This window comes from Strongylocentrotus purpuratus, unplaced genomic scaffold (genome assembly GCF_000002235.5).
Source record: "Strongylocentrotus purpuratus isolate Spur 01 unplaced genomic scaffold, Spur_5.0 spur5_scaffold_19, whole genome shotgun sequence".
Classification (NCBI taxonomy): Eukaryota; Metazoa; Echinodermata; class Echinoidea; order Camarodonta; family Strongylocentrotidae; genus Strongylocentrotus; species Strongylocentrotus purpuratus.
Window position 1 is genome coordinate 6,489,392 of NW_022145604.1, and position 110,382 is coordinate 6,599,773.

Here is a 110,382-nt window from a genome sequence, read left to right on the forward strand (position 1 = left end):
CTCTCACAGACCATGAGAGAAACAAATTTACCAAATATATGAATTAGTAGGCGGTTTCCTGGCAAATTTTTTATCATCATGTATTAGTCAAAACATATTCTTTCACATGATTGGTAATGAGAGCTTCCATTTCATTTTTTGAAATTGGGGCGTTTCCAATACTGGTCTTTACCTTTAAAGTATCATTAAAAATTTTAAATAAAATAAAAGAAGAATGTTTATATCTAAATATTTCAGAAAGAAATGAACATACATGTAACAACGGGAACTATGCACTTTTTTCTCCGTCGTCGGTTGTTATTCGTTCATTAGTTCGTATGTGCTTTAAATATATTTCATTACCGCCATGTAGTTTCCCTTGGCCATGGGGTGGGGGGGGGGGGGAGAACAGAAAAAGAATATTACTCTGACTGCTTGTTAGTAAGCAATCAGAGGACCGATAGCTTATTATCCAGACATTGATAAACGGGGGGGGGGGGTGAATACTTTGTACTCCGGAGAAGGGATTGGAGCGAATCAATTACTGACATAATTATTCCCACCGCAATTTTCATTGATTTCTTTTCCTTCATCCTGCAAAGAGATGTAAGTGGGGAGGGGTTTTCAACACCCCATCCCTGATCCGAATCATTTAGAAATGATTTACTATTTTAAAATAAACTTGGCGCTGAGATTGACTTTAAAAAATGCATCGTAAATTTAATTCAAGTTTAACAGGCTTGAAATGACCGTACCTTGACAGTCATACGTGTATCTGTTACTTGATGACCTTGCACCCACTTAATCATTGCCAAAACAAACGGGTAAAAATCCAAACGTGTCGCATAAATTCACATTATAGTCAAATTTTATAGTACAATGACCATGAACGTGTTGTAAAAGAGTTGAGTGTAAAGTTTAAAGTACGGTCATATACAGTGACGTATAGCTACATGGGACACGGGTGTATGATTGTGTCCTCCCTCCCTTTATTTGAATTAACCTATGCTACCCAGAAAGTTATCGAAAATGACCTCTATTTAAAGAGAGAGAGAGAAAAAGAGGGGGGGGGGGTCAAATTGGCTACATGCACAGCCGCGCATGCAGTGTGGCGTAGCTTGATCCCGCCCCCCCCCCCCCAACTCAGTGTTATTTAGGGTACGCATAATTATGCTCGTTCTCTCTTTTTGAAAGCACCCCCTATCTGAGGACTGCCAACATTTCCGAACCCCCCTTTCGCGGGCTTTTCGCTGGCTTTTTCTGCCTTGGAGACCCCCCCCCCCCCCTAAATCAGGAAAAATTATCAATGCACCCCCCTAAATTCGGAATAATTTCTCAGTAGTCCAAAGAGATGAGAGAGAAAAAGAAAAACACCCCCTTTTTAAAGAAATCTCCCGGTGATAAGTCAAATACACCCCTTTTTTTACAATTCTCGGGCCGGACTTCGTCGCACGAAAAGTACCCCTTTACCGGACATTTTGGCAACACGCATGCGGTCATTCCGACCCCTGAGTGGGGGGGGGGGCGGGAGCTTGATCTGAGTCGGCCAACGTAGAGGGCACTGGCACCGTTAGGCCGTGTGACACCTGTCTTATTCGGAAAATGAAATCTGAATTTTCAATTAAGCTCCTGAGGGGGGGGGGGGGGGGGTGCGGGAGGTATTCCATGCAATCATGTTAACATCACCACCACCACCACCATCATTCTCATCATCATCGTCGTCATCATCATCATCATCATCACTCTCTTATTAACATCATCATCAATAATAGCAGCATCATCACCCCCTTTACCATCATCACCCTCATCAGCAAGAACATCGTCGTCATCGTCATCACCATAATCACTCTCATTAATATCACCATCAACATATAGCCCTCTCATCATTGAAGATTATCAACAGCAACATCATCATAATATCCTTTAAAGGTAAAGACCAGTTATGGTCATGCGATTGCATTGTGAAAGAAACGTTGTGGGATCGATCAGAAAAGGTTGATCATCTAGCATCTAGCATCTGCAAGGTTCTGGAATCATCAAAATGATAAGAAATTTGGCCCATTCTTCGTAAAGTTACAAGCACTATACACAGAAAGATGTGTATGGGACTACCCTATATCTCTCACAGACCATGAGAGAAACAAATTTACCAAATATATGATTAGTAGGCGGTTTCCCGGCAAATTTTTTATCATCATGTATTAGTCAAAACATATCCTTTCACATGATTGGTAATGAGAGCTTCCATTTCATTTTTTTGAAATTGGGGCGTTTCCAATACTTGGGCGGTATTCTGAACCCTGTGTTATCTCTAATATTGTTGTATCTTTGGAGATAAGATAAAGTTGGTATTCTGAACATTGTTGTAACTTTTGTGTTATCTTTTGTTGTATCTTTTCTCTCATCTCATTGGCCGCGCCTGCGCTCATAATGTTTGGTGCGCTTGTAATTGTGCGTATTATTAATAAAGTGGCGTTTAATCCTCATTTGCATATGCGCACGAGAGATAATATGTCGAGATAATTGGTATTCTGAAAGTTGTTGTATCTTTTATCATATCTTATCTTGCATGGTATTTACAACAATATTTACAACAGGGGTGGTATTCTGAACATTGTTGTAAGTTTTGTGTTATCTTTTGTTGTATCTTCCAGAGATAACACAGCGCTAATATTGTTGTAAGTTGGTATTCTGAACATTGTTTTATCCCTGTGTTATCTCTTGAAGGACCGCCTCTATCTTATCTTTGACCATTGATGACACGCCCATTTTTATGGACCCTACCAATCAAAATCTATTTTATATAAGCATGATAAGTAGATCAACCAATAGGAATACTTTATGCCATATCTGAAGATGCGCCTAGCGCATACTAATCTTGGGCGTAATTAGTTATTTGAGCACTTATTACGCGCGTCATCATTATGCGCTGTTGAATGTGGATCATGAAGACAAATCACGATTTCACTATATTGGTTAAGATGAGAGCATTAAAATAGACCTATCCTAGCATGTAATATCTTAGAAAGTTCTCATCTGTGATGTTTCCGGTCAACACACAATCTTCTTCTAACTCGTCTATTGGCACGAAGTTGCTTCTGGGCAAAAAATATTGCCGCCATTATATCACAACGAAAGATACAACAACCCCCTACCTGTTGTAAATATTGTTGTAAATACCATGCAAGATAAGATAAGATAAAAGATACAACAACTTTCAAAATACCAATTATCTCGACATATTATCTCCCGTGCGCATAAGCAAATGAGAACTAAATGCCACTTTATTAATAATACGCACAATTACAAGCGCACCAAAGTATGAGCGCAGGCGCGGCCAATAAGATGAGAGAAAAGATACAACAAAAGATAACGCAAAAGTTACAACAATGTTCAGAATACCAACTTTATCTTATCTTCAAAGATACAACAATATTAGAGATAACACAGGGTTCAGAATACCGCCCCAGGTAGGGGGTTGTTGTATCTTTCGTGGTGACATAATGGCGGCAATATTTCTTGCCCAGAACCAACTTCGTGTCAATAGACGAGTTAGAAGAAGATTTTGTGTTGACCGGAAACATCACAGATGAGAACTTTCTAAGAAATTACATGCTAGGATTATGACGATTTTAATGCTCTCACCTTAACCAATATAGTGAAAGCGTGATTTGTCTTCATGATCCACATTCAACAGCGCATAATGATGACGCGCGTAGTAAGCGCTCAAATAACTAATTACGCCCAAGATTAGTATGCGCTAGGTGCATCTTCAGATATGGCATAAAGTATTCCTATTGGTTGACCTACTTATCATGCTTATATAAAACAGATTTTGATTGGTAGGGTCCATACAAATGGGCGTGTCATCAGTGGTCAAAGATAAGATAGAGGCGGTCCTTCAAGAGATAACACAGGGATAAAATGATGTTCAGAATACCAACTTACAACAATATTAGCGCTGTTTAATCTCTGTGAGATACAACAAAAGATAACACAAAACTTACAACAATGTTCAGAATACCACCCTGGTCTTTACCTTTAATATCACCAACACGAACTCCACCAGGGTCATCGTCGTCATCACCACCATCGTCGTCATCATCATGGATCTGAAATTATGTGAGAGTTTCTTAAATGGTGTTATGGTTACAACGAGTTAACTCTACAATATTCCTTTGAGTTCACATTGATGCCAACTCACGTGGACCGTACCGAGTAAGCACGTGTTCTGCATTTACAACGCACGTTGTGCGCACTGATTTATGCAGTATATAGTCTCTGTGGTTGAATGGGCGGCATCTTGAGGCAGCAGCAGCTGGGACTTCTGGAGAACATCGGAATGTCGTCCTATATATCGCATATATCGGGCGGAAAATCTCACCGAGTTCGTCGCACGTGCACGCACTTACAACGTGCGAGTGAGTAAGGACACCATACGTGAGCAGCACATGTAAGTACGGCCTCCGTACGATGACGTGGCAACCGCACGGAGACCGTACGTTGTAGGCACGTTGTAAGCACGTACAACGCAGTTCACGTGCGCAACGTACGATGCACGCAACCACTCACGGCCAGGCGTGGCATGCGGGCCACGTACTTACGCCGTGCGTGTGACGTGCGTTACCGGTACTGCCTCCCTGCGTTTTCAGGAAAACGTGGCGGCCGTGGCCTTCCCAAAAACCGTACGGACTAAAACACGCACGGTTGGATGTGACCAACGCTCAAGCGATCGCAAGTACTGATATGATTTTCGGGAGTCCAAGAGACAGTGGTGTAGCTAATTGACCAGAGCTGACCACCTGTTAACAATAGACCATACAATACCAACAAAGGAGTTGCTATGTCAGACGTTCTGTAGCATCACCTGGGGTGGTATTCTGAACCCTGTGTTATCTCTAATATTGTTGTATCTTTGAAGATAAGATAAAGTTGGTATTCTGAACATTGTTGTAACTTTTGTGTTATCTTTTGTTGTATCTTTTTTCTCTTCTCATTGGCCGCGCCTGCGCTCATAATTTGGTGCGCTTGTAATTGTGCGTATTATTAATAAAGTGGCGTTTAATCCTCATTTGCATATGCGCACGAGAGATAATATGTCGAGATAGTTGGTATTCTGAAAGTTGTTGTATCTTTTATCTTATCTTATCTTGCATGGTATTTACAACAATATTTACAACAGGTAGGGGATTGTTGTATCTTTCGTGGTGATATAATAGCGGCATTCTTTCTTGCCCAGAACCAACTCAGTGCCAATAGACGAGTTAGAAGAAGGTTGTGTGTTGACTGGAGACATCAAAGATGAGAAATTTCTAAGAAAATACATGCTAGGATATGACGATTTTAATGCTCTCATCTCTGTGATGTCTCTTGAAAGCGTGACTTGTCTTTATGATCCATGTGCATGTGCCACATGCTCAGCGCATATGAGGACGCGCATATATAATAAGCGCTCAAATAACTAATTACGCCAAAGATTAGTATGCGCGAAGATGTAGCATAAAGTACTCCTATTGGTTGACCTACTTATCATGCTTATATAAAATAGATTTTGATTGGTAGGGTCCATAAAAATGGGCGTGTCAACAGTGGTCAAAGATAAGATAGAGGCGGTCCTTCAAGAGATAACACAGGGATAAAACAATGTTCAGAATACCAACTTACAACAATATTAGCGCTGTGTTATCTCTGGAAGATACAACAAAAGATAACACAATACTTACAACAATGTTCAGAATACCGCCCCAGGAAAAGAAAGGTAATGTGGAGGTACTGTGGACATGTGCTGAGCTGGGGGAAGTTACATAGCACTGTCTCTTGTTAGCTTACTAATGATTGGCAGATGATGTCACAAGATGAATGAGATCTGGAGCATTTGTTTTAGGATGGAGCCAGGCGCTTATACGCAGGACTTTTTTCGAAGGGGGGTTTTAAAATGTTAAAATCGCGCCGAAAATTTCGCACTTACACACGCACTAACAAAATTTGAGGGGGGGGGGTTCGACCCCCCCCCCCCCCCTTGCGTACGCGTCTGGATGGAGCTCATAGCAGGTCTGAGAAAATTATTTTAACAAGTATTTAAAAGTCTATGAAATATATTGGGATTTTTGAATAACTAAATATGAGTTGAATAACTAAATATGAGTTGTAAGCAGTCCTGCACATAAACAGGAATCAACTTATTTTTGGATGTCACCCGACCTTTAAGATGTCACAAATAGTACGGATAACAGTTTTAATTTATAATATTATGTTGAAATATTAAGTTTGTTATTATACTGTATGTATATATGAAAATAACATTTTGTCATGAAGTTATTATTGTTTGTATATTTTGTATTTTACCTTACGTTTATAAGTTCTTTGTTTTTCAGTTATTGTATTTGGAAAAATGCAGAAATAAAATCCAAAAGGGAACAAAAAACAAAAAATGATTTCATTTGTAAGTGGCTCATATAATTTTTTGAGTGGAGCAAAAACAAATAGTCTGTGAAATGGACGGTAAATTATGTCTTCATGTGGAACAGCGTATCGTGATCATATAAATTAATTCAACAATCCACCCCTTCCAAAATGTCTTATTTTGCACATTGATATTTGAACTATAATGTTCAAATAGTATTGATAAAAAGGCAGTTTAAATATCAATAAAATTTATATATATTCGCATGTTTGTCTTCAATGGCATAACAATTTAACTAAACTTTATAAAAATTATCGACTATCGGATCTGAGTTTGTTATGTCCCTAAGAATTTATTATTGACGAGAGTAAAGATTTTATAGAGTTAGTTTATCATGCTGCGAATATAATTTGTTAAGTTTACAAACTACTCCGTCTTCACCTGTTATTTGTTCCTTGGTTTGTATGCTTTCATTATATTTCATATTCTATTATGCTCCATGTATTTTTATTTATTTATTTATGCATGCATGCATGTTCACAATTTCACAATTCATTTAAGTTAACATCACTTGAAAAAGAATATAATATAACAAATCATTTTCAATTCTATAATCTATTTCACCTCACGTGAAAAATAATATAACAATGTTTTATCAAAGACAAGTTGCAACTAATATACAGTTTAAAGAATGAACACACGAAGTGATGAAACATAAGCAAATAGAGCTTGAATCGTTAAAACACCTTTCAAATATATAATATATGACAAATAAAATTCCCAAAGTTTTCCCTGGGTGATTGGGGGTGGAGCGAATCAAATGTAAACCCAGGCGCGTACGCAGGATTTTTTCAAGGGGGGGGGGGGGGGGGGGTTTTAACATTTATAAATCGGGCCGAAAATTTCGCAACGACTCAGCCAGCCGCTGAATAAGCGGGGGGGGGGGGGGGGGGCCCGGGGGGGGGGGGGGGTAAGAGGACACTTTTTTGTTTTTTTTTGGTATCGAAATTTGAAAAATTGACATTTTGCTCCGTTGGGGGGGGGTAAGGTCAGCTTTTTTAGGTCAGCCATGGGACCTTTTTTTTTTTTTTTTTTTTTAATTAAAAAAAAAAAAAAAAAAAAAATCCAAAAGGGGGGGGGGGGGGTTTTGGGGAAATTTAGGGGGGTTTACACACAAAAAAATAACAAAGAGAGGGGTTTAACCCCCCAAACCCCCCCCCCCCCCGTGTACGCGCCTGTGTACACCGACTGACATATTCCCACCGCAATGTACATTGATTTCTTTTCCGTGAGCCTGCAAAGATATGTAAGACGGGAGGGTATAGTTCAACGCCCCTCCCTGATCCGAATCATTTAGAAAGGATTTATCATTTTTAAATAAACTTGGCGCTGAGATTAACCGTATTCAAAACATATTTCGTATTGCAAAATGAAGAATAGTTAAAAAGATAAAAGATTTACCTTGTCTTTGAAAAATGAAACCTAAGTTCAATCTGAACAGGCTTGAGATGATCTTACCGTGACAGTCATACATCTATAATGTTATTTGATGTCCATGTACTCAATTCATCACTGCAAAAAACGAACAAGTCGAAATCCATACGTGTCGCGATAAAGTCACATTTATACATGTTGTAAAAGAGTTGGGTGTGAAGCTTAAAGTACGGTCATATACAGGGGACACGGATGCATGTGTTCTCTCTCCCTTTCTTCAATATAACCCTTGTTACCCAGTAAGTTTTGAAAAGTATCTCTATTTAAGAGAAAGAGAGAGAGAGAGAGAGGGGGGGGGGGGGGGGTAGTCAAATTGCTACACAGCCGCGCAGTGCCGTAGCTTGATCTGAGTCGGCCCTCTAAAGCATCGTGAGGCCGCGTTTTAGGACAATTACCCCCTTCGCACTCACCCCCAGAAATACTACCCCCCTCCCCTCCAGGGACAATAACACCCCCCTGATATCAATTAAACCCCAAAGACAATTACCCCCGCCCCTAAAAATAACCTCAATGGACAGTTAACCCCCCCCCTCCCAGGACAACCATCTTCGAGGACGACCCCCCCCCCCCCCGTTCGTTAAAGGGGAGAAAAGCGTGTAAATGAATTTGGTTTTAATAAAGCAGATTTATTTTCGGGGGGGGGGGGGTCATTATCCTTGGGGAGTTATTTCCGGGGGCTAATTTTCCGGGGGGGGGGGGGTAATTGTCCTAGGCGGTAGTTTTCCTGGGGGATGGGGGGGGGTAATTGTCCTAGGCGGTAGTTTTCCTAGGGGAGGGGGGGGGGGGTAATTGTCCTCGGGGGTTATTTCCGGGGGCTAATTTTCGGGGGGGGGGGTAATTGTCCTTGGGGGTATTTCTTCGTGGGTAATTTCCCGGGGGGGGGGGGGTAATTGCCCGAGGGGTAATTGTCCTAGAACCGTATGTGGGTAGTTGTCCGGGGGTAGTTGTCGTAGAGGGTGATTGTCGTAGGGGGTAGTTGTCGTAGGGGGTGTTTGTCCTAGGGGTAGTTAACTGGGGGCGAGGTGGCCAAACTTACTCATGAAATACGTGTACACACCTGCAATTTTGCAAAAACAAACAAGCAAACAACAAAATCAGTGAAGAAAAAAATTGAACGCGGTACATGTAAAGGAAAAGGGACTAATCCAGTTTACGACTAAGATTCATGAGAAAATTCAAACGGCGGGAGAAAAGGGCTGTAAGTTTCAAGACAAGTATGGCATTTCAAACATATTTCTCGATTTACAACATTAATTTGTATATGTACAAACTGAAATTAACACGGCGAGTGATGTTAACGCCCGGGGGGGGGGGGTATACTCGGAGTTGGTTTGGACGGGAGTGTGCCGCTCAAGCCTTGAAATCCCTACCCAATATTAGTGGTCATTTTTCTCGAGAAAAACAACCTATTTTCCACAATTTTCGGATGTTTTTTGAGTGTTTGCATGGCAAACGCCGGAAAATTTTTAAAATTTTTAAAATTTTGAAGAAACGGACCCATTTTTAATGGTATTTTTGTTATGATTGGGACCCATGTTTTAGAATTTTGTTTCTGACAAAGTCACCCATTTGAGCGGCACACCCCCGTATGTCCTAATATGTGAGTACACCCCCCCCCCCGGGTGTAATGTCGTTAATGTAATGTAATGAGAGGAAATTTGAAGAATTTTGTAGCAACCACGTAACGATTCACTATGTTGTGAATGATGGGAACAAATTATGTAAATAGAGATAGCTGTTTGAAATGTTTTACCCTATTTCATCGCTGCTATGCGGGCCGCATTTAATTCATGAGCTAATTTGATAATCACTTCTTCAATGCTCCGCCATGCGGCCCGCGGGTGGTTGGTAGAGGGTAGTTGTCTCGGGGGGAGGTGTCCTAGAACCCGTGGGACACCTGTCTTATTCGGACAATGAAATGGAGAGGTGCAGGAGGTATTCCATGCCTCCTTGCAGGGGCGGATCTAACTTTTTGCCAAGGGGGGGGGGGGTTAACCCAGTGGCGGATCCAGGATTTTCCAAAAATCGTGCCGTTTTACTTTTTTCTTTTTCTTTCTCACTTGGCCTTGGTTAAACCGCCGGAACCCCCCCCCCCCCCCCCCCTAGATCCGCCTCTGCCTTGCATATTGCTCCGGTTGTCTCATTTTCGCTCGCTGGACGTTTATAGCAGACGACAATCGGCGGATTAGACGACACTTGGTAGTGAATTTGTATGTGAGATTGCTTTGCTAAAAATAAAATACAAGAATATTTTCCATATTTTTAAACAATCATTGATATCTGATAATTAAACAGTTATTAAAATAAACCTACCAAACTACATAATACAATGAAATACTTGACTTAAAGTAGGGGAGTTTGATGTGTTGCACGGGGTGGTGCACAATTGCACCCCTCTTTAAATAATCGAATAGTCCATGGCGATCATGAATATTCATGTTTTTGCTTACCTCGGCAAAATGTTTGCTTATCTTCAATGGAAACATTACGGTGGGGGGTTTGATGAAATGAAAATAATGAACCGATCAGAACTGATCATTATAATTCATGCTTATTATCCTTCGTGTGCTTGACCTAAAACCTTACAACCGTTTGGCAAACCGAGTCCAAAGTTTGACTTGTTTCACATGTGTTATGTAGGCAATGGCGAGCTTGCAATCTATTTTGATCAAATTACGGTGGGTGAACTTTCAAAAGTCAATGGGACATGAGGGTTCCAATGAAAGAGCTAGTGATAACGTACGTCGGGTGGATGTGCTTTTCGTTTAAACAACAAATTAATTTTTAACGAATTTTTTGGTAAAATTCCGTGGGCTAACATGTTAGGCTGCTGACTCTGACTATAGGGGGCGTTGTCAAATGAGACTAAACGGAGCTATATGTATATAGTTGCGCCACTGCAAGCGCAGTTCTAAGAGGCATTTGGGGCTTAAGCGCCCCACCCCACCACCCAGGTCACGGGAAAGACACGTAGTTTCGTCATGCTACACTCCCTTTAATGATTGCCACTGCCCCCACCACTTTTAGCAGAATTACCAGCAACGTCATCATTAGCATCATAACCTCATTTAACATTACAACCACCACCACCATCACCACCATCATCACCAGTTCACCACGACCTTCGTCTTCATCACCTTCATCGTCACCACTCTCATTAACATCATCATCATAACCCCTTTTAACATCATCACCACAACGACCACGATCACCGTCATCATCATAATCATCCTCATCAAAATTATCAACAGCAGCAGCAGCATCATAATCTCCTTTACAATCAACACCACCACCTCCACCAGGGTCATAGTCGTCATCACCATCATCATCATCGATCTCATTAATATCATCATCAACATCATTATCACCATCAATTATTGTAATTAAAGACATAGCTTTATATTCTATCAGTTTATTCTTTATCTTTTTGGGATCGGTGACTGGCATCCGAACCGATAAATAATTCTTCTTGGTCTTTTCATATTCTTCGAGCTATCTGCCTTTCCTTACGTATAGCTACTTGCGCCATCTTTATAGCAAATAATGCCTTGTCGGTGACCATCGGTCCCCCATGGTCCACTTTTTCTTAATTGAGAGCTGATTAGATGATATAATCACCCGTCAATGACCATGCAGGGAGGTCTAATACCTCCTGGCCAAACAAGTGCAGATAGGCTTTAACTAAATTTCTATCGATCTCTTTCCTAATAGGGCCAGAGGTCTTCAAATGAGGGTAAAAAACGACTTCATTCTATGCTCGTGGCCCACGGTATGATAGACAAAAGGAACTTTTATAGAAAGAACACAAATACTCATTTGTAAGTGAATTAGTGTGTCAAAGTTTATTACGGATACAACAAATATACCATAGAAAGAAAAATCTCAAATATCATGCAATGATCGTACCCCGGGATCGTACTTCTCAAAGTATATCATAAAATGATTATAATCAAGAAACAACATTGATATAACATGCATCTGTTCCATTGCGGAATATCTCCTATCCCTCCCTTTATTAAATGTATGTAATTCACAGCAACGAATAATGATGGCAACCAGTTGTGCTCTATACGATTCCCGCTTGCTACCATCTTAAGATACACCCCCCCCCCCCTGCTTCACCCTTTTCTCTCTCTTTATCGTCGCTTATATTTCATGTCGGTGTTGTTGGTTTTTTTTACAATGAATACGTGTATCAAATTTGCCAAAAAGAAACGTTTTTTTTAAACTAAATAGCTATAATGATGTTGCACCTCACCGAACAAGAAAATTGAAAAATCAATTCAAATACTCGTGTTCTAAAGGAGAAACTCCACTCTCAGAATATATTTTGCAAACGTCTCGAGATCACCCCGATATACAACAAATTAGCGTCTATATCTAGTTAGATCTACCCCTGTAGATAACCCTGACCGTACGGTTGCCCTTGAGGTGGCATGCCCATCCCTTGAGGTGGTCCGCCCATCCCTTGATGTGGCATGCCCATCCCTTGGGGTGGTCCGCCCATCCCTTGATGTGGAAAGCCCATCCCTTGAGGTTGTCCGATCATCCCTTGAGGTTGTCCGCCCATCTGTTGAGGACTCATCATGGCCCCTCCTCCACCTCCGCCACCGAAGCCTGCTTGGCCTGGTGCGTTCCCGTTCAAGACGCCTTGTTGGGCGCCGGTGGCTGCATCTTCTTCCTCCTCTTCTTCCTCCTCCTGCATCGCGCTTAGGACCTGTTCCCGAACCGCAGGGTCACCGATGTTCGCTAGAAGGTTGGAGTGATGCCTGAGGTGGCGTAGCAGGAGTCCAAGATCGTAAGGGTCGTTGATGTCTACTGGTAGGTCAATCTTCGTGGCACCGAGCACCGCCTTGATGTCGTCCATAACTGGAATGATAAAAACACGAACTGGTAAGAAGCCCCAAAAGACTTTTGTATCGCGGGAAAATACTAGAATCATAATTTCAAATACAATAACTAGTAATGGTTGATCGTGCAGGATAAAAACTGAGCACTGACGTAAAGTAAGAAATGATCATGGGGTATCAAGAAGTAGTCGTAAGCACTAAGTATAACGTAGGAAAGTTGATCAGAGAGCTTTGTCAATACATTTTCTGGTAAATATATATCCCTTCACGGAATGAGCAATGGTGTACATGGTGACTGCGTGGACGCAAAAGGTTTCTTATCAAGGACTTTACCTATTAAAGAAAAAATTCATTCAGGCCAGACCTTGGTAACGGCAAAAAAAACCCGATGAAAATAATTTGGCTAGCACAATGCGCAGCCTTTAACTGCTCGCCGAAAGATACCACGTTTTACTGTGGCATATCTGAACGAGGCTTAATATCTTTAACACGTTATAAGGTGAACCTCATTGTTGATCTCTGATCGATAAACTCGAGAGATGTGAAAATCAATTTTTCTAACTAGGGAATATGCGAGTTGGTCTTTCCTTAAGCCGACTCTTATTCAGACCAGAGTCACGACTTTTGGATGATCGTGACGACACCTCAGTCACACCGAACCCCAACTGACCGATACCTGGCCACTGCATATAATGAAACATGTTTGGGTTGTTATCTAGTTGGTGTGACTACAGCGTGAAGACCAATGTAGTGATCGGTCCTAGGTCATACCAGACTGCTTCATTAAATATAACTGAATTAACAAGTATTATGATGCCAGCCAAAGATACCAGAAATTGGTTATAGTCGCAGTTTTCGAAATTTCTAACGAAACATGGTCCGTTTAGTATGTCTATAAACAAAAACGAAACAAACAAGTTTTAAATGTGACATACACATAATGGTCAATAAATATAGGCCTACCTCTGGCGCTGATCGTTGTATCACCTCCGTCGACGCTGGAGGAGCTGGATCCAAAATCCGTATCTGCCTGCCCTGGAGATAACGCACCAAATTGTGGAGGTCCACCCATCGGTCCACCCATCGGTCCACCTCCGACTGGTCCACCCATTCCTTGAGCGCCGTAACCCTGCTGCGCTGGTTGTCCGTAGTTAACACCTCCCATTTGCGGACTCATGGCTTGGGGGTAGCCCATCGTGTTGACGTAACGCTTCTTACGCGCTCCTCTTTTCGAATCGTCAGAAACTGCGGCATCGTTGTCTGTCGCACGTCGAGTCGGAGAATGCCCCGAGATGAAGTTGACGAGCTCGTCGGCTGGATGTTTGTCGGCACCATCGATGCTAACAAGATGATTGGTGTTTTGGGGGGCGAGGTCCTTAAGAGTATGACCAGCTGGTTCGTCCCCCTTACGAGGACTTGCCCTTTTGCTGACATCATCGTCGTCGACATCCTCAGCTTCTCTCCGCTTGCGTAAATCGCCATCTTGTATGCGACTAACATCTGTTTTAATATCCAAAAATAAAACTTTAACTTATGAAAGTGGAATTGTTTATATATTAAATGTTTGGCATTAATGGCTATGTCAAAGGCGAGCTGGGATTAAGGTCTTGGCACAGGAATTACTAGGCGACCCACTCATTCTTCTATTTTTGACCATGCAACTGGACCGCAGACCACTAAATACCAAGCGAGGCTCACGAAAAAGAATTAACTATCAATTACTAGTCCGCCGCTGCCTATGTCCTACCCAGGCGCGGATCCAGGATTTCTTAGGGGGGGGGGGCCAAATTTGAAATTATGCGAGCCAAATATTGGTACATAATGGTGACCAGCAGTGATGTAATTAGGGGGGTGGGTGCAGGGAGGGGCGTGTTTCCACCCACCCTCCTCCGCGAAGTGCGGAAGCTTTGACATTTCAATAAATTATTAGAGAAAGAAGACGATTCGTTTTACCGTTCCCAAAAATAATCCTCGTCTGAATTATGTTCCCCCCCCCTCGCGCGGAAGCTTTAACGTTTCATTCAATCATTAGAGAAAGAAGACAATTCGTTGTGTCGTGTTATCGACTCCTAATCTTCGTCTAAATTCAGTTCCCCCCCCCCCCCTCGACTCTTAATCCTTGTCTGAATATCAAAAATGTTCTTTGTCTACACCCTTTGTCCTCTTCCTTTTCACTCCTCTTTTTTTTTGGCCGGCGGTTTTGGGGGACCATACTTCCCCCCTGGCTACGCGCCTGCGGTCAGATGAACATATTATGTTGATACCTTGTCCGCCCCCGGAAGGTCAGGGTTTAAGGCAATAATTTACGGTCAGATTAGCACTCAGGGGTCCGCCTTAGGGCCCTAGGCGGGGTCCAGAGGGCAGAGCCCCGGAAGTTCAGGGGTTTTAGGCATTTAATTACGGTCAGATGAGCATTATTTTGATACCTAATTGTGACACTGACAGGTCCCTAATTGGCGTGGGGTTCAGGGGTCGGAGCCCTTGGAAGCCCAAGGGTTTTAGGCACTCAATTACTCTACCTCATCGTATGGGAAATGTTGTTTCCACAGAATTTTTGGATAATCTAATTACAAAAATAGCATTCAAGAGAGTGCGTTTCTATCTACTAGTGGGTGTTTTTAAAGTTTTTAATTTAGGCACAGGCTTTGGAGTTATAGTTTAATGGATTTTGTCTGACATTTTCTTGGGTTATGTAAAATGGATTTCAAGGTTAAAGATAATAGTCACGTTTGTATAGAGCTCCTATGTGTCTAAACGCCTTACATATTACCCCGGTCATTGGATTCCATTGCTAACAAAAAGTCGTGTATAGGTTTACTAGGAGATCCTCTCCGAAGCCGCTATCAATGTTATTGGAGACAGTCGAGTTATGGTACGTTGTTCCTTAATCATGGTCTATATAGCTTTTTGAGCAAATCCTGCACTGTGTATAATATTTTGATTATGATCTACGCGTAAAAACACATACACATATCAACATATAATTTAACTCGTGATTAAAAATGTGGATTATCTATACCTTCACATTTTGTCTCATTTACATATAGATAGAACTTTTCTTGGCCACAGAAACCAACTCTCCTTTAAACACAAGTGCCATATGGTATTACTTTATCTCCCATGTAAATGAAGGTATAGCAAATCCAAATTTTTAATCACGAGTTAAATTATATACACATATCAACATATAATTTAACTCGTGGTAAAAAATGTGGATTTTCTATACCTTCACATTTTGTCTTTGACATTTCAATAAATTATTAGAGATAGGAGACGATTCGTTGTACCGTTCCAAAAATAATCCTCGTCTGAATTATGTTCCCCCCCCCTCACGCGGAAGCTTTTACGTTTCATTAAATCGTTAGAGAAAGAAGACGATTCGTTGTGTCGTTATCGACTCTTAATCTTCGTCTAAATTCAGGTTCCCCCTCTCGCGCGAAGCGCGGAAGATTTTACGTTTCATTAAATTATTAGAGAAAGAAGACGAATCGTTGTAACGTTTTCGACTCTTAATCCTTGTCTGAATTTCAAAATGTTCTTTGTCTACTCCCTTTTCCTTTTCACTCCTCTCTTTTTTTGGCCGGCATTTTTTGGGGGACCACCCCACCGCCCCCCTGGCTACGCGCCTGCGGTCAGATGAACATATGTTGATACCTTGTCCGCCCCGGAAGCTCAGGGGTTTAAGGCAATAATTTACGGTCAGATTAGCACTCAGGGGTCCGCCTTAGTGCCCTCGGCGGGGTCCAGGGGCAGAGCCCCCGAAGTTCAGGGGTTTTAGACATTTAATTACGGTCAGATAAGCATTATTTTGATACCTAATTGTGACACTGGCAGGTTACTAATTGGCGTGGGGTTCAGGGTCGGAGCCCCGGAAGCCCAAGGGTTTTAGGCACTCAATTACGGTCAGATGAGTATCAAGGGGCCCGCCTTAAGGCTTTGTCGGGTCTAGGGGGCAGAGCCCCCGGAAGTTCAGGGGTTTTAGGTGTTTAATTACGGTCAGATGAGAATTTTTTGATACCTTATTATTTTGTGACACTGGCAGGAAACTATTTGGCGTGGGGTCCAGGCGGCAAAGCCCACAGAAATTAGGGGTTTTAGGCATTAAATTACCAACAGATGAGCATCTAAGGGCCCGCCTTAGGGCCCTAGGTGGAATCCAGGGAGCAGAGCCCTCGGGGTTTTAGGCATTTAATCATGGTCAGATGAGCATATTTTGATACCTCATTATAATGTGACACTGGCAGTTAACTATTTTTTTTTTCTTTCTTGCTCTCTTTCTATCTTTTTCTCTTTAATATACTTTTTCAAAAAAAAGTGGGTGGTGGGGGGGGGGGGGTGGGGGTTCAAGGATCCCGATCCCCGCCGTTCCGCGAGCCCTGACATGTAGGCATCTCAAGAAGCATTTCCTTGCCTGACTGTAAATTTAGAAGTTTGTCATTTTCCAACAAACGCATAAAAAAGTATAATATACTTTAAATTATGTCATTTCAGCATTATTTGTAAATCACCGTTATGGAATTAGAAATAAACCACGTTTGAATTTTATTTCCCCCCCCCCCCCCCGATCTACACCTTGTTGGCGGGAAAATTGCAACTGATATCCCTTACCTTTCTTCATTCTCTTTCTTTTTCTTCCCTATCTCTCCTCTTTTCCTTTCCCTTCCCTTCCTTCTTTCTCTTTTATGTTTGCTGGAGGAGGGCAAGGTCATTTTGGCCCCACCCCGCTCCACACATTGTTGGCGGGATTAACCGCAACTGATCTCCCTTTCTTTTCTACTTTTTCTTTCTTCTTCCTCTTTTTTTTCCCTTTTAGCTCTCCTCTTTTAAGGCAAGGGCCTTTTGTCCCCCCCCCCCCTCTCCGATCCACAATCTGTTGGCGGGAAAATTGCAACTGATATCCCCCTTCTTTTGTTTTCTTCTTCCTCTTTTTTCCTTCCCTTTATCTCCTCTTCTTTTTTTTATCTTTCCCTTTCCTTCCTTCTATTTTTATTTTTTGATTGGGGGGAGGCAACAGCCTGGGAGGCAAGTCCTTTTGCCCCACCTCCCCGATCTCCTTCATCCCTCTTTTCCTTTCTTCTTCGTCTTCTTTTTTCCCCTTTCTCTCCTCTTTCCCTTTCCCTTCTTTTCCTCTCTCTGTCTCCTTTTTTTTTGCGGGGGGGGGGGGGGGGCAAGGCCCGCTCGGCCCCCCCCCCCCTGGATCCGCGCCTGGTCCTACCAGAGTAAGTTGATGGTAGGATTCTGGAACGGACTTGGGTTTTAAATTATTGTATTCTAAAATCTTGAAACTTACTTCGGCTCGAAGAAAAAAAGAGAGAATATTCTAGTCTTTTTATCTTTGCCTCTTTAAATTAAAAAATGTTTTGGTGACGTTTTCTTTTTAATAGCGAGTGTCATTTTGTTTTATTTATTATTTTTAGTTGGGGGGGGGGGGCGACCAATGAGTTAATAAGGTCCACTTACGGCAGCGATTAACGAAGGATCTGGCAGTCATGCTATCACGAGGCCATCCCCTCTGCTGGCAGTTACTGAACGTCAGCTCGGCCTGGTCAACGAGTGTTACATGTTTGTCATCGAGGGCATAGATGAGGTCGCAAGAACAATCTAAGCTAACGCCATCCTCTGAAATTCTGTAAGACGTGAAAAAAAAAGGATGACATATGTGTGTCCGGACAGGTGATGTATCTGGACAGTTGATTTAATCCAGCAATTTTAAGAAATATTTCATGCATTATTTTCATAAATCTTTTAACTCTTATCATGCCACAGGGCTAATTCCCATTGTGCAAAGCCCCAAATCCCCCGTGCCAGGTTGTTTTGGAGATCTGATCTGATTAACGCGATGGTTCTATGGATAGCGAGTGCAAAACACACAGCACAGTCCAATGAGCATGAAGAATAACTGCTATTACCAATGCTGCAATGCACGCACATGGCACTCAAGCGATAGCTCTCTCGCATGGACAAAGCAGTATAACGATAGCGTGCATGCAGCCTTATGGCAGGCTATGAGTTAAGACTTGTATTATAGAATATTATTAAATATAGAACATATATGATTGATAGTTCTATTTGATGCATTCTTTTTTCTTAAAATCCAAGGGCAAAAGTGACGGTTTTAATTTTGTTAAGCGTCCGGAAATACAACCACCATCATACTTGTAGCAATTTCAAACATTTTATTATAATGTTGGTATTAAAATCATGGAGTTCATACGGTATGGCATACAACCTGTAAGTTATAGATTTCTTGGTTACTTACCTTAATTCCCTCATGGCGCTCATACGTCTTATGTACGTCACAATCTCTTCACTTGGCTGATACAATAAGTCTCTGTTTCATTAAAAGAAGAGACATTTTAATTAGAAAGAAGGTCGAATAAGTTTGAGTAAATCTTTTTCCATTTTTGTTTGGAATGAAAGACGCATGGATTTCTTCAACATTCTTGACAGCATTTAAAAATAAACTTTCTCAAGACTCTCTTCATCGTTTGCCTCCATCTTCTCTACTCGATTAAGATCTACACTTTGATCTTTATTATATTATATTTACATATTTTAAACCGAATTGCCCCCACCCCACACCTCCTCTTTCTCTCCCTCTCCCTTTCTCTCTCTCTCTCTCTCTCTCTCTAGCTCCGTCTGTGTTTGCATGTTTTTGTCATCACTTCTTTTTCTATCTTTCACGGCTTCTTTCTTCTTGGTATGATCGTGGTAATCATCATCATCATCATCATCATCATCATCATCATCTTCTTCTTCTTTTTAATGAGTTCCTCCGCATGACGAAGGAATTCATCATCATGAAAAGGAACCACATTAAATTTGCCTCTATTTTTATGTTGAATATATTTATTCTATCTATTGAGGTATCTTTTATTAGCTCAGAGGTTCCTTGCAACATTTTTCGACACATCTCTGTTTTCTGCCGCCCTAGTATACTCTTGTAGTGGCATTCCAATTCACCCCTTCCAAATTAGTTCTTGGTTTCCCGTCTTGGTCTGGGTACCTTCTACTTTCTTTCCAATAAATCTGTCAAGAGACTCTGATGTCTTTTAATGTGGCCAGAATATTTTGCTTTCCGTGTTTTTACCATCCAGGATATTTTGTTAAGCCCTGCCATATTTAGTATTTCTTTGTTAGTTTGCATATCTTTCCATGACATTCTCGACATTCTCGTCATTCTCTTGTACACCCAATTTTCAAATGATGTGATGAACTTTTTCATCTCATGGAAAAGGCGCCAAATCTAAACTTACAGCTTTGTAATTCTGTTTCCAATTTCTTCTGTCATTCCTGCATCTTCATACGTTCTCCAGCACTGAGCGAAGGAGCCGCGACACCAGCACCCTTGATCTGCTTCGGGGCAGTCAGTAGGGGAGTCGGTACGGGATGGGAACTCGGCTCTGACAGAGGCTAAAGCGAGGGCAACTACAGTGACTAAAATTTGATGGAAACCCATGATGCTTAAATGTGGATCTATAAAAATAAAAACAAAGAATATCATCATTATGATTATCATCAAGAGCAATGCACATCGTCGTCGGCATCATATGTCTAGAAAACATCGATCATTATCGTTGTCGTCGTCATCGCGTAGCAGTGGGGGATACACCCGCCTCCTCCCCCCCCCCCCCCCCCCCCCCCCCCCCCCCCCCCCGCACTCCGGGTTTGGAATGACCGCATGCGTGTTACCAAAATGTCCGGTAAAGGGGTACTTTTTACGCACCAAAGTCCGGCTCGTACATATACAAAATTGACCTTACACACCGGACTTAGGGGGTGTTTTCAAAAAGATGGCCAACGCATATGCGTACCCTAAATAACACTGAGTGGGGGGATACGGGGGGGGGGGGGCTAAACACGGTCGCGGCGCATTAAAAAAAAGGAAAGAAAAGAAGAGAAAAGAGAAAGGAAAAGAGAAAAACAGAAGAGAGAAGCCGGGGTGAGAAAGAAAGACAAGGGCCCCGTTGCACAAAACTTGCCATTGATGGTAACTTTGCCATCAAAGGTAACTACCATGGAAACCCTATTACCATGATAGTTGCTATTGATAGCAAAGACTAAGTTACCATCAGTGGTAAGTTTTATGCAACGGGGCCCAGGGAAATGACACTAGATCTAAGTGACACATGCCGGAATAAGGGGAAAAAACTGGGGGGGGGGGGGGGGAGGGATATGCGCGTGTGAAATGGGCGCGCATGGGGGGGGGGGGGTGACTGACCGTATTCTAATTCTTAGGTTGTGCAAAATTGAGTCGGAATTCAGCTTATTTTCAACAATTCTAAGCACGCTTACATGTACATGTTAAGCCGTAGATCTAGTGCCTCAACAGGTTAATGTAAAACACTTCACAAAAGGCCGCGCTCGTAAACAAAAAGTAAGCAGGAAATGTTGGGGTCAATACCGAAGGCATAATTTATAATAAGGGGCCTATATCTAGACCTATTTATTTTAAAAAAATCATAGGCCTAGTCTAGATCTAGATCTAGGCCTAGATCTAGACTAGTCTATAAGAGCACACATGATAAGGCCGCGTCCGGCCCCTACAAAGACAGGCGCGGATCCAGGGTTTTCCAATAGGGGGGGGGGGGGGGGCGGAAATTTGAAAATTGCGCAGACCTTTTTTTTTCTTCAACTTGACATAGATCTACCAATACTGACAAGATCATACTAGAAGCACCATACCGTTACAATTTGTGATATTTTCATCGCGGGGGAGGGGGGGCTATAGCCTATTGCCCGAAACAGTAATTTTTCTGGTTTCACAATTCGGCTAGACGGTGAGTGAAGCGAGCGAGCAAAAATGTGAGCATAATATGTATTTTGTGAAAGTGTTATTTATCACCAAAATAAACGAGAAAAGATATCAAAAATTCTAATTCGGGCAGTTCGCTGCCCCCCCCCCCCCCCACCCCAATCCTCCATTACGCGCGAAGCGCAGAAGCTTTGACGTTTCATGAAATTATTAGAGAAAGAAGAGGATTCGCTGTACCGTTTTCGACTCTTAATCCTTGTCTGAAATCGGTTCCACCGCACGAAGCGCGGAAGCTTTTATCTTTCATAGTTTAATGAAATTACTAGAGAAAGAAGATGATTCGTTGTTCAATTCTCGACTCTTAATTCTTCTCTGAATTCATTCCCCCCCCCCCCCCCCGAACAAAGCGCAGAAGCTTAACGTTTCATTAAATTATTAGAGAAAGAAGAGGATACGTTGTACCATTCTCGACTCTTTATCCTTGTCTGAATTCAGTTTCCCCCCTCCCGCGCTTTGCGCGGAAGCTTAACGTTTCGTTAAATTATTAGAGAAAGAAGACTCTCGTTGTACCGTTTTCGACTCTTAATCCTTGTCTGAATTCGATTTTCCCCTCCCGCCCGAAGCGCGGAAGCTTTGACATTTCATTAAATTATTAGAGAAAGAAGACGATTCGTTGTACCGTTCTCGACTTGTCAAAATTTTCAAAATGTTTCTTTGTCTGCTCCTTTTTCGTCCTTTGTCCTCTGACTGCCCCTACCGCCCCTGGCTACGCGCTTGCTTTAAAGGGAAAATGAAACTATCAAATTTCTCACTAAAGAGTGATGAACTTTGTAGCGCAGGGGCTGTTTTTAACGTTTATCTTTGAATCCGAGGCTCGAGATTTTATGCGGCCGGCCCGGCACCCTCTATTCAATAACTATGCCAAGCCTTCTGCAATGACCCCAAATCTCCCGATTACAGTTTTCCCTTATTCGTCGTTACTGTAAATTAGTGCCATTTCCTTGTCTTTCCCCTTTTCTCACCGGACATTTCACACCGTCTTACCTGCCTCTTCAAAATGATAAAGGGACAACTCGACATCGACTGCCAATCTCACACCAAACCTAAGCCAGACAGACGTAGACGAGGACACCCCAACCAATTTGAAATTCGCCACACCAACTCGGACGTCTATGCCAACTCATTTTCCCCAAGGACTGTAAGACATGGAACAACCTACAACAAGCAACCATCGACCAAACCTCCCCGCTCTCATTTAAAAATACAGTTACTAAATAACTTTTTTCCAAAATGTAATCATCCACCCTCCACCACCTCCAGTCAAAACTCTTCTTCGGAGTTTTTAGGAGGAAAAGAATCGAAGATCCAAGAAGGGGGCCAGCCGCATAAATTCCCGAGCATCATTGGTACCTGCTTTTAAGTTTTAGATCTTTGACCTTGTCAGTAGTTTGCCAAGTTGAGTTGAATAACATTAACAGCCTGCGCGATCTTCAAATTTCCAGCCCCCCCCCCCCCCCCGCCCCCTTTGGAAAATCCTTGTTCCGCGCCTGCGTCTTGTTCATCATAATCATTAGCAAATTTATATGAGTAGAATCTAGATCTAGATCTAGAGTCTAGACTCTAGCAGTCTAGGCTAGGCCTATGGCATTATAATAATCATCCTCATCACCACCATCAATTCATCACCATCATCACAATCGTCATCGCGTCGTCGTCATTATTATTATCAACATATTCATCAGTAGATATACAGTGGCATGAACCATCATCCTCTTCCTCAGCCCTCATGCTCTGCTCATCACCATTAATCATCATCATCATCCCCACCACCATCAGCAACAACGACGTCGTCACCATCATCATCATCATTTACTGACCTTGTAATAAAAATGTGCACGAGTGAAAAAAAGAACTGCTAATCTTCGAAATCGAGTTTTTCACATGAAGAAATGTAGCAGAATGCTTCGTCTGTCCTTTTCACTTCAGCGTATTCTCTGGCTAGGGCCTACTCATAATCGTTTAGAACCTGCTGTGCGATTTCAAAAACTTTGTGATTATTTTTTGCGCATTTGTTTCTATGGCAAGTAAGTCAGCATGCACGCGTACGCGAGCGCGTGGAGAATCTAGACGCGCAAAACACATGCGCATAAACACGTACCGATTGTGCTGTCATCAGAAAAACCGGAAATAAACAAAACATTTTTCACGCGTATGTCTATCGTGACGTCACAATATAGACCACGATTGTTTTGTGCCATATTAAAACGAAAACGCACGCGGATTTTCAACGTTTTATGGCTTTAAAAAGATGTAGAAACACTACAAACAAATGGATGCGGATTTTTTCCAAACAAATGTAACAATGGCTTAAGCGGTAAAGGCGCAACTTTTCACCACGCCTCATTCCAACAGTTGTATATTGTATAGGTTTACTGGGAGATCCTCTCCGAAGCCGCTATCAATGTTATTGGAGACAGTCGAGTTATGGTATGTTGTTCCTTAATCATGGTCTATATAGCTTTTTGAGCAAATGCTGAACCGTGTATAATATTTTGATTATGATCTACGCGTAAAAACACATACACATATCAACATTATAATTTAACTCGTGATTAAAAATGTGGATTTTCTATATCTTCACATTTTGTCTCATTTACATATAGATAGAACTTTTCTTGGCCACAGAACCCAACTCTCCTTTAAACACAAGTGCCATATGGTATTACTTTATCTCCCACGTCATTAATGGTTATTAGGTGGTTATTTTACCTGACTGCTTAAAAAGCATAAATGCTTGTGAGTGAGCAACCAGACGGCCGACCAGGCGCGGATCCAGGATTTCTTGGGGGGGGGGGGGGCCCAAATTTGAAATTATGCAAGCCAAATATTGGTACGTCGTAATGGTGACCAGCAGTGATGTAATTGGGGGGGGGGGGTGGGTGCAGGGAGGGACGAGTTTTCCCCCTCCCTCCTTCGCGAAGCGCGGAAGCTTTGACATTTCAATAAATTATTAGAGATAGGAGACGATTCGTTGTACCGTTCCCAAAAATAATCCTCGTCTGAATTTTGTTTCCCCCCCCCCCTCACGCGGAAGCTTTTACGTTTCATTAAATCATTAGAGAAAGAAGACGATTCGTTGTGTCGTTATCGACTCTTAATCTTCGTCTAAATTCAGGTTCCCCCTCTCGCGCGAAGCGCGGAAGATTTTACGTTTCATTAAATTATTAGAGAAAGAAGACGAATCGTTGTAACGTTTTCGACTCTTAATCCTTGTCCGAATTTCAAAATGTTCTTTGTCTACTCCCTTTTCCTTTTCACTCCTCTCTTTTTTTGGCCAGCATTTTTTGGGGGACCACCCCACCGCCCCCCTGGCTACGCGCCTGCGGTCAGATGAACATTATGTTGATACCTTGTCCGCCCCGGAAGCTCAGGGGTTTAAGGCAATAATTTACGGTCAGATTAGCACTCAGGGGTCCGCCTTAGTGCCCTCGGCGGGGTCCAGGGGCAGAGCCCCCGAAGTTCAGGGGTTTTAGACATTTAATTACGGTCAGATAAGCATTATTTTGATACCTAATTGTGACACTGGCAGGTTACTAATTGGCGTGGGGTTCAGGGGTCGGAGCCCCCGGAAGCCCAAGGGTTTTAGGCACTCAATTACGGTCAGATGAGTATCAAGGGGCCCGCCTTAAGGCTTTGTCGGGTCTAGGGGGCAGAGCCCCCGGAAGTTCAGGGGTTTTAGGTGTTTAATTACGGTCAGATGAGAATTTTTTGATACCTTATTATTTTGTGACACTGGCAGGAAACTATTTGGCGTGGGGTCCAGGCGGCAAAGCCCACAGAAATTAGGGGTTTTAGGCATTAAATTACCAACAGATGAGCATCTAAGGGCCCGCCTTAGGGCCCTAGGTGGAATCCAGGGGGCAGAGCCCTCGGGGTTTTAGGCATTTAATCATGGTCAGATGAGCATATTTTGATACCTCATTATAATGTGACACTGGCAGTTAACTATTTTTTTTTTTCTTTCTTGCTCTCTTTCTTTCTTTTTCTCTTTAATATACTTTTTCAAAAAAGTGGGTGGTGGAGGGGGGTGGGGTTCGAGGATCCCGATCCCCGCCGTTCCGCGAGCCCTGACATGTATCTCAAGAAGCATTTTTTTGCCTGGCTCTAAATTTAGGAGTTTGTCATTTTCCAACAAACGCATAAAAAAAGTATAATATACTTAACATTATGTCATTTCAGCATTATTTGTAAATCACCGTTATGGAATTAAAAATAAACCACGTTTGAATTTTATTCCCCCCCCCCCCGATCTACACCTTGTTGGCGGGAAAATTGCAACTGATATCCCTTACCTTTCTTCATTCTCTTTCATTTTCTTTCCCTTTCTCTCCTCTTTTCCTTTCCCTTCCCTTCCTTCTTTCTCTTTTATGTTTGCTGGAGGAGGGCAAGGTCATTTTGGCCCCACCTCGCTCTACACATTGTTGGCGGGATTAACCGCAACTGATCTCCCTTTCTTTTCTACTTTTTCTTTCTTCTTCCTTTTTTTTGTTCCCTTTTAGCTCTCCTCTTTTAAGGCAAGGGCCTTTTGTCCCCCCCCCCCCTCCGATCCACAATCTGTTGGCGGGAAAATTGCAACTGATATCCCCCTTCTTTTGTTTTCTTCTTCCTCTTTTTTCCTTCCCTTTATCTCCTCTTCTTTTTTTTATCTTTCCCTTTCCTTCCTTCTATTTTTATTTTTTGATTGGGGGGAGGCAACAGCCTGGGAGGCAAGTCCTTTTGCCCCACCTCCCCGATCTCCTTCATCCCTCTTTTCCTTTCTTCTTCGTCTTCTTTTTTCCCCTTTCTTTCCTCTTTCCCTTTCCCTTCTTTTCCCTCTCTCTGTCTCCTTTTTTTTGCGGGGGGGGGGGGGGGGGCAAGGCCCGCTCGGTCCCCCCCCCCCCTGGATCCGCGCCTGCCTTAATCGAAAAGGCATACGGATTTTTGCCTCTGCTAATCTTCGAAATCGAGTGTTTCACATGAAGATATGTAGCAGAAACTTCGTCTGTTCGTTTGCGTGCTTTAACGCCTTAGGGTATAGCTGGGCTAAAGCAATGGTGATATTAGGGACTTTTAGATTTGCACGAAGACAATATGGATTGCTGCGGTCAACGTCCTTTTAATGCACTACCTTGAATGGACGTCACACGGATCAGTCCACGCAAATCTAAAAGTCCCTATTACCAGGCACGTAGCCACCGGGGGGGGGGGGGCACTTCCCCCCTAAATTTCCAGGATCGGTTGCATTTTTTTAGACCCCTTTTTTTTACCTCGATCGATTACACGTATGTGACCACTCTCCCCCCCCCCCCCAAACATCAAACTCTGGCTACGTGCCTGCCTATTACTACTTTGAAGACGCCATGAAGGATGCCCTTGGATGGACTCCGTGCGTAATAAAAATACAGGTATATTATCGTTATTATCACAGAAAGATGGTAAACAAACAGGGAATGCACATTAATGCACGAATTAAGCCAAGCGAGTGATTTTCATTTAGAGTAGTAGAGATGAGGTCGGATATCTTTTGCAGACGATTAAAAGTCTATTACAAAAAAGTTCCATGCGACAAAGTAGGTCTACTCAATCTTTAAAAGGTCTGTTATGGCTTATTTTCATGGCATCCATTTTAAATGAACAACACTATTTCAAAACCATAAGTGGACGATTTTATGTTTGAAAAGTTCTACATGAACTCCAAAATGGTCGGGCACTGTTGTTTTTTTTTTTTTTTATTGTTCGTGGTTTATTCAAGGATCCTACACGTGCATTTCCCACCCACACCCGGGCCCCGTCCCAGGGGGGGGGGGGGTACTCACATAATAAGATAGACGGGGGTGTGACGCTTTAATCGGTCAATTTTTCAACAAAAAAATCTCTTAACATGCGTTTTTTATAATTCCAAAGAAAAATTGCAATATTTTCGGGTGTTTGCATGGAAAAATACAACAAAAATGTGATAAATGGGTCTTATATCGAGAAAATGACCCAAAATGATCTCAAAGAGTGGGTAAGGCTTGAGTGGCACACTCACTGTAAAACCAAATTTGAGTACCCCCCACCGGGGGCATTTTCCACTTTCTGTCTAGGCCACCTGTAGCTCCACTGTCGCAGCGGGCGCTATGACACAAATCATTTGCCAACATGGCGAGAAGCAGACGATATCTCCACTGTCTGAACTTTTCCGAATTTTCAGCAATGTTTGTTTGGTATATTTTGTTTCTGTTGGCATTTTCTTCTTCGTCTGATGCTTGGGATCAAACCGACCTAGAACTGTTTGATTTGGTAGAGGAAATACAGCTGAATTTCTATGAAGTCTTGGAGATTGATCAGGTGAGTTTAATTCAGCTGTAGGACCTACTCTACTCTGCAGACCACTGATGACACATCCCTAGCTCAGTCTAGACGGCACGACATGCAGCGTATTATTAATGCGCTGCCTCACAGACAGGCTGGAATAGCTACAGTGGCTAGACTATGCAGCTGTTCGCATCTGCACTGCCCTGTTCGCAGCCATATCCACACCCGCACGTAGCAATTGGCATTTGCACAGCTGCACTAGTGCAAGTACCAGCATAGACCGAAAACTTCAGTCTCTCTAATCGTCGGTTGTTCCACTGAGACTACGTCTGGCTCCACTAGACCTCCGATTACAGAGACTGAAGTCTGGGGACCTCTTTCTGTGAGGCACTGTACGGAACAAATGGTTCGGTTCGACCGGACCGCGATGAATGAGATATGCAACGAGATTTTCACTCTTTACCAGTAGGGGCGCTGGTCCGAGAATAAGGATCGTCTTCATAAACGAGGATCGTCTTCTTTAACACTGACCGATGCGTCCTCAAAAATAAGGACTGTCTGCATTTTTGCAGACGTTTCATATTTTTGATCGGCGCATTGGCGATGCAAAAAACGGATTCTGCAATGATTTTCTTGATGCAATTTACATTGACTTTGTACAGAGACCTTCACATTATGAGCAATAAATCCTTGGGAAGACGGACAACCCATAAAAGTAGACGGACAACTAGGGTTATTTTCCCCTGGGAAATCCATTTTTGGCATCGCCAGCAGGCCGTTCTGTAACGTGAAACCCCCAGAGCGCCGACGAAAAAAAACGTCCTCGAAAATGCAGACGACCCTTATTTTTGAGGACACATTTTGTCTTCGTTTATGAGGATATCCTTGTTTATGAGGACGATCCTCATTCTCGGACCAGCGCCCCTACTGTTTACATCCTCATAACTGCTGGAATTACAACACAAATTAAAAATAACATATATAGCTTATTTGACTTACGATAGCTTGCTCATTTAGATCCTAAATTAATGATTAATCCGAGAAAGTCTCGTCGTCAACATTATCCGTCTTGGTTTTAGTTGATGAATATTCATTTTTTCTTTTCGAACGTCCAATAGCTACCGTAGCTACGTACGAGTCGGCCCAGCTTGACCAACGAACTCCCACGAAACGAGTGCTCTGATTGGCCATTTGGCTATGTTTTGGTAGGTGGACCCGGAAATATATCGGCCGCCGGGTAATATTTCGAATGCATGAACGTACCGTTTCACAGTTCGGAAATACAAATTGGATAATTCATATAAGTAAGTCCATAAATTATACATTTAATATTAAGTTATCAAATTTTGATAACTGTAATTAGGACAAATGACATACCGACCTAATTTACATCTGATTTAGAAATCAGAAAATTAGATCTAGATAAAGAAAATCGGGGAGAAAATGTTTTGACACAAAAAGCTGCCATTGTTGGCTATAGCTACCCCCACGGTACGAGATCTCTGGGTTGCCATCTGTATTGGGGAATGACAACAAATGTCAGTTTTATTAAAGAAATGACCCAAATCAGATGGTTATTGCTGTCTAGTACCAGCATAGACAGCAATAACCATCTGATTTGGGTCATTTCTTTAATTAGGGAGGCCAATGCCCAAATCTAACTTTTTAATTACTAATTTGTTTATACTAAAACTAAGATTAAAAGAAAGCATTTACTTTCACTAAGAAAATCCACCCATCTGCCGACTCCATAGGTTCCATCAAATAGGAGATATCCAGCTGGTTTGTAGCCATTTCCTTCTACGCCTTTCCGTACGTAAGAGCCTTGAAACAATTATATTTCATGTCGCAAAGTTACGTTCATAATTAGACAGGCCCGAGGGACAAAGTTCATGATGAAGTTTAAAACTTCGCGCGAAAGTGCAATCACTCAACAGCGGCTAGCCTTGAATCGGTCGCACACGTACACACCTTCTTCTTCTTAGTTGATCCCTCCACCGACACAGGCAAGCCCCGATGCAGGCTGAAGTCCAGCATCAATGTGCGAACGATTACATCTTCTACTACTACGAGCCGAAGACGATGGTTCAAAAAAGAAGAGAAATATATATAATTCATTGATATTTACCTTAGATGTGTATTCCAATAATTTGATTTCCTCATGAGTATTCCTTATTATCAACGATCGAGAAGTTACGAGGTCCAATTAAAATCCATCTTGCAGCGAACACAATCATAGCGCACATCCATGCATGCAACGTACGTGTACTAATATTTCTCTCGCTCTCTCTCTCTCTCTCTCCCTTTCGCTATACGTAACATACACACTCACTAACCATGTATCATACAACACACACCTTCAAATCATGGCTTTCATTTCAATTCTCAATTGGAGTATAGACTGCTCACGTAGACTTTTTTTTTACTGAAATATCTTTTTTAACACTTCTCATACATTACTGCACGACACTCGTATCTAGTGCTGTGAGAATAAGGTACTAGGGTCTATAAATAAGACTACGCTTTGCGCACGATCTGACCGGAGCTCAGATTATGTCGCAATACCCTTTATTTTTGGCGCGAACAATGACGTCACTGTTCACTGTTTTCCTTCTCATTTTGAGATGGATGTATCTATAGGGCTCAAACCAACGCAAGATTGACAGAAACATCGTACTCTATCTACTTTCGAATGTTCAGTTTGTAAAAATCTGTATTTAAAAAAATTTAATCTTTTTTCTTTATATTTTCTAGTTGTTAGAAGTGGCAATTGTGAACATCTGAAATGTTGATCTCTATCAAAAGTTCTTTACTCAAAACGGATCCCATATTTTTAGGGTCTACCTTCTGCCAATGAGAAGGTTTTTAGTGAGCAAACCTCTACGCCCTCTAGGATTTTCTTAGTCGGTGGTGCGAGTGCGTCAAGGTCGTCTGCAACCACAATTATTGGATTAAAAAACATCAAAATCTGCAAGATTGTCAACAAATGGTGAAAGACTGTTACAGATCCGTGATTATAGGTATGTTGTGAAATGTATAATTGTATTTTCTTTTCATATTTTCTTCAATTTTTATTTTTACATCATTTTTTTCCCTTTGCTAATTTTTTGAAGTGGGCAACGAGCGCACAAATCGTAGGTGTAGAAGCCTTACGCCCGGGCATTGGCCTCCCTACTTTAATAAACCTGACATTTGTTGTCATTCCCCAATACAGATGGTAACCCAGAGATCTCGTACCGTGGGGATGGCTATGAACATCTTTTCGTTCACGACATTTTCTTCCCGATTTTCTTTAGATCTATTCTAAAGAAATAGAATAGATCTAAAGAAAGAATAGATCTAGATCTAAAGAAAGAATAGAATAGATCTAAAGAAAGAATAGATCTATTTTAGATCTATTCTATCTATTTAGATTTTCTCTAGATCTAGAGTAGAGTCTCCGGTTTGCGGCATCGCCCGGTTTGCGGCCAGGGGTATTTGTTTTAAAAATAAAATGAATATGACTCGATAATAATCATTGAAACCTACCGTGGATTCCACGGTAAGTTCTGCTTTGCCGAAAACGTCCGTAGCAGGTGCTCCTGTCGGTACGGAGTATCCGTCAGCGATGTCGGAAATCTACGGCACCAGTCGCCGATGAAAATTCCAGCAGGTGCTAACTTTTAAGTTAAGAGATCGAGGCATGACTAGATCAATATTGTAGCTCTATTTGTCCGATATTTGTCCGATTGGAGGTGAAATTTGATGTTTTTGTTGAAGTATGATGGCTGTGGTCTGTCTCCTATCGCAGATATTTTGATTGTGCCACCGCATGGCCAGTTGCATGGGGTGGCCGCAAACCGGCACGTAATTACGTGTTTTTTCTGGTTTGCGGCGGGGGGTGTTAATACACACATAACATGCGGGATCGTGTATGATGGTATGTGTGCTGATGTGTGTACCCGCTATGACCCGATAGTTTCTAGTAGTACTTACCCCCGGATGGGATGATCCATTCGAGGACAAGGTGAAATTGTTTAAAACTTGACAAATTTACCGTAGCAACAGATAAACGTGAGAATTTGGGTTACCCGTAGTAATTTGGTACATGCTTTCATCGTGACGTAGCGCATAAAGCTTTGTGACGTACGCGTGCCGCAAACCGGTAATGCGTGCCCGCAAACCGGGGAACTCGAAGCATTTCGAAACGTGGTCAATGCTGACCACGCTGTGGGTCAGTTAGGTTATTTGTGACTTCTATTTAATAAGTAAGTATATGGACTCTTTATTGAGGGTATTGAAGTATTCTGTGAGTATTCCAATAAAAATAGAATCGGCAGTTCCCGCCGATCGGCCGCAGACCAGAGCCACAACTCTAGATCTAGATCTAATTTCCTGATTTCTAAATCAGATGTAAATTAGGTCGGTAGATCTATGTCATTTGTCCTAATTACAGTTATCAAAATTTGATAACTCAATATTAAATGGATAATTTACGGACTTACTTAAATCTAGACCTAGAGTCTATATGAATTATCCAATTTGTATCTCCGAACGTTCATGCACTCGGAACATAGGGCTAGATCTATATGACCCGGCGGCCAAAATATTTCCGGGTCAACCTACAAAAACATAGCCAAATGGCCAATCAGAGCACTCGTTTCGTGGGAGTTCGTTGGTCAAGCTGGGCTTACTCGTACGTAGCTACGGTAGCTATTGGACGTTCGAAAAGAAAAAATGAATATTCATCAACTAACACCAAGACGGATAATGTTGACGAGACTTTCTCGGATTAATCATTAATTTAGGATCTAAATGAGCAAGCTATCGTAAGTCAAATTGGCTATATATATGTTATTTTTAATTTGTGTTATAATTGCAGCAGTTATGAGGATGTAAAGAGTGAAAATCTCGTTGCATATCTCATTCATCGCGGTCCGGTCGAACCGAACCATTTGTTCCGTACAGTGCCTCACAGAAAGAGGTCCCCAGACTTCAGTCTCTCTAATCGGAGGTCTAGTGGAGCCAGACGTAGTCTCAGTGGAACAACCGACGATTAGAGAGACTGAAGCTTTCGGTCTAGTACCAGCATTACTAATCCTGGCTGTGTATTCAAGTGACTGAAGTTAGACCTGGAAGCTTGGCAGCTGGAGACGGCTTTCTTCCAGAAGCTTTGGTATTCAAGGTATTCAAGGGTATTGTTGAAGGTTGATGAAGAAACTGCGTAATTTTCAGGAGGGGCGCTGGTCCGAGAAGGAGGATCGTCCTCAGTCATCATAACTAGCCTGCTCTCTGGAAATGTTTTTTTTTATAATTATTGTATTCCAGAGAGCCTTAAACGGCTCCCATACCACTGCACGGAGAGGCATGTAAACAAAACTCAAAAGTGGTCCAAAATCACACTTTCCCCCACCCGACCAACATTGGACAGTGGCTTTGATAAATTGTACGTGTTTTTTAATCGTAATTAACTCCGGATTATCAAAATCGGAGGAAAAAATAAGGAAATAAGGGCAATTTTCTTACCAGAATGATGGAGCTGGGGAAGAAGACACATGACAGCGTGAGAATGGCCGCTCTACATATCAATGGCGCTGACCTCTGTTTCCGGTGAATGTGCTGTTTATAGATGAAATACATGCTGTGCGACACTGGGATGTTCTGATGGTTGTGATGTGGAATGCTAAATGTAAATGTTAGCGTGCTAACGTGCGGTTTGCCAGTTGAGATCGCCATATGCCATGACGTGCTTATCACGTCATGGCAATCTCAACTGGCATTGGTAATAATCAAGCACTGCTAGATCGCCATTATGCTGGTATTTTTTGAAATTTCATTACATAGACGCGGACAAAATGCATCCTCAAAAATGAGGATCCGCATTTTTGCGGACGTTTTTTTCATCGGCGCTCTGCAGATTGGGTTACAGAACCGCCCGCTGTCGATGAGAAAAATGGATACTGCTTTAGAAAATAATCTGTTTCACCGTCTACTTTGTCTTTGATGGGTTGTCTGTCTTCCCAAGGATTTATCGCTCATAATAGTAGGGTGTCTGATCGCGCACCCGATGTTGTGTGCTAAAATTCTTCCCATAGAGATTACACGCATCCCTATGCAGTCTACGTGCATTGCGCGACCATGCAAAAAAAAGTCAATTTTTTTTTTTCAATTCGAGATTCAAACCTTTATCTGTGGTGATCCTGAAAGTGATAATCAATGAATGAGGTGTCATATGAAAGAGCAGGTGAATTCCAATATTTCCAAAGGGGCATAGCCCCCGAAATTCTAAAAATATCTTGGTCAAAACAGCAATTTAAACATTGTGTCCTGGCTAACTCTGAGGTTTGTCACTTTTGAGATATGACGCCCCGATCGATAAGTAGTCCCAGTCCTAAGGAACAATTCTATGTGCTTATATTTTTGCTAGCCCCCAGGGATCACAACTGATAACAGTTTAAAAATACCCTTCTCGCTATTTGGTGGATCAACTAATTAGGGGGCGTGCGCTCCGCTCAGTCCAAACCATGGTTACATCGCGTAACATCTGAAAGTATGGAAAGCCGTTCGCAAGATAAACCCCGGAAGTGAATACACGTTACAGTCAATGGCAATATCGCGGAGCCTCCCTTGTTAACTGATTCCAAAAATGTGGGAAGGGTATTTTTAAACTGTTGGGGCGAGTGATCTCTTGGGGCTAGCGAAAAAATAAGTGCATACATATTTTCCTTACGTCTAGCTTGGACATACATGTAAGCCCGGGGGGCGCAGCTCAGGAAAGTGGCAAATTTTGGAGCTAGGATGCAAACATTTAAATCGCTGTTTTGACCAAGATATTTTTAGAATTTCGGGGGTGCGCCTTGGGTAAGACATGTGTTATTCTAGATAAATATTCTAGAAATGTCCATCACCTTTCATTGTTGTCCCATATGTACAAATTTGTGCTGTGTTTCCTGGTTTGGACTTGCAAGTTTTTTGTTTTTTTTACTCTTTCGCCGCATAGGCCGCACCCCGACTTTTTGATATTTTCTCTTACAAAAATACTGCGGCCTTTACGCCGGCAAATACGGTAGGTTATTTTTTGGTTTGAAAGAGAAAAAGAGAAAGGTACTAGCCTAGGTAGAACTGAAGTAGAGGAATGAAGAAAGAAAAAGAGAAAGAAAGAGGGGGGAAGGAAGGGGAAGGAAGGTCAAGCACTCTTGTTTCTGAAGGAAGAGTTGTGAGACTTTAGATCTAGTAATAGTATTAAGTTTAAGTTACAGTTTGTCAGAGGGCAGGGGTAAAAAAAAAAGGTAGTAGGAGAAGAAATCTATGGAGGGGAAAATGGATTCTTCATCCTAATATCAACAAGAGGCAGTTTTTAACTTTAATTGCCCACTTCCAAGGGTCATGTTCAGGTCAAAGTTCATTGGACATGAACCTTCGTCAGCCCAAGTCCAACTTCCCTTCTCAGTAGTACGGTATATATTACAGAAAGGGGCAACCAAACCTCGATATAGTGTCTCTCTTCTTACAAACTACCTTAGAACTGTGAACTAGACTTACCCCCGTCCACACACAACATTTTCCGTGATTAGCTATACCGTTTCCCGATAGTGATACCGTTTCGCGATAGTTTTACGATGAAATTGTGTGTGTGGACGCTCACTAACGATACGTCGTATAACGAAACGCGTCTAACGAAACGCAGGTTTGGGCATCGTTTCGAACTGAAACTCAATAAAGAATCACGCCTAATCAGAAAATGTTGTGTGTGGACAGGGGGAGTGTAACTAGTGTAACTAACTGGGCGGGGCTTAACGTGACCTCGAGCGAAAGGAGGCCAGACTGTAGAGTTTCAGGATTACTTTCTTCTGTTCATGGACATCCTTGAATTTAAGATGATTATTTATATGAAGATTCGTGTGTGTGGACACTTTGAAATTTATACTATGATTCTTTATTTTAGATGATTATGTAGCGCTCGCACCACCTCTTGGAGTGCTTTATTCGCACTCCAGACTACACACAACTAAAGTGTGGCGGATTGAAGCATGCCCGGTGCGAAAGCTCATTGGTGCCTTAATTATGTTTGTAAACTTCACGGCTTGTTAAGGATTGAAATTCGTTATTGCTTCTCCTTTTTTTTTCTTCCAGAGTGCTAGTCAGTCAGACGTTCGTAGAGCTTACAGACGGCTCAGTCTCCAGCTGCATCCTGATAAGAACAAAGAAGAAAATGCGGAAGAAAAATTCAGACAGGTACATGTAGTTATTTTTTTACTATCATTCCCAATCAAAAGTGGACTATTTCACACATAGGATTCTTATATTCAAGCTAGCTTAAAGTCACTTCATTCAAAGTCATTTTAGCTTGTATTATTCCATGAATTTCAATTTACTTACAGTACCTCTGTCCAAATTGTGAATGTTTCTGTAGAATTGGATGACTTTCAAATAGTTGCCTCTAGTTTAAAGTGCTGTCTACAGTAACATCTTCGCACCATAATAAGCCAGTTCACAGATACAATCTGCGCATGGGCAGATAAAGGTCATTTGTACCAAAATGGTGAAACCCACAGAGATGAATACTGGATATGCGCTCATGAAAGTTACTCATTTATGCACCAATGGTACATTCTATGATACGCAGGTGGAAGTATTCTTTTCAAGAGGTCAAACAAAAGGTATTCATGAAGCACATAAATGACTTTGGCAGTTATTATTCTAAGATGTTCAAAGTGGAACTTCTCCATGTGTAGAAGATCTGTGGATATTTGGGGTCATTTGTACCATGTGCTATCTGTAAACTCCCTTATATACAAAGTTTTTCATAACAATCATCTTTCAACAACAAGCTCCAGAGTTTTGAATCATACCGTGGTGCTTAATGCTCTTAGACAAGGCAGTTCATCTCAAGCCACCTCTCTTGATCCAAGTGTATAATAATTAGCTACCTGGTAAAGAAAAAATTGAAGGTTTTAATTCTGCTAAGGCTACTAAGCTAAACCCTTCAGGAGAGTCAATGTATTAACATAGTCAACACTTTTTTTGATGTCTTATTTATGTTTGTCTCTACTGATTTTTTTTTAGTTGGTGGCAGTAGCAGAAATTCTCAAAGACGAAGACACCAGAAAGAGGTGAGTTTCATAACAATGTTTTATGTAACTGTTGGAATGTTACATAGCAGTTAAAAGCACGTTATGAATCTTTCTCAAATCAAGGGCGATAAAAATTAGACATTCAAAAGAAGACTGTTAAAATGAAATTCATCATACTATTTTCCTTCAAAGAAGCAAATTAGTTATTTTGTTAGACTGTGTGGCTGCTACTGTGATACCTCCAATCAGTTACTGGTATACCAGGAGTTTATACCATAGGGTCACAATCACTTATAATTTTTATAGCACAGATGGTCCCAAATCTTTTTTTATGTTATGGAAGTTAAATTAATGCTTAATATGGACCTTAATTTTCTCTTTTTCTCACATAATCTGTGTAGAAGCATGTAAAATATACTGAATTCTTAGTTTTACCTTCGAAGCTTATTCATTTTGGGCAGGTAAGAGAATGATATTGTCTGTTCGGAGCCAGAAGGGTGTTAACTCTATAGCATGCGAGTTAATTAACACCCTTCTTCCTCCAAACAGATGATGTCGTCATTGAACAATTGCTTTAAAGGTAAAGACCGGTAGTGGTAAAATTGCGGTTTATGGGTTTTGGGTGCAAAATATCCATTCAATATTGTTCAAATATTGCCTTCAGAGGTTTAGATGGCAATACTTCAACCTAAATTCACAAAAAAGCAGAAATATATGCCCAAATGTTCAATGTTGAAGTGCATTCGCGTTATCTATCCAGGCTGGATCGATATGATAATTTCCCAAATATATCAATAAGTAGACGGTTTCCCGGCAAAATTTGTAACATTGAGTATTAGTCAAAACATATTCTTTCCCATGATTGGTAATAAGAGCTTCTATTTCATTTGAGAGGGGGGCATTTCCAAAACTGGTTTATACCTTTAATGAGTAATTACAGATTTGAGTATTTGAATGATCAGTCACCTGTACATTATTAATGCCCTGATGGTGTGCTTGACATGTGTAGGTATGATGAGATTGTGGAGCATGGCCTACCCGACTGGAGACAGCCGGTGTTCTACTACAGAAGAGTCCGTAAGATGGGACTCCTTGAACTCAGCCTCTTACTCTCTGTCATCCTGTCTGTGGGCCATTACCTGGTCATCTGGTCAATGTACTTTGAAAGGATGCTGGAAATAGTGAGTTTCTTTTACATATTTTGTAGGAAGAAAACAAATAGCGACTTTCAGCAGGGAACAAAAGTAATGGAGAAAGGACAGCTTTGGAAAGCTCTCAGTGAACTTGGAAAAAAATGACAAAATTAAATAATTTTTTGAAGTGCTCCCCAAATATGCATTTTCCAGAAGAAGTGTGCATTGTAATCTTCAGTCATATTTTACATTCTAATAATTCAATCTGAGTAGGCAATTAAGTCTACATGTAGTTTTAGCTCTCACCACTCGTCATGCTAGAAGCACTAGACTATACCAGTGTACATTTGGCAGCAGCATAAACTTTGTAAATCTTGTAGGATTTATATTCTCATGAATAATTAGTCTGAAATACCGATAGTGGACTGGAATCTGTGTATAAAATGCATGTTGCACCAAAATCACATTGTAATCAAGGGATTAAGTGTGAGTTTTGTCCTTAAAATAGATTTCTCTATTATTTTTCCAGGAAGCATTGATCAAGCCCAAGAAAGAGAAGAAGGGCAAGAAGGCCAAACAACAAGCTGCCAACCAGGCCGCAACCGAACAGATCACAGAGATTCTCCTACAGGATCCCAACCTGATCCAGAAGCCTAAGCTTGCCGACATCCTCCCCTGGAGGCTGGCCTGTCTGACCATAGGAACCATCCGTAGCCTTCCAGGAACCTACAGGAGCGTCCTGGAGTACTGGAGAGCCAGAAGGAAAGCAAAGGAGGAGGAGGAGGAGCTTGATGAAGGGGATGAAGAGGGAGAGGAGAGTAGCAGGAGGAAGGAGCAGGGCCCCAGGGAGAAACAGAGGTTGGATCCGGCGATGTTAGATTACGATCGCTCGGCCAGTGCCTCTGTGACGATGACGACTGCCGGAGAGGCAGCCAGGATGAATGGAGGTCTTGGAGCAAGTGGTGCAAGCGACTCTGATAAAACTAAAGTAAGTTATACACTAGTCATAGATAGATAGTGGTGGTTATTTCACCTGACTGCTGAGAAAGCATAAATGCTTGTTAGTAAAGCAACCAGAATACCGACTGCTTTAGGTCCTCTTTGAGGGACCTGGTAATAAGAATTAATACCTTACCAAAAGGCACTAGCGCATCGACTTGGTTTCCAACCCCGGTCGCCGGATTACAAGACCACTGCTCTACCGACTGAGCTATCGCGCCTCTTACCCCAAGTTAATTATTATATCGTTGAATACATTTTTTTTTACCCATTAAAATGAGAAATAAAAAGCACTCCTAAAGTCCCACGAAGCGACATGGTAATCACTAAGTCAAGTAAACAGTTTGGGTGTGTTTTTTGTTTACAATGTACATGTACATAGAAGAAAATAGAAGAACCACCTTTGCTTGTTCAAATACCTCTTTAAATGCCAGTAATACAAGTTTTCTTGTTTTGCCTGATTTCAATCCTTGTTTCTTCTCTCTTTCCAAGCTGTAATCAGGCTTTATAGAATGCATTGGAATCCAGCATGTGTTCGACTCTTCAGGCTAAATGATTAAAACCAAGTAGTATACCTGAGAAGCTTTAAATACAAACTCCAAAACATGGTAAAAAATGTAGTATTTCTTCCTGAGCATTACTTTTAATAAAACCTATTGCATTAAAGCTAGGGTAATATTTTTCAAAGCTCTTTGGTATCGCATAGGGACATTATAACAATTTGATATGCGCTATACAAGAACTGAATATCATTATTTAAAAATTTGACACCTTTATTTTGTTTTCATAGACAAGCTTTGAATGGACGGCTTCAGAAGTGTCCAGTCTAGTGAAAATTATGTCTAAATATCCTGGAGGAACAACTGATAGGTGGACCAGAATAGCGGAGGAAATCAAGAAACCAGTTGATGTGGTGAGCAGTAAACTTTGCCCTTCTATCTGGGGGGTGTTTCACAAAGATTCTAAGTCGAACTTAAATCTAAGTTGGGCTTAAATGTTATGAAAAGCCATTAGCATCTTTGAAAATGTTTTGTAAAAGTTATTTTAAAAGGCTGAATAGGTTGATTCAAATCATTCATATTTTCTATTATCACATAGGAGATTTCATGTTCTTGATGTGGAATTCATGAAAAGTCTAAAAATACTTGAATGTTTGCTTTTGAATATATTATATTTTAAGGCTACAAATGGCTCTTCATAATATTGAAGTCCAACTTAGAGTTAAGTTCGACTTAGGATCTTTGTGAAACACCCCCCTGGCATGTATCAGAAACCTTGTTTTTTGTTATCTTCATCCATCTATCCTTGTATCTCTGCTTCCTTTAAACTTTCTCTATTTTAGATAGGAAATTGAGGAATCTGCATATGTAGCATATTTTTTTCTTCAGAGCCCTACTGGTACCTCTCATAAAATGTTTAAGTTCAAGAAATTTGTGATCTTTAAAGACCCTATCCGATGAAAGTACAACTTTATTTGAATGAAAGCTGAATGAACGTAGAATTCAAATACAATGGAATAACAAATACTTTCATTGTGAATACGGGTACTCCACATAACATGATGTCATCAAAATATTAGTTTTCAAGTTTTCAGAGTGCTGTTAATCCTCTGACAGTCACTAAAGTAGTATATTATTAATATTATATTCCATGGCTTATAAGCACTATATTATATTACATTTTTTTAAACTTCTGACAGTGTCTGTAATATCTTGTCCCTAACCAGACCTCATTGTTTAGACTTAATTTTACATTCTGCCTTTACTATTTTGGTTTAAAACAAAGAAAATCAATGGTACGTGGAATAAATTGTTTCCTTTTCAGGTCAAAGGTGTGATGTCTGAATTATTAAAAGGATTTGTATTTTTTTCAAACCTTCTTTTCATGCAGGTGACCAAGAAAGCAAAACAGTTGAAAAGTCAAAAATTTGCAACAAATGTTGATGCTGCTGCACAAGGTAACACACTGTTTTAGATCAGGAGGGCATTTCACAAAGCCTTTTTCCAGTGACAAACGACAAAAATCAGTGACAACTCTGCTGATAACCAATCAGAAGCAAGGATTTCAGGAGCTTATAACAAAAACGGTCATTTACCACTGATGACAAGCTTTGTGAAACGCCCCCTGAATTGTATATCATGCTTTAATTGCTTCAATCGAATCATTCATAGACATACTTAGATACCCACAGGGAAGCATTTTGCTTGTCAACTTGATCCACAAAGAGCTAGAGCATCTTGAGTTCTGATAATGAGATTGTAGAGGTGTCGTGGTCGAGTCGCTATGTAACCGGACTGTGAATCAGAAGGTCCGCGGTTCAAGTACTCAACTATCCCTTTAGTATTTTCTGATTGATCAGCTACATTTTGTACAACAATCATATCACAGATATGCATCATTAATTGTAATCTTGAACATTCATTATTAGCTGCATGTACTTCTTTGTGAATGTATTCTCTTTAATACAATCAACCCTCAAAACCTATTTGACAATTTTGTGACATTTTGCAGGCATCACAGGGGGTATTAAACACACGATATCGAGCAAAAGAACTGGTTTGGGACTGATAACGGATGGCGTAATCACCAATTCAATTGACGAGGTGGATTGGGAAGAGGCTGGATCTAAAAAGAACAGATCGACCAAACCTGTCAGATCAAAAGATAGAACTCTTATGATTGCCTCTGAAAAACAAAGTAGTGACCAAAGTGATACAAGTGTCAGTAATCGAGTCTTACAAAACAAAGAAGTGGGTGAGTATACTGAATACTTTGTAAACTTATTTGATTACGAACATACTTGTCAGTATTTCGTTACTTGTATAATTCATTTGTTCTATTATATATTGTATTACTGTATGGTTTATATATGTTATTTAATTTGTGGATATTTGAGTGGAAAATAAATCAAATCAAATCAAATCAAATCAAATCAAATCAAATCAAATCAGTATTTGTGGCTTGCACCCAGTAAATAAGATCTGTAATTGAAAAACAAGTCAGAAAAAATCCTGGAACCAGCGGGACTTGAATTTCTTAATTTATAAAAGTTATTGTCCTATGGCAGACTAATTAATATTAATAAGTTAGAAGGAATCAGGAGAGTTTGGGCGGCTGTTTCTAGTTCATCATGACATTGCCATGGACCAGTGATGGCCTGGTGGTAGAGCCGCAGCCTGGCAAGCAGTAGATGGCTGGTTCTGAGAGTGTGTGTGTGTGTAATTGGGTTTTTACAGATGTGTATCAATCATTTCATTTCATTTCATTTATTTTCCATTAAAATTCAAAATAAAATACATAACAAATTAACAGCAAAATCGGAAGAACCCCAAGAAAAGCAAAGCTTGTGAGAATGGGGCCCTGTACAAAAATAAACATACAAGCAAATTATTATAACAAATATTGTAAAACTTATCAAAACAAACATACACCCACCCTCATTCATTCACAGGCACACAGAAACACCAACACACACCACAGGCAGAACATTGTACAGAAAATCTACTCAGTGCACATCATTTGTTTAACTCTTTGTTTGCTTTGTTCGCCGATTTGCACGGACGTAGGCGTGCCAACTTCGCATTTTTGCACAGATGTATACGAGTCAATTAGACATTCATAATACCGCTCGCAGTGTGTAGCCACGCGTTGCGTTTACTATTGTTTACATTGTATACATCGCACACTTTCCGGTAAACTGTTTTTCTTCATAGTGTTACATTCGAAATTACCGTGTATTTAGCGGTTTTCTTTGGATTTTTTTTACTGATGTTACGATGGCACCTGCTGGAAAACGTCAACGTGTGTTTAGTGTAGAGGAGGCTCGAGATCTTGTTACTATGGAAGCATGGAGCATGGACTCTGATTCCGACGAATCGAGCAGTGACGAAGACTCTAGTGATAAAAGTGTTCCCTGAGAGTAGACTGATAGAATAAGAATGAATAAAAATTAATGAAAGAGCTAGAGATGACAGCAAGAAAGAGAGTAGACTGATAGAATAAGAATGAATAAAAAAAATGAAAGAAGGAGATAGAGATGACAGCAAGAAAGAGAGTAGACAGTGATAGAATAAGAATGAATAAAAATAATGAAAGAAAGAGATAGAGATGACAGCAAGAAAGAGAGTAGACTGATAGAATAAGAATGAATAAAAATTAATGAAAGAGCTAGAGATGACAGCAAGAAAGAGAGTAGACAGTGATAGAATAAGAATGAATAAAACTAATGAAAGAAAGATGTATCCTGTCTTGCCGTCATCTTTATATCTTTCTTTTATTATCTTTATTCATTCTTATGCTATCAGTGTTTACTCTCTTTCTTTCCGTCATCTCTATCTTATTATTATTATCATTTTCCTATCTATATGTACCCTATGTCTTGCCGTCATCTGTATATCTTTTTCTTATTATCTTTATTCATTATTATGCTATGAGTGTAATACTCTCTTTCTTGCCGTCATCTCTATCTCATTATTATTATCATTTTCCTATCTATATGTACCCTATGTCTTGCCGTCATCTCTATATCTTTCTCTTATTATCTTTATTCATTCTTATGCTATCAGTGTTTACTCTCTTTCTTTCCGTCATCTCTATCTTATTATTATTATCATTTTCCTATCTATAATTATGTACCCTATGTCTTGCCGTCATCTCTATATCTTTCTCTTATTATCTTTATTCATTCTTATGCTATCAGTGTTTACTCTCTTTCTTGCCGTCATCTCTATCTTATTATTATTATCATTTTCCTATCTATATGTACCCTATGTCTTGCCGTCATCTGTATATCTTTCTCTTATTATCTTTATTCATTCTTATGCTATCAGTGTTTACTCTCTTTCTTGCCGTCATCTCTATCTTATTATTATTATTATTTTCCTATCAATATGTATCCTATGTCTTGCCGTCATCTCTATATATTTCTCTTATTATCTTTATTCATTCTTGTGCTATCAGTGTTTACTCTCTTTCTTTCCGTCATCTCTATCTTTTTATTATTATCATTTTCCTATCTATATGTACCCTATGTCTTGCCGTCATCTCTATATCTTTCTCTTATTATCTTTATTCATTCTTATGCTATCAGTGTTTACTCTCTTTCTTTCCGTCATCTCTATCTTATTATTATTATCATTTTCCTATCTATATGTACCCTATGTCTTGCCGTCATCTCTATATCTTTCTCTTATTATCTTTATTCATTCTTATGCTATCAGTGTTTACTCTCTTTCTTTCCGTCATCTCTATCTCATTATTATTGTTATTTTCGTATCAATATGTATCCTGTCTTGCCGTCATCTTTATCTCTTTCTCTTATAATCTTTATTCACAGTAAAGTCCTTTCATTTCATATCACTATTTCTCTCTCATAATGTCTCTCACGTCCGTTCTCCATATTTTATTCATTGCATACTCCACTCGTCAATCATTTCTGATAATAAGCTCTCTCACAATAAAGTAAATGGAAAACAATGCAATATAGTTTATATTTTAAGATTGATTCATTCTTTCTTTGTATATCTATGGCTGTGATAAATGTACTTGAAATCAATTTTATTGAGGGGTAAAGAAGGTGAGAGAACAGATGCGGTGAACATTCATAATGAGACATTTCAATAAGATGCTGATTATGTCATGTATATCACATATAATATATTATGCCTATACCATTTTTACATGCTCATACCAGTGGGCAAAATCAATAACATTCTCTTATTTCTTATTGACTTATCATGGCACAACAAAGAAAAACATCCCCACGACGTCCCTTTTCATGCCCCGCTAAACCGGACATTGACAATAACCTGGGGTAATAGGGATTTCAATGGGCAGATTAGCCCATTGTCAAGGGTGGCTGAGCGGGGTACTTTCAAGTCTCTCCCTATTGAACTTCTTTTCTTCAACAACCTAAATACTAACCTTCTGAATTGTTAGAATACTTGAGCAAGGTATGTAAAGAAAGGTAAGAAGTCCACCTTTCTAATAGATTCGATTTGAAGATGTCTTATCATTGCTAAATAAGAAATTCTAGAGGGATAAAAAACTGCCGTAAATAAGAAAAATTAAACATTATATAATTATGATTATTATAAAAATGATAATTCAAAATATAACAAATGACGGTTCATCGAAAAGCACGTTTTCCGGTCTACAACTTTGCTGCACAATATTTTTCATCATGATCATCCAGTGAAGAGTTATAGCCTCTTGATTCAGCAGAGTCAATAAAGATTCCCTCGAAATGTGTGACCCTAAAAGAATGTGGCACAGGGGGTTTTTTTAAGTGGCGCATAAAGAGTTAAACAAGAACTGATTCAGATATGATTATTTACGTCTGGGGACCGACCTTTAATGTCACCATCCGAAAGACGAGACTCAGTTTCGAACCTGCGTCCTCGGCTGAATCAGTTTGTAACTTCCATTTTTAGCTGGATTACAGGCGAACGCCACAACGCCCCTTTCTAGTTCAAGATTTTTTCTGACTTGTTTTTCAATTACAGATCGATCAATCGATCTTATTTACTGGGTGTAAGCCACAAATATGTTTAAACAATTGAATTTTCTCGCAGGAAGCATTACATTTTAATATAAAATTATCATGAATACCGCGATCATTTGTATTTCATCATCACTATTTTCATTACCTGCATTTCTATGTGCAGATGACCTTGTCAATGAGAGCTGTGCATGGTCTCAGCGCCAGCAGAAGGTCTTAGAGAAAGCCATGCAGGTCTACCCCAGAAGTGTGGACGATAGATGGGACAAGATTGCAGACAGTGTACCGGGCAAAACAAAGGCTAGTATTAATGCGGGACTGCACTACTTATGGCTACTTGCGCCCTCTATATAGCAAACAATGCCTGTTGGTCCCCCATGGTCCTCTTTTTCCCCCCATGGTTCTCTTTCTCTTATGTTAATTGAGAGCTAATTTGATGAGATAACCACCTGTCAGTGACCTTGCAGGGAGGTCTTATCCTCCTGGCCAAACTAGTGCAGATGGTCTTTAAAACCAATGAGATTCTAGCCCAACTATATAAACCTACAAAGACTTATGCTATATAAATTGTTATTGATATCAAGTTACAAGAAATGGTAAGAGCTTCTGAATTCATTGATGGGGTATGACCGGCTTCATCATAGATCTGTGGCAGTTATTATTGATAATATGATTTATGAAGTAGGGCCCTGGGGGGTGTTACCCAAAGACAAAGATTGACTTTAAAGGTAAAGACCAGTATTGGAAACGTCCCAATTTCCAAAAATGAAATGGAAGCTCTTTATTACCAATCATGTGAAAGCATATGTTTTGACTAATACATGATGATAAAAATTTTGCCAGGAAACCGCCTACTAATTGATATATTTGGTAAATTAGTTTATCTATTGGACTGTGAGAGATAAACGCAATACATCTTTCTGTGTACAGTGCTTGTAACTTTACAAAGACTGGGCCAAATTTATTATCATTTTGATGATTCCAGAACCTTGCAGTACACAGCAATACTTATATGCTAGATGATCAACCTTTTCTGATCGATTTCACAACATTTCTTTCACAATGCAATCGCATGACCATAACTGGTCTTTATCTTTAAGTTGGACTTAACTATGGCATGCCATTCATACCACTGGTCTCTCAATTATGATCTTTAGATAATATTTCTCCTTCAATAGTGAACTATCAAAAAATGTAAATTCTGTAGATTTGTGATCATGAATTGCATGATCCAGCTTCAGTTTCATTATTCTTTTCACTTAAGGGAGACCAGATATGGAAATATTTATAGTCATAAATGTTTATGTCATTGTCAGTCGAATGGGGCAGCCATTATTGACAATATGCTAGCCAGCAATATTTTGTCCCTAATTCATATCTTCCTTTGCATCTTTACCCATCTCAAACCACAGGAGGAGTGTATAATCCGCTACAAGGAACTTGTGGAGGTTGTTAAAAGGAGAAAACAACAAACACCTTCAGCCGAAAGATGATGATGGTTGCTTCGAATGCATGACAAATCTCATTAACTGTACATTTTATTTTTCTGTTGTTATTGTTTGAAGAGTTTACCGTTATTCCGAAAGGAGCTAAATCCATTTTTGTAACTTCAGAGAAAAAAGAAATTAGATTTTGTACAGGCGTCTATGGAAAAGTGACATTAGAAGGTGAATTTTTTCATAATTGCTCCCAAAATTTAGGTAAATAATTTTGTTGGCTGCTTAAGTGAACAATGTTCTGATTGAAACAACTCAATTTTCACGAAAAGTGAATTTAGCTCCTTTTGGAATTAAGCTCTTCATTTGTTTTGCTATATTTTGGGGGGTTATGGCTTTTTGCAATAAATAATATTTTAGCAAGTAGTTCCTGTACTCTGTATCACTAACATAGACACAAAAGTCAGGGGTGGAGGAAGAGGGAGGGCTGGAGGGGCTGCAATTTTATAATCTTGGAGAAATTACTAAACAGCTTCTGCACAATCAGGGGGGTGTTTCACAAAGACTAAGATCGACTTTAATTTTGAATTAACTATGGCACTGAGAGGTACGCAGTCTGCATATAACCAAAAATGCATGACGCATATGACCAAAAATGCACGACCGTACAATATAACATCTATTGAATATCATGTGACCAAAAATCCTCCAATCAATGACAAGGATCCACGTAGGTGTTGTATAACACTCTTTAATTTTTTTTGCATTGAACTCTATGCAAAATTTGGGGGCTCTTTTAAAGGGATCGTTTAACAATGTTAAATCTGAGATACATGGCCCTACGTGTTATCAGTGTCTGTGATATGGTGTAATATTGAAGCCCTAAAAAAATTGCGCTTCAAAATGATCAAGAAGTGCCTCAAAAAAAGTAAAAATCTTTGAGTGACCGGTTTTACCATACTCGTTTTCCCCAATAGACTGTAGTGTTATGAAAACCGTCAGGCGAACGGTTTTCAAAATTTGTAATTCCAATCATAAATATTTTGATAATCAGACAGGCGATCGGCTTGTAAAAGTCATGGGGTTCCTGACTGACCTTAAAGGTTTATAATCATCATTGCATCATGAGCTAAATCCAGAATTTTGTTTCAGAATCTGAGACAAAGTTACCGGATCCCTTTAAGACTTTTAGGGGGTCTTTTGGGCATTTTGGGGGCTAATGTGCCCCGAGCCCCCATGTATTATTTTCCCTGATTGATTTGAGTAAATGGTGAGAGCAAACAGTGGCATGAACAGCCTGCCATAGTTAAGTCTAACTTAAAGTTGATCTTAGTCTTTGTGAAACACTCCCCAGTACTGGTAGTTGAACTGAATTTGTTTGTTCTTGTCATGTGCAATTGGCAAGTAATCAGAAGAGCACTCTGACTAGCTCACAAACATATTCATGCACTGCTCCAAGTGCGCATGACAAGATGGTGCATGTTTGACCAACATTAATGAAAAGGTCAGTGAGAAATGTCTCTGTCTGTTTAGGGAAAAAACACAAGTGCTTTGTATCTAACAACTGTCGTTTAAAAGTGCCTTTATAGTGTACCAGAAAGGTTGTTTTTTTAGGCAAGCCAGAAAAAGATGAAAAAATTCTCTGAACACCAGACTTTGAACAGCAACTTGAACTGCAGTAATTTTAAAAGGAAATACACATAAAACTGGATAGATAGGGATACCATTAGGAAAGTACCAGGCTAGTGTCAACAATTGGGAGTTTCCTTGGACATATTTTTAATTCTTTTCATTGGGAGTGTTTTTTTTAAAAAATCATATGGCTTGGGTCTTCATCATTACTGGGGGGAAAAAATTGGATCAAAAAACCTTTTTGTCTGTTTTAATTAAACTTCTTTACAATACCTCCTAGTATTTGCTCTAGATCTTAATCAGTTTTCTTTGCTTCTACATGTTTCTCGATACAGTTTTCTCCAAGTCTTGCCACAACCTATTTATCTCATTATTGTCATTAGTAACAAATATTTTAGAGAGGGTAAAATGTCAATAAAACAAATAAAGAAGACTGTATTTTCATACTGGAACATGTTACTATTTCATGTGAGTTTCCTCTATTTGAGTTGTAAGTTTCACTCTTCCAACTTACTAGTACAGATGTATGATGAAAGGGAGCGAGAGAGAAGGGGGAGCGAGAGAAAGAGAGAGGGAGAAAGAGCAAGAAAGAGCAAGAAAGAGAGGGAGAAAGGGCAAGAAAGAGAGGGAAAGTGGAAAAGATTCATGTTTATTTCTTAATCAAATGTATAGCTGCTTAACATTTGAGAAACCATGAACACATGATACAACAGACTATATGAATTGAAGTATACAATTTTGATCCATAATTTATTCCCAGTTAAATGTATAAAACCGTAACATTTTCTCTTTCCAGGGTGCTAACGAAAAAATCACACGTTCCAAATACATCTCGGAACCTATACACAAGCGTACCCAATTACACTTGAATACCCATTTCAATGTACAAGTATTTTCAACGATCAACAAATGGAAAGGTACAAACATACAAACACATCATTGTACACACATAGATATTTACAGCATACATTAAAGACATCCATGATTGAGAACTAAGTCTCACTTTGCGTGACGGTAAAACGCTCTCCAAAACAAAGACATGATACATTTGGCCAAACGATACAATATTATTTTTACAATACAGGCGAGGCGTGCAGATTAGCAAATGTCATATGCATAGGATTATTAATTGGCTTAACTGACCAAAGACCAAAACGTCTATCAAACCGAAATTATTGGTTCCCTCAGTTTCAGTTTGTTTTAATCATGTGGACCCAATGATGAAGTGTACACAAAGTATTGCAATTAGAAAACACATGAGACAAAGAATGCAAGAAATACAACTGTATCTTAAAATGTCAGTAGCAAGAAAATATTTAACCATCTGAAATTGGCATTTTCATAAAAGTTCATTGTTTGCTGCAATTTTAAGTACGCCTAGGGGGAAATTTGATTAAAGTGAATATCTACATCTGTCAAAATGTTGTCACACTTAAAATTGAGAAACTCTATTGCATTTATACGACATTGAGGAGTTAGAATGTCATGAGGAACCCAACAGAAACAAAAACGGTCACCTCTGCCAAAGCCAACAAATACATTCTACTTTTTTGTTAAAGACCTACTTTTACAATCAAATTACACTCTCTCTGTCCCAACACTTATAATTGCATTATTATTATTATTATTATTATTATTATTATTACTTATACCGCGCTTTTCCCATAAGGCCAAAAGTGCTAACAGTGAATGAATAATAACCAACAAGCTGCCTAGTGGTTTTGTGGACATCACAAAATATTTTCTAATGATGAAATGCTTTCGTCTTCATGGCTACAGCAACATATACCTATGGAGTTCTACAACATATGCAAAAAGTTTGTTCACCTCTGGAAGCAATGTTTGGGGCTTTTTTCATTCTGAAATAAAAGCAAAGCAAACGATAACAAACGGTCAAACTCGCATAAGCAATACTAAAAATCATCAACTTGCTGTTAGGCTTTATACATGCTACAGATGTCAAATATGGTATGCTATAATTATGAGGGACTGATTAATGACTTTTAATTGAGTATTTTTTTTCCTCTAAATGTTTTATATCGGTGCATGGTTACAAATATAAGTATGAATGAAAAAATTGTGTAGCAGAATATTGGTTTACATGAGCAATACATGATCAAAAGTTTTGTCTGTTTCGAGCCAAAAGGGCATTGAATATAATTAAATAAAACGCAGCATCAATGTAGTTCTTACGTAAAAAATATACAAATCAAACTTCAATAGTACAGGAATCTGGTGAATGCACCCAAATTCTTGAGTGCGATACCAAAAATTGATAATAATAACACCTAAGATAATAATAAAATTAACTACCGGTAAGACAATAATAATAACCTTTATTCATTATTAGAGGAAGAATTATGGTTCAATTTCTCATGGGAGAGTGGAAACTTTAAACGTACATATGGAAGCTATCTTTACCCAAACAAATTGACTCCTTTTAAGTTTTTCTCATCACTTTAGTGCTTGCAATTATCCGAGGAGAAAAACTAAAATTACAACACAGACAGTGATGTGAACATAGAAATGATAAACAACAATAGGCCATTTTCGTAACGTAATCAAATTTAATGAACAAATCTATGTCAAGGGCCTCCTTACAAATGATTTAATTCACCTGTTACAAATAATTGTATTTCAACAGTCATAATGTAAATTGCATACATTTAATGTTGTTAGGTTGGACAAGCCACAGTGGTTGTCGTACCTAGCAACAATTAATGTATGCAATTTGCATTTTGGACTACTGAAATACAATAATTTGTTACAGGTAAATAATATGATTTGTAACATGGCACTTAACAAAGATTTATGCATGCAATTTGACTTGACTAGATTACAAAATGGTTTATTGAAAGTTGATTATTTTATCAAACAAATGGCATTACAGGTTAAGCATGAACATGCACATATAGGCAAACAAAATTTCTAGTGATATGATTAGAAGCATTTCATTAAACTACAGCTTTGAACATAGAGAAGTACCCTTTTCACTCAGAAATCATGGAATGCTAAATTTTGTTACTATACAGAAATGATGAAGAAATAGAAGAGTTCCACTCAAGCATGGCACAGCTTAGGTACAAAAATAAACATACTCTGAAAAATAAGAACAAATTATACAGAATCTGAAATAAATACAATCTAATGAAAAACCTGCAAGAGCAAACAAACTTAAAGGGCAAGTCCACCCAAGAAACAAGTTACTTTCAATAGAAGCAGAATAATCAGTCACACCATTAAAAAAAAACGTTTGAGCAAAATCAGATATCTAATAAGAAAGTTATACATTTTCAATGACATGAAAAAGTTTGAAAATCACTAGACAAATTGGCAGCTCACTCATGAGTCTGTGAAGTCATTACCTCACTCATTGTTTTCTTTATTTTTATAACATGAATTTCCAATTTTCCCCCTAAAATCTTATTTCCTTACAACAGCAACCAAGTTATAGTGATAGTAGTATATTTTTGTGTGGATGCACTAATATAGAGTATTTTTTGTCAGTCAATTCATTAAAAATTTGAATTTTGATAAAAAAATTATATAAAAATCAATGATTATGAATATACAATATTCAGAAAAGAGTATCAATTCTTCAAAGTTCATAAACGATTTTGTGAAATGTCATGCATCCAATATGATACAAATCATATAACCTGGGCAAAGGCATGGGGAAATCAAGTTTTGGGGGATCAAAAGGGAAATTAATGGCATAAAAATATATAAAGCAATTGATAAATAGTGAGGCAATGACGTAAACTGATGACCAAATTGGCAATATGTGTAGTAATTTTCTAAGTTCCATAGTTTTTCATACTTAAACAAAAATCATTAATTCCTTATTAGTTATCTGATTTTACTCAAATTTGTTTTGCTCTGTTTCTCTTGCTTTTCTGCATCTATTAAAAGCAAATTATTTTGGGGGTGAACTTAGCCTTTAATCATTCTTTTTTGTTGCATGCTGTAACAGTTTAGGTACTACAATTATAACATTAGAAAAGAAATGATGCAAAATCAATCCAAATGAAACTTAACAGGTACATGAGTCAATGGTAAAATGACCAAGCCAAATGCCATAAATGAAGCGTATGCGTGTTACCAAACAAATAACCGATGATGTATAAATGAAGTTTCTCCCCAACAAAAAAGTGTGTTCATAATTAAAGCAAACTTTATGAATTCCGTCGTCCATCTTCATTTGGTTAATGTGTGTAAAAAATTTTACAGTGAATAAATGTAGAACAGTTTTTGTAACAGTTTCATGTAACCCTTTTTACCTATGAATAACAGTAATAATAGTAATAGAATGGGTTAATGCCAAAGTTCTTTCTCGGTCAATTTCCTGCCCTAGTGAAAACATACACAGTCAAACCAGCACATAAAAGACAAGTTACCAGCCTAAAAAGACCACAATTTTTGTTTCCACAAAAGCAATCTTTAACAAGACATCTTTCTTTTACTTGGTATTTCCATACAAGTTTGACTATATAAATTATTCTTCACTTTGTTCACAGAAGTCATTGTATTATGTAGCAAACAAAAGAAGTGGAAAAGGAGTGCTTTTTTTTTCTTGGCATTTTAAAAGTGAGTATTCCCCTAATTCAGCACCAAAATTTGATTTCCATGCCCCCCCCCCCCAACTCCAAAAAAATGGATGTAGCACCATTTACAAGAAATATCTCTTCCCTAGAATTTCCAATAATTTTGAAAACTCAATTTTTTTTGTTTTAATATAATAAAAGGGGAAGGGGGTCTATTTAAATTAATTATGATTTAACCAGTTCCAATTTTCCAAAACTGCATGTAATCTAATTTTTTGGGAATGCAAAACAAATCTGTGAGTTGCCCCTTGCAGCTCAACAAATTTAAAACTCATCACTTTTCAAATGCAAAATTGATCTGTTAACAAAATAATTGATGGATTTGAAGTTAATTTGCCTGTTGTATTTAAATTAATCTAGACATCATCAGAAAATGTTAAAGTTCAAAACATACAGAAATTTTTGGATCATTATCGCTGACTTTCTTACATTTTAAAATAATTTAAAATAATTTTTATATTAATGTTACGGTACACCTGATTTCAGTATTGAAGCAAAATTTGTTCACTGTTACTTACACATAACTATTGCTATACACACTACACATATTAAATCAAATTAGAATTGTAACTTGCATAAAGCAATTTGACAATGCTCAGTAGAAAAGTATAAAAACATTGGTCAACCATTTGATATCATTTGAATTACATTTGTTTTCAAAGCGCACCACACAAATGCTAACACCCGATTTGAATTCTTAAAACAATAATTGTACACATTGCAATAGATTTGATTACACTACTTTACATTTAAGACATTCATATAACACCGTAATATTCAATACTGTACAATATGCACATGTTTTATGAGGTAATAGTAAAAAAAGTTTCAATACTATTTCAACATTCAATATAAAACAGTATGTACATGGCAAAATGGGGGAAATAAAGAACGATGCAAAGCCTAAATATTTCTCATTTAAAACATAATCAGTTGGAAAAATCTTTCCCCAACTGTACACATTCATATGTATATGATAAACTGTTGCAAGCATGCTTACGCTACTAAAATACTCACTGATGTACATGTAGTAATAAAAAAAATGAATTCCCCAGTCCAGTTTCATAAAAACTTTCAATATTAATTGTATATCACAAAACTTAGAGCATTAATAAGGTCTCCAACTTTCACTGGAAATGAAATTATATTTTGTTATCTAAAGAATCTGCAAGACTGCATTGAATTGGCCACGGCAAAAAGCTCTATTGAAAGTAAATGGGCTGATATGGCATGCTCTAGTTTAAGCGATTCAAAAAAGAAAAGGAAAACAGCATGTATAAGTAACTTTTTTAGCTTTCAATATCAATTTTCTTTCTTTGGCATGACAAGGTATAAACATTGTAGCATTCAATTTATGTATCAATTCTTAAGGATTCTTAAAGAAATTAATTCATGACCTTTTATTTTATGATTAGCAATCACACGGTTTCACCTTCAAAGGAATGACCTTCAAATGTTTGACTTTCAAGGGTTATACCTCCTAGGGTCTAACTTTGTAGAGTTGACCTTCAAAGTTTGATCTTCAAATGTTTGATTTTCAAGGCTTTCAGCTTCATAGGAACAACCTTCAAAGTATTGAATTTCAAGAGAATAACCTTCAAATGAATGACATTAAAACGTCTCACCATTAAAGCCTATCTGCACTAGTTACAGGTGGTTATCTCATCAAATCAGCTCTCAATTGACATAAGAAAAAGGGAACCATGGGGGATCAACGGGTACCGCTTAGGCATTGTTGGCTGTACAGAGGGCGCAAGTAGCTAGAAGTAGTGCAGTCCCGCTTTAAAGGATCGACTTTCAAAGCGTCAAACTTTACTGGCTTGCCTCAGGAATAAGGCGGACCACTTTCACCTTTTCAGCCAGAGATGCAAGTATTGAATCTTGGTATGAAGTGTCTGACAGGCCCAAGATCATGATACTACACCAAACCCATTTCTTGTTTTAGATTAAAAAGAGTGACTTGTATTATTACTGCAGATGTTTCACACAGAGATGTAGAAATTTTTTTGAAAACTTAATTAAATTTAATAAATTGGGGCATGCAGAATAATGGTGTCCCCTTGGTGCCATGGTCAGCTACAGAAGTTATTTTGTCTTACAATTTATTTATTTTTAAATCACGATTTACTATATTATGAACAGGTCACTATTATTGCAAATTTAAGAGAACCAATTACCTAGCAATTTATCTTTCTGAAAATTCACATCTTGCAAGCACAGATTCTATGGATCAATGGATCTACTGTGATTCTTTTAAACTGGAATACAGATAAGGATCAAAACCTTTTATAACAACTTTCTTGATAATGTGTAATATTAAAGATCATTGCACAGTTCAATGTTCAGTGTCATGAAATACATTTATATGATTGTCAAGTCTTCTCAATTTCTGTTTTTTTTTAAACAAAAAAATATAATTAATCCATTCTCATTAAGATTATTCAAATTTCATCAAGTTTTAGAACATTTACTGGGATCTAGTTTGCTCTGCAGAGGCTGCCAAGACACTCTAGACTGTTCTTGTTGCATCTTTACTAATACTGGCTGGTGGGTACACAAACACAGACAGAGAAGTCAGGAAGATATAATATGTTACCAGTCTTGGCCTGCTGGGGTTGCTGCTGCTTCAGTCAGGGCCCTAAAGGATGATGCGACGAGGGACCATAGCTCGCTGAGAGAGATAGTTGCATCAGCGGAAGCTGCCCCTGATTGGTCAGTGGTTTCATGGAGCTTCAAATAGTTCCCTCCTGTAGAAATTGTACATGGGAGGGAGCTATTCAGAGCTACATGATTTAACCTATGACTGCACTTGTGTGTGCATGTCAAAACTGACCCTTTCAAAAGACTATGGCAGGGGGCGAGGGGTGGTGCCGGTGGTGACGCCGAGGAGGGGGAGGGGAGGGGGGTAGAGGACCAAGGTGAATTGATAGGGTTGACTTCAGGCCTGACAGCTAGGTCTTATCCTTGGCGTTGTTACTCCCTGGTCTCCTGTCTGCTCTCCCTGCAGTAGATGCCTGGACATTAAAAAAAAGAAGATAAGTTTGAGTGAGAATGAACAGTATACAAATAATTCATGTTGCGAGGGCATTAGTGAATACGCACTGAACGCAGGAGAAGTCACAATCAGATGATGAACAAGAATTGTGGAGTTTATTATCCGGCTAATTGTGACTTAACCGAGTAGGGAGCACATAACTAATGCACTAGCCTCAAAACATGTATTGTTTTCTTTATTAAATGGGTCGGAAATATATATCTAATTATAGTCAAGAAATATGCAATGAACCAAATCAAAATGCCAATTGTCTCACATTTGCTTTATTGAATGCCATCTTACAAGTGAAGCCCAACAGTAAAACAATCATCTCAGTGGCCACATCATTATTCATCGATACTTCATTTTGTATGGGCCAGGGATACCGCATAGGTACATCTTGGCCTTGCATTACTCTTAGCCATGTGCTATCACTTTTTGATGGAAACTTTTGCAGGATAAGCGTAGTGGGAAAGAATGATGCACGGTCACGTGCTGTCATTTGACCAATTAGATTGCTGAAATTTTAGAGCCCGTTTTAGAAATTCAAATAATATCAGTATGAAAATGATATTACACTCTATTTCTATAGCACATATCATCACAGATGCAGTCCCAATGAGCTTTTAGAAAGTGATGAGAGCAGTAATAGAAATTAGGAGAATAACACCCTCCATGCATATTTTATCCACCTTTAAGAAAAACTTTGCCAAACTTATAATAGCCCACACGAAAAGAAATAAGAATTAACATAGCCACACAGGAAGTACAAAAACCAAGAAACAAACAAAAAGTGACACATTTCTGTGAAAAACTGTGAAATTTGAAGATTGTTACAGGTAGTACTACACACATCATTTTACAGTTAACAAAGAAATCATTCATACCCATTGTAAAATTGCTTTTCTAAACTCAAAAATGAAAGGGAGATTGGTTGAATTACCGGGTAGGGCCTTTGTTGGATGCTTTAAGATCTAAGCTTTAATATGTCATATCGTCAAGAAGAAAACAAATCGGAACAAATCAATTTTTTTACATATTTAAAAAAATTACAAAACTTTGTAAGACTATGAATAATTTAGTTGTTAATTGTATATTTTATCTGCATGACCAATGCATTGTTTATTGAGGCTTCTTCACGGTTTGATCTATGAGAAAGATCAATTATCTTGCAACAGACTTAAATCAAAGCAGACTTTAAAAAAGAAAATGACTTAAACGCATTTCAAGAGGTAGAAAGAAGCATCATGAATTTGTGAAGAATTTTTGCACCATGAGTAAATGTGCATGCTGAAGCGATTCTACAAAAGATCCAACTAGCTATAGTAGGCAAGCAAACATAAAGACTAGAGTACACTTTTTTGTAGCACCCTGTACTTGTAAATGTACACAATTTATGATTCTTTTTTTTTCTTTTCCTAGCACACTTAAAGGTATAGACCAGTTTTGGAAACGCCCCCCTCTCAAAAAATGATATGGAAGCTCTTATTACCAATCATGTAAAAGAATATGTTTTGACTATTTACGTGATGATACCAATTTTGCCGGGAAACCACCTACTAATTGATAAATTTGTTAAATTATCATATCGATCCGGCCTGGATAGATATCGCATATAACATTTGGGCATATATTTCTGCTTTTTTGCGAATTTAGGTTGAAGTATTGCCATCTAAACCTCTGAAGGCAATATTCAAACAATATTGAATGGATATTGTGCACCCAAAACCCTTGAACTGTAATTTTACCACTAGTTATAAGTTGCAATGTACTAGAGATGCAAGAACATTCATGTAGAATGCACTACATCAACATACGTGAACCATACTACATCATTCCCTAAAGAAACATGCCTTCTACAAAATACATGTAACAATCTAAAACTTCATACACATGCATATTGATACAAGAGGTACATACAAGGTGAATATAAAACACCACTAAATCAAAACTGCAAGACAATGGTAAATGCACCGCAACATGACAGGAAATGAATACTTGTGACTGTGCCACATCAACAAAAAAAAGAAAAAAAGAGTCCTTGACTTTTATTTCTTGGAATGGGTTGGGGGGGGGGGGATGCATCCTGTCCCAACTTTCTTTACCCGTTAAGAGATTATTTACATTCATCATATATTTTCAATGAATTTCTTTGAGTTATATTGTTTCTTGGGCTTAGTTTTCAACGGGTTCATAAAAGAGTTGAAAGCTACAGTTAATCTGGATTTTGTACATTAGTACAGGAATTTCAATTCAGTAACAGAAATTTTCAGCACTTCATATGCACAAGAAATAAGGACATTTTATTAGGTGTACACAAAAAAATGTTGTATTGCCCTTTGCAGCCGACCCCAAAATCTTTAAATCTGTGGCCGGCTTTTAAATAATTTTTTTTTTTTAATGTTTTTTAGAAAAGCAATGTTTTATGATTTAAAAAATATGTATTTTGTTTGAAATGAACGCATAAAATCATAAAATTATTCCCAAATTCTCACTCGTCTCCTGCCCAAGTTTTGAAATCATGCTAGCGTAAAAGTTTACGTGTATATACCATGCACTTCACCAGCAAGAAACAAGCGAGATTTGGGCGACGTTCCCGGTAATTGTAGCGAGTCTTTTCATACCATCACCCCCGTTTTAACCAAACAGCCATGATGTAGCTACAAGCATTTTCTTCTTCCTAACAGGCATCACTTACAACACCTGGGTTGAGAAAGATGAATGAAGAATACGTAATCTCTAATCACAGTGCCTACATTCAAATTCCATCCTTACCACCAAACTCTACAGCAATACCTACAATGCAGTCACATAGAGAGGCACACAAACATTCAAACTAAAACGTGGATAGGTAATACAGATTGTGACCATGCATTGGCATATACAGGGTGACATGAACCGATAATCGAGCAAGGCATTCATTCCCAGCCAGCTAACCTTAGACAGGGTCGGAGCGTGACCCCTAGCCACCACGTCCCCATTAGGGGGAGCAGAAGAGCTGGCTGGAGGAGGAGGGGCGGAAGAAGGGGTGCCCTGGTGGCGCTGAGAAGCCCCGCCCCCGCCCCCTCCTCCCTGGTGGTGGTGGTGATGATGATGAGACTTGGAGGAGGACGACGAGGAGGAGGAATGCATCATCTGATAGACAAGATGCTGCTGCTCCTGTTAAACACACACACAATGCATCGTCTTTTATACTCACAGGGTTCAAAGGTAGCACACGGGTCAAAGGTTACACACGGATCAATTTACATAACTGTACGCTTCTTCTCATTTTCTTGTGAATTCAATAAACACTTTGGGCATGAACTTCAAACTCGCTACCTTTAAGCATCATTACATATTATTAGATCAACACAATTTTTTTTTTAAAAGGTGAAATGTCATTTGGGGTCAATTTTCACATTTTCACGCAAACCATATTTTCTTATGAATCATTCCTGTCCAAACTCTCACCCTGTACATTTGGGGCATAGTGCTAAATAAGGACAAACAGGGCAGAAAACCCTCATAAAGATAAAGAACGTTATCAAATACTTGTTTTGGCAAAGTATGGAGTTACGTCTTTGTGTCACTGACCCCTCGACATAAACCATCAAGCTTGATGGGTTTGAATGGTCTACTCACTGGTGTAAGATGCCTGCCATGGTTGACCCCCATATGCTGCTGCTGCTGCTGTTGCTGCTGTTGTTGTTGCTGCTGCTGCTGGACTTGGTGGGCGTGGTACATACCCATCCCATGCCCTGCCGTTGCCGATGACGACAAGGATGACCCACTATCCTTGCCCCCTGCTGCTGACCCCTGCTTCTCCCTGATGATACTGGCTATGTCACTAGATCTAGGGAGAGAACCAACATTAACAATAATAATAGGCATTTCTATAGCGCCTTCTATCTAGAAATATTATTCTGAGGCACATTTATTATTACCCCGGCTTTAGCCTAGCTGCCATTACAGCGCTCCAGCATTTCAAGGAATTAATTCCTGCCAGGTACCCATTTACATCACCTGGGTAGACCAATGTCTTGCCAAAGGACATTAGTACCGCGGCGGGACTCGAACCGCAGACCTTGTGATCGACAGTCCAGTGACGTATCCACTCGACCACGACACCTCTACAACATTCACAGAACTCATCATGATAACAGCTTTTTACAGAAACCAATGTGACTCAAGATTGAAACAAGATTCAAATACCATGAACTGCATACAGGTACTAATGAAGAATGTTTAACAACAGAAAAGTGAATCTTCAATTTAAAATTTAAAATAAGAGATGTCTGTATATTGTCCTGATATTCCCTTGTCTCTTAGCAAAAACCATTCCTAAATTGAACAGTTTGGCAATATTGACTTTGCCACTAGTTCAAGTAGACATTCATTGATTTCAAATATTGATTTAATTTGTATCATTGCATGAGGGAAGGTTAAATTGAACAAGGTTATCAAAATTTCCCATTTGGAAACATTCATAGAAACGATTATTATCAATTTTAAAACGGTAAAATACAGCCCCACTTTGGCACTTGAAGAGCTCTCCGAACACTGCCGGGATTTGTGACGTCACGCACTGGACCAAATTAGTATAAGCAGACGATATCCCATAAAAATGCACACGTTTTTAGTGCTTGTCTTACCCGTCTGAAGGTCTTGAGATCGGGGTGCCTGCTGAGATGCTTCCCCCTGTTCCCGGTGATGACCTGGCCCCTGTTCCGCTTCCTACTCTTCCTCCAGAGGCTTTCGACCTTCCCACTCCTCCTCCTCCTCCTCCTCCTCCTCCATGGTTCTGCCCTCTGCTGGGTGTTGTCCTCACTGCACCAAGAGACAATGACAAGACAATGTTAAAGGCATTAGGCAACTTTGTCTCAGATTCTGAAACAAAATCCTGGATTTAGCTCATGCTGCAATGATAATCATAAACCTTTAGGTCAGTCAGGAACCCCATGCAATTTTTTTGTAATATATGTAAACAGAATTATGGATATTGAAACAGCCTATAGCAATTATCATTGTTATTACAACTATTATTATCATCATAAATATGAGGACCAAAAAAGAAGATGTTGTATTGCCATTTGCGACCGACCCCAAAATCTTGAAATGAAAGGTCGGCTTTTGAAGAAAGTTTTTGTTTTAGAGAAAAAAATATTAAAGCATTCAAAACAGAGAGATATCAGCCCAAAGAGGGAGAAAAAAAAGAAAAAAAAAGAAGATTTCCGACCGACCGACCGACCCATGTTTTGGCACCTAAAGGGCAATACAACATCATTTTTTTGTAGGCCTTATTATCATTGTAAATATGAGAAGGATAAGTGGCGCCATGATCCTACCTGGAACTGGACTTGATCTGCTGTGATTGACACTCATGAGATGACTGCTGGGGGAGGATCGGACCCCATGACCGGGGTGCAGATGCTGCCCCCCTGTAGACATGGCTTCCGTACCCATCGGATGGCCTGGAGGTAGCCCCGTCACCGGCAACCTGGCACCAGATAAGAGTGCGCTGCTATGACTGGCGCCATGACCGGCGGCTCCAAGCGGTACGCTACCGCTTGCGGTGGTTGTGGTCGCCGTCGAGGTGGGTGTGAGAGACAGGGAAACACCTCCAGCAGAGTGGTTCAGGCTGCTGACTGGGGTGGAGGTTAGCTGGCTGATGTGATTGGTTAGGGATGAGTGGGATGGGTGGGACTGGTTGAGAGAGGAGCTGGGCGATTGGCTGTGGGACTGGGCATGGGCGGGGCTACCACCCAGGCTGATGGATGATTGGTTGAGGGATTGATTTAAGCTGTGACTGCTGCCATAGCTACTTATTAAATCCTGCATTTGAAGATTAAGGTGACAATAACAAAATGTTTATCAATAAAGGTTGAAATAAAATGTGTCCAAGTAAAAGAAAATCACACTTGCAACAAAAAAATAATAATAATAATAATTCTAATATTTCACTGATTTGACAGATCGAAAAAAGGTCCATTCAGGAGCCTGAATTTGCTTCTGATAACTGAAAACTGAAAATTACATCACAAACAATACAGAAATGAAGAGCTTTAAAGAAAAATCATGCCATTAATATATCATATAAAAGGTACAGGGTTCATTAGCATCGTAATTCTAAAAGAATGACGTCAGCACTGAATAAATCATAGAGTACAGGCTGTGTATTTATAAGCCGGGCTCCACACTAACTCTTTCTGAAAAGAGGTCTTGATTAAATTTTGATACATGCCCCTATGAGTCCCGAGCCCCTGTCAGTGTCGAGCCCTGATATACGGTAAGCGATTCAATGTTACCAAAGGAATTACTACAGCAGCACTGACTACATTATTAATGGGATACACACAAAGGGGATCCGTAAAGAAATTCATTGCCCTAGATGAGGTGTAGAAGTGCCGTGGTCGAGTGGTTAAGTCGCCCTGTCGATAACAAGGTCCACGGTTCAAGACCCGCCGCAGCACTAATGTCCTTTGGCAAGACATAGATCTACATTTGCCATACTCAGCCCAGGTGGTGTAAATGGGTACCTGGCAGGAATCAATTCTTTGAAAAGCTAGAGCGCCGTAATGTAATCTCGAAGTTTGGAAGCGCTTAGTGATTGTAATAAGCGCTATATAAAAACTGAGTATTAATATTATTATCATTATGGCGGAACGCAGCAGTGACTGACCTGGCCCTGTGCGTTGTGCAGGATATTGTTGAACCTAGGACTCCTGGAGTTGGATCCACTGCCAGCCGACCCTGCTGGGCTGTTGTCCCCTCCTGCCCCCACCCCCAGCCCCAGCCCCATGGCATTGGCTATGGCGCCCCCCTGGGTGAGGGGCAGGGAGAGACGGGCATTGACGGCAAGGAGGTGGTCCCGACGCTGGACCAGGGTGCTGATGTGCTGCTCCAGGCGGAGGTTCTCTTGCCGTAGCTGGTGCAGGCAAGAGAGTAACGATGCAACTGGTGGAGGAGAGAAACAGATATTGCTATCAAATATTTTCATATTCATACCCTGATTCAGGGCTTGACACCAAGAGGCGCCCAGGACACTTCTTTTTTTAACCTAACCTTGCCATCCTATCGCTGCATTTGATTGGCTCAATAGGGCCAGGACACATGGCCTCTTAACTCCAAGTCTGGACCCAAGAAATTAGTTTACATAAAGCTCATGGAAACAAAGTCTAAAAAGTTCAATCCAGAACCCCTTCCAAAAAAAGTTAGTGTGTTATCATTATTATTATCTATTCAGCAATTCAGAAGAAAAAAGTACATACAACAGATAAAATAAATAAAATAAATAATAAAACAACAGACTGATCACGATACAAAACAGGTGAAGAGATTTTGACAAAGCAGACGGGGCTGCCTGGGACAAGAAAAGGGGAACTAAATTACCATGACCCTCAGGTCTTCTGTCCCACACCCCGTCAACTCTGTCCAAATCTGTACATGAAATTAGAGGGGATAGACAGCAAAACATAAGTTTATAAAAGTGTGTCAGATTGAAGAAGAAAAAGAACAAACAAATTATTAAAAAGCTGACCATAGATTCAATGATTTTGGGGTCGGTCGCAGAGGCCAATACAAAATTTTCTTTTAAACACCTTATGAGAAAGTAATTTGTAGGTTTCAAAATGTTTTTGCATAGATCGATCAACAAATATTTCCATTATCTTACAAATGATAATAAAAGTAAGAGCAACTATATTCAATATACTCAATATTTATGAAGATGTGTTCTCAATAACTCACCATCTCAAATAAAGGAAATTCTATGGTAGTCAGTGAAGTAATAGGCAAATCACTAGTTGTCGGTAAGTCTGGTATAGTTGCGAGGTCAAAGTAATCAGAAAAATGCTGGGCTAGCTCTCTGGTTTGCTAGTCACATTTTCTAAGTAGAAAGTTTCAAACACTGTCTTAATGCCATGACTGGTGCACTAAGAATTCTTAGCTCTGATCCCGTTGCCTCTCTAGCAGCTGTTCCACAACCCCTTTCTCCAATCCCTCCTCCCTCCCCATACACGACCCCTCCCCCTCACACACACACACACACACACACACACACACACACACACTCTCTCTCTCTCTCTCTCTCTTTCTCACTATTCCTAGTAGTATTTCTGTCTGAGTAGAAAGTTTTAAAGATCTTTGATACTCACTGTCTAGATGTGATGACTGCTGCATTAAGAATTCTGAACTCTGATCCCACTGTCTCTCCAGTAGCTGCTCCATGGTGGCTGGCATTGCAGGTCTGAAATAAGATAATCAAATAATAATAAATATTTTGCTTATATAGCGCTTTATACGTCGACAATGTCCGAGTTTCTATAAACGCTTTACATTATTACCCCGGTCATCAGATTCTGGCTTGCCCGCACACAATGTATGCACTTTCTCCACTCCCTGGGGAGCGTTCCAACAAGAGCTACATTGTACTAGGCTCAAATTGCTAAGCACACCACATTGGCTTTCGCATCCTACCGGGTACCCATTTAACAACTGGGTGGAGAGTGGCAAATGTAGATCAATGTCTTGCCAAAGGACATTAGTGCTGCAGTGGGACTCGAACCGCGGACCTTATGATCGACAGTCCAGTGAAGCATCCACTCGACCACAACACCTCTATCCAAATGGAAATAGTCATGTATTTCTATACAAGAAATGTACTGAAAACTCTACACACAAACCATCAAATGGTCATTGTATAACTTCAAGAAGGTTAAAAAATGTTACAGCCAGTGTAGAATGAGTGTCATTTGAAGTTTTAATCTTTCATAATAAAACATTTGACCATGACAAAACATTGTAGTGGTATTGTTTGAAGAAATTTTAAGAGTAATTAAAGCTAGCTCCGAGTCGAATATGCCCATTACCATTGCTATCTGAATATCTTACCAAGCACCTGGTGAAAATTTGGGCACTTACTTTTAAAGACTTTTGACAAATAATTGCAAGTCCTTTATACAACTGAAATCTTACAAACTCCCAATTCTTTAGTACAGAGTTGCAACTGAAACCAAGTTGACATTGATTTGAACCAAGTGCAACTTTTCATCAGACTATGCTCTGATCAAAACTATTCTACTACATCTTACTTACCCAGTTGAATTGTGTTGGCTTTGCCTCCCAGCTCCTGGTCTGGGTGGCCCAATCAGAAGTCCGCTCTGATTAGCAGTACTAAACACATCATGTATGGCCAGTTCATCTTAAATAAAAACACAACAATGTATACATTTGATTTGACCTGTCTAACGTTTCATATGACGAACAATTCAAGAAGTGACTTTTCCTCAACTTTTCCCTGCTATGGGGAATGTCTCTCAATACACCTTTTCACAGTTAAGGCCGCCATTTTAATTTACGAATAAACATTGCGCCACCATCATGTTTTCAGACGCGCATATGTATTGTTACGTCACTGCCTGCGCTGTGCGCTCACATCATATAGTGCATGCCACTCTTGTAACCGTAAAAGGGTGTATTGCCTTTGAATAAATCTGCAATCAATTAACAGACTTCTGGGAGTCAAAGTTACAGTTACAGAAACAAAGCTGCAGATAGAGGTTGAAGTCACATGAACATTGCTAAAATCATTATGATGAGAGTAGGATTACATGTCACATATCTTTAAATAACTGAAATTGGAATGAGATCATGAACTCACCAGGATTGGGCGTGGCAATCTTCGTGCCTGGAGACCCATCTCCCAGCGGTGACAAGCCCTGTGCAAGGACACCTCTCTGCCCAAAAGAGTAGATACCCATGTCTCTAGACATAGGATTCCCTGTGGATGAGCCACTTGTTCTCCTGCGCTTTTTGCTGCCGTAGTCATCGTCTCCAGGATGTTCCCTGTGGCTCCTGGAACTCTTGGATTCCTTGCTCTGTCTCCTGTGCTTCTTCTTCTCATGCTTCTCACTCCCACTTCCTAGGATCGTCTGCTTGTCCTTGCGATCCTCCTCAATGATCGGCTTCTTGACGTCAATGCTTTTCACGTCGAGCGCCGGAGATGTCGACGGAGAACTCACTTTCTCCACATCCACCATGGTGCTGGTGCTGCCAGGTGCACCGGACGTTGAGCTGCTACTGACGGGTGTCCCACTATCAGTATCGGCCACCGCTATTTCCGGCTCAACAGCAGGAGGCAAGTCTTTGACCATCACTGTTTCAGTTATCACCAAAGGCGCAGTTGAAACTGATGATGATGGAGTTGGGGTGCGCGATGGAGTTGGGGTGCGCGAAGGTTCACGCGAAGCCGATTTCCGACTTTTGGAGCTTTTGCTATTTGTGGGTGCACTTTCAACGGGGATTGGATCCGGGGATTGGGTCCGCTCTTCCGTCACTGAATTCACCTCTCCTGTCTCACCGCTTGGTTCCTCCACGGTGGTTCCCCCCTGCCCAGAGTCGGTACCACTTCCTTTACCCTTCCCTTCCTTCTTACTCTTCTGTCCATTTCCAGAAGTTACTGTATTCCTTCTAAACTTGAGGATGAGTGAGCTATCACCCCCACTTGGAGTGGCTGTCGTTTCCACCTCTGATATTGACGTCGTAGGGACGATCGTCGTCTCAGTGAAATTTGCATTGGTGAACTTTGCACTGTGGCCCGTCGAGTTCCCACCGGCCGAGTTTGTGCTACTGTCATTATTGTCTTTGGCGTTATACACGGAGCACACTTCAAATGTTCTGGGTTTCTTTTCCGATCTGCGATGCCTCTCCTTGAGGTCTGCCTTTGTCTTATCAGAAGGTCTATCATTCAGAGGCTTCTCTTTCTCAGGGGTGTAGTTGGTTCCACAAGGTCTGAAAGGTGGTATCGTCTTGATATCTTTGTCTTTCTTCTGTAACAAAGGTAGATTGCATCAGAAACACGTCCTCGATTTCAAGGATGACATTTCAACAATGCCTCTTAGAGACAACTCTTAAGTCACTTGTGCGACCAACACAGTGAACAAAATTATTTTAACCCTTTCCATGTATTTGCCATGCAAAAGAAATTTCACTTTGGGATTTAAAATTGAAAAGACCATTCATAACAGATGATGACAAGCCAATGCTTAGAAAATACAGTTATATCTGCATAAGCAGAATCTGTTAAGTCCACAAAATACTTTAACTTATACAAAATTTGACTTAAGAAGTGTGAATGACACATTTTGCATAGTCTTTTTTTGTCAAAAAAATTATTTGATTTAGGAAAATTTGGCTAGTTCGACTATGCAGAGTTAATTGTAATTTCAAAGGTCAAAACTACTCCAGCCCATTGTGGACCTCCCAATAAAAAAGGGGTTCTTTATTGATCAAATTGGATTAGCCTCACGATAGAGACAACCTCTCTTAAGGTCTCTTGTGGCTCTGAGTAAAGACTTAAATAGTGGAGTGAGATTGTAAAGTGATTTCCAAGCATATTATTGCATCCATATACCTAGAATCACTTAACAATCTCACTTCAAAATTTCACAAAGTGGGTCCCTAATTTATGGAATTACCCATATGTGTAGATTTCTAATTCTGTACAATTCTCTTGCATTTTCTCTTTGAAATTCCCTTGGATGAGGGTAATGGTTTGGAAGTATACTTACTAATTTTTGGTAATGATAGTTGCAGTAGCCAGTGTACTTGACATTGTCATTGTGCTGCCCAGCTTCCTCACATAACAAACCCTCTTGTTGTGCACTGCAAAGGAGAAGTGGAAACAGATTAACGACATCATAGAAATGATGTGAAGCATTATTATTGCACACATTCAATTGTCTTCCCCCTCTTTTGAATATTCAATTATGAATTGAAATGCACATGGTATGAGATAAGAAATTCATTCAGTAAAAAAAAATACACTGAAATGATAAGTTTTAAAATAGAGCCCTGGAAGACTAATCAAAGGGACGGGGCTGGGGGTGGGGGGGGGGGGGGGGTTGAGATGAAATAAATACTTAAGAATATTTCCTATGACAGTCACTCTTTTACAATACCAAATCCATGAGGAGCTCTAGGGGACAGAAAACTATTTAAAAACTGAACTGGTCAGCACAAACATTTTTTGTAAATGTACAAGCCGGGTTAAAGAAATAGGAGGAGGGGGGGGGGGGGGGGGGGGGGTAGGTGGGTAGAAATCCTCTCCCGTACCATAGAGTAGACAGAAACAACTTACCATGTAACATGAAAGGATTGCCTACAGCCATTTCGATTGCACGTCATACAACATCCAGAAGTTGCCTTGGATTCCCTGCCCTTCGTCTCACACAAGAAACACGACTGTTACAAGGAACATAAAATAGGTAATTACGGCTTTATTCAAGGACTAGTTTCACTTCCATATCAACAGAGGTATCCACTTTTACATCTTTCCACTGTTGGGCAGATATGTGGTATGTACATATTTTTTTTAAATTAAAAAGAAGTGCCAGCCTTATTGCTTCATTCCTGTACATCAGACTTTAAAAGAAAACTGTAAATCATACCCCCCCCCCCCCCAGTTAAAAAACCTCACTCGAAAAAGAAATGCAATAAAGGAATAATCCTTAAATATAAACCTCTAGGTATACTGTTCAAGGGATTTAAACAACGTACTTCCAAAATCACCCTGTACAAAATTTTCAATAGAACGTTCATAGATGAAAAAGTTTGTGACAAATAAGATATTCAATTAAAAATTTGTACAGGGAAATTTGCGATGCTCTTATTTTCTGGAAAAGAGTTAAAAACAAAAAAATGTATAATACCTAAACATTTTCTTGAACTTGCTAGGCAAATGATGTAAAAAGTAAAAGACATTTACATTCACAGATTTTGTTGTAATGGGTATGCCTATTTACTACCAACAAATTAATATCAAAGCTATTTCAAAAAGAAAATAAATACACCGAGTGGAGAGTGTTTCAACTATTGGAAAACTCTGGTAAACTCGACAGAGAGTTCTGGTGAAAATACACCAGGGGGGTGTTTCACAAAGATCCTAAGTTGAACTTATCTCTAAGTTGGACTTAAGAATTATGGAAAGCCATTAGCATCCTTGAAAAAATAGGCATAACATTTTTATTCAAATCAATCTTATTTTTATTATCATGGGAGATTTCATGTTCTTGATGTGGAATTAATGAAAAGTTTAAAATACTTGAATTTTTGCTTTTGAAATGTTTTATTGTAAGGCTACAAATGGCTCTCCATAATATTTAAGTCCAACTTAGAGTTAAGTTTGACTTAGGATCTTTGAGAAACACTCCCCAGAAAATATAAAAATAAGTGAGAAAATCTTACATTGCAATTGCAAAACATAAAAGAGCTTTCATGAAGAAGAATAAAAAGTAATTTTGAATCGTACCTTGTTATATCTCTCATGCGGTATCATTGCCAGTAGGATTGGTTCCATGGTTGACACATTACCAAAGCACACCTCAGGAATATACAGAGCACACACAACATGTGCCCAACCTGAAAAAGTGAAACATAATAGAGATAATTACAAATGTTGATAATGCGCATAAAAGGTCCAGCAGCTCATATCACCGCACAATGTATAATACATTGAATCCCGCCAGGTACCCATTCAACTGCAGGATGGGGAGAGAGAGAGACACTTGTAGATTTTCTTTGTCAAAGGACATACACATGTATGCACAGGGCAATTTCAAAATTGGAATAAAACTTGATGCCTCCACATAGAGTCAACTTAGCTTAATAACACATAAATTGTATCATTTTATTTTCATGAAACAATAATGAACAACATGGTGTAGTGGTTCATTCACTTGACTTTCAATCCTAGGGTTTAGGATTCCAATCCCAGCCTGGCAGTAACATCCTTTGGTAATACATTCATCCACATTCGCCACTCTTCACCCAGATGTACATGTAAATGGGTACCTTTCAATCGCTGGGTTAATAACAATTACAGGGCAGTCGGGAAGAACAGAATTGTAGCTAATGAGGCTTCCCTGGGTCAACAAAATTACCTTTTTTTTTTTTTTTAAAGAGTACATATTGTCGTACAGAGACATGGCCACACAACCTGTACTCCTTTTTTCTTACCCAAGTCATGTGTAATGTAGTATTTGCAATGTCATAAATAATATATGAGAGTGATTTTACAATAATATTTATATCAAATGAGGGAAACAGTTCTTTTGATATTTCTATGCAACTGAAAACAACATTTTGAGAAGTTATAATATTATAAATTTACATCATTAAATTCTACAAGTGCTTGCCAATGATTGATAAAACAAACATATACCGGTACCACCATTTGAAGATGTTCAATTACAAGTACATCTATACCTAAGCAGTGATTGCAGCCATAAAATACTTGGCCTCTATTCAATTCTATTCACACATATACTAAAGAAGAAATGAACACAAAAAACATTTTGTACAAGATTACTTGACTCTAATACTCTGGAACCATTATCCAAAGTCCAAGACCAGTTTTGTCCTACACACAACAGAGAGTTTATAGGATTGGTAAATAGAGAATGACATAAAGAATATCAAGTATTTCCAATGTATCCCAACTTTATAGCCAGAGCAGTCAATTTGTGTTTACTTTTCCAGTATTTACGAATGGGACACTTGTGAAAGTTTATGGGTTACATTTTCACTGTACTTACTTCCATTGTCAGTTCTTTTTAACGCTCCTTCTCTTTGAGGGCATAACTCACATCTCTGTTAGAGGAAAATACAAAAAATAAATATATATTATATATAATTTCTCTTCATTACTACATGTACACTTTAATCATGTATAAATTGACAATATCAAAATGTGTCTGCAGTCATTTTGAAATTAAAAGAACAACATTGGTTGCTTAAAACATCCCATTTTCATACAAACTGAAATGCAAAATATTCCTTCTGAATGAATTCACTTTAATACAGGAACTTGATAGATTGTGATGGAGAAGAGCAATTGATTCCTGTAACTTCATGTCACAGTGTAGAAATACATGGAACAATGCTGCTTATGAGGATTTGTAGAACAGATTGATAAAAAGGTCTTTTCAGCCAAACCTGCTTTAGTGACCACCTGTCTACAAAGACCACATTTCTGCTTTCCTTGAAAATGGATTCTCATTGAAAAATGTAATGAAGGAACCTGTCTACCAAGACCACTTTTTGTGTTTCCCTTTGGCGGTCACTATAGACAGGTTTGACTGTATGTACATTTGTAGGTGAAGAAGCAGTGACAACGTCAGTTTAGGACTTACCACACGGGCTGCTCTTTCCTGAGATTCACATTTCCGACAGAACCAAGGCCCAGTCGGTACAGCCACAATGCCATAACACGCTGGAAGGGACAGAAAGAAACAATTGCAATGATGAATATAAGAGAATGAAGGAAGAAGGCAATACATTTTATGTAAATGAAAATTACATATTTCAGTTGTAAAAAAACAAATATTTTAATAGGATTATTATGAGTCGTTTAATAATGCTGATATGACAAAGAAAAGAAGGCACATCTTCTTCAAGACTATTACAAGTACATTCAACAAAACAAGGTCAAAATAAGTCCATGAATACACCAATAGGCTAGCATTATACCACTCTGTTCCATATTTTCTGTGACTAGAACTTGGAAGTGCCTTCTATATTGTAGCTTGAATTAATATCAACCTACAGTGTATGTTCTGGCTTTATTTTATAATTCTACATCTTCTTTTGCAAAACACATGTAGATATGAAAATGAAAATAAACATGCAGAAGTTGAATAGGAACTAAAAACAAAAATACAAGTTGAGGCTTAAGTAAAAGAAAACATAGAATGGAGTTTAACCTTGAAGAAATATGGTAATTTGTAGAAAGGTAAGAGAAACTTTAAAAAAGGAAAAATAGAAATAAACTTAATAACATGTTCTGTCTTTGAGCAGTTAATACTTCTCTATGTCAACCATTTTCATGTGTACTTTTAAATGTCTCATCAGGAATGGAACATGTACAGTATAAGTGTCAAAGAGAAGAATCATTGAACACTATTCTTTCAAGGTTTCTGCCACTACCAGTTATTTGTTTACTTTGAATTTTTCTGTTGGTACAAAAGATGTGATGATAGTTACATGCACATGTACGCAGTCAAGCCTTTTATTAACCGGGCGCCGGGCGATTTTTACCCTACGGTCCCTGACTTTTGGCGCCCGGTAAGACGGGGAAAATGAGTACCGGGCGCCGGTTCATTTTTATTTCTGGCGCCCGGTCTGGGAGAATTAACATTTTCTGTTTCATAAACTTCCACATGTCTAGCACTAAATGTTCACAAATGTGACAAAAACTTACTTGATACGAGTTAAACATGGACTGAATGAACCCTAACAAATCATTACATAATGAGAATCCTAATTAAAATCGCCCAGAAACAATTGCAGCACTAATACGAGCGGCCGCTATCTCCTACTCCTAGCGGAGTACGGAGCACACAATACAGGGGATGTACACCACTCAAAGCTAAGACGAGCGCATTTCCCCAAGCCATGCATACACACACAAATGACATCAGTGCTGTACTGCACTACACACACAGTGTCAGTACAAGAAAGTCTCGATGTAACTTCCAAAAATCCATCCCAAAAGCCAAATTTTGCCGTCAAAAATGCGGAATCAGAGTCATATTTCCAAAGCTCACGGGGGTTTAGCCCAGGTTTAAGAAACAGTTTCATCAAAATAGCGCTAAAAATCAAGAAATCAGCGATTTTGTTGCCAGTTTTTTTGCCTATCGCATGCCCTTCGGATGTAATGGTATCTTCAAAAAGCCAAATGAAAAACAGAACACCGCACCTGCTGATGCATTGACTTTATGTACAAAGTTGATTGCAACTCCAGACTTGCCTTGATTCAGCGGCCCTCGTACTCATTGACTAAAATTCTGTGATGTTTTAAATAATGGATTTTTTTGATCAAATAGGTAAATATATTTAACAAATTTTTTTATTTTTTTTAAAATTATTATTATTTTTATTTTATTTTTTTTAAATATTTTTTTAAGTGACAGGTCTAAATAACAAACCCGTTAAACAGGCAAAATCTTTTTTTTCACCTAAAATATGCTTTTTCAAGCTGAATACCGGTAATATGTTTTTTGAAAGTGACAGGTTGGCAGCTCTGCATTGTCATTATAGATGGTTTTTCTTAAGTATTTTTTTTATAAAAATAATTTAATTCCCCCTTTCCTAACATTTTTCAATTTTTGACATTTAACGGCATGAAAATAGTATTAAACATGAACTACAACAACTACAGATTTATCCAAGGTAAGAGTGATTTAATATAAGAGTGCTCAAAATGTAAACTGTAGAAATTAAACTACCGTATGTATAAATAAAAGGTAACGTTTAACAAATAATTTAAAAGAATACATATTTTCATCAATTTTGGAAACGGCTCCTGGTCCTGGAAAACGGCTCCCGGTTCTCTAAAAAAATTAAGGACCGGGAGCCGCTTTTTCAGATATTTGGCTCCCGGTCTGCTTTGACTTAATAAAAGGCTTGTACGCAGTGTACAAATGAAAATAAAGTGTTAAAAAGAGTTGAAATTGACCTACATGTACATTGTTTGAACATGTAAGTCATTAAATACCAAGTACCGTACATATACATGTAATAGCATTTCTATCTTTAGAAAAAAATATCAAATATTAAAAAACGGGAAACTTCCTCCTCATTTTTAAAAAATCTGAACAGAAACTAAGACTCCAACTTTATAGGTTAAACCAGTTGGTGGGGAGAGAGAATTCAAATAATGATAAATGGATAAACAGCCTTTGTGTACATTACAAAATAAACCATCTATCCAAGAAAGGAACAAGACACAAGTTGGCAATAAGAATATAACTTTAAAATAAAAGGAGGGTCTAGTCCTACTCCTACACTAATTTCTAGATCGACACAACTTTGTTTAGATCAGTTATTTAATATAACACAATTAAATTTAAAATTTAAAAAAAATGGAAAAAAAACATGTATCACAAACCCTACATTCAACCGTTTTACAACTGAATCCAACATTCTGTTCAAGTGAATGTGTACTAAAATTAGAAAGATCAAAGCTACTAGCTGGAGGATTTGTTGTCCTTTTTGCCAGCGATAGACTGCCCAATAAATAATGTACCTAAAGGATCAAGATCTATTGGAAAAGGTCCAGCAACGTGCTACGCGACTCATCCCAGATGTGAAGCATCTAAGCTATGAAGAAAGACTTAAGACACTCAAACTACCATCACTAGAGTACCGTAGACAGAGGGCTGATCTTCTTCAAATATACAAGATCATGCATGGATTGGAGGCAGTAGAGAGGAATGACATATTTGAAATCATCAAAGAATCCAGAACAAGGGGACACTGTCACACAGGCTCAAAATAAGGAAGCCCCGCTGCAAATCTAAGATGAGGCAGATGTCATTTTCAGTGCGGAGCATTAATAATTGGAATAACCTTCCTGAAATTGCCATAAATGCCTCATCAATCAATAAATTAAAGTCAGAACTTGAAAATCACTGGAAGCACCATCTGCTGAAATACCACCCATACCAACGCGAATCCAATGCAGTAAAGAGGGGCACATATTGTAAGCTGAAGCTTCAAGCCTCGACACCAAAGTAAACCAAAGTAAGTAAGACATGTGATGGCGCTTCCCCATCGACTAAAAAGTTATGACAGAGATATGACGGGTCGGACGCATCATAACTACATGTACTTCATAGTCATACTTGTCTTATTCAGGTTGTCCTTGATCTTGGCAAAGAGGGCTTTGTGAAAAACTTAGCGGACAAGTAGCTTGCTAGATCTATGCTAATTTAGTCAAGAAGTTAGACTCATGACGGTTTCAAGGAAAAGGCTCCTTGAGTCCAAAAAGAATCTTGGAGATGTGAGTTGGTCTAGCGCAGTAGCGGCATGTTCACTTGGTCAGCTCTCTGTCAATGTCATTGCCTACAAACTGGCTCAGGCGACCCCAGTTCAAAACTGAGTCACGTGTTTTGGATGGTGACGTTAAAAAGGTTTGACCCCAGATGTAAATAATCGTATCTGATTGATACTCGTCTCTAAGAACCTAATTACACACACACCACACCACTCAACTTGTGTCAACAAGTCAACCAACAACTCTCAAGAACTAATTTTCAGTTTTTTAATATTATTATTCTTTCAACAACTAAAAAAATTTGTTATCATTTTGTGTAATTAACCATGGCATTTGTACGCTGAACCACACATGAACACACTACAGACTAAGCAATGTCAAACTCTGATTGATACTGATAATAGACCAAGTACTCTAGTTTAATGAACTTCAGTCCCGCCCAATCATTTATTTATTTGCAAACACAGCTCAGCTCAGTCTACATTCACACAACACAGTTTCGTGCAGTTATCAATAGGAAACCAACGTACCTTGGTGCACGGCTACATTACAACCGTGACCATCGCAGTAAACTAACGGGTTTTCCGTCCATCCTCGTTCGTCGCCGCATACGCAGCAGCCACCAACCATCTCCTTCATTTTCTTCTGCTAATAAAGTTGAGTTATAACGGACTGACCAGAAAGGTCGGGCTATCCTAGGAGCCCTATTAAGCCCATAATTAGACTCTTTCTTACGGCTTTGAATCCTAATTTTTTTTCTTATTTTGTGCTTGCGCCACTCAATACGCATGCGCAGTGTCCTAATAATGCATGATGGGATAGTAAAAAGTCAACGCCGCTAGCTTCGCGTTTGCATTACATGCATTGGCAAGGCAAGATCATATCCGAAGAAGGTCAATGAACTATGTGTGAGATACCAATGGATACGCTGCATACAAAACGTAAGTTGTGAAATTGACGTTAATAAATTCAGTGTCAGATATGTTTTGTTATATTTTTTTCTGATTCAGTAACACATGAATTGATCAAAATGTGAAATAAGTTAACTTAGACATTTCTTCTTTAGTTTCATGATGTGCATCTATCTTTTTTACCCTTCAGAAATTTTGTTAGCAGACTAAATTTTGATTAATCTACTTTGTCTTTAGTCCAACGTGTTGGCTATGAAGTATTGTTCACTCATTAAATTGTTGTTGTTGTTGTTGTTTTAGTTTACAGGCGTTTGTCATTCAGAAGTGAATATTATACAATTAACGCACGGCCCAGCATGCTATAGTGGTGAATGCAGTAAACGCAAGGTTTCTTTAGATTGATGACACCTCTGAGGCTTTGTGCAATGAGCCGCTTGCGGCAAGTTGACCGTGCGCACCATCTGAAGAAAACAAGCGTAGAGTAAAGGAGCCCGTTTTCGGCCACTTTTTAAGACACAATCCTATTTTTAGGACTCTTTACTTCCTATTTATTATCATTTCTTGTTCAAATCATGAAGCAAATATTATTATTATTTAAACAAAAAAAGAATCCCAGAAAAAAATCACGAATTGCCATGACAATATTCATTTCAATTTTCACTGTTTTGGAGCCAGTTATCGGCCGAGCGTTTCAGTTTACGGCCGCATGTACAAAGTCAATAGGAAGCGCTCGCGCGCGCTGTGCGTTTCCGCGCTGATGTACAGCACAAGCGGGCGGAGCAGGTATCCCACGCCGGAGCTCCCTGGTGCTCGCCTGGCCGAAGACAGGCACAGCGGTGATCGGAAGTTGGAATCTGAATTAGACAGAGATATCGTGTGTGCGTCGCGGTGTGCGGCTGCATTGATTTAATACATGCGATGAGATACTTTTGAGCTTGCGACTAGCACAAAATCGGGCTCTAAATAAAATAAAGCTCATTTTATGGTACCCATATTTCTTACAGACACGCGTAAGATACTCGATTTTTCAGATTTGGGTAGCGGGACCGGCGATTACATCGCTAAAATGTGATATTTTAGGATATATTTTCCATTGCAAATGTGGTTCTTCAGTGACACTGGCATGGTATGGTATGTGTGGGATATGTGTTATGCTATTATGCGATGTATTTTAGAGTGATTTTACCTTGCATCCAACCAATCGGCCGAAAACTGGAGCTGGCCGATTACCGGCTCCTTTACTCTACACTGCATAGATTCTATACCGCTATCGCACAACAAGGTCAAGTGCGACACATGAAAATCAAAACAAACGAAAGTTGAGATCTAAAGTTAGAGTCTACGAGAGTTAGCTTACTTAGATCTAGAGTTATGCTTGAGCAGCACACCCCCGTCCAAACCAAATCTGAGTCCCTGCTGGCTTTCATTCGATCTGTTTCTCTCTTCAGTTCTCTCTCTACCACCCTTCCCTACCTCTCTTTCCCTCTCTCTTTCTCTCTCTCTCTTCATCGATTTTCTATGTTTTTAAGTTCAGTTTTATTTCGTTATCATCATTTTGCCCCCCTCCCCCCCCCCCCCCCCATCCAAACCAAATCTGAATCCCAGCAAGGATTCTTTAGATTGGTGACACCTCTGTGCAACGAGCCGCTTGCGGCAAGTTCACCGTGTGCACCATCTGAAGAAAACGAGCGTACACTGCATTTACCGCTATTGTCCAACAGGGTCAAGTGCGTTATTTTTTAAATAAAATAGCAACACAAGAAAATCAAAACAAACAAAAGTTTAGATCTAAAGTTAGAGTCTACGAGAGTTAGCTTACTTAGATCTAGAGTTAGAGTGTCTGAACGATTTTTCAATTTTCAATTTGGGATCGTTTTTCACCATTTTTGTTTGATATTTGAATAAAAAATGTTATCAGAATAAAACATTTCAAATTTCAAGTCTCACCGATGTTTCTATCAAAAGTTACAGCCCCTCCAAAACGCTGGTATATTCATATCATTTTGGTCAAAATCGACGAAAAAGACGTCCACGCAGAGTGATGTAGTTTTGCTAAATTCAGACAAACAGCTGTATCGCGCGATACGCAAGCGTATGCAAATAGTACGCATATTGCTAAGCCAATGCGCGACTTGCAGCTTGATCCACGCTGTCTCCGTGATATGTGCCATTGACTAGTATGGGTGGCCGTTCGCGCCATAGAACCCGGAAGTGAATACACGCTGTAGTCAATGGCAATATCGCGGAGACAATGCACGTTGTCTCCGCGATATTGCCATTGACTATAACGTGTATTCACTTCCGGGTTCTATGGCGCGAATGGCCACCCATACTTTCTTTCACTATAATGTGTAATTGAATTTGGGGTTTCGTTCGTACGTGGAGATGTTACGCGATGTAACCATGGTTTGGACTGAGCGGAGTGCACGCCCCTAATTAGCTGATCCACCAAATAGCGAGAAGGGTATTTTTAAACTGTTATCAGTTGTGATCCCTGGGGGCTACCGAAAATATAAGCACATAGAATTGTTCCTTAGGACTGGGACTACTTATCGATCGGGGCGTCATATCTCAAAAGTGACAAACCTCAGAGTTAGCCAGGACACAATGTTTAAATTGCTGTTTTGACCAAGATATTTTTAGAATTTCGGGGGCTACGCCCCTTTGGAAATATTGGAATTCACCTGCTCTTTCATATGAAACCTCATTTATTGAGTATCACCTTCAGGATCACAACAGATAAAAGTTTGAATCTCGAATTGAAAAAAAATTTTTTTTTGCATGGTCGCGCAATGCACGTAGACTGCATAGGGATGCGTGTAATCTCTATGGGAAGAATTTTAGCACACAACATCGGGTGCGCGATCAGACACCCTAACTGAGTTATGCTTGAGTGGCACACCCCCGTCAGAGTCCCCGCTGGCTTTCATTTGATCTGTTTCTCTCTTCAGTTCTCTCTCTACCACCCTTCCCTTCCCTCTCTTCCCCCACCATCAGTATGCACCTGTATTGTGCAGCGGTTTGCCATTAAACCTGTAAAAAAAGTGTATACTAATATCAATGTTTTTCCCAAAAATACTCCATATATAACAAGAAAATTAATTGACACAAAACAGACATTTAATTAATATTTACTTCATTTTGGGTATGTTTTAGTAGGGTATCTCCACGCCAGAGTTACGGGTCACATTTTGGATAGGCTTCTGAACTAGCGCCTTTTCTTCTGATATTTCCTTTAGATCTATTCTTCCCAAACATTTTTGTCCACCTTTCTTTCTTTTTTTACCCTTTTAGTGTGATCCTAGTTCCATTTTATTCTTCATCTCTTTTTCCTTCTTTTTTATATTCTATTTTCATCTTCTTGCTTTTACGGTGCTGGAGAAATCAGGTACACAGTACTCAGCTTGCACATCCTTCCTTCATTTATATATACGGCATAAAATATGTTAATGTGGCCAGCTAATTGTCTGTTATTCTTTTAATGATTATTCTTTTTTTTAGATAGCATCTACAGTATACATGAGATTTGTGCAATATCAAGAGACATCTCGTGAGCAGGAAAATGACAGGGCGGGATTACAGAGGCTTTCTGACTACGCACAGGACTGGTGCAAGGGAAACTGGGCGGCCTGATGAAGCAGGTGGGTTTTTCGTGTAGAGGTGGGAAAGATAAGTGGTTCGAACATGTGACTGCATGGCAAGAAATTATTGTGCATTTGCCTCTCGATACCCTGGAAAGAAATGGGGAAGCAGTAGGATGGTGAAAGCCATTATCATCGTAAATACCATGTTTCGTCATGGTGACCAAAATAATGCTTATGAATTGGAGTGGGAAACTGGGAATGAATCTGACAACTGGGGTAATAACATCAGTTCTGTGTAGTGGTTAAAGCTGTTATTTTGTTCAATTTTGCACTTGCTAACTCCATACTAAAGTGAACCAATCACCTTAACCTTAAGAAGAAAAATAATTGTATCTTTTGTAGATACAATGTATCAAAATTCAACCTCAAAAACTTTAAGTTGCATTCTATAGGTAAATGGTTAGGGAGTATGAGGGAATTAAAGGATAACATTAACCCTGTGTTATTCTATGCGAGTTATATGTGTGTTTACTCAACAAGATGTTGTGCTGTTGACTGAGAATATATATGTAAATTGCAATATCTCATTGTAGAAGTAATAATTGAAGCTCATTAAATACAGTATAGCCACATGAAACGACTTACATGAAGAACAATACAAGTTATTATGGTTTGTACACTATAGAAATATTACTATACATGTAAATGTTCTTTATTTTATTAATTTCAAAGCTACTTGTTAACATTTTTAGGCTATGGTGAAAAAGAATCATTCAAAATGTTTCCAATTATGAGTTATCTACTGTAGATATGAAGTTACATGTATCTGTTATAAATTAAGGGCTTTACAAAAGAAAGTAAAAAAATATGTTGTATAAGTGTAGTATAAAAATAAATGTACAGTGAAACCTGTCTATAAAGACCACCCAAGGGAGACAAGAAAAGTGATCTTTGTAGACAGGTAGTCACTAATTAAGGCAGGTTTGACTGTATATCTATTTGAATGCATTCAAATCCTTAACATGGTGCTAATGTACTTTATGTACAAAATTAAGCTGTAAAATACTAAGCCAGATATGAACATGTGTTCTAAAATGACATGGCCATCCAGGTACTTTTATGCAAAGTGTAAGATATATACCAATTTTTCTTGTCTTCTGAAAACCTTCCAAACAATTGTTAAATATTAATAAATGTCAAGTCTGGCATGCAGACAATACAATGTATAAGTCATTCCTGTGGCTATATGTACTTGCACCTTTTTAGATAAACTCCTTATACATGCATGTGTGAAAAAAAGCTTTAGCAGAACTTCTTACATCAGCAATCTCCCAATTAGTTTTGTGTGTGGTGCATGTACATGTACATTACATGTTATGTGTATGCACTACATATGTATGTAAATTTTACTATGTTCACATTGTTCAGTCAAACTTGCTTTAGTGACCACCTGTCTACAACAAGCACATCTTTTGTTTCCCTTAAAAATGGTTTCTCATTGAAACATGTACTAAAGGAACCTGTCTTCAAAGACCACTTTTTGTGTTTCCCTTGGGCGGCTGCTATAGACAGGTTTGACTGTATGTTAATCATTTCTGTGCCTTGCATTCACTCCCATCTCAGATAAGCTCCTGATACGCATGAAGGCAGGCCTTGGCAGCACCCGCTACACCAAGCAGGACTACGACCAGCTGAAGGCCGCTGCCCTGGAACGGAAGATTTCCGGCAACCGCTCCCTCCTCAAGATGAACAAACTCAAGAGCTTCTCCAAGGTATCTATTTTCTACATAACTTCACTTCTGTTCATTTGTAGTTTGTATAATGTGTAATGCTTGAATATTGATATTGATACCTTATGATAGTGTTACTATTCGCACTACCCTCTTTCTATCATCTTAACTATCCCCACTTGAATCTTCTTCTTCTTCTTCTTTTTCCTCCTTCTTCTTTTTCCTCCTTCTTCTTTTTCCTCCTTCTCTTCTACGTTTTCTCTTCTTCTTCTCTTCTTCTTCTTCTTCCTCTTCATCCCCTTCTTAATCTTACCATCCTCTTTTCTTTTTTTTCTTTACTCTAATAAGAAATAAGAATTTCAAAGTTAAATATTATTTTTAACAATTCAAGTTCAGTTCATTAATTTTGATGTTACTTGATATGAATGTTTTGATATATTGTATGTTACATTTGTAAAACATTGCCCAATTTAGCCTTTTAGGCCGCGATGCATTGTTGTTCTTTTATTCTCTATAAAACCTTTATCAATTCAATTCAATTCAATTTAATTCAATTCCTTTCAATTCAATTCAATTCAATTCATTTCAATTAAATTCAATTCATTTCAATTCAATTTTATTCAATTCAATTCAATTCATTTCAATTTAAATTCAATTCATTTCAATTCGATTCAATTCAATTTAATTCAATTCAAGGCCAGCAAGGAGAACACCCTGCTCAAGCAGCACAGTACGGTCTGGCAGAGGGAGCTGGGGAGGCTGGACGGCATCAGGCATCGACTGGAGAGGGAGCAGGAGCGACTGATCCTGCAGGGGACGTCCGAAGGCTCCTCCATCACCATGTTCATGCTGGAGGCCGAGGATTACAACATGCAGCTCCAGGAGGAGCTGGAGAAATTCAGAAAGGCAACAGCTGAACCTGTCTGGTCACTCAAGGTAATATCATTTGTATATCAGGGCCCCGTTGCACTGGTACCATTGGTAACTTTGCCATCAATGGTAACTACCATGGAAACCTTGATTTTGATTGGCTGTTGAGCCCTAGCTGTTACCATTGTAGTTGCTATTGATGGCAAAGTTACCATCAACGGCAAGTTTTATGCAACAGGCCCCAGAAAGCGAGTTGGCAGTTTTTAAGTTATCTACCTGTTTAATTAAAATTGCGGGTTCAAATTCAGCAGAGGCAGAACCTTCATTTTATGTTAACGTTCCCCTCCCCTTTTACATAATGTAGATGAGACAATTCTCCATCCCTCAGTAAGGATATTAAATTGTCATACTCTTTGAAGAAAAAAAAACACTTCACAAGGAGTAAGAAGAAACCCTGGTTTGTTGGTACAATTGCAGAGCCCAAAAATTATGCCTGGTGGGTCCAGAGCATTAAAGTGATTGTGCTCATTCTTAGGCCTAACAAAAAAACAAAAAAATAGGTGCCAAACCATGGGTCAGTCAGTCAGAAATCTTTTTTTTTTTTCTTTTTCTTCTTTTTTCTCCCTCTTTAAGCTGATGAATCTATTCATTAAACATTTTTTTCTTCCAAAAACCGATACGGCCGAGTGTAGATTTCAAGATTTAGGGGTCGGTCGTAATTTACGCCTTATACTTACCGGTATACTCTTTCACTAAAAAATAATTGATGATTGATAATATTTTATTATGATAATGGTAATGGTAATGTTGATGGTAATAACGATGATGGTAGTGATGACCATCATCATCAGCAAAATTGAATTGAGATGTTAGAATATGATAATAGTAACACCAACAATGATTATCTCTCACTTAGGATGATCTGAAGATCTGGTTATCAAGGAACAGGGTGAAACTACAGCGTGGAGGAGATGATGAACTCGATGATGAACACGCTGAGGTGTGTGATGTCATCGAGAGCGTCAAGAGCCAGCAGGAAGCGGTGATGAAACAGCTTGAACATGAGCAATGGGCGCTAGAGAGCGAGCTAGATTCAGGATTCCTACAAGGTCTAAGTCTAGGTAAATGAAAGTATTGCAAATGATAATTGATATTATTTGATAATTAGGTCTTGTAAATGAAAGTATTAAAAATAATGATTGATAATATTTAATAATTATGTCTTGTATAGCACATTTTATGACTAAAGTAAGAACTAATTTATTTTACGTGACGTATTGAGAAAGGAGAACAATTTGAACTTTAAAGAATGTTGAGTGCCGGGCTTTATCTAGGTTTTTGTGCTTGTTAAGTTTTAAATCAGTGTTAAAAGAGGTAGAAAACATAAAGAGACCTCTGAATTTGTGATCAACTGTTTAAAAAACAAGGGATACTGATAATGTTTGGAAAAAAGTAAGGAAATTGTGTGCGGTTTGGAATTTGGTAATCGACAGTTGAATGTCAATATTGCATCTTCCTTGTCAGCTGAAATACTGAACATAGCTACATGTACTTGACATCTATTGGGTATTAGAATCAGTCTTCCTAATATGCTGGTGGGTGTAAATCTAGTCTCCAAACTACATATGATGATTAATGGTATGGTTACTTACAGCCTTTATCCTGAGTGCTGCATTCCTCCATCTTACAAGACAGAAATAAGTTGGTAGCCATTAGACATTTGTTTTGGGCAAATACTTTGTTCTCACCTCCATTTGCCATTCATTAATCAAGAGATCACAGTTTATTGCAGCTTACGACAATGAACCTTGATGGATATTTGGATGACACTTTGCCCCCCAAAATTTGAAAGAATTATATTAGACAAGCTACTATTTTGGACATGGCTAGTTTCTCTGTACCTGCTCATGTGGAAATGTGGAATTTATGAAAAGTCTATAACAGTTGAATTTTTGCTTTTGAATATATTTATCTTAAGGCTACAAATGACTCTCCATAATGTTAAAGTTCAACTTAGAGTTAAGTTCGACTTAGGATCTTTATAAAACACCTCCCTGGATATTCAAGTCTTGAGTTTTAAAGTGCCCGGATTCTGCAGATTTTTGTTTGGAGTTAAAAGAGAAAAGACGCCATTCAACCTTATTGCATTTCTACAACTCGTAAGGCCCTATTTTTCCTCTGCAGGTACAGAGAAATGTGTGATGGAAGGGATACCGATGGAGGCAGAGGTTCTGGAATGCCCAGATCTGGAGATAAGGGATGCAGTCCTTCAAGAATTTCTTACCCTCGATGAAAAGTACAAGGAGAGACTAAGCGACCTTGATAAAAGGCACTCAAGTACATTAGTGTGAGTATGTCATAGGTCACATCTGCATGCTGAACGGAAAATTTACCAGGCACTTTAAAACTCAAGATTTGAATATCCAGGGGGAGTGTTTCACAAAGACTAAGATCGACTTTAAGTTGGACTTAACTATGGCAGGCCATTCATGCCACTGGCTGCTTTCAATTATGATCTTTAGATAATATTGTTTCCTTCAATAATGAACTATCAAAAAATGTAGATTTGTGACCACAAATTATACTTGAGAAACCAATGCCAGAATAGTTAGAGGAACTGGTGACATGAATGGCCTAAGTTGATCTTAGTCTTTGTGAAACACCCCCTGAACTGCTCCAGACAGCAGCCTTACAGATCTGAACAGAGTAATTGTCACCATCTCATTTGTAGGCAGTCATAAGTCATGCATAGGGTCTTGATTATCCTAGCTGAAAAACTCCATATATTTGTAAACCATGTAGTTAAGGTTTGGCTTTTCTACAGTCTCCATGAATATGTTAAAAAAGGGGTCTTTGTTTGCAGACTAGCAGCTATGAGTTGTACTTTTTTTATTTTGTTTTACCTTATCAATCAATAACATGCTACAGGTATATCCTTTGAATGTACTATTAATGTACTAGTATCGCCAATTGTGTAAAGCGCTTAGAAACATTGTATTAAGCGCTCTAGAAATACAATGTATTATTATTATTTATTATTTTAGATTTACACTGCATGGCATTTGAGTTTGCTTAATGAGATATTGCTCCATTTTTTTTTCCATCACATTTCTTCTGCAGAGACTCTTTTGGAGGTTGGAGTAGAGATGATCATTTATTCTTTGAGAGCATCGTTGAAATGTACCCTAGAGACATGCAAAACAGACGTACGCTTTACATCGATAGACTCAGAAAACAGTTCCCAAGGAGAACTAGAGCACAGCTGGTAAGAAGTCTAGGTCCTGTTCTAACAAGATCTAACTCTTTTTTAGAGCCTTGTAGTTGTCAACTTTAATAGACTAGGTTTTGAAAAAATGTTCTCAAAGGGAACTAGAGAACAGTCAATAAGAAGCACGGTTTCTATTCCAGAAGGGCTCAAAAATTACTTGAGGTTGTAAATGTAAACTTAGACTAGATCCAAAAAACAATTCTAGGAGAGAACTATAGAGCACTGCTAGTGAGAAATCATAGTCTATAGAAAGGTCTAAATCATGGGTCCTTGTATGTTGTTCACTTAGACTACATTTTAGTTTCAGAAACATTTACTGAATTTCATGAACACAAATTTCCACCCATTGGACCAGGAGTACCTTATAACTTTCGCTGATAACTCTTTCTAGAATTTGTGGATTGTTTTTTCTACATTACATGCTTGTGCTGTCAATATGCTATCTTTCAGTACTTCCTTCCACACAGCATTTGTGAAAAAGAGCCATCATACAAATGCACTCATGCACAAACCCTTCAAGTGAACTTCAAGGCACACTGTCCTACTTGTAGCTACTTGCTCCCTCTATATAGAAAACTTTCGGTGCCTGTTGGTCCCCCATGATCCTCTTTTTCTTAATATGTGAGCTGAGTTAATGAAATACCCACCTGTCACAGTGACCTCACTGGCTCGGTGTCTGGCCTAATCCCTTCTGGCTGAAGTAGTAAAGCCTCCCTTTAACACGTCTTCTTCCCTGTTGTGCTATTGAAGGTTGAACATGAAGACTGGATGATCACCCATCGCTACCACACCCGCCTCAGGAACACCCTGGTCAACTACAAATGCACTCATGCACAAACCCTTCAAATGAACTTAACACTTATCCTTCCCTGTTGTGCTATTGAAGGTTGAACATGAAGATTGGATAATCACCCATCGCTACCACACCCGCCTCAGAAACACCCTGGTCAACTACAAATGCACTCATGCACAAACCCTTCAAATGAACTTACCGGTAACACTTATCCTTCCCTGTTCTGCTATTGAAGGTTGATCATGAAGATTGGATGATCACCCATCACTACCGCACCCGCCTCAGAAACACCCTGGTCACAAACCCTTCAAATGAACTTAACATTTATTCTTCCCTGTTCTGCTATTGAAGGTTGAACATGAAGACTGGATGATCACCCATCGTTACCACACCCGCCTCAGAAACACCCTGGTCACAAACCCTTCAAATGAACTTAACATTTATTCTTCCCTGTTCTGCTATTGAAGGTTGAACATGAAGACTGGATGATCACCCATCGTTACCACACCCGCCTCAGGAACACCCTGGTCAACTGCTGGGCTAAGGACAAGCAGGAGCTGTACGAGAAAGCGGCAGCCATCTTTGCCGATGTGTGTCTCGCTGCGGAGCTCGAGTCCATCGCAGCAATCAACGAACAAAGACAGGAGACGATCAACTATCAGCTTCGTGCGAAGGTAGATCAATGAAGAGTATGCAATAAAAGTTTTTTAGTGAACGTCATAATTTGAGGGTTCAGTAACGCCAAAATGAGTATTTGATATCAAAATGTTCAGAAAATGTGGGCTTTCCAGGAAATAACACAAAGCCTTAAATCCACCCAACACCCCATTAAAGTCAATGGCTAGTGAAACATAGACTTAACTCCTAAAGGCCCAAGTGCTCAGTGACCCGTAAACCACTTTTTCTCGAAATGGCCAAAATGGAGTTGCGTCATTGTGTCACTGACCCCTTAATATATGCATTTGATGTTTTTCTTCATCAGATTGAGCTTTGGAGAGAACAAAAACTTGAGGCGATGCGGATAGAAGAAGAACTTGAAGCGCAGAGACTCGAGAATGTACAGAAGGAGATGGAATGGGAGAAACAGAAGGAAGAAAAGAAGAGAACGGCAGAGAAACAAAAGGTATGCTTTGCAAGATATTAACCTGCACTTGCTATTCTCCACCCAGGTGTTGAATGGGTACCTGCATGGTAGGATGTGACCGTCATTGTTGGTCAAACAGTTTTCATCGTCAAGTAACGCCTGGCTGGAATACTCCCCAGGGAGTGGAGATTGTGGACACGGTGTGTGTGGGCAAGTATTGAATCCAATGACCGGGGTAATAGTATATCTGTAAAGCGCTTAGAGACATCATGTATTAAGCGCTATATAAAAGCGGAATTATTATTATTGATGTTTAACTTGTTAACCTCTTAAAACCAGAATTAAAGTAAATGTAAGTGTTGAAACCAGCAAACATAATATTTTAGAGGAATGATCACCTAAAGTGTTCTATTTTGTGTATTTTGCATTCCATGTTAGTTTATCATTCATTAAAATATTTAGTTTTGAAATAGCTTTTGGGAAATAAAAGGTACCAATATTGCTATATTCAATGATAAGTTGGACTCTAAAGAATGGTAAAATATATAACTTGTGAATATAGACAAGTCAGCTAGTGCACCCAGAAGTTAATTCAAATCCATGATCACAGTTATGGCTTCGGTTAGTGTAGGATATTGACCGTGGAGCAACTATATATTGCTGTAGCATGTGTTCTTGAACTGAACACACTTGTTTCAGCTCCTTCAAATCAGATTTTACAACAATTTTCTGCCAAACAGATCCAGGTATACAAGGAGCAAGTGCAGAAGGAGCAAGAGAAAGAGGAAGCTAAGAAGCGAGAGAGGCTTGCTGAGCTCCGCAAGGAAATGGAAGTTCAGGCAGAGCATGACAAAGAGAGGCAAGTGTTTTAAAGACACATAGTAGGAGGCTTTCATGGGGAATTAGACACCGTTCGGGTGTTTACCCAATAACAGGTGTTGTCAATCACCAGGATCAGCCTTCAGTTTTATGACCAACAGGCCTTATATAATGCTTTGCATTTTCTTCCCATTCCCCCATTGGTAAAGTCATTATTTTACGTTCCCCCAAGACTCTCCGAGAGACTAGGGGGTATTTTGTGATAGAACTCCGGGTTTCAGTGCTGTGTGCAGACTTGTACACCCATTAATGGTATTTCCACCAAGTCTGGTGTCAGCAATTTATGACCTTCTGCACATGAAAACTGACGACCCTCTCCCATTAATATCTTGTTATTACCAATTGACCTTACCGTAAATACAATGTTCAACAGTAGATGGCGACCTTCCTCCCACACTAGGCGGTTCAGCACATACACAGATACGACACTATAGGGAAGACGATAAGACAAGGTTTCTTCCGGCTTCCATAGAGAATATACCGCAAACTATTGTTCAGGGGGGTGTTTCACAAAGATCCTAAGTAGAACTTAACTCTAATTAAGTTGGACTTAAAAATTATGGACAGCCATTGGAGTCTTTAAATGAAATATATTCAAAAGCAGAAATTCAAGTATTTTAGACTTTTTATTAATTCCACATCCAGAACATGAAATCTCCTTGATGATAGAAAATATGAATGATTTAATAAACAATGAACGCCTTTCAAAATAACTTTTACAAAATATTTTCAAAGATGCTAATGGCTTTCCATATTTTTTAAGTCCAACTTAGAGATAAGTTGAACTTAGGATCTTTGTGAAACACCCCGTAAACTCCCCGGATGATTTCATAAGATCTTTGAAGGCACCATCATAATCTGTTGCTTATATTTTATTTGCTCCGAAACTATAATTTCTATCAAATTTTCCTGTTTCCGTCCCATTGTATTTGTATGGGAACTAGAAGAGCCTAATTTGCCAAATATACCTATCGCCTGTGTTGCCCTCTATGGCCAAATACCATAGTTCAGTAGTAGGAATTGTATATCGTTTATTTCCATCTGCCGGATCAGCTCTTTTGTTTTGTTACAAATGAATGTTTGTTCATTGCTGTTTATTATTCTTGAGAGTACATTAATTTGAGTTTAATCTGTTGTCTGTGCATAACAACGTGTAACATATATTTAAAACACAAAATTCAGCACTGGTAAATATAAATATCCAGATGAACAGCCATGCTCAGTTTATTTATAGTGAAACTTGTCTTCTGAGGGGTCAATTTTAAATGTACATGTAATTGAGAGAGATTAAATATTAAAGACAAAAGCAACTTCAATTGAGTGGGGTGATCATAACATGTTTTGGTTTCTACCAACCTGAACGTTAGGTAAGCTCGATCATCCACTCCTGTGGACTTTCTCAAGCCAAACTTTCATTTCCTATTCAACTATCGTTGCAAAATGTCTGAAAAATAATCTGATTTTCACATCTATACATGTGATTTAAAGACAAAAGCAACTTAAAAATGATTAACTGATAGATGTTTAATAAGCAATAACTTCATTGAAATGGTAATTTTAAATTACTTTAGTTGCCAGCTTTCTGCAGTCATGTGGAACTTTAAAAATGTTAATTTCAAGTGTAGTACAGGTAGGTCTAATGAATATATTCACTTTCTGCAATCCTCCTACTATCTCTCCATCATTCAGAGTGGTTTACCGTCAATACTTGCAAGAGCTAAAGGAAGAAAGGATGAGGGAAGAACAGATGAGGTTACAAGAGGAGGAATTAGAGAGGGAAAGGAGACTGGAAGCCTTAAGAGAACAGGTACCAAATTCAAACCCAGTTGCCTAACGTTCCAGTATAAAACTGGCCTGATAATTACCCGATTAAAATCGGTTTCCTGATTTTTATGCCTCCGCTACAAAGTAGCCGGAGGCATTATGTTTTCTGGTTGTCCGTCCGTCCGTACGTCCCGTTCTCGTGATCGCGTTATCTCAAGAACCAATTGATGGATTCTCTCTAAACTTAGATCATGTATGTATCTTGCAGAGCCAATGAACTGATTAGATTTTGGGGTCACGAGGTCGAAGGTCAAAGGTCACAGGGCTCATTATGTATTCAAAAATAGCTTGTGATCGCAATATCTCAAGAACCGATCAATGGATTCCTGCCAAACTTGGGTCATATATGTATCTAACAGAGCCAATGAACTGATTAGATTTTGGGGTCACGAGGTCGGAGGTCAAAGGTCACAGGGCTCATTATGTATACAAAAATAGCTTGTGATCGCGTTATCTCAAGAACCGGTCAATGGATTCCTGCCAAACTTGGGTCATGTATGTATCTAACAGAGCCAATGAACTGATTATATTTTGGGGTCACGAGGTCAAAGGTCACAGGGCTCATTATGTATGCACAAATAGCTTGTGATCGCATTATAATGAGAACCAATAGACAGATTACTATCAAACTCAAGACATGTATATATGTATCTTGCAGAGCCAATTAACTGATTAGATTTTAGGGTCATCAGGTCAAAGGTCATGGGGCTCATTATGTATGACTATAAATAGCTTGTGAATGCATTATTATTAAAACCGACAGATGGATTACAATCAAACTTGAATTTTAAAAATTGCTTCCGTTTTGGTTTGTAAAGTTGCTCTATGGCGGAGGCATCATTTTTGACTGCGCGCAGTCAAAATTCCATCTAGTTTGATATTTTTTTTCTTCCTGATTTTACCCCCATTTTCCAGATTTTCCCCTTATTTTCCCTATTTTTACCTATTATCCCCAATTTTCTTTGTTAGATGCCATTTTTTCTATTTTTTTGTAGTGCTCACTATCAACCCTGATATAAAAGTTTTCATATGGATATTAATATTTGAAGAATAAGGTATATGCTTACTTGGGGTAACTCAATCCCTATACGCCTGTTTCAAAATAATTCAGTTGCTCTCTTTGCCCTTATACACAGTCACTCGTATGGCACACATGCAAATGTGGACAAAACAATAGGCACCCATTGAGGGAATAATTGCTTTGTACAACACAATTGCTTTGCAACGTTGCCAATTTCTGGTCTTGATTATCTCCATGACAATCCTTTGAACACCGGTGTCTTAATCTTGCACTGGATAATTGAGATAAATAATCGTGAAGCCTTTGGTATCCCATCTATCCCGTGGTAAATACAATGCGGCACAGAGAGATTATTTGTGTGGCATGTAAAGAGTTAACAATACCATCAACCAACAGAGTTGAAGTTTGAAGTTTTATTTATTCCACATTTTACATAGAAAAACAGTTTATATTCTTTTTTTATGCCTCCGTTACGAAGTTGCCGGAGGCATTATGTTTTCGGGTTGTCCATCCGTCCGTCCGTACGTACGTACGTCCCGTTCTTGTGATCGCGTTATCTGAAGAACCGATCGATGATTCCTGCCAAACTTTGGTCATGTATGTATCTTGCAGAGCCAATAAACTGATTAGATTTTGGGGTCATGAGGTTAAAGGTCAAAGGTCACAGGGCTCATTATGTATGCATAAACAGCTTGTGATCGCGTTATCTCAAGAACCGATTGATGGATTGCTGCCAAACTTAGGTCATGTATGTTACTTGCAGAGCCGATGAACTGATTAGATTTAGTGGTCATGAGGTCAAAGGTCAAAGGCCACAGCACACATTATGTATGCAAAAACAGCTTGTGATCGCGTTATCTCAAGAACCGATTGATGGATTCCTGCCAAAATTAGGTCATGTATGTTACTTGCAGAGCCAATGAACCGAGTAGATTCTTGGTTCATAAGGTCAAAGGTCAAAGATCATGGGCTCATTATGTATGCAAAAATAGCTTGTGAAAGCATTCTCATTAGAACTGACAGATGGATTACTATTTAACTCAGGACATCTTGCAGAGTAGATTTTAGGGTCATGAGCTCAAAGATCAAAGGGTCATATATGTATATGAGAAATTGCTTGTAATCACGATATTCTGAGAACCTGTCAATGGATTACGATTGAACTTGAATTCGAAAAATTTCTTCTGTTTTGGTATTTTCGACTGCGCGCAGTCGAATTCCATCTAGTTTAACTTTCTTTTTATACAGTTGCATGGTACTCAGAGATTTTGTTATTTAAAAGACAAGTGAAGTTAATGACCAGGCAGATGACCATATACTTGCCTGATTGGGCAAGTCATAACACCTTTGCTGTTATGATGTTGCATTTTGGTGCATTTTCTTAACTGTGAAAGCAGCTTATTGACAGAGATTTCACCATCCTTTTTGCCATTACAAATGCTGCCATACTTTGCATTTACATATCTATTTCTTTCTCCAGGTCGCAGTACATGTTGAGAGTGATCCATTCCGCGTGATGCAAGCTACAATGGTAAGTTTGTGAAAATTGTAATTTTGACAAACTTCATCAATTTTAATATTTTTTAAAAGGTATTTCATTGAAAAATATTTTGTCATTGTTTCCGCCATTTGATCAAATTTGCTTTTCTTTGCTAATCAGTGTCGTCATCACCATCATGACTGTAAAATGTAGCTTCCAGGGATAGAGCAACGTCGATCTGGCGCTGCTCAGTCAGTGGCTGCCGGGCTCACGATCAATTGGGCAAAAAGAATTTCCATTTTCGGTTTAACTTAATAAAATTTGGAGTGGACTTTAAAAGATTATTATTATTATCATCATGTTTGATTTAACCTATTGACTACTGAATTCTTTCATACCCATAGGCTTTTATACAGGAGCCAGCCGGTTCCAGTAGGCAAGGGGTTAAATTTAAAGTAAGTCATTGAATCTGTGTTCTCTCTCTCTTTCTCTCAGGCTTCCAAAGCTCATTTGGGGATTGGAGTAGAACAAGATGTGAACATCCAGCAACCTTTGTTTGAGATGAAGACTTTCAGCTCAGATAAGGCAAGTCAAGTTCTTGCCTCTTTCGTTTTTAATCAGATGCATATTGTTGCTCCATGCAGCCATCGAGATGGGAGGGGGAGGGGGCACCAAACATACAGTTTGAATGCCATTGCACGTCAATGAGAAAGATTTTCTGGACAATAGAATATTGAAATACCAGGTAGATATTGAAATCAAAATCAAGATCAAGATTTAGATCAAAATCAAAATCAAATCAAAATCAAAATCAAAATCAAAATCAAAGTTAAAATTAAAATTAAAATTAATATCAAAGCTGAATCTGAAATATCTGTCTCCAAGTTTACAGGCACATTTAGTACCGGTACTTGAATTTCTGTATCATTCTTTAAAGGTTATCAGTACACTCCTAACTCATCCTGGTAAAATTAATTTTTAGAAATAACAGAGTAATAAGGCTAATTAAAACACTTGTCTCTATTTCAATCAACCCACAGGTGATGTCTGATCCACGGCTGATTCTAGAACAAGCCTTGAGGAAGGCAGGTCTTCACGAGAATCCCTACGCAAGGCACATGATCGGGGCCACAAAACCTCTAAAGGCACCGAGACCAGATATGAAGTCTAGTCTCTTCAAGGATAAATGATGTAATATCAGCACCACCACCACCAAACAATGTGTTTTTGGTACCACCAAAATGCTCAGGGCACCAAGATCTGATATGAAGTCTAGTCTCTTCAAGGATGTACGACCTGCACCACCAAACCGAGATCTGATATAAAGTAATGTTTCTTCAGGGATAAATGATGTCATACAGCACACCCAAATAATGTCATTTTGGTACCACCAAACCCTTCAGGGCACCAAGACCAGATATGAAGTCTAGTCTCTTCAAGGATAAATGATGTAATATGAGCACCACCGCCAAACGATGTCTTTTCGGTACCACCAAAATGCTCAGGGCACCAGGATCAGACATGAAGGCTAGTCTCTTCGAAGATGAATGATGTCACCAAAGCGCCACCAGATCACTCGAGGCACTGAGACAAAATATGAGGTTGAGTCTTCTCCAGAATAAGAGATTGTCATTGTTAGCACCACCAAGGATATTTAATATGTCAATAGATGGTTGTAAACTCTCATGATTTTGAAAAACATTTTCATAATTTTTTGGTCAGGGTGGGTTACCTGATTAGAAAGTACCAAACAATTTAGCTTCCTGATCCGGAGCTATGGGATAAATACATGAAAAGAAATGTCCTTTTGGAATTGTGGCAAACTGATGTGATGTCAAGGCATGTATGCCAAGAATCGTTTTGGCTACCTGACCCTGTGCTATCTGGTCAGGAGATTTGACTTACCGGTAATATGATATAGAGCAAATATTCAATTCCTTGAGCAGTGATGTTATAGAATATTCTTCTTGTGATATCTTCAGGGTTATACACTAACCATTCCAGTCCAAACACCCTCGCCCACCCTCTGTGATATAGGGTGCTAGAAAGTAGAAACCCACCTGCCTGATTCTACTACCAACTATAATGTGATCATTATGACTGAGCTATCAGAAATGGTCCAAAGAATGATTTTGTGTTTCTCATAGTCATGCAGGCTTTTATATGTAAAAATTGTTAAATTTGTAAAATCTTATTGTGTCTCTTTCTCTGTACGTGCTTACAGTACTGTAGGATGAATACAGGTACCGGTTGATATATTTGTTATTGAATATAAATCAGTCTACAAATCTCAAGTTGTGGTAACATTCCTGCATAATGGTTTGTAAATATTATTTCTGTATGTGTTTTGTATTAAAATATTTATGATATCAGATGATGATACAAATGTAGACGCATTCTTAGCTGGATCATTTTTTGCTTGGCGTACAGTTTCAGGACGATTATCTTTCAATTTGTTGAGGAGGTGGGAATGTAGAAATCCACAGAGATGAAATAGACCAAGAAAGGATTAAGATACAGGGAGAGAAGGGGATCAGGGAGAGAGAGAGAGAGAGAGAGGGGGGAGGAGCCTGGGAGAGAGAGAGAAAGAGAGAGAGAGAGGAATAAATAGCGAGACGGGCCTGGGGAGAGAGAGGAGAGGGAGGAATAGAAAAAGATAGCTATATGCCAGCTAAAAGGTATAACAATAATCGAGGAAATTGGAAATTAGTATATCACCACATCCTTACAGGAAAATAATAGGCTGGGGCTGTACAGTTTCATTTAAAGGGAGGAAGCAACTTAAAGCTAGACATTTCAAAATAATGCTGGGAAATTGAACTGAAATTGAAATAATACCGCTTTCCAAACCAATGCATAAGTTAATATTTAGGATTTTGACGCAAAAATGCAATCCGGTACCACATCCACTTTTACGTTGTCGGGGTCGACGTAGCTGACAGGACAGCTTAAAATCCAGCCTGAATTGAGATCATGGCTCCTTCTAAAACACTCCCTGCAGTACATGTCAAGCATGTATTGTATAATGAAATGCCCAAACCTGTCTCACCCCCTTCCGCCCACACCCCCTAGCTCAACTTCATGTTATTCTCAATGCAGAGCTTGAGTCTAAAGATATTGGCCCAAATTCACAAAGGAGGTTTGTCGACAAACCTTGGTTTTCGTACGTCATATGACGCGATTTTACGCGTTTACAAACCTGGTTTAATAAAGAACAAAAGGAGGTTTGGCAAAACAAAAGGAGGTTTGTCCACAAACCTCCGTTGGGAATTCGGGCCAAAGAGAGGGAAAGAGAAATAGAGATCGAGGCCCCGGAGAGATTATGGAGAGAGATAAACACAGAGAGAAAGAGAGGGGGTATAGGGGGCACAGATACATAGCTCTGGTAACAGCTAGGGGCGGTAACTGTGCAGGGTACGGTACCTATATAGGCCCTCTGCGTCAAAAACATTATAACGATCTACTGCTGCTAATTATGCTGAGCATGAGATGAGGAGATCACTATATTCTGTTCAAACATCTAGGCTGTGTAAGTATATAACTAATTTTTTGATGATATAATTATATCCTTTATATCTTAACATCAATGATTTCACTTTCATATAGATGTGTTACCGAAGAGAATGTGTGTAATTATGTTTGGCCTTTGGCGCAGTAGCAGTAGCAGACTGATTATCTCCCATCGAGCGGTAGGACCTCGTCGCAGCCGTAGTTTCGGGGCGGTTAGCATAGCACGGCCGTTGGACTCCGGCTTGGCTGGGGCGATGAGAAGTGCGCAGGTCCACATTTGATGTCATAGATTCCTTATCAGTTAACCTGACCTTAAACATTTAGAAGAACTGCAACTTTTTTTCGTGTGTGTCCCTGATCTTTTATTTTGTTTGTTTGCCAACCAAAGTCCAAACTAACCCATCTTGCATAAGATCATGATTGTATTTGTTCAGTGCAGTGCCAGTGTAGATCTAGGTCAAGTTATTGTTTTGGCAGTTGACTGTTAGTGTTACTGTTAAAAATATAGGCCTGCATGCATTTCAGCTTCAAGTACAAAGTCTTCTCCAAATCAAAGCTAGGTTAGTTTAACCTGAACTGTTGAACAAGAGATTTGTAGGGCCCGTCTATGTTTGCTTACAAAACAAGGAGATGATTGGTAAAATTCTCTTAACATGATAAAAAAAATCTCCATGTCTGAAATGTTCCAATTTGTGTATTTCATGCAGTTTGATAGTGTATGCATGAACCACTTTCCTGTTCATTAATAATCAGTTCATGTTGATTTACATATAACCTAGTCTACTTTAATAGGCAAATTTATATCTAAAATTTAAAACGGAGATATAAAAGTCAGTCAATGTGACCTGTAATAGATCTAAAAGCATACAATTTTGAACATAATTACTGATATTTTAAGTTTGTTTTGAACACCTCTATCAAGGTAAATAGCATGCATGTATTCAAATGCCTTATACTTTTGAAATATCAAACATTTAACGGACAGTAAATTGGAATTGAATTATGTTCTTTTATGTTATAACAGTTCCACTGTGGCTTGACACACACTGCATCTGTCATGGATTCAAGATCAAATACTCGAAGAGAACGTACATTCCAGTATGATGAGGACCTGCCTCCGCTCCCTGTTCCATCACTACAACAAACACTACATAAATATCTACAATCAGGTAATTATGTCATTTTATAGGACTTGCAAACTTTGATTAAACACTGTTTTTGTTTGTGTATTTTCCCTTCCTTATTTCCCCCACCCCCCCCCCCCCCTAAGTTTTTTTGCAGCATTATTTGCCTTTGCTGAAAATAATGTTTTCAGTACAACCTTAACCCTAAAGTAGTTCCATTAAAGTTTGCCTACCAGTAATCATTTATAAAGCGGGACTGTACTATTTGTAATGTAGCTGTATGCTTGTGCCCTCTTTAAGCAAACAATGCCTAAGAGGTACCCGTTGGTCCCCCATGATCCTCTTTTTCTTATTTTGATTGAGAGCTGATTTGATGAGATAACCACCTGTCAGTGATCATACTGGGAGGTTTAATCCCTCCTGGATAAACTAGTGCAGACAGGCTTTAAATTACTTACATTAAGTGATTTTCTCAATTATTTCTATTCTTCCACAGTTAAGCCCTTTCTTTCAGAAGAAGAACTTCATGAAACAGAGGGCATTGTGGGAGAGTTTGCTCATGGTGTTGGCAAGACGTTACATGCCAAACTTGTGGACAGGTCTGAAAAGAGGAAAAATTGGGTGAGACATTTTAAGTAGAACTACATATTTATCATTAAATATGATTATAACCTAAATGTATCTTAAATGTGTCATTTTTCTGATTTCACTCTGTGCATATATGCATATTCTGCTGGCTTGATCCCCTTGTTCACTGTGATGAAGTCATAATTGATTCATTATGGCTGCATTCACAATACAATACAATTCAATTGTTTCTTTTTTAATGTCTGTGGCCTTTCCTGGGTGTGTTTCCAGGATTCCATAGGGATTGAGGCCCAATGGTCATAAGGATTCCACATTCCTCTTTTCCTTCCAGGCATCTTTGGAAATGCACCAGGGAAGGCTGAATCATTTGCTACTGGTTTACAATTCATATCTTCATTGTATTGTTTCTTTGGCATGCCAAATAAATAATGATAATAATAAGAATAATGATATATGAATGGTTATCTCACTAACTGAACTGTTGTTTCGCAATGTTCTACATCATTGTTATTGGTTAAGAATGAATACTATAGTCATCGATGATTGGAAAAGAGAGTTGTCCAAGCTTTCCTACGAACATCCAAAGGAGATAATCAAATGAGTCTAGGAAGATGTCTTATTCCTGGGACCCGTTTCACAAAGCCTTCTTTCAATGACAAATGACAAAAATCAGTGACAAATCTGCTGATAACCAATCAGAAGCAAGGATTTCAGTAGCTTATAACAAAAAATGTCATTTGTCACTGATGACAAGTTTTGTGAAACACCCCCTAATTTACTCTATAGCTGGAGCAATGGTGGGAGGAGAAGGCCTACTTAGAGACACGTCTACCTCTAGGGGTGCTACAGAACCCCTCTGGACCCATCCCGGCCCAGGAGTCCATGTGGCCCCCTAGGGAGGGGACCCAGCTAGAGAGGGGCGCTATCTGCCTCTGGCATCTACTCAGCTTCTACCAACTTGTCAGAAAGTAAGAAAGAAGGGTTCATTTTTTTGTCGCCCTGTTAAGGTTCAAGAACAATCATCATTTAGATCTTAAAGTCAGATTTGATTTTTGAAGTCTGGCAGCATATTCATACAAGAGACCCATATTTTGAATAGTTCGAAAATAAATCATAATGATAACCATGCCCCTTGCATTTGATAGCAAGCCATTCACTTTTCGTTATTGGGTAAATGTTTGAATGATTGATAAAACTTGTTTTCAGTCAACAGTAAAATATTACCGGCAACAAATCATTTTTTAATTTACTTTAAAAATTACAAACTAGGTAAGGGTATGATTGATTTAGTTGTTCACTGTAGATACAAGAACATTCATCAATACGAGTCGATTTACTTGTATAGTGTGCATCGTAGGGTAATATACTAGCATGCTATGCATTGTGTAACCTCTAATTTTCCCGGCATTTAACTTTCACTCTAGAAATTTATAAAAGTCTTGTGGAAACGAAAACTTTTGGTTTTTAAGGAATCAAACATTTTGTCCGGGCCTACTCGTGATATACAGTCGTGCAATCTTTTGTTTGTTTACTGCAGAGAAATGTTACCTGTGGATAAGAACCGTGCTGGGACCCAGATATTCTCCATGAATCAGTTCAGAGGCATGTTCCACAGCTGCAGGGAACCAGGACTAGAGAAGGACACCCTCTACAGGTACTTCAAGACAGGTATGTATTTAAAGCCCCACTGCACTCCTTGTAGCTACTGTAGCTCTCTATACAGCTAATAATGCCTAAGCGGTACCCGTTGATCCCCCACGATGCCCTTTTTCTTATGTTAATTGAGAGCTGTTTTGATGAGATAACCACCTGCCAGTGACCTTGCAGGGAGGTCTAATCCCTCCATGCCAAACTAGTGCAGAGGGATTTAAAGGGAATAATACCCTGTACACGTATTATGATGTTAATATTGGATATTTCAATAGTACTCACTTCTACTTGGCAAGGTGCTCGACTATAGTATTACTCCGGCTCTAGCTAGGCGTTTTGGTACTGTGCTACTCACAGAATTCAGGGAATTCTTATACCCGAAATAGATAATTTAGAAGAGCTTTTGTTTTTGTATGAAGCAAATGTTCAATTAATTGGTGCATATAGTTTTGTACTAATTGCATGCGTGGCAAACGAGCGATCTCAGGAATTTGCGCTGGTGGTCCATGAAAAATCAAGTGATCTTCCGCCTCGATAAACCTTTCCCTTCATTGTTTTATTTAACTCTATTAAAGGGATCCGGTAACTTTGTCTCAGATTCTGAAACAAAATCCTGGATTTAGCTCATGCTGCAATGATAATTATAAACCTTTAGGTCAGTCAGGAACCCCATGACTTATATTTATGATCGGAAAATCGAAATCAAATTTTTCGTTTTAATAACGATTTTCATAACACTACAGTCTATTAGGCAAAACGATTATGGTAAAACCGGTCACTCAACGATTTTTACTTTTTTGAGGTACTTCTTGATCATTTTTAAGCGCAATTTTTTAAAGGCTTCAATATTGCAATATATCACAGACACTGATAACACGTAGGGCCATGCATCTCAGATTTAACATTGTTAAACGATGCCTTTAAAGAGGGTTGATTCTCTCATTTGCACAGAACGGGAGGGTCCGTGTCCAACGCATGTCCATGTGATGTGTAACGGTCATATCTTCAAGATGACAGTCTTTGATCGGAACGGTCAGCTACTGACTGCTGCAGAGATTTACAGGTAAATACAAGTCGATCTCAAGCGCTATGGCAGGCAAGCAAACAAACTAACAGTGATATAATTATCAAAAGATTGCAAATACTTTAAAGAAATCAACCAGAGGTAAAGTTCACTAGGTTATTGTATTGTCTAGAGCAATAGTCATTGAATTGTCCAAACATGTCAATTGGTGAGTAATTTACTGTTGAAAGTGTCTATAATTAATTTTTTTGAGACCTTGCAATCATGTTAGTTAAAGATACATGTACAGGCAGTAAATACATCACTCTGTTTTTGTTTTCCTACTTTGCACAACATATTAAATCAATTATCTGGACATACATGTACAGTGCAATTCAAACGGGAGCCTTTGGAAGATGTGGTATGGCAAATGAATTTTTTTCTCTCTAGGGTTGCGTTGCACTTCATGTCAAACAGTTTCTAACAATGTACATTTGCGTCATATGTTTCAGTAATACCTGCTGATATTTACGCTGATGTATGCTATATAGTTATGTTATATTATTATGATTATTGAGCTGATGCTAAGCCTTGGGTCTATGGTAATTGGCAGATACATGTTACCCCAAAATCAAATGATGTATACATGTAACAGGATAATTCTATCATCCCTACCAAATCTTTACTTGTTAGCAATTAAGTCACATGTCATCATATAGTACCAGCTGTCTTTATTTTCTTACAGGCAAATGTCATACATCAAGGATATGAGCAGGGAAAGAGGACAGTGTGTTGGTGCACTCACTGGTGACGACAGGCCCACGTATGCAAAAGTATGTTAGTCTCATTGCTCTCTTTTTATGTTAGTCTGACTCTGTGTGTGTATAGAATGATGTTTATTAAGTTATAAATGTGAACCTTTGTTGGACAGAGCTACATTTTTCTCAACTCCCTGGCACTCGCCGTTTATTTGCACATTAATTCTTTTAATTGTTTTAAACTTTTTTTTTCCCTGTCAGATTTTACCATGTCATGTTTGAAGGATTAAGCTTTAAACTTCACTCTCCTTCGGTTTGGACTCTAGTGTAAAACCAGGGTCATACAAATAAATATAGGGATAACAACTGTGTACAACAACATCTTTTCCATACTGCTCCACATACTTTTATGTGGAAAGTGATATATGCTAAGTGAGCCTCCCCCAACAACTTTAGGACTGCTTGGTGACAGATTTCTTAGTACAAACCTTAAAGCCCCACTGTACTACTGGCTATTAGCGCCCTCTATACAGCCAACAATGCCTAAGCGATCCCCCATGATGCCCTTTTTCTTAGGTTAATTGAGAGCTGATTTGATGACCTTGCAGGGCGGTCTAATCCATCCATGCCAAACTAGTGCAGAGGGGCTTTTAATAACAGAACCCTATTTGATTACTTCTTCCTCAGGCCTTTGAGCATCTGGTATCACTAGACCCCGCAAACAGAGCCCACATTGAGACCATCAAAAGCAGCATCGTAGGCTGTATCATGGACGATGGCCATCCAACAACAATGGCTGGGGTAATGTTGTAATCCAGTACAATCCAGTACAAACCAGTACAATCCAGTACAATCCAGCACAATCCAGTACAAACCAGTACCATCCAGTACAATCAAGTACAATCCAGTACAATCCAGTACTACCAGTACAATCCAGGACAATCTAGTATTTAATGGCCACCCAATGACAATGGCTGCATGGGGTAATGTTGTTCAACACGATACAATATAATCCAGTACAATCCAGTACAAACCAGTATAATCCAGTACAAACAAGTACAATCCAGTACTACCAGTACAATCCAGGACAATCTAGTATTTAATGGCCACCCAACGACAATGGCTGCATGGGGTAATGTTGTTCAACACGATACAATATAATTCAGTACAATCCAGTACAAACCAGTATAATCCAGTACAATCCAGTACAAACCAGTATAATCCAGTACAAACCAGTATTATCCAGGACAATCTAGTATTTAGTTGGGTTAAAGCCAACTTTGAGCACTTGTTGTGAAGCTTCATTTCCAGAAAATATTAGTAAGAATCATTATGAGGTAATAATCATTCTTCCAGAATTAATTAGAAAATGTCACTATGTATTTATTTATATTTATACATAAATGTAGATATTTGATGATGATTGTGTTGGATTCTCTAAGAATTGAAGAAAAAAAAACAGTTTAACTAGAAATGATGATTACATCTTGAACATCATGTTCTATACTTCACCCTCCTCATATAGACCTGTGCGCATGGTATAGCAGGACCATCACCCCATAATCGATGGTTTGACAAAGGCTACTCCACCATCATCACCTCCAATGGATGTGCCTGCTCAAATTTAGATGTAAGTAACCAATCGATGCTTCGTTGACAATTTCTCAAGGGACGATTGCTCAAGGCTTTATTTTTTCAAAAGATATAGTTTTGAGTTATGGTTGCAGTTGAGTTTCATCACTGCCAATGGATGTGCCTGCTCTAATTTAGATGTTTAAGTAGTCATTAGGTGACCTAGCTGTGATCCGATTTTCCCCTGGCTGACAATTTCTCAGACGACAATTGCTCTGTGCATTATTTTTCAAAAGATATAGTGTTGAGTTATGGTTGCAGTCCAGTTTCATCACTGCAAATGGATGTGCTGCTCAAATTTAGATGTAAGTAACCAATCGATGCTTTGGCGACAATTTCTCTAACGACAATTGCTCCAGGCTGTATTTTTTTCAAAAGATATAGTGTTGAGTTATGGTTGCAGTTGAGTTTCATCACTGCGAATGCCTGCTCAAATTTAGATGTACCGTAAGTAATCATTTGATGCTTCGTTGACAATTTCTCAAGGGACAATTGCTCTAGGCTTTATTTTTCAAAAGATATAGTGTTGAGTTATGGTTGCAGTTGAGTTTCGTCGCTGCCAATGGATGTGCTTGCTCAGATGTATTAAAGTAGCCATTAGGTGAGCTAGCGATGATCAGACAATTGCTCAGGTGTTCAGACATTTGCTCAATTTCTACGGTAACAACTCCCCTTTTCTTCATTTCGTCATGAGCTTAGGGTTAGGTTTAGGGTTGCTTATTGGGTTTGGGGTTAGGTTTAGGGTTATAGTTAGGTTTGAGTATAGTTGAGTCAGAGTTTAAAGTTAAGAATTTGGTTATGTTAGGAAAGTAACTGTGGAGCAATTTTTGCAGGAGCATGTGTCTTTAAAAATTGTAAAAGACATTAATGAGAATTGCATCGGTTGGCAGTATGTGAACAAACCTGTAGTGTTTTCAATGCTCTTGAATGTGCTGGAGCCTAAAAATTATTCCCTTTTATTTTCTCTCTTTCTCTCTCTCTCTCTGCAGCATGCTCCGTTCGATGGCATGGTGGTTGTAGCTTTGTCAATGTACATTCATCATCGAATGCTGAAGGATGGAGGGGACATGCCTGTGAGTAATAATGATATTATTTTTTAAAGCTCTCTCCTTGATCACAATTAAAGCCCCACTGCACTACTTATACTGTAGCTACTTGCACCCTCTATACAGCCAACAACGCCTTAGCGGTACCTGTTGTCCCCCCATGATGCCCTTTTTCTTATGTTAATTGAGAGCTATTTTGATGAGATAACCACCTGCCAGTGACCTTGCAGAGAGGTCTAATCCCGCCATGCCAAACTAGTGCGGAGGGGCTTAAATAATTTTTCTACTTAGTCCCACGCAATTCGTATGTAGACTCTCGTACATACATGTACGTTTGTTTTATTCAATAACACAGTACCACAAAAACCATTGTAGGGGTTAGTTGCATCTATTTTTTATCTCTTTAGCTCTCTAATGGGTTATGATCTGCTTTTCGCCATATCTCTCTTTATTTACATCTCACTTCTCTCTCTCTCTCTCTCTCTCTCTCTCTCTCTTCTCCCTCCCTCTCTGTCTTTGCCCCTCTCTCTTTCTCTTTCTTTCTCTACCTCTCTCAATTTTTCTTGTTTCTTTGTGTATATGTATGTCTCTCTTTTAATATATTTATATTTTTTCAGTTGAAATTTCACTCTCTCTCTCTTCGTCTTCTTTCATTCTGTCTCTCTTAATAATCTCTGTCTGTCTCTGTCTCTTCACCTCAGGGTAAGCCTACAGTCCGACCTGACATTCCCATGCCGATAGAAATGATCTTCACGGTTGACCAGAGGGTTCGGGATGACATTCAGCATGCTACAGAGACTTATCACAAACTGGTAAGGGTGTTTGGTATGCAGGGGGGTGTTTCACAAAGATTTGAAGTCGAACTTAACTCTAAGTTGGACTTAAATGTTATGGAGAGCCATTTGTAGCCTCATTTTGAAATATATTCAAAAGGAAAAATTCAAGTATTTTAGACTTTTTATGAATTTCAGATCAAGACCATGAAATCTCCTATGATAATAAAAAATATGAATGATTTGAAACAACATTTTATGCCTTTTAAAATAACTTTTATAAAACATTTTCAAGGATGCCAATGGCTTTCCATAATTGTTAAGTCCAACTTAGAGATAAGTTCAACTTAGGATCTTTGTGAAACACCCCCCAGGTTGTAACACACATGCTCCTGCAACAAATGCTCCACAGTAATTTCCTATATGAACCAAATTCCTAACTTCAACGCTAGACCCATCACTTACCCTAACCCTAAAAATCCTGGAGCCATTGTTGCAGGAGCACATGTCAGAGCAGAAGTTTTTAGTCCGTGTTAATTTAGAGACTGGTACTGTTAAAGGCAGTAGGTAACTTCACTTTTTATCTAAAATGATAGTCATTGAATTCAGGACCATTGTTTTCTTAATTGCAAACTTTGTTCTTGTATTGAATTTTTTGATATTCACATGTATATGTTTAGGCCAGTCACTCCTTTAGATATCTAGATATTTATAATTTAAAGTAGAATCGCAAACTCATTATCTGATATGTGTTTCAGCTCCATGCTTGTGCATGCAGTATTGTAAACAATTCAGTGCAGTACAGATGGTATGTGTGTATATGGCTTCATCTCTCACCTTGGTCTTGCTAGCAATGCCTTTGTTTGCAAGACTTCAATTCAATTTGTTTTATTCATTTCCATTTTCGATAAAAACAATACAAAGATATATGCAATGATAAGCATTTTCAATATATAAGAAAATGAAAATAGGGAACTGAAAAACAAGACCAAATGGCCTTATGGAGGCATAGTTCACTGAACAATAGTTAAGAGATTTACATATACAAACAAAACTAAAAAAAAGAAACATACATGTACATGACAAAACATGACAGGGACATCGTTCATGGCCGGTAATACAAATGGAAATAATTATTAATAGTCAAGCTAACTAGCTACAGATATCGGCTGATGCTGATCGCGAAGAGACGGGCACTGAAGAACACCGGGATAGGAATTCAACGAGGCCTGACAGACTACAACAGCAAACTGCTTTTCATGTTTTGACTTGTTTCAAGTTCTTTCCTTGTCTACTCTCAGTTGTCTCACATATCTTGGCAGGCTAACTATTCCAAGTTTGCTTGTTTACGTTCCAAACATTTATAAACTCTGTTTGTTTCCAATACAGGCTTCTACTTTTGATATAGTATGTAGTTCGTACTACCAGTATGGCAAAGACTTCATGAAGAAACACAAGATGCATCCAGATGCAACCATACAGCTCGCTCTCCAACTGGCCTATTATACAGCAACTGGGAAGTAAGTTTTTACAATGAATTATAGTAGCTAATTTTAGCTACTATAGATTAAAATTAATTAATTAATTTAGCTACTATTAATTTTAGCTACTATAATTAAAAAAACAACGACCCCCTTGACTATAGTACCGCAGGGGAGTGATTAAAAAAAGACAAAGATCGAATTAAGTTGGACTTAACTATGGCAGGCCTTTCATGCCACTGTTTTCTCTCACCATTTACTGGCATTGGTTTCTCAAGGGACATAATTATTGAAGGAAAAAACATCATCATTGATAGACCAACTGTGACAACCAGTGGCATGAACAGCCTGCTATAGATAAGTCCAACTTAAATTCGATCTTAGGCTTTGTGAAACACTCCCCAGGACAGCTACACCCAAGAACGGCTACCCCTAGACAGCTACCTCCAGACAAATACCCTACCGGACATTGAGTACTACTTTGACTAGTTGTCTATGGGTAACTAGGGTAATTTTTTTAGGGGATAGTTTTCCAGGCAATAGTCTATGAAGAGGAGGATAGTCCATGGACGGTAATGGAAGTATTCATGCTTCATACAGGATGATATTTGAACAAACTTTATATACATGTAGTTATTACTTTGGTAACAAGATTTCGAGCATCTGTAGACATTGTGTGCACCTCCTTACCGTTACTAAACTTATAATTAATTACCTGTCGTGGTTTACTTCATTATATTTGAACATTTCTATAGAACCATCAACTTTTAAAGGTATAGACCAGTTCTGGTCATGCGATTACATTGTAAAAGAAACACTGTGGAATCGATCAGAAGGGTTGATCATCTAGCATATAAGTATTGGTGTGTGCTGCAATGTTCTGGAATCATCAAAATGATAAGAAATTTGGCCCAGTCTTGTTAAAGTTACAAGCACTGAACACAGAAATATGTATATGGGACCACACGATATCTATCCAGGCCAGATCGATATGATAATTTACCAAATATATCAATTAGTAGACGGTTTCCCAGCAAAATTTGTATCATCACGTATTAGTCAAAACATATTCTTTCACATGATTGGTAATAAGAGCTTCCATTTCATTTTTTGAGAAGGGGGTGTTTCCAAAACTGGTCTATACCTTTTAAGGTACAAAGTATTTCTTCTATGTTTTCCAGACCTGGTGCAGCATATGAAACGGCAACAACTCGTCAATTCTACCATGGACGAACAGACACAATGAGATCTTGTTCCATGGAAGCTATTGATTGGTGCAAAGCTATGCTGGATAGTCGGGCAGATGTAAGGATGGATTGATTGCTTGGTGGATAGATAGTAAGATAGATAGAAAGATAGATAGATGGATTGAAAGAGAGATAGATTGATAGATAGATAGAAAGAGAGATATACGATAGAAAGATAGATAAATAGATTGATAGATAGATACATAGATACATAGATAGATAGATAGATAGAAAGATAGATAGTTTAGAAAGGTAGAAAGATAGAAAGATAGATAGAAAGATAAAAAGATGGATAGATGAGCAGAGACAATGAGATTTTGCACTGTGGAAGGCATTGATTGCTGTATAGTCACGCATATGAAATAATGGATTGATAACTGGAATAACACATATATAGATAGATAGATATATTGATGAAAAATGGGCAGATATATCAATTGATGGATAGAGGGAAAGATAGACAGATGCATGTATCTGTATCTGTTGCCAAGTTATATATGCTGCAAATGAGTTTTTGTTTAATTATGTTTATGTATAAGCAATTAATATAAATATTGAAAACGTTTATTCATTTAATTCAATTGTATGTTTATGTATAAGCAATTAATATAAATATTGAAAACGTTTATTCATTTAATTCAATTGTATGTTTATGTATAAGCAATTAATATAAATATTGAAAACGTTTATTCATGTTATTCAATTGTATCTTTTTATTTGTATTACACATTTGGAGCAATAAAACACAGACTGAATCAGTGAATCTAATATTCATATTCAATCCAACTTTTGTTCTGCTTTCCTCTGTTCAGCCCACACACCAGCTATCTCTTCTGAGGAGAGCCCACGATAAGCATAACACACTGATGGCCGAAGCAGCCAGCGGTCAAGGCATTGACCGCCATCTTCTTGGACTCTACATCCTGTCTCAAGAAATGGGGTTGCCGGTACCAGACCTGTTCACAGACAAGGCTTATACCCTCAGGTGAGGAATTATAAGCTGTGTGCTTTATATCTGAATTCTGTTTTGGTTAGGGTTGATATTGTAGTGGTGGTTATTTTACCTGACTGCTAAGAAAGCATAAGTGCTTGTTAGTAAGATACCAGATGGCCGACGGCTTTAGGCCTCTCTGAGAGACCTGGTAATAAGGATTAATGCCTTACCAAAGGGCACTGGTGCATCGCCTCGGTGTCGAGCCCGGGTTGCTGGATTACGAGACCACTGCTCTACCAACTGAGCTATCACGCCTCCTCAAAGATACATTTGCACTGTTACTTTTAAACTTGAAATAAGTTTTCTTAGCTATAGTTTCATGAGATGCTTGTGACAAAAGGATTTATTCTTGATTCATAAAGTTTATGCCTTCTCAGAACTTTATTGATCAATCTTTATGACTTTTCTAAATTGATCTATAAAGATGTAAACTTTGTATGTCAAGAATAAAAAGATGTAAGAAAAAAATGATGCATTGCCCTTTAGGTGCCAAAACATCGGTCAATCAGTCAGAAATCTTCTTTTTTTCCCCTCCCTCTTTGGGTTGATATTTCTCAGGTTTGAATGCTTTAATACATTTTTTTTCCTAAAAAAACGGGGACAACAAAATAACTTATTTTTAAAGCTGACCGTAGAATTCAAGATTTTTGGGTCGGTCGCAATACAACATCTTTTTTTAGACGCCTTATGGGCAAAAGTATAGATTTTTATTGCATTTACTTCACCTTGTTTCAACCATTTATTTCTTAACAGCGGAGGAGGAGGTAACTTTCCATTGTCTACCAGTACACTCGGTTACACCCCCATCCTAGGGTCTATAGCACCCATGAGGAACGATGGATACATGTGCTGCTACAGGATCGGCAAGGAGGAGTAAGTGATATCAAAGTTCTCATCCAAGCTCCTGAACTTTGCCAAGAATCTCCCTTTTTGATCATTTTTTTTTTCCTTCTCTTTTCCTCATACGAGGCACTTTATTACTTTATATCATTTTAACAGCATTGCATATAGAGTTCGATTATAATGTAATTACAAAATCAACGGACTGGTAAAATAAAACAGGGGAGATAAAAAGAAAGTTGAAGAGTCTCCCTTTTTGATCAGTTGATAATTTGATCAATTTGAATTATTTGGATTGAATTACAATGGTTTGTTAGTATAATTCCATCACAACCACAAACGGGTGCAGCTTTGATGAAGAACCTGTTTCCGTAGTTTATGTCTCCTAGTCAGAACAGACCAATACAGCTGTACGTTGAATAAGAAAAGAGTGTGATGAATGCATGCTTTGAGCAGGCTAGGTACATGTATACTATATTTTGGGGTGAAAATTTCAAGTTTCCTTTTTTTCTTCTTCCTTCTTTTATATCTTTTAAATATTATCAGGCTTCAGTTCACTGTGAGTGCCTTCAAGAACTGTGCGGAGACCGACGCCTACCAGCTGTTTCACGAGATCACCTTAGCTCTCAACAAGATTGGAAACCTACTCCTTTCTGCCAAACTCTAAGATCATCTGCATTAGGACTGCTGGTTAGGTATTTACTCATCACATTATCCATGTATTTGACTAAAGCACAAAAGACTCTCTGCCAACCAGGGGGAGGGGAAAACAGGTGGTAAATTTTAATTTTTACCTTTTTTTAATCAAGAACTGTTCGGAGACCGACGCCCACCAGCTGTTCCATGAAATCACCTTACCTCTCAACAAGATCTGAAACCCGCTCCTTTCTGCCAAACCCTAATATCATCCGCACTAGGACTGCTGGTTTATTACGTATTCATTGATCACATTATCTATGTATTTTACTAAAGCACAAAAGACCCCCCCCCCCCCCCCCTCTGCCAAAAAAAGAGATTTTAAAAAATGATAAATTTTACCTTTTTTAAACAAAAATGAAAATGCCCCCCCCCCCTGGCAAAAAACAACTAAAAGGGTTTTGTTTTTTTGTTTGTGCTCAAGGAAGTGTTCATACAGAGTTTGTGTACTAACAACCCTCTGATCTCAGGTATTTTACCATTGTATATATACTTTGTAATAATGAACAAATTAACATATTTTTATGCCTCCGCCACCGAAGGTGGTGCCGGAGGCATCATGTTTTCGGGTTGTC

At 38.9% G+C, this 110,382-nt stretch overlaps 5 protein-coding genes across 10 annotated transcripts; 3 read left to right on the forward strand and 2 right to left on the reverse strand.

Annotated features, from left to right (window-relative positions):
• Nucleotides 1-11,998: 11,998 nt before the first annotated feature.
• Nucleotides 11,999-23,482, reverse strand: BND (bindin; the record flags this gene model as incomplete). Its single annotated transcript, NM_214518.1, is given in 6 exon segments — nucleotides 11,999-12,745; nucleotides 13,690-14,226; nucleotides 18,187-18,353; nucleotides 18,986-19,057; nucleotides 19,983-20,202; nucleotides 23,359-23,482. Coding segments are annotated over 5 exon segments (1,458 nt in total). The 5' UTR covers nucleotides 20,186-20,202; nucleotides 23,359-23,482.
• Nucleotides 23,483-27,634: 4,152 nt separating this feature from the next.
• LOC590295 (dnaJ homolog subfamily C member 1) lies at nucleotides 27,635-47,116 on the forward strand. The gene is made up of 10 exons (XM_030990136.1): nucleotides 27,635-27,850; nucleotides 35,930-36,031; nucleotides 36,863-36,909; nucleotides 37,880-38,051; nucleotides 38,533-38,991; nucleotides 39,793-39,915; nucleotides 40,893-40,959; nucleotides 41,514-41,756; nucleotides 45,668-45,801; nucleotides 46,914-47,116. Exons 1-10 carry the CDS (start codon nucleotides 27,662-27,664, stop codon nucleotides 46,992-46,994), a joined length of 1,617 nt encoding a protein of 538 aa, XP_030845996.1. The 5' UTR covers nucleotides 27,635-27,661; the 3' UTR covers nucleotides 46,995-47,116.
• Nucleotides 47,117-53,953: 6,837 nt separating this feature from the next.
• On the reverse strand, nucleotides 53,954-75,789 carry LOC590272 (protein AF-10). Of its 4 annotated transcripts, none has more exons than XM_003726117.3 (16): nucleotides 75,552-75,789; nucleotides 71,378-71,457; nucleotides 70,781-70,835; nucleotides 69,496-69,605; nucleotides 68,326-68,429; nucleotides 67,757-67,850; nucleotides 65,848-67,012; nucleotides 65,283-65,388; nucleotides 64,343-64,434; nucleotides 63,579-63,626; nucleotides 62,869-63,143; nucleotides 61,535-62,021; nucleotides 60,842-61,016; nucleotides 59,832-60,042; nucleotides 59,145-59,366; nucleotides 53,954-56,187 (listed from the first exon to the last, which is right to left on the reverse strand). In XM_003726117.3, the coding sequence occupies exons 1-16, from the start codon at nucleotides 75,658-75,660 to the stop codon at nucleotides 56,125-56,127; spliced, it is 3,396 nt and encodes a 1,131-aa protein (XP_003726165.2). In that variant the 5' UTR covers nucleotides 75,661-75,789; the 3' UTR covers nucleotides 53,954-56,124. The 4 variants fall into 4 exon arrangements, with proteins under 4 accessions (XP_003726165.2, XP_011675005.2, XP_011675008.2 ...); XM_011676703.2 differs by having other exon boundaries at nucleotides 65,848-67,015; XM_011676706.2 differs by lacking the exon at nucleotides 63,579-63,626 and having other exon boundaries at nucleotides 65,848-67,015.
• Nucleotides 75,790-75,817: 28 nt separating this feature from the next.
• Nucleotides 75,818-94,855, forward strand: LOC100890484 (coiled-coil domain-containing protein 148). 3 transcript variants are annotated; one of them, XM_030990139.1, is made up of 15 exons: nucleotides 75,818-75,962; nucleotides 79,434-79,573; nucleotides 81,140-81,288; nucleotides 81,943-82,182; nucleotides 83,033-83,237; nucleotides 84,301-84,463; nucleotides 85,237-85,381; nucleotides 86,529-86,588; nucleotides 86,705-86,851; nucleotides 87,160-87,300; nucleotides 88,002-88,120; nucleotides 89,830-89,947; nucleotides 92,466-92,516; nucleotides 92,961-93,050; nucleotides 93,506-94,855. In XM_030990139.1, the coding sequence occupies exons 2-15, from the start codon at nucleotides 79,495-79,497 to the stop codon at nucleotides 93,653-93,655; spliced, it is 1,857 nt and encodes a 618-aa protein (XP_030845999.1). In that variant the 5' UTR covers nucleotides 75,818-75,962; nucleotides 79,434-79,494; the 3' UTR covers nucleotides 93,656-94,855. The 3 variants fall into 3 exon arrangements, with proteins under 3 accessions (XP_030845999.1, XP_030845997.1, XP_030845998.1); XM_030990137.1 differs by lacking the exon at nucleotides 86,529-86,588 and having other exon boundaries at nucleotides 86,645-86,851; XM_030990138.1 differs by lacking the exon at nucleotides 86,529-86,588 and having other exon boundaries at nucleotides 79,438-79,573; nucleotides 86,645-86,851.
• A 1,004-nt stretch (nucleotides 94,856-95,859) lies between these two features.
• Nucleotides 95,860-109,959, forward strand: LOC585404 (peroxisomal carnitine O-octanoyltransferase). The gene is made up of 16 exons (XM_785233.5): nucleotides 95,860-95,994; nucleotides 97,000-97,144; nucleotides 97,596-97,720; nucleotides 98,474-98,655; nucleotides 99,225-99,355; nucleotides 100,289-100,400; nucleotides 101,086-101,173; nucleotides 101,786-101,899; nucleotides 102,624-102,728; nucleotides 103,720-103,803; nucleotides 104,478-104,588; nucleotides 105,939-106,069; nucleotides 107,212-107,335; nucleotides 108,090-108,262; nucleotides 109,025-109,144; nucleotides 109,658-109,959. The coding sequence occupies exons 2-16, from the start codon at nucleotides 97,033-97,035 to the stop codon at nucleotides 109,776-109,778; spliced, it is 1,833 nt and encodes a 610-aa protein (XP_790326.3). The 5' UTR covers nucleotides 95,860-95,994; nucleotides 97,000-97,032; the 3' UTR covers nucleotides 109,779-109,959.
• The last annotated feature ends 423 nt before the right edge of the window (nucleotides 109,960-110,382 follow it).

Coding starts and splice junctions, on each gene's coding strand:
- LOC590295 (XM_030990136.1), top strand. CDS start 27,662: ATGGCGAGAAGCAGACGATATCTCCACTGTCTGAACTTTTCCGAATTT. Junction 27,851..35,929: donor AAGTCTTGGAGATTGATCAG/GTGAGTTTAATT, acceptor TTTTTCTTCCAG/AGTGCTAGTCAGTCAGACGT. Junction 39,916..40,892: donor TCAAGAAACCAGTTGATGTG/GTGAGCAGTAAA, acceptor CTTTTCATGCAG/GTGACCAAGAAAGCAAAACA.
- LOC590272 (XM_011676703.2), bottom strand. CDS start 75,660: ATGAAGGAGATGGTTGGTGGCTGCTGCGTATGCGGCGACGAACGAGGA. Junction 63,144..63,578: donor CAGAAGACCTGAGGGTCATG/GTAATTTAGTTC, acceptor CTCCTCCACCAG/TTGCATCGTTACTCTCTTGC. Junction 59,367..59,831: donor ATGGCAGGCATCTTACACCA/GTGAGTAGACCA, acceptor TGTGTTTAACAG/GAGCAGCAGCATCTTGTCTA.
- LOC100890484 (XM_030990139.1), top strand. CDS start 79,495: ATGACAGGGCGGGATTACAGAGGCTTTCTGACTACGCACAGGACTGGT. Junction 83,238..84,300: donor CCTACAAGGTCTAAGTCTAG/GTAAATGAAAGT, acceptor TTTCCTCTGCAG/GTACAGAGAAATGTGTGATG. Junction 87,301..88,001: donor GAACGGCAGAGAAACAAAAG/GTATGCTTTGCA, acceptor TCTGCCAAACAG/ATCCAGGTATACAAGGAGCA.
- LOC585404 (XM_785233.5), top strand. CDS start 97,033: ATGGATTCAAGATCAAATACTCGAAGAGAACGTACATTCCAGTATGAT. Junction 102,729..103,719: donor GTGCCTGCTCAAATTTAGAT/GTAAGTAACCAA, acceptor CTCTCTCTGCAG/CATGCTCCGTTCGATGGCAT. Junction 103,804..104,477: donor AGGATGGAGGGGACATGCCT/GTGAGTAATAAT, acceptor TCTTCACCTCAG/GGTAAGCCTACAGTCCGACC.